Source organism: Ixodes scapularis, unplaced genomic scaffold, assembly GCF_016920785.2.
Source record: "Ixodes scapularis isolate PalLabHiFi unplaced genomic scaffold, ASM1692078v2 PGA_scaffold11__112_contigs__length_91849675, whole genome shotgun sequence".
Classification (NCBI taxonomy): Eukaryota; Metazoa; Arthropoda; class Arachnida; order Ixodida; family Ixodidae; genus Ixodes; species Ixodes scapularis.
In genome coordinates this window covers 69,027,549-69,171,727 of record NW_024609837.1, presented here as the reverse complement: position 1 = coordinate 69,171,727, position 144,179 = coordinate 69,027,549, and the positions used below count along the sequence as shown (strand labels likewise).

The window sequence follows — 144,179 nt, the reverse complement described above, 5'->3', positions numbered from 1 at the left end:
CACTTGAAATGCCCCAGTCAACCACCAAACCATTCAGAATAACTAGCTGGAACACCCGCGACCTACCTTTCAATGAGAAAGCTTAGTAACGACCTGCTTACTGGAGTGATCGTTTTCCAACAAATGTTTATTGCAGTTGTTGTAATGCAACAAAAGTTAGGTTACCGGTGTTGGAACCCAAATCGAAGGTGATACGGGCAGGGGCGGATCCAGACCTCCATTTTAGGGGGGGGGGGGGGGGTTCCTCGGTGTAAAATGGCGGGGGGGGGGGGGGGGGGGGGGGAGTCTTTATATTTTTTGTGGAGTTGTGGAGTTATCGTTTTTACTAAACTCGGATAACATACTATAGATCTTGAGAGCTTTTGTATCGGTTTACCTGTCGGGGATGAACTCTTTGAATTAAAACCTTTCGGGTGACCACGCTAGAGGTAAGTATCTCGAAAATTGTGGTGACACTATCCTTTCTGAAACTTGGGTTTCAGACCGACACTACGTGAGCAGTCGATTTAGGGCAGCTTAAAGACATTGCCTTGGCAGACATTCTGGTTGGAGCTAGTGCTCAACTGCTGCGGCAACGGGAAGAGCGGTTTAAATCAGCGGAGCGAGTACGTTGCAAACAATTAAGCGACAAAAATGACCCGGCGGCTTCGACGCTGCTCGCGGCGTCAAAACACTGTTGACGCAGCGAGCGAAACGAACGCTGCCAGGCAAGTTCGTCGGTTGTTCGCCGTATATTTGGAATGTCCAGAGCTCAGCACATGCGGCATTGTCAACCCAAACTCGTGTTTTCACGTGTTCTGGATGCAACTCGAGAGAACGAAAGCGAATAATTGTCGAATATTTTTGAAAGCATGTTGCAGTTCGGCAACTATAACTTTTGAACTTAGACAAGACCTTAAACCAGCAATGAATCCTTCCAAATTATATTCAGTTGCACTTCGCCTGGATATTTTCTGTATCAAAGGAACACTTACTTGTTTCTGGGTAGTTAGCTCATTCGTCAGGGTCGAGAGGACAGGTGCAGAGATATGATAGGGCAGAGCGGTTGTAAGGTCGGCGAATCTCAACTGGGCTAACGGCCGATCAGGACTGCAGCATGAATATTTGGGAGTCGGTGGTCACTCGAACGGGCACGGGCACTGTCTATTTAATTTATATATTGTCACATCTTTGAAAGGGCTCGGTTTTCACAAGTCCGTTCGACACACACATAAGCGCTCCTGCAAAGCCGCGCGAAAGCTCTGCCGTCAATCCATAGAAGCCGCGTTTAACTGGAGAAGACGGCGCCAAGGGGAGACAAAAGGTAGCGGGCGCCTTTCCTAAAATATGTCCCGCCACCCTAAGTTGAAACGGCATTGTATACAAATAAGTGCCTACGGCGTCGGCTTGAGGACTCCGTGTAAGCAGCCTCCAGCCTTTAGAGTGCTCGTACCGTTTATCTTTTTTTTATTAGCTTCCCGCCACGAGAAGTCGTACCGCAGGCAGTATGAAGCCCATTAGAGGAAACATGTCCCCCTTCTGGCGCTCGTCGGCTTCTTTCTGTATTCCGCGCTGCGGCGCTGATCCTCAGTGAGGGATGGAGGCGAGGACGAAAGCGGGCTTATGTTTAATCCAAGGTCGTGGGGAAGTCCGGAGCGTCTTCAGGAGAAGCTCAGACCCAGACTACACTGTAAGCAAAGCATTTGCTTCCTCTCTCAGTTGAGAAGACAAGCAATTGCTCACCTGGTTGTACAAGCTGCACCCCCCCCCCCTCCCCCCCTGGAACGTCTCCTCCCGGTACGTCCTCTCCGCACTTCCCTTGGCAATGAGCACACCGTGCCAATAAGATACCTTTAGTGAGCCCGTGGACGACAGCATCTCAAAGCCAGCCAAAAAAGACATGCCAAAAGACAAGCCCAGAACCACGAAGAAACCATCAAAAGAAAAGTGATGAAAAGGGGGCCGCTAGAGAGGAAGGATAATCCGCTACCCTTCAGGAAGGCTGCTTGGCGTCTGCGTTTGGGAGCTTTCAGGGCATAAATTTTTCGCAGACAACCCCCAAAGAGAGAGAGGGAGACGGAGAGAGAGAGAAAGGTATTTTCCCCCCGTGCTCGACGTGCTGGCCTTGTTTGGAAGTGTGCCTGCAGTCGAGGACCCTGATATTTGGTGCGCCTCCCCAATGTCTCTCCTCTTCGAAACTCCTGGCGCCGTCCCTGTCGGGAAGACGTACCGTGACCTTGACGGAGATAAACCCCATTTTGGAAGCGCCCAGCAGGCGCCTCTACCTACCGCTGTTTTAATCTTTTGTTTCTCGCGTCGATTGCCGACGTTTTTTCTTCGAGCCGACGAAGAACCCGGGGGGGGGGGGGGGGGCGATCGCCCCCACCGCCCCCCCCCCCCCCCCCCCCTTGGATCCGCCACTGGATACGTGACAATGTCGGTTCGCACGATAAAATAATGAGGGTGAATAGGTTTGACAGGTCCCGTGCACGTAGCTGCTTTTTACGCGCACATTTATCGATATTGGCCCATCTTCCTGGGTAATCCTACGTCGTACACAAAATCAACGACCAAATGCGAGAACATTTCACCGACCACTTTTCATCGCCTCTTTCGAGAGATTCACAAACTGTAAAAAAACGACGTGAAAAATATGTGCATTTGTGCATTCAAACAATACGTTACAGCCTCGTTTTTTGAGAAGATAAGTTTCCATCGTCCACCCGGGCGCGCGCCAGCTCGAGCTTCGAAGGCAGTTCGAAAGGAGCGAGCCCAGCGTGCCGGCGAGCCGGAAATGCCTGCGGTGTAGCCGGGCCGCCGAGCCATCCGAGCCTGGCCGAGCCGCCGATCATGCTCACTGCGCAGCGACCGCGACCGCGCGACCCCGCGAGACGGGCGAAACCGACGGATGGCAGTTCGTCGCGCTCTTTGCTCGTGGGCTCCAAGCGAAATCTATTACTTGCAGCATTCAGTGCTTTGGTATACACAGATCGAAGTAAACACCGAAGGACAGAAAGGGGACAGGATGTTTTGAAGTCGCAGCTAACTTGAACGCACGTGTCCCCTCTTGAAAGCCTATAGCTGTGCTCTGTTGCAGGCGTCATTTCGACTACCTGTACACGGATGTAACGCTAGTCAGTGCTCACTCTCGCTGGCTTCGCTATCTTGTTATCTCATGTGCGAAATAGACGTAGAGACCAGCGCCTCGTCTCTTTCGGATATTCATCCTCCCGCCCCCTGGCTTCCAGCATGCTTACCGCCGCAAAGCGTTCGACGTATTGGATTCGCGGGCTCGTTCGAAGAGGCGTTGTTTGAACCTCACGAGTCGTCGAAGTGTTACCGGAGCTTCTCTTTAGGAAAGTAGGGATCGACACTCGGCTCTGAGCTCGTACTTTTTTTATCCTGGGTAGACTATGCGTGACGATGAACGAAGTTGAGAAACGCTAGCGAGTGAGTCAGATTTTTGTGACGCCGCCCAACTGCCCTGCGACCGGCTGCGCTGAGCATCTGATGTCGAGAAGAAAACACGCGTTTTTTTATTCTTTGTTGGCCATGTTTTACCTCACTCAACGCAAAGTAAATCGCGGCTGTACGTCGGTTGACTCCCGATTACTCTCCCTAGGATTTTTGATTGTCTCACTACAACGGAGCCTCTTTGGTGTGATCTTATTGTGATATCGTTACATCTTGCCTTTTCATCTTGGCACACTTCCAGACGACCTTCTACACGTTGCACTCCTTGTCGACATGTCGCTGGTGCTTCAGACGAATGGGAAGTCATTTTAGAGCGCAGAGGCGCCCGTGTCCGGCTTGAGCGGCGTCGGCGTCGCCGTCGCCGTCGGCGTAACCGCGCGGTGCATTATGGGTAAATATCCCCGCTAAATCTAGCGGAAAAATTTCCCCGCTAAATCTAGCGGAAAAATTTCCCCGCTAAATCTAGCGGAAAAAATTCCCCCACTAAATCTAGCGGAAAAATTCCCCCGCTAAATCTAGCGGAAAAGTTTCCCCGCTAAACCTGGCGGAAAAATTTCCCCGCTAAATCTAGCGAAAATATTTTCCCGCTAATTCTAGCGGAAAAATTTCCCCGCTAGATCTAACGGAAAAATTTTACCCATTAAATTCTAGCTGAAAAATTTCCCCACTAAATCTAGCGGAAAAATTCCCCCGCTAAATCTAGCGAAAAAATTTCCGCGCTAAATCTAGCAGAAAAAATTTCCCGCTAAATCTGGCGGAAAAATTTCTCCGCTAAATCTAGCGCAAACATTTCCGCGCTAAATCTGGCGGAAAAATTTCCCCGCTAAATCTAGCGAAAATATTTTCCCGCTAAATCTAGCGGAAAAATTTCCCCGCTAATTCTAGCGCAAAACATTTCCCCGCTAAATCTAGCGGAAAAATTTCCCCGCTAAATCTAGCGGAAAAATTTCCCCGCCAGATCTAACGGAAAAATTTTCCCCATTAAATTCTAGCGGAAAAATTTCCCCACTAAATCTAGCGGAAAAATTCCCCCGCTAAATCTAGCGAAAAAATTTCCGCGCTAAATCTAGCAGAAAAATTTTCCCGCTAAATCTGGCGGAAAAATTTCTCCGCTAAATCTAGCGGAAAAATTTCCCCGCTAAATATGGCGGAAAAATTTCCCCGCTAAATCTAGTGGAAGAATTTTCCCGTAAATCTGGCGGAAAAATTTCCCCGCTAAATCTAGCGGAAACATTTTCCCGCTAAATCTAGTGAAAAAATTTCCCTGCAAAAATCTAGCGGAAAAATTTCCCCGCTAAATTTAGCGGAAAAATTTCCCCGCTAAATCTAGAGGTAAAATTTCTCTGGGGGTCACGTGACCTGGGGGGTCACGTGACCACCTTAGGTCACGTGATCCCCCCTCCGAGGTCACGTGACCCCCACGTGATTTTGGGGAGGGGGTCACGTGACCTCAGGGGTGGTCACGTGACCTTTGTGGCCTTGGCTCCTCCTCCTCAAGAGCTGCACTCTAATTCGGCGTTACAGGAAGTTAGTTGTAAACGGCTTTCATTTTTTTTTTGCTCACTCCTTGGTGCACATATTTCTTGTTCAACATCAGGCATCTGAAGGAGGCGCCATGAAACCCTGGAGTTTGTTCAGGGTACCTCAACATACTGTATTAGTGTGCCGTTTTTCTGTTGTAGTTTCGTACAAAACCAAATTGCACTTTGTTTGTAATATACCCCACAATTCAAGTTGCAATGAAACATTGGCCACGGGAGGTGACTCGGCCAACGTAGCCGAAAAATTCCTCGCATACTTTTTTCCATGGGTTTTTTGGACGTTGACAAATTTTCTTGTGAATAATGAGTGTTATGCACATGTGTTTCTGTTACTTTTTGTACAGGTACTTCAGTTAGATAAACACCAACAAAGGCAGGAAAACAGTCTCATGGGGTCACTCCAAGGATAACGGCATTCCTGCTCGAGTCCCCAAATCTTGTCACCGAACTTCACTAAACATAGTAGTACACTCCCTTTCCTTAACTTTTTTCCCCTGAAATGTGTTTTTTATTGTTGTTGTTGCCTGCTTCTTTTTAAAAAAAAAAGTTTTACAACGCTTAAACACCCCTTTTTTTGTAAAACGTGTAGTACAACGATTACACACCCGAACGTTCCTAAATAGTCTCTGTACCAGACAATAAGGTGTCTTAGGCCCGTTTTAAGAAATAAACTGTTTAAAAAAATGAGTTAGTATTCTCAGCGCAATTTAAAGAGGTAAAAACATGTTTTTAGGATATAACTGTGCGTCTAAAAACTGCGAGAAAAATAAAATTTCTTGATATTGATGGCAAGTCGTAGCAATTCGGTTGCTGCGTGTGAACTCGGGAGGCCTGTGTTACTGGTGTTGCGACGTGAAATTGCTGGGCGAAATCGCCCCATGTGAAGCGGCCCTTAGGGAACTAAATTCAAGGGCTGTGGAGATCTAGGTTCAAGCCCACCTGGAGACTTTTTTTTTGCCTTTTTAATACATATATATATATATATATATATATATATATATATATATATTGTGACAGTAGGACATTGAGGTTTAACGAGCGGGACAAAAAGGAGGAAAAGAAGAAGTGGGTCGTAGACGGGAGAAGAACGAAGTGACAGCAACGAAAAAAAAAACGATCTCTAACATTTTGGTACCAGAAGTGGGATCTGCGAAAAACAAATGCCCTTCACACGACAACATGCCTCGTCTGGCGAACCTTCCCCTTCTCCCGAGGACACCAGCAACACTCAAGGTCCAGTTACCTACGCCAAACTGAGGGATCTGTTTGCGGAGCAGAGACAGGGCTTCGAATCAACGAGGGCGGCTATGGTCCAGGCGCAGGTGCAACCTTTAAAGTCTCCACAAGAAGACCTTCGATGAAGAATCATAGCGCTAGAGGAAGGCAGAGAATCGGAGAATCGGATCGACTCAGCAATGGTACGAACATTTTCGACCACCTCGAATCCCTTCGTTTGAAACTGAAGCCTTTCGATGGTTGAGGGCCCCTTGACCTTTACCTCGAGCAAGCTAACATTGTTGCTCAAGCAAACCAATGGTCCGAAGATGAAACAACTCACGCTCTTGCGGCACAACCACAGGGACCAGCCATCGCGCTACTGGCCCAACTTAAGGAAGAGCTCTAAACTACCAAACGTTGGTAGCGGCACTTGAAGACCGCTTTGGCGACAAACATCTACAACACGTCCGCTATGGCGAGTTACGTTGCCGTCGACAACAGCCGGGAGAAACACTCCAAGTCCTGGCAACGGAAGTTGAGTGCCTAGCGCGAAAATCATTTGTGGGAGTTGCCGCCGACACTTTTCACCTTCTCAGTATTACTGCCTTCATCGACGCCATTGCGGACACTGAAGTTCAAAATTTGTTCGACTTGGAGTACTCCAAGTCGAACAAAGACTGTTCGAGAGGCTTCGGCTAGGGCGTTGGAGATCTCAGCCATCCTAAAGGCAACAGCAAACGCCCAGGCTTCTTGCCGGGCACAGTTACAGCGAACCACTCATCTAGAGACTCCTGGAGCACGCCAGCAAACTGAAAGTCACCAACGAGTTAACACTAAGAGGCGCTGTTTTCAATGCGGGCGACACGGACACTTGGCTGCAGAGTGTTACAGCGCGTCGGGAAACGGATATCCCGGTCCACAGGGGCGGGATCGGGTATAGAGGACCAAGTCCCCGTTGTCTCTCTTTCAAGGAGTTTCACTGGTCTTCCAACTACCGAAGTGGAGATTCAAGGAATTGGAATCCAAGAAAGTCTCCTCGATACTGGAGCAGCGGTTAACATAATCGACGCGACGCTTATACCGGCTGATTTTAATTTTTCCCAGATTGCTCCACAACTTTTCACAGCCAAAGGCGTCAAAGTTCATACCGGTGGACAAGTGAAGTCACTGGTCACTGCGCTCGGTGAGACGTCGTTAGTGGAGTTCATAATTTTGTCGAATTTCGTCTCTCCGATCATTCTGGGTTATGAGTGGTGCCAGAAAAACGGATTTTCTAAGTTAAACCCCGAAGAGAACAAGGCGACCAGAACCCCGCAACCACCCATGGAAACATTACACGCCAGCATTCCACGATGCGAAAGTATTTTTGTGTGGCTTGTGTACCTCGTTCGTTCATCTTCCCTCGTCGCGTGGAAAAGTGGCACCTATTTCTAAAGTTTTTCTCCCAATATACCAACATCATAGCTGCTCCAGTACAGCTATCGGATGACTTAAATGTATGCGTTAAAGACTCTGCTACAATACCTGGCGAGACACGGCATCCCAGACACTCGAGACTAGTACCAATGGAGAATTCGTCGCTCTTGTCGCTAATCTAGGTGCTAACGACATCACTCTCAATCCAGGGAAACAGATTGGTGTACTCCAACCGTTGGCGAAGGACAAGATCTCAATACTTGTGAGTATTTCTCTAGGGTCAGATAACGAGTGCCATTTTTGCAGTCAGGATAATTCTTTACCGTGAGAACAATTTAAGTTTGGATCAGAATTGAGTTCCGAGAAGAAAACGAAAATCAATAGGGTATTGTTGTCACATCGAAACTGCATCGCCCTGAGCCCGGACGAACTTGGATTCACACCGTATGCAACACATACCATTGACACCGGTGACAGCCGACCAATACATCAGTCACTACGCCGCCTAGCCCCAACAGAGCGTGCAACCATCAAACAGCAAGTGACTGAGATGCTCGACCACGGTGTGGTGAGTCCGTCAACGAGCCTATGGTCATCACCAGTAGTGTTAGTGAAAAAGAAAGATGGCACTGTGCGGTTTTCTGTAGATTACAGGAAGCTTAATTGTACAACCAAGCTCGATGTGTACCCTCTTTCACGTCTTGATGACACCCTTGACCGTCTGCAGGGAGCGGAATACTTCACAACATTGGATTTTACGTCGGAATACTGGCAGGTGCCACTCAATAAAAGGGACGCTGAAAAGTCAGCCTTCATCACACCAGATGGTCTCTACCAATTCAACCGTCTTCCCTTTGGCCTTTGCAATGCCCTAGCGACATTTCAAAGACTCATGGACCGAGTTTTGGGCAATCTGAAGTGGACAATGGCGCTGTTGTATTTGAACGGCGTTGTAATCTATGCAAACACTTTTGAAGAACATCTTCGAAGGCTCTCACTCGTACTTGACGCCATAAGTGATGCCACCCTTGACGCCATAAGTACTTGACGCCATAAGTGAAGCCAAAAAAAAAACACCAGAAGTGTTTTTTTTTGGCTTCAAAGGGATTACATACTTGGGACATAAGGTCAACAAAAAGGCGTTAAACCTGATCCCTCGAGGCTTGAGGCTTTGTTTGAATATCCGACGCCAACAACTCTCAAAGACGTCAGAAGTTTTCTGGGATTTGCGTCATATTTCCGCCGTTTTATTGTTAACTTTGCTACCCGCGCTGCCCCCTTGAATTACTTATTTCGGAAGAACGTACCATGGCAATGGGGGAAACGAAAAGCAGTCCTCGTTTCAAGACTTAAAGATGGCCCTTCTAAACCCTGTTGGAAAATCTTGATGACGGAAAGATGATGGCAAAGCCTCATACAAGCGTAACCGAATATGGGACGTCCTATACCAGCGAAAGGTGGCTCCAACAGAGTGGATTACGGCGGAACAGGAAGAAACCATACAAGCGTGTCGTATTATGGGACATCCTATACCAGCGGAGTGGAATATGTCGGAACCGTAGGCGCACGGGACCATGTAGGCTTACGGAACCATACAAGTATGTCGTAGTATAGGACATCTTGCGGTCGCTGCGGGTCGTCACAGTAATCGTTCCATTGTCACAGAACAAGCAACATTTTAATATTTACACCGCTGAGAATAATACATCGACATTCGAAAGCTTGCAAGGTCAAAACGTTCAATCGTTCACGTTCATCGTCGTCGTCGTTCTTCTTTTTCTTTTTCCGGTTTTCTTCGTTCCCACGTGCCGGGGCATCTTAGCAGTCTTCTTTCTTTTCTGCTTCTACTCCCTGTTCGTCTAGTGCCAACAGAGGTTTATCCGACGTTAGTTGCAACAGGACATCCTATACCAGCAAAAATGCGATACCATCATGGTGGTTCCATATTGCTCTACCATGCTGGTATTGCCTTTTCACTGCTATACTGGGCGATATTTTTAATCTTTACATATTCGTAAAAGCTACACTTCTGTGGTTTGTGCAGGTTAGTTATACGGCCAGGGGTACGTAGTATAGGGGCCTAATCGTAACAATCAGTCGGATAATTAAATCCAATTTGTTAATTAACTTTTTAATTACTAAAAATGAACACATGGTTTCAATTAGAAACTTGCTGAGAGTCATCGGAAACCACTAAATCAACTCTTTTTAGAAGGATATAACGCAGGGGTAGCATTTTACGCATTCTGCAAAAACGCTTTATTTGGATCCATTTCTAGATTTCGGTTTGTTATCGGAGCGCATCTCTGCGCCCACGGTCCTGTTCCCCAGGGGTTTAGTCGCGCAACACACATGCGCCCTGCTTCCATCCATCCTACGAGGGAGGCGAGGAGGCGGCTTCGCACTGCTGCCACTGGGCAGCAGTATCGCAGGTGCAGAGATGTGCTCTGATAAGAAACCGAAGTCTGGAAATGCGCCTAATTAAATTAAGCCTTGGTTTAGAACCCCGTAAAATGCTGTTCCTGTCATATATTCACGAAAATGGTTGATTTAGTGTTTTTCTATGATGCTTAGCAACTTTCTAATTGGAATTAAGGGTCTATTTTCACTGATTAAAGATTTAAGGAACATATACATAAAGGGAAGCTAGAGGGGTTTTGTATCTGAGGAAACAGATTTAAATCTTCTTCATTTGACCTCCAGAATCTCAGATATCAAAATTATTTGGTAATTTGGTGAATTGAGGCTGCATAGAATCATTTTTAAAGTATCACTGGAGGCACTCTTTCCTGCGAGTGACGTCACAAAAGGAGCATTCGAAATCTCTGCTTACGCATCTTCAGCGCCAATCAAACCTATGCACGCACACGCTATTTTTTAAAAGGTGAAAAAAGACGTCACGACGCCTAAAAAGCTTGCGATTCGACGCGCGGCCGTCAAGCGACACATGCTTGGCAGCTGAAAAATCCCCTTACGACGTCACTACTGGTCGGATGTTTTTGTTTTCTCACGTTTAGTTATATGTTTGAAGAAAATTAATGTGATATTCAGATTCACGGGATAAAACTACACTAGAATCAACCTCCATCTAGTTTTCTGAAAGAAGTCTTGCACTTCCCTTTAATAAGCCGACTCATCATTACAATTAGCCGTTTATACCATGGCCACCTGGCCATATAGCTCACATGCACAGACCGCGGAAATGTATCTTTTACGACGTTTTTTCAACAAATCTGCAAAGTATACAAAGAACACCCTATAGCATGTCCCACAGTACGATACGATTGTATGGTTCCTTCCCCACTTGCATCCTTCGGGAGAGACTCGCAGACATCCAGCGTTCCATTCGAATGCTGAATGTCAGCGAGTCTCTACATCAGCGATTGGTTTGAAACTGGCATGGTGTTTCCACACAAATAAGCTCTTGTCCGAGGTCTTTGAGGAGCACTAATAGCAGTGGCGAAATGTAGTGACGTGGTAAATTTGGTAGCAAGTATTTATTTCTAGAAGAATTGCATGCAGCAAAGCAGGACTTTGCTCAAAAGATGATACTTATAAATTCAATACTGAACAAAGGTGTCCCTTCAGCTGGCATGCCAAACTCCCACTCTTGCCACTCAGGGGTTCCTGACTTGTGCGTAGAGGATCAGCACAACCCAGATTGGTGCTGCGAGCGCACCTGCGATACAAAAATTGAATAAACATGAGATGAAAAATAAAAGACGTTTACAATTCTCTGTAATGCGAAATTAGAGCGCAGATCTTGAGGAGGAGGATGGGAAAGTATGCTATTCCTCCCCCTCCCCTCCTCCTCTTCTGCTCCTTCCCATTTAGCGGGAAATTTCCCTAAATTTAGCAGAAAACTTTTCTCACTAAATTTAGCAGGGAAATCGATGTCATGCGACCACAACACCAATTCAGTTTTCTCACTAAATATAGCGGGGAAAATGACTTTGCATGGTTTTGTGTCACGTCAGCCAGAAACAAATACAGTTTCTCCATTTGAATGTACACGTTCGGCAGCCCTCTGCCTGGTTAGGAGTAGACATGAAGCGAAAAATAGTGACTCTAACCAAAAGTTTAATAAACATTTACCCGACGTTTCGGGACCAGTTCGGTCCCTTGTTCACGGGCGAGTGACGAAAAGAAAAGAACACGTGTCGCCTAAATGCACATACGGATGTAGGGGGCTTCGCTAACGTCATGCAGTCCCGAGGCGTAGCTGGTGGGCAGGGAGCCCGAAGTACGATTCACGTTCCTCTTTGTGTGCTGGATAAACCAGGACTCAACAAAGAGCCGCTTTCGCCAATTCCTCTCCAAGGCCACCACGGTGCTTCCCTCGAAGTCGACAGTGTGGCCGGCCTCTTCTGCGTGCTCCGCGAGGGCGCTGGCCTCCACATCCTTCTTCCGGACATCATATTTGTGTCGCGTAAGCCTCTCTGCGAAGTTCTTGCTTTCGCCAACGTATGAGGCCGGGCAATCCTTGCATGGTATGCGGTAGACCAAGCCTTGGCCCCTTTCTTTGGGGGGCCGATCCTTCGGTACGGGGAGGCGATGACCGATCGTCGACGCGGGCTTATGAGTCACCGCAATCCCGTAGCGACCGAGGACGCGGGAAAGGGTCTCGCTGGTACGGCTAATGTAGGGGACACAGACGCGGTTGGAAGGGGGACTGCTGCGCCCTAGGGGTGGATGCCTTGATTTCTCGAGTATTCAAAGAATAAACCGTTTAGGGTAGCCGTTCTTGCGTAGATCCGATGTAACGACCTTGATTTCCTCCTGGAGGCGACGCAAGGCCTGGTTTTCCTCGGCGTCATATCCCAGGCAGTTCAGCGGAAACCTCTCAACATTTCGGCCGAGGAAAACCAGGCCTTGCGTCGCCTCAAGGAGGACAAAGACATCGTGGTGTTGCGGGCAGACAAGGGAAACGCCACCGTCGTCATGGACAGGGTGAAGTACGACCAAAAGCTGCTTGAGCTCCTTAGCAGCAGTGCCTACACTTCCTTGCCAAGAGACCCCACGAGAAAAGTGCAAGAAACACTCAACAAAACACTGGCAATCATCTTCCAAAAATACCCTGACTTCCGCAGCCTTTACATGAGGCTCATCTGCAGGAACGGATCCATCCCGGCGTTGTACGGTCTCCCCAAGATACACAAGGCCGGTGTACCACTTCGACCTATTGTGGACATCACAACGTCACCTTTGCGCGCCGTCTCCAACTACCTCCACAGGCTTCTCTCACCCCTCACCGGAAAGACTCCAACGTACGTGCAAAACTCTGGTAACTTCATAGAGCTTGTTTCCGATTTAGAGCTACGTGACGACGAGAGCCTTGTCTCTTTTGACGTGGTGTCTTTGTTCACCAGCATCCCGGTGCCATTGGCGGTATCTATTGCAAGTAGTGCTCTCTCGGCAGACGAAAAACTCTCGGAGAGAACGTGCCTATCGGTTGACGAGATCTGCCGACTACTAGAGCTCTGCCTGAACAGCACATACTTCTCATTTAACGGGAAGTACTACAAGCAAACCAGCGGCACAGCCATGGGGGCAGCCATATCTGTGACAATGGCAAACCTCACAATGGAGGCCATCGAACGCCAGGCTCTCGACACTTTCGAGCCGAAACCAAGAACGTTTCTGCGTTACGTGGACGACTGTTTCTGCGTCGTTAAAACCAGCGAGGTGGATCGTCTTCTAAAGCACCTGAACTCGGTGGATGAGTCGATACAATTCACGGTCGAACGCGAAGACAAAGGTTCCCTTCCCTCTCTGGACGTACTGGTAACCAGGAGTGGCAGTGGGCTAAGCTTCTCTGTTTACAGGAAGCCAACCCATACTGGCAGATACTTGGGGTTTGATTCCCATCACCCCCGATGTCATAAAGCGTCGGTGGCCTCTGCACTCTTCAGGCGCGCCTTCGCCACCTGCTCCACAAAGAAAAGCCTCCAGGAGGAAATCAAGGTCGTTACATCGGATCTACGCAAGAACGGCTACCCTAAACGGTTTATTCTTCGAATACTCGAGAAATCAAGGCATCCACCCCTAGGGCGCAGCAGTCCCCCTTCCAACCGCGTCTGTGTCCCCTACATTAGCCGCACCACCGAGACCCTTTCCCGCGTCCTCGGTCGCTACGGGATTGCGGCGACTCATAAGCCCGTGTCGACGATCGGTCATCGCCTCGCCCTCCCGAAGGATCGGCCCCCCAAAGAAAGGGCCCAAGGCTTGGTCTACCGCATACCATGCAAGGATTGCCCGGCCTCATACGTTGGCGAAAGCAAGAACTTCGCAGAGAGGCTTACGCGACACAAATATGATGTCCGGAAGAAGGATGTGGAGGCGAGCGCCCTCGCGGAGCACGCAGAAGAGGCTGGCCACACTGTCGACTTCGAGGGAAGCACTGTGCTGGCCTTGGAGAGGAATTGGCGAAAGCGGCTCTTTGTTGAGTCCTGGTTTATTTAGCACACAAAGGGGAACGTGAATCGTCCTTCGGGCTCCCTGCCCACCAGCTACGCCTCGGGACTGCATGACGTTAGCGAAGCCCCCTACATCCCTATGTGCATTTATGCGACACCTGTTCTTTTCTTTTCGTCACTCGCCCGTGAACAAGAGACCGAACTGGTCCCGAAACGTCGGGTAAATGTTTATTAAACTTTTGGTTAGAGTCACTATTTTTCGTTTCAGTTTCTCCACTAGATTTAGCTGAAAAATTAATGTCAAATTACCTCTTCATTAATTCAATTTCCTGCCCAGTTTAGCGGGGCAGTTATGCCGATGGGGACGCCACGAAACGGGCACCTAAGAGCTGCGCCCTAAAAAACTAAATGCCTCGCATGAAATAAAGTGATAATTGGAAAAAAGACAAAGAAAAATGAATCTAAGATACCGCTTTAATATCATTACTTTTTTGCGTTCTCAAATATTTTGATTTCAAGAAATGTTTATCTCTTTATTTATACCCAGAGAACCCCTCCCAGTTTCAGCAGGAATGCAATAAATCAGTGCAGACTAGACCTCGTGAACGATAATGCACACGAAAATGAATGTTTGCCACATAGTCTTGCATGAGTCGGTAGTTCAGATCTCTAAATATATTTGCAGTGAGGAACGTTCTTGAATAAAAATTTAGGCTTTGAATTTGACAGTTTAAATATCTATAAGGAACACTGTATATCACTGATTTTTTGTGACATATCAGAAATGACGCAGCACTGTCATCCTTGCATAACTAAAAGAGTTTGCATTTTTAGCATGGCATGTGCTTTTCTGATACCCATACAGCCCTCTTTAATCAAATTTCGTCTATAGAGCTCTTTCTTGGTTTCAACTCACATGACAGATTCGGTAGCTTGAATTCTCACTCGGCATCAACACTTCTATATATCGATGTAATAGTGAGACAAAATGTATGGGCTTGGGCTCGACAAGTACGGATGTGAACAAAAGTACTGCCGAAAACTCAAATGTCAAAATAAAAATTATTAGGTAGAATGCGGATACAATTATAGATATGGTCATGAATACAGTTAGCACATTCAAAGTGAAGAATATGTGTTAGATAGACACTCAAAGAAACCTGTTGCATTTATATTCATGCAAATTACTTTGGAGAACCAAGCGATGCAGTCTCGAGAGGGAGTTTGGTGAATGATTCTACCGAAAATGAGTGCAGACGGAAAAAGCAGTTTGATCTGCGACAATGAGCATTACATAAGCAAGTGGAATGTCATTATTACTGTTACAGTGCCGACTGTTTCAAACTGTCAGTCGCGTCAGTCGGTAAGTTCCCTCCGTACATTACAAGGTTTGGCTCTCTCGCATGCTTTGTGAGGAAGTTGATGAACTGGAAATATCTAGCGTTGTTCCAGAAAAACTATTTCCAGAATCTCATGTCAGCACAGCAAAAATATAACAAATTTCTAGAGACAACGTTAGTGCAGGAGTTGAATAAACTAAATACTTAGTTTTGCGAAACCATCTTGCCGTAGTAAACGTATAAAGTTCCCCTAGGTAGAGCTAGTCATTACGGACGATTGTACCCATTGCATACCATAAAATATTAATTTGCGACCGACAATATTTACAGGCCCAACCAACTCTGAATACGTGGAACACTTGACATTTGAGATTGGTCTCACCATGACTGTCTGCAAACATCCACATAATAATTTCCATGAACCTATGTATTTAAAAAAAATATTTGGTACGAGCTGTCTGAAACACCATAACACTTTTTAACACTAATAGAAAGCCTGTCGTGGGCCACAACTTAAGCAGTTTTCACTTCATTATCAAGCTTGAAGGGCAATTACACATATGTGAACCATGAATATAGGCCTGCAGTGAACTGTTTTCTTAAAGGGGCCCTGCAAAGACTTTTCACTGTTTTTTTTAATTTGCACCGAACCTGAGCGCACTGAACGTAGTAACTTTGTGAAACTTTTCTTTTTGCGAAATTCGCTTTATTTTAAAAGTTATAGGCAATTTAGAATTACAAAAACAAGCAAAAAATAACCTCCTTCATGACGTCGTAGGTCCTGGCTTGAGTGGCCGTGAACTAGAGGAGGAATAGTGAGCACATCGAGCGCTCACGCCCACCGCACTCCGTGTCGTCGGCGCCAGAGGGCGCCACTAAAACATGTTCTGGATAGGCTGTATGCAGCGGGCAGCCAAAGCGGCTTTCATTGCGTTTGCTGCGCGATTAAACACTAATTTGGCATGACACTTCATTGGCCACAAACGACAGCAAACACGGGGTAAAGATCAGTTCAGAATGGGAGCCACTTCGCGCTGCCATACCGCGAAACGGCCAAACCGCAAGACAAAGCCTCTCGCCGAAGGCCTTCGGAACGCTCGGAGTCGGTCGGATCCTCCTGTCCAGACGACTGCAGCGCCACCGCGAACATCCGGGATTTTTCCGTGTCGGCGCCTTATCCCACTACTCCTTTCTAGTATGCGCCGCCTTTTCCACCGCTTGGCGGCGGGTATGTTGACGGGTCATTCCTTGTTTCCGTACTTTATAAACTGCATTTCTTTCTTTTTTTCATCTATAATAGTGAACAAAAACTACTTTCATAAATAAATGAAACGGTTCGCGCCACTTATATTTTGTATTTCGACCAAAAAGAAGCTTTTAGCGGCTCTGACCAGTAGTAAGCCAAGGACCAAAGACGTCACATTTTGCGCGCTTTCGGTACCGCGGGTCGCCCTCGTCGGTGGAGGAGGTTTCCGTGTCGTCCGGTTAAAATATGGCGCACTGATATTTAGCTACTCTTTCCGTGCCCGCTGGCTTGCCCGAACCCCAAGAGACGTGGAAACCGCATAAAAGGTAGACGCTTAAATATGATTGCAGGGCCCCTTTAAGCTGAACGTGCTATGCTCTGTTCACTATATAAATCTTTGCAGAGCTGACAATGTGCAAGTTCCTTTTTTTTATATTTCACATCTCCCGACTGCTGGGCGCGATAGGTACAGCAACGTAACACAATAATTATTTTAAGAATTTGTTCGGGTATAGCACGAGCGAAGCCATCTGTGGGAAGTTATTTCTGTGACACCGTCGAACTTACATCCACGGGCTTTTAGGTTCACATGTTAGTCATGTCTGCAGACTCCTTTTTGTAATTGGAACTCCATCCAACCCAAGATTTGAATATGACTTTTGCAATTTAGGCTTAGTAGTGCTTTTGCTGTTTCACTTAAGGAATAGGTAAGAATGCTTATTTCGAGTAGCATACCTAACACCTGGTGGCACGAGGACTCCCCTGTCGTGACGCTAATCAAAAGTCACAGGCAGGGAGATACTGCGATGCTCTTGTTGCTGGGATTACCTCCCCTAAGGTCCTGGCCAGACCGCAGAAGAAGACTGAGTCCAAGCTTGTGGCCACTTGGATCTCTAGATCTTGAGGCATCCAAGTAACAGAAAATACAAACAAATCACACTCAAGTACTTGGCAGAGCTACATTACAATGACTAGCATATTCTTTCATGATCAGCACATAGATCCTTTTAATTTAATACTTTGTACTTGTACCTATTAAACAAGTGCTCCTTCACTACCATAGCCATAGTCACCCCAGAGGACAAGGCCATATAGGCCCTGAAGTGATGGGTAATGAAATAAGGCGAATGATCAAACACATTCATTTAACCCTCTTTCGCCCCAACCTGAGAGATTTCTGTTGAATATTCACATTCAACTGTAAAGACTATAAAAAAATTACAGCTGCAATGCAGAGCCGTATTGGGGAGGAGGACAGACCATGACGCCCCAAGCGGTTAATCTAACAACTACACGGATGGGGACAACAAATACAATGACTCAGCGCTCGGCCGACATAACCGAACGCGGCGTCAGCGTTCGGCTGGAGTTCGTGTTCTCCGGTGAGGGGGAGGAGGGGCGTTTTTGTTTCCACTACGGCCTGCATGAACAATGCAGCATGCACGATCCCAGCTCAGCACAAAAGCCGAAGTGGGTCAAGCTCGCATTCTCTGAGTATAGATCCGGCACTTAACGTCGCTTCGTCGATTGTCAGTATTTTTTACATTAAACTGCGCCCCGCGCTCTATTGTAGAAGATGACATGGCCATGCCTATAAGGCCTGTCGGCATGTGCACAGGCCTTGTGTTGAGTAAACACCAAGCGTGGGGAAAACAAACGGGTAAGAGCGCCCCCTATACACCAACTCATGTTTACAAACAAACCGGAGCGCCCGGAGCGCCCCTAGCGGACGCCACCGGCGCCGAGCATGCGCGATGGGGGTGTGGGCGAAAAGCTCGCCGTCGCCCATAAACAAACCATTGAAATGTGATGTTGTCGGCGCCGGTGTGAGTCCCCGCGCTCTTTTTCGCGTTGAAACTGTTGATTCTACGTCCTCCTAACGATGTCTGACTACTTGAGCAGCGTCAGCGAAATTAACGAGGCTCGTTACACCGCAAAAATTCGCGTGAATAATCTGGCATGCGGCGATTCATTCCGCGTGGACGCCGCAGAACGTACGGTAAAGCCTGATTCACATGATGAGATTTCGCTCGCAATTTTCAGTCGCAACGTCGCTCGGGCTGCAAAAGCGTGAACCGTAGCTGAGATGGTCGACGTCGATACTGAAAATCTAAAGCAGAAGCGGACCATGCCAATCAGGCCTAGCAAGTCGGTGATGGTCACTGATAACAATGATCAACATATCCTTGTATCTGCTGTTTACATCGAGCCTGCTTACCAACCTTCAAATTTAAGTATTTTGAGGCGTGCACTTCCTTCTTATCGCAAGTACCGGGCCAAGATTTGGTCTACGGGCCGGCGTCGTCTAAGAGAGCAGACGACAAGCAGAAGCGTTTGAAAGAGCAGACGACAATTCGAACAATCAAGTGGCCGTTTGAACTTGAAGACTCACTGAACGTAGTCCGCAGGTGGTCCGCACAACTTGACGGTTTTCTGGCGTTCATGTTGGAACAAAACAAATAAATCTGATGACCACAAGTATCCGTGAATTCAACCCAAAATGCTTCCCGCCCAAGCAATCGTTGTCCGACGGCGTTTGCTTTTCCCTTTTCACGGCACATATCCATATTCTCGGACGAACCGAGCACGTGAAAACTGACCTTCAAACCTTTCTCGACACTTTTGGTACGGCCCCAGTCGTGGCGTTTTGACGATAAGGTAAGTTTTTGTCTCGTTCCTTTCAAAACAACGCAGGAGTACACGTCTGGCATGGGGACTTCTGCCCACAGCTCCAGACCGGAAGTGCGACCGACGCGCCACCACCGCGCCGTGACGTAACAGAGATGAGTTCGTGTATAGTACGATCTCCTGCCCAATATTGGGAAAGTTTGGCCAGTGGGTGTGGCGACGAAGCCGCCAGAGAGGAGGAAAGGGCGGAGCGCCAAAGGAGCCAGACAGAAAGAAGGCAGCAAGGAGGAGACGACCGCCATTTTGACGCAACGCTGTCAGCGTGGAGCACTGTTGAGGCTATGCGTCGTCTGCTACAAGCTTATTTTTCTTTCGCCTGAATAAAAATTTACAATCAAACATGGAGAAACTTTATTCTTTAGCTTTTTAAGCCACCGAAGAATAACACTATATCATTTTATTGCCAGAGCCTGCCAAATAAAAAGAAAGAACCGCAATTTGGATATCGATCCCATGCCGGCGAATGAATGAAAATGGCGGCCATCCCCGCGCAGCTGAGAGCAGCCGAGAGTTCACGCGCATGCGCTCACGCCTCTCGCTCTGTGCCGCGGGCTGATTGGCTCACTCGGGAGGGCGACACTACTGTTGCGAAATCATAGACTGGCCAAAGCCTCCCTATATAAGGCTCTGCTGCAATGGGAAGGTTTTCCTACCCTCATGCTCAACGAGCGTCGACTGAGGATACATCTCCAGTTCATACGCTCACCGAGCATGAGGGTAGAGTGTACCAGCAGAGGGCAGGTGTCTGAATCGAGGCACCAAGAGGCTAAGCGATAAAAATGGGTACTACTCCGAAAAAAATGCAAAAAAGCGCGGATCTCGACCTGACACTAACAGCGGCACACAGTATCTATTTTACTGACTGAAGGGTACTCAATCATTATTTCCAGCTACCTAATCAAACTAAATATTCGTCCCGGCTTGCTTTTAGGAAAGTCTCTAAATTTACAAGAGCTATTAAGGCAACGGCTAAAAAAAGAAGCAGTGACAAAACCAACAATCGAATTCGCCTGCTCTCCAGTAGCACGACATCTATGCAGGCAGACCTGCAGAATGAGCAAGCAGTCTAAAAAACAGAGTATGTCCTATGTGTCGTGCTGCAAAGCAAGCGCTGGAAAGATTTTTCACGACATTAACCAAATTTCTTGCAATCAGTCGAGAACAAATTAGAGCAGCGAACTTGTCCTTGCCCCCGGCATAACGTTTTAGTGTTGCCCGTGGAAACTCAAATAAGTATGTAAAAAAAAAAAAAAGACTAACCTTGATACAAAAGATCTAACTTTGGCAAAGAAAAGTTATCTTGACACAAATATGTGGGATACAGTTGTACAGCGTCCATTCGTGTGATTAACCAATTTTGAGGCAATTCGGCGACAATGAAACGAAAACGCCCGAGTACAATTAAGGGAAAGACAGAAAGGATGCATACTTACAACAAAAAAATTTAGAACGAGCACGGGCAGGAAACTCTGGTGGGGCTCTCGGAGTGACTCTTTGCAATGGGCCTGTGCAGACCAAAGAACAAGATCGGTCAGAGCTTGCAGCCATAAGGTGCTTCATACCATGAAGTTCCACAAGCAGCTGCAATTGGAAGCAAAGTGCATTTCATTTCTCTGCAGAACGGAGAGTTTAATAGCTGGTATGCATTCATAAGGTGATACAGTCATGAATGCACAGACTTTTCAATGCAGCACTATATCACCAAATTGTTAACCCTGCCGCGCAACACTAAAAACCGAGAGCATTATTACAAACTATCTCAGCTTAAAGTAAACCACGACAGAAGCTTCAAGCCATCAGTAGTTGTAAGGTTGTTGTCCCGGACCTCGGTGGGAACCCTGGAGGTGTCTACCGTCGAGGGCCGGGGGACCGTGGAACGATGCTGGTTGCTGGAGAGCTGGCTGTAGGCGGCGAGGACTCGGGACAGGGACGACTAAGACTGCTTAGTGTTCGATTAAAACACAAAACTTTACTTGAACTTTTCCGGAGTGCACGATACAATCAAAAAACTAGGAATAACTGGCCTCACAGGCTTACGATCGCGAGACACGAAGTGAAGTGTCCTACCGCGCACAGTGAGGGCGATGGATAAGTTGCAGGCGAACAAGGGCTGCCGCGTGCGGCAGGTAAAGCGGCGCACCGCGGGAGGAGAACAGTCAGGGGCTCGCAAGCCCGTTCCCACTCGAGGCTCACACGCTCGGTCAGGGCTTAAGACAGTGCGCCGGAAGCCGCTCTGTCTAATGAGGGCTTCGTCTGCATCCCTATGGGTTGAGGCCCCGACGCACTCTTGACCTATCGCACGAGAGTTCGTTGCTGTTGCCGAGGTGGTCATTAAGATCGGGCCCTGCGGTTGAGAGTCTAAACCCCGATATGTTTATGTTCCAAGGAAGATCTACTGGTTCTCGGTTTAGGCGAGAATCGTCGAAACGTGCCCCGCCAGCAAACGTCCTTTCCCCCGAAGCTCGGGCAGGAGCCTCAGCGTAAACGGAAAGCGCGCCTGTATACATTGCGAGGTAGGACGTTCCAACGGGGATGTTTGCTGCCTGTAACCGCACGACCAGCTTGTGCCCAGCGATTGTTCGAGCTGAGTACATGTCCTCGACATTGCCGTTATTTCACAAGCATTTTTATGAATGTTAAAGATGACTGACTTACAGAGAGACTGCATCTCAACGAATAATGACTTGGGATACCTATCTGAATACTGATATATTAATTAAATGCGAAACAGCTACCTGGCAGGCATTAAATTTTTTCAACAGGCTCGGGCGACTCCGCATTAAGTTGAAGGAGTCGATGTGTAATAGGACGATACAAACAAAAATATGTCTTAGGATTCCTTTTGCACCCCCAAATGATGTGTTTTTGAAGGTAAGATACACAATGTCCTTGATTTAGAAAGTGCCTCAGCTGTACAAATGCATATACAGTAAGGGCACACGCCAAGCCTATTCTCCTCAGCTCTGTGCAGGTTAAGCTGAGTTAGAGTATAGAAGTACGCGCTCACTGACAGTATGAGAAAGGCAGGGAGAAGTTTCAGTTGTTCCACCACCAGCCCGCCTGCTACCTTCGATGACGTTTCAGCATCTCATGAGCCTTGAACGAGCACATCTGTCCAAAGCGGGGTGAAAAGCACAAGCACGTGCTGGAGGACGCCCAGCCATTCTCTTTTTTTTTATCGGCTATACTACATACTTTTAGTACGACATATTTTTAAGTGAGAAAAAGTATTCCAAATGTGCAGTCCACCTTTGACCATAATGCAGAATTCTGACAAAGATAACAACAGTTGCCATCCACCATTTTCCAAATAAGTGCTCCCGCCTATCGGAACATCTACACAGGTGGTGCGTGAGTGGGTTCAGGACTGAGAGGCTAGAAAACGAAGCGCTCACAAGGCTTGCCTGGCCCTGTCAACCATGCCATACATTCGTCGCAAATCCCTGATTTCTATCCAGAATGATTTAGAATGAGCAAATTTTGTCCACGCCCAATGTAGTGGACCATTGAATCGTGATTCCCCCATATTGTGTGAATCCTCCTTCCAAATGCGGTACCACCTGCAAATGAACTATGTTGTGCTGCGGCACGCGTTCATGCAGCCTGCTTCAGAGGAAAACCACTGGTCGTGTTGAGGACGACATCCCACAGTGTGCAGGCAACAATGTTTAACGAACTAAAATAAAATTGATATCATTCAATAGTCACAGATAGGCTCACGAAGTGTCAACACCATGATTGTTGTTATTGGTTTTACTCTTGTATACAAACAAAAGTGACTTCCTCGTTTCTCCAATGTACAGTAAAACCCCCTTATCTTCGTGGCCCCTATTTCTTCTCGAATAGGTCGTAGAGGACATAATCGCAGCCACTGAATTTCTCAAAATTAAAGGCCGCGAAAATTAAAGGCTCGCCAACATTAAGGGGTTTACTGTTCTTCCCTGTGTCACATGATATTAACATTTCAAGGAGGCTGAAGGTATTGGTTTAAGAAAAAATTGACCTATGAAAAAAAAAATGTCCTTCTTCAGGTTAGGCACGCGAGGTTCTTTTGCACTACCTATACGGTGGCAAGTTTGTTTCGGCAGAGCTTTTGGTAAAACGGAGTCTCAAAAGTAGCTATACTTGGCATCAACTATTTTGTGCTGCATTATAAAGCTAGAGTAGATTCCACAGTGCTTCAGCACAGCACTGTCGCGAGAGCATATGAGGTTTAGTGTTGCATCCCATTTGCATGATCTAGAGAAACTAGCGCTGACAGAGTTGGAGCACTCCAGAATAATAACACGCCGACTATAGAAGCATTGAGAGATGCACACATGCGAATTGTGCATTTCTTAAAAGTGTATTCGTGCAAAGGTAAAAACAATATGTATACTGACGGCGGCCATACTTGCCTTTCCCAAGTATGACCACTTTTCCCTCGGTACCAGCAACACGCCCATGAGACGCCGCCGACTCCTGGATTGAATGACGGCCCGCCTGAGGTCTTGGAAGGAGATCTGGAACACTGATTTAGGCCAGATGTTGTATCTGGTGTGCAGGGACTAAAAGTAAAAATTAACAAATTTATCTGAAGCGCTACATTCCTATAGCAGAAACTCTAGGATGGCAGTATTTTTTTTAAGTCAGTGATGCGTTTTAATTAAACACAAATGGTTGGTTTATATGATGAACCAGCAGCCCCCGTAATTTGCTTAAGTGTAACGCAGTGTCTAACGTTACTTCCGACGGAACCCGAAATTAAAATTAAAGTTACGCCCAACGTAACTGTCAAGCATTCGAGTTACGTCCGACGTAACCCGAGATAAAAATTAAAGTTACCGTATTTACTCGAAAATAGGTCGAACCCTATTTATCAGATCCACCGAGAGTAAAAAAAATAATTCAAATTTTGGTCGACCTTTTTTTTTATTTTTAAGAACAGGGGAAAAGTTTGGGCAAAAGAAAGAAACAAACCTTAATTTACATCACTCTCAGCTAAACCACGGGGCGATTCCAAAAACTTAATCGCCGTCAGAACTTCTGGACATGTCCTCTTCGTCCGAAGCTTCGTCACCTTGGTAGACATCCTCGCAAATTCGCAACAATACCTCATTGACACCGTTGTAAAATGACGACAAGAAACGAAAGAAGGTGGAGACGGGCGAAGCGACGAAAGACAAAATACCAAGACGCAAGCAACGCCGCGAGTCGAGTCGCCATGAGCAACATGCGAGCCGAGCCTTCTCAAGCAACAAACAAAAGTAACCTCTGTTTTTTTTTTTTTTTTTTTTTTTTTTATGCGCGTTTGCGAGGATGGAGGGCAAAGTGCATGGCGCATCGCGTGCCTCTCCCTCCCCTTCCCCGTTGCCCAGCGAGGGGAACGCTAGTGGCTAGAGGCGCGATGTCGAAACCCGAAGCCCAATGGCGAAACCCGACGCCCGAGGGATGCACATTATGAAAGCGATTGGTGCGAGCGACCAAGGCGATGAGCGACGTTTTCTAGAAGCCCAAAAACCGAGCGGCGCAAGCAGCGAGAGTGAGAAATCTTCGTCGCTCGTCGCCGGCACTCGTAGCTTCTCGTCGTCGTTCGTCTCGTTAATCGCTATATTGTTTACATGCCGTTCAGAAAGGCGCTCTAAGTGCTTACCATCGCATTGGGACCAGCCTCGCATCCAAACGTAGCCAGTCTTGTCTTTTTTTTTAAGCCGCCCAGGTAGACGTTAACATCGCACATACATCGTTTTCAAGCATGGCTCCTCGTTCATTGGCTCGATTTACATTTTCGGTAATTGACAAACCGTAATGAAGCTCAATTATTCTAGCTCAGAATTGTCATGAACATTTGGCACGCATGCTTACACTGGAGCGTACCTAACTTAATTTACGAGTATAACGAAAAGGGGACGAGATTCGCTTACCGCTTCACGGAGAGACAGACGCTTTCGAATCCGAGGCCTCCCGGCCGAACTTCGAGGTCGTCGACGGTCCGGCGGTCGGACGAAGCGAGCCGGCCGCGCTACGCTGCCCAGGCTGACCACACCTGGGTGAACTATGAGAGGCGCCGTCGAGTTGCGAACCAGAGCCGCAGTAGAAACAGACCGCCAAACATCTGTCCCGTACAACGAACGAGCCGACGTTTCCCACGCCGCTACGACTCCGCCTTCTTCTCCGCTACGACGGGAAGCCAGGGAAGCTGGGGAAGCTGGGAAGCCGAGCAGCAGAAGCGGAAGTCACTGGGTGGCCGCTTTACGTTTCGCTTTCAGCCGACGCCGGTTTCAACGGGCCGTTTGGCGCTGTCGACCGGTGACGCGGTATCCTGGCTTGGTGTCACGATCGGTTTGTTGCCGTGCACGTTGGCTTTGCTATGCGGTACGGCTGGTGCGGTTGTCGAATACTTGTGATGCACATTATTCGAGACAGTCGCCCAAGACGTCGCTGTGAAGAGTTTGCCGAGGAACTTGTGTGGGAGCTCAACGTCGGTCTGTGTCTCGTTTCGACTTGTATGGTACCATTGAAGTCGAAGAAGGCGGAAGACATCCATAATTGCAGGCGTCCTGGCTTCCGTGTGTTAGGGGATAATCCCATGGGCGATCTAAGCTGGGGAAATTCAGTAAAGCCCCCTCCTTTGTCGAGGACGTCCCAAGGCTGTCGGGACGCCATGCGTCGATGCCAGACAGAAGAAGCAAGGAGAGGGGCCGGACGGGAAAGACGGCCAGATGATACTGGCGTGGGTTAACCCGATGATCCTTCGGAGAAGGTCACGTCGTCCCCGTGCACCGAGGTACGTTGGCGACTCCAAGGCGCCTCTCGCTCTGTCTCCGGGTGCAGCTGACCGTAGCCACCTGGCGACGATGCTCCAGGGCGTTCGCCCGTGCCAGTCGGGTTGGAAGGGCAAGGTCGTCTCCTGGGTGCCTTTCGCAACAGTGTCTGCACCGCTCCTTGCATGCTTATCAAAAGCGACACGCTCACCACATTCTGCCAAAACATACTTTTAACCAAAAGTAATGGTGATTCTAATTAATTACTTCTTGAAGTAATGTCCACAGGACTATCGTAACCTTAGTCGGCATTTTCTTCTCGGTTTTTTCCCGAGTCTTAAGTTTTTTCAATGTCTTTCCTCCACCTGCGCATTAAGGCTGTGTGGATAACCACGCTTGGTTAATCTGTTCAACTGGCTAAAAAAAATGGCGCATAATTTTATGGTGACATGACTTGTTTAAAGCCATCCGTATGCATATTACCACTATACGTGTTTTTATTAATGTCGAGTGGCTAGACTAAAACGGAAGCACGCCTTTGTTCTGTGACGTAAAATTTACAAAAGAAGAGCCAGTGGGTAGGACCCTGCCGTTTTTGGACAGAACGCTTAGCTTTGAAGGTATCCACGTGCGTTGGCTTTACTGTCCCAGATTTAACAAAGTGTAGCCGTTTGATTCTAGTCACTCAAAAGTAGTAAAAAGATGTATTATGGTAACCTGCCTACGGACGGCTTTAGATAAGGTTGTTGCACAGAAAATAATGTGCGTTATTTCTTCAGCCAGTTGAGCAGTTTGACTGAGGGTGGTTACCTGCACAGCTTTTTATGGGGGGGGGGGGGGGGGGGGGTGACAAAACATTTTATATATCATTGAGGTTTAAAGTCTGAAAAAAATTCCAGGGACAAGATCTACTGTAAGGCTTGTATTATTGATGTATGTCACAAGGGGGCGCATAGGTTTAAGAGAGTTGCACAGGTGCATAATGGTCTTGAGGTACTATTAGCTTCTTTAAAATTCGGTCGTTTGTACGCCCAATTTGATCGCGGAAAATGCGATGGTAAAGGCGACAGTAAAGGCAAATGTAATCTAAAAAGGTTTGCGCAATGTGGGGGCTGTGTTGCGTATAATAAACACTTTTCTGAGAAAGAGTATATCGGCCAAACCGGAAGGTGCATTAGTGACAGACTGGTTGAACACGCACTGTGAGTCCGATCATTATCATCGGGCTTTCTAGCTATTCATTGTAGCAGATATAAGCATGTGCCTAAGCTAGAGGATACGACCATTATGTACAGACATGTCCAGCAAGTCACGAGGGAGATTGCAGAGGCATGCCTCATATCATGGGGCGAGAACGACACGTATGTCAGCGTGGCAAAGATAGCGCTCTATGACAAGGGAATTGCATTCTTAAATAGACCATGAACACTATTTGGAAGTTCAGCTGAACGATTGAAATAGAACTCATCTGTATCGCTGGTAAACCTGATGCAGTTTCAGCCCGATGTTATTTTTGCGTGCTGCCACAGTAATTTAAAATATCGAGCAGAAATCGCATGGAGGCCGATGACAGCAACTGCGAAAATATTAGTCTTGGGTAGTATCGTGATACTGTAAATCGTTGTCTTTTTTTTTACCTTTTAACTGGTACTCGATACATTTTTTTCAATGTAACTGTAACAGTAACTTAAATATTTTTTTTAAGTAACTCAAAGTATCCGCAGAGATACATATACTTTTCGCAAAAGAAATGTCCTCGTTTTGTAAACATTAGAGCTGTCAGGACCATGGCGGACGTGAAGCCTCACATTTGACGCGACAAAATAAAACATTAGCTCTAAACTTTCTTCGTCGGAGCAAAGGGGCGGCGCAGAAGGCAGTTCTTTTTCTACTTCGGTTTCTCTTTCATCGCGCGGAAAAGCGCTGCGCTCTTCAGCTAATGTAGAGCAAATGCTAAATGCATTTAGCATTTGCTCTAGATTAGCTGAAGAGCGTAGTGGAAACGTTGACCGACAACAGAAAGAACAAAACAAACTTGGGACGTCGTCCTTCGTCCCGAGTTTGTTTTGTTCATTCAGCTGTCAGCATTGGATTTATTTGTACCTTTTCGTGCGTGGCCTTCTCGCCCCGTCTTCGTCCTTTACGGCCTCATCAAACAACCCCCGCCTCTTCAGCAAAGCGACAAGGCCACCTCGCGGAAACAGGCGGCGCGTAGACACCTAAAGCGCCGTTCACACATATGCAACCGAGTAAGACCGAGAGAAACCAGAGCAGTTTTTAGGCCTCTTGCGACGTCTTAGGACCGGATGCGCTGCAGCGGAGCTGGTCCTAATACGTCGCAAGGGGCTTACAAACCGGTCTGGTCTTACTCGGTTGCGTATGTGTGAACGGCGCTTAACGGTGAAGTGTTGAACTCCGAACGAGAGAATCTGTCGTCGGTGTCGCAGCAGTCGCGGCGATAGCTTTCTTTGCGATATCGAGTCGCCGCCAGTAAAGACTGTCTGACCGGAGCCACATACAATGTTTCCAGTGGTCCCTTGCCCTTCCCAAAGAGCCGTGAGCCCGTGAATTGCGACCGAGATTTTCGTGTTGCGTTGCATAGGAAAAATTAAGAAGAAAAGCGGAACACATTGGGAGACGATTTTCGGTTGTTTTCGTTCACTCTTATTTTTACCTTATTGGATAGTAACGATAGTTCGTATTTTATTCAGTTCCGAATGGTGTGGTATTCTGCTCCCCTCCCTGTTATTGTAATATAACCGTCTGTTAATTGGTATCTCCCTCTCGTATCATCCGAGAAAGGGGAATAAGAGAGCTCTCAAGAGAAAGAAGAAGCAAGAGAAACCGTCACAAGAAAGTAGGAAAATAGTTGAATGGTAATTAACCGTTATCGCTCAAATGAGAGGCTGTCATGAGTGGTGAACGGCAGGTATTACCGTCCTCACGATTGACAGCTGACGGTGTCCGCGTTAAGCTGGTCACCATGTTCTGTCCTACTTGCTACGTATAACAGCGACACGCAACAATTATTGTTCTTCTTAGTCCGATAGCGTCGCTCGCAAATCGATGGGCAATAAACGTGTCGACAAAAAATAAGGCTCATACACACAGTTCCGTTTGAATGCTCTTGCCTGCGTTGCGTCGACAAACTGCCTCGAGTCAGTGGTTCATCCGTGTTTCGTGTGAAGCGTATCAACTAATTCAAGGAGAAGCCTGTCAAGCGGCATACGAAGCACGAATTACTCGCCGTCGCAACGCGGTACAAGACTCTCAAACCACAAAGCGCCGCCACAGTTTACTGCGACATCTACGCTCATGACCAATGAATTCCATCGGTACCGCCGTTCATTCTTGAAGTCATTTCCGTGTTAAAAGAGGTTGCACGGCGATGTAGCCCAAGGTCAGTTTCGGTTTCGTTGATTTACTCTTATACGAAATAATGAGCGTTATACAACTGTATTAATAAATTAGGCATGCTGCCACGTCCCTCAAGAGTCCGATAACGGCGTTTTTTAGAAAAAGGTCAAAATTGTCTTCATGGTCCTTTCGAGAGCTTTTTACAGAATTTTACGCTTAATGACTTGGTGAAAGAAATATTGCTCTCCTCTTCACTTCGATATGTGTGATTTTCAAGTAAAATCAGTGTAAAGTCAGCGCTTTGTTTGTGTACATCTCTATTCCTGCATCTTGTTTCCGTTGTTTTTAGTTTTTGAGGTCCCTATCTTAGGCATGCTGGCCTGCCATTTATTTTCAATTTAAGATTCCTTCAGAATTCGCTCGAAGCCGTAAAAACGGTCATAATTGTTAATTTTATTAAAAACCTCTCGCGCTTTAAAAGAAAAATGTATAGAATGTACGACAATCAATATGTCTTCATAACACACCTCCAAAATAATCGATACTCTCGTGCATTTCTGAAACTCAGGTTTGTGCAGCAAAGTTCGCCCATTGAGTGAAGAGTGGGTGAATCCCCCATAATTATTCATGAGCCCATAGTCCATCAGCCAGTCCGTCTCGTGCCGTATCCATTCCGCAGATGTTACTGCTACAACTTTAAAAGATGTTCCAAAGGCTATCAGCCCAGCTGCCGCGAGATTTTTTACTGCTTTTTAAATTTTACTATTTCGCCAGGTCTAAAGTTCCTTCCTCTTATTTCATAAAACTTTTTAAAATGCCTACCGGCTACTTGCCACTTTTCAAAGTTTCCTATGAAGGGTCTAGTTCTTTGCTGAGGGCTGTTTTTGTTTAGTCTCCGTCCTTCTTTTCTTCCTTTGTCGGAGTAGTTTTTTAGTCTTCCACACGGGAAATATTTATTCTTGATTGACAAAATTGTACAGTTCATCGTGTACCATGTTGTGTTACGTATTTTAGTATTTTTTATGTTGCTGTGGTTGTTGTATTACCAAAATCTTTTGCAGGGTTGCTACAGGGTCGCCGCTAATTGTATAAAAATTCAAAAGCGCAAACACCAAGGAAAAGAAGAGGGGACAGGACAGAGCGCTTTTGAATTTTTATACAATGTGTAGCCAACTAGCCCAACAGTTAATTTTGATTGCTGCTAATGATGGGGTTATCTGTCGGCAGGTAGCTCCCAGGTGATACCCTGACATAGAAGCGGTTATTTGACGCAGTCATAAGGCGCGCCATTCAATGAAGGCTTGCAGAAAACACTACGCTTTCCAGGTCCGCTAACTATATCTCAAACTTGTGGGAAACTGGGTTATCTGCAGCTTTCAATCAGGTTTCCCGCATGTTAAATCATCTCTCGTGATTACCCCAGCTCGAGGTGGCGAAGCGTAATCGGCCATGCGTGAGCGGTGCTGCGCCGCTGATAAAATGCCGGGGCAGAAGTAGGCGCGCGGCTTCGTGTGTCGGAGCGCGCGCCGTGAACAATGAATAAATGACTACGTGTTGTTAAACGAGTAAGTTGTGGCATTCTCCGAGGAGGACAGCAGCAAGAAAAATCCCACGAACTCTCAATCTGAATTTTATAATACATTGTAAAGCTGGAAGAGGAGAAATAAAAGCAAAAGGACGAGAAATTGTGGGCACTGTAGTATGCAGTATTTCGTGCTTCTCTTTACCTTGTCTGGGTACTTCATCATGCATTCTAAAACTCAGCGCCAGCTAGAAAAACATTCCGCACTGTTACTCTAACTATAGGCCAACCGCTGCCTGGATTTCGCAGAATAGAGTTTTACTGCGAGCTGAAAACTTGAAACTCTGGTCTGTCAGAACCTCAATATTGGCTAGGCCCCTGCCAAAAGACTTTCCATTTCTTACACTTGTTCACAAAAGTGCGAATTTGCACCTTTCAAGGTATCTTTTGGCGCTTCTTTGTTTGATAGATTGCTTCATCTCTCTGTCAAATTTGGTGCAGCCTCTATCGGAGAAGCGTCATTGACCACTTCACAAAGAGGTGTCTCAACTGACTCTTTCCTTTTTCTAACTCCTTAGCACTGAATTGATTCTAAAAATCTTCATTTTATAAAATTAGATTGTGAAACAAGTATTAGGTGTCGTCCGTGCATTTCTTGAGCGTTATGACTTTTTTACGATTCGTTACGTGAATCTTTTGGGCGGGTTAGAATACATCGCACGTACGACGCACTCATGTATAGGACGTGTTTATCAGAAGCATTAGGACGGAGTATAAACTTATTAATAAATAGAGCTTGTAAGGAGCATGCTTTAAAAAAAGGTTTCCATGTGTTTAGCTTCTGCGTATAGCACGCTGAGTTCCACGCGCTGTTGGACTGGAACGAGGTACACCACCACGAGCTCGCCGCGGGGCCGTACCTCAGAGGGCAGTTAACGACACCAAGATCTAGCACGCGTTGCTTCCATAGCCATGCCTCGCCGGCTGCACCTGATTAACACCACATAGTAGAGACAGAGCTCTTGCACTAAAATTATGACGCCATCCCATAGGATCGAGCGAAGACACCAATTTCACCCGAGTGCTCCGTCAGCGTTCCGCTGGGCTTCATGTCCCTCCAACGCGTCAAATGTCGCAACTCATCGGGGTCGGGTCTATTTGCCGACGATGCCGAGTTTGCACCATTTTACTGGAATGGCGTTCCATAGAGGAACGGCACTTATCTATATGCAAACTGGTTTTCAGAGTAAAACTTGCGCAATGTGAGGAAACGAGCTAAAAACCGAGCGTGCTGGTAAGTAGGAAGGAGGCGAGTTGTGCAAGTTGGTATGCGTTGAACATGGTGATAAATAGCTCACAGGAGACGAAGAACCACAGTAGAAGAAAGCAGACGGACAAGCGCTTGTCCTGTCTGTTTTAGTCTACTGAGCCTTTTTCTCCTGTGCGCTGTTCATCACCTTGTCGAGTGTTGGTGGGATTCGTTTGCATACGAAAGAATAAACACAAAGGATGGAGCACAGATGAAGGATGTCGTGCTTACTGTTCCGTCCTGTGTTTTTTATTTCGTGTATGAATGGATTTATGGCTCATTTATTTCACATTTATGTTCATATTTGCTAATGCGCATGATCCACGAGTTCAAAAGAATCGAGCCCTGCAGCGCATTTGTAAAACCAAAACTATGATAAGAAATTTGTCTTTCGAGGAACATATCGCAGGCTTAAGGAACACATCGCAGGCTCTGCCCATTTGTGGCTAACAAAAAAAAAAAGTTTGCCTGCGTACTCAAATCTCCTGTTCAACAGGGTAATTTGTTATCAAACAGGTGCTCGTGTCCCCTAATATTGTATGAAATGATCGGTTCCACAAGTGGGTCATGCGCCCAAATTCCACACGTTTTTGTTTTCACTAGAATGAAGCTGCCCAGCGAACTCGTGAGATCACGTGAGTAACTATACACTTTGGCATTCGGGGTTCAGCTGCGTACACCATCGGTCGATTCATTGCTCCGAGCACCGGCGCCGTGTTGTAGTTGTATGTTCAAGGGTTTGATTCGCACAGAGCCGCTCGGGAAATCTCGCTGATTACGACTAATTATGCTAAGGTATAATTATGATTGTTTATGATTAAGTGTCGCCTTTTATATGAGTTGTATGCTTATACATCGTCTTCTATTCGCTCATTAGGCTTTATGTTACTTTGGTCTGCATGTAGCGGTTTTTCTTAAACTTTCGAGCTTAGCGCTATTGCACAGAATTCCACTTAAGATACATGTATACGTACGTACGTATTTATTTTTTATCAGAATGAAACGAATAAATATTGCTTGCCCACGAAAGCAGCATTCTGATTGTTCGTGAACCCAGGCCACCAACTAGAATTGAAAAGCGCCACAAAGCTACAAACTTTGGGGCGTGCCCTGCGAGCATACTCATCCTAAGCCTGTGTAGTATGCTTGTATAACCTACGTAACACGACAATCCAATGTCGTTTATTCTTCATTTCAAATCACATCTTTTAAATTAGGCGATGGAACATTTCCAATGATGGTTGAATTAAACCCCTAGAGGAATGACGTGTACCTACGCGGATATTACTGACGAAATACAAGTAAACTCGTCAGTTTAACCCGAAAGCCCCAGCCGAAATGAAAAAAAAAAAACGAATTCTTCTTGACCATACAATTTAAAGGGTGGTGTTTATTAGCAATAACAAATCCAGTGGACTTGGAAGCAGTAGCCTTTACTTGGACACTTTGTTGAACATTGTTTTTCACCGGTCTGAACGACCGGTTTAGCAAGGACTTAGGCGTTCTTGCCTCAGTAGCTCGCTGCTGGAGCAGCGTAACTCGGAGCTGGGACGGCGTAGCTAGGAGGGGCGTAGCTTGCGTACGAAGGAGGCACGTACGTGACATAAGTGTAGGTGACCGAGGGCACGTAGCTGCTGCTTCTGTAAGAAAAAGGAGGCGACATTAATATATCATGCAGGCAAAAAGAAAAAAGACGTTTACAAATATCTGTAATGCAAAATTAGAGCGCAGCTCTTGAGGAGGAGGAGGAGAATGGGTACGGAGGGAGGGGTATGCCCCTCCTCCTTCTCCGTACCCTCTCTTCCTGCCCTTCTCCTCCTCTACTTCTGCTCCTCTTCCAATTCAGTTTTTCTGCTAACTTTCGCGGGAAAAATGACGTCACATGACTTGGTGTCACGTCAGCTATAAAAACATTCCGTTTATCGGCTAAATCTAGCGGGCAAAACTGAATTTTTGCTGCTAAATTTAACGGAGATTGAATTTGTGTTGAGGTCACGTGACGTAAATTTTCGCTCTAAATTGAGCGCGGTTACGCCGACGCCGATGCCGCGAAACACGGAAACGGGCACCTAAAAGCTGCCCTCTAAAACGTCTTTGGGTCACCACGTACAGATATGTAAAATATCGTACCCGCTGTAGCTGTCACCATAGCTGTCAGCATAGCTGTCCTGGCTTGGAGCAGAGTAAGACGGGGCACTGTAGCTTGGCGGAGAGTAAGAGGGGGCGCTGTAGCTTGGGGGAGCGTAAGACGGAGCGCTGTAGCTTGGGGGAGAGTAAGACGGAGCGCTGTAGCTTGGGGGAGAGTAAGACGGGGCACTGTAGCTTGGAGGAGAGTAAGACGGGGCACTGTAGCTTGGGGGAGAGTAAGACGGGGCACTGTAGCTTGGGGGAGAGTAAGACGGGGCGCTGTAGCTTGGGGGAGAGTAAGACGGGGCACTGTAGCTTGGGGGAGAGTAAGACGGAGCGCTGTAGCTTGGAGGAGAGTAAGACGGGGCACTGTAGCTTGGGGGAGAGTAAGACGGAGCGCTGTAGCTTGGGGGAGAGTAAGACGGGGCACTGTAGCTAGGGGGAGAGTAAGATGGAGCGCTGTAGCTTGGGGGAGAGTAAGACGGGGCACTGTAGCTTGGGGGAGAGTAAGATGGAGCGCTGTAGCTCGGAGGAGAGTAAGACGGGGCACTGTAGCTTGGGGGAGAGTAAGACGGGGCACTGTAGCTTGGGGGAGAGTAAGATGGGGCACTGTAGCTTGGAGGAGAGTAAGAGGGGGCGCTGTAGCTTGGGGGAGCGTAAGACGGAGCGCTGTAGCTTGGTGCAGAGTAAGCCGGAGCACTGTAGCTTGGAGGCGCGTAGGATGGGGCACTGTAGCTCGGAGGGGCATAGGATGGGGCACTGTAGCTAGGTGGTGAGTAAGAGGGAGCGCTGTAGCTTGGCGGGGAGTAAGAAGGAGCACTATAACTTGGGGGAGAGTAAGATGGAGCACTATAGCTTGGAGGAGAATAAGATGGGGCACTGTAGCTCGGAGGAGAATAAGATGGGGCGCTGTAACTAGGGGGAGCATAGGATGGGGCGCTGTAGCTAGGTGGAGCATATGATGGAGCGCTGTAACTTGGAGGAGCATATGACGGAGCACTGTAGCTTGGTGGAGAGTAAGAGGGAGCACTGTAGCTCGGGGGAGAATAAGTAGGCGCGCTGTAGCTTGGGGGAGAATAGGATGGGGCACTATAACTTGGGGCAGAGTATGAAGGAGCGCTGTAGCTTGGTGCAGAATAAGATGGGGCACTGTAGCTTGGAGTTTTATATGAGGGAGCACTGTAACTTGGGTAGGAGTAAGAGGGAGCACTGTAGCTCGGAGCAGAATATGAAGGAGCGCTGTAGCTCGGTGCATGATAGGATGGGGCACTATAGCTAGGGGCTGAATACGATGGAGCACTGTAACTTGGGGCTGAATATGACGGAGCACTATAGCTTGGTGGAGAGTACGAGGGTGCACTATAACTCACGGCAGAGTAAGAAGGCGCACTATAGCTTGGTGCAGAATATGATGGGGCACTATAGCTTGGGGCGGAGTACGAGGGAGCACTGTAGCTTGGGGCAGAATACGAGGGAGCACTGTAGCTTGGTGGCGAGTAAGAAGGAGCACTGTAGCTTGGAGCAGAATAGGATGGGGCACTGTAGCTTGGTGCAGAATAGGAGGGTGCACTATAGCTTGGTGGGGAGTAAGAAGGAGCGCTGTAGCTTGGAGCAGAATAGGATGGGGCACTGTAGCTTGGTGGGGAGTATGAAGGAGCACTGTAGCTTGGAGCAGAATAGGATGGAGCACTATAGCTTGGTGCAGAATAAGAGGGGGCACTATAGCTTGGTGGGGAGTAAGATGGAGCACTGTAGCTAGGAGCAGAATACGAAGGGGCACTGTAACTTGGTGCAGAATAAGAGGGAGCACTATAGCTTGGTGGGGAGTAAGAAGGAGCGCTATAGCTTGGAGCAGAATAGGATGGGGCACTGTAGCTTGGTGCAGAATAAGAGGGTGCACTATAGCTTGGTGGGGAATAAGATGGAGCACTGTAGCTAGGAGCAGAATACGACGGGGCACTGTAGCTTGGAGCAGAATAGGATGGGGCACTATAGCTAGGTGCTGAATAAGAGGGAGCACTGTAGCTTGGTGGGGAGTACGACGGAGCACTGTAGCTAGGAGCAGAATACGAGGGCGCACTGTAGCTTGGTGCAGAATAAGAGGGAGCGCTGTAGCTTGGTGGGGAGTACGAAGGAGCACTGTAGCTAGGAGCAGCATAGGATGGGACACTATAGCTTGGTGCGGAATACGAGGGTGCGCTATAGCTTGGCGGGGAGTAAGAAGGGGCACTGTAGCTTGGAGCAGAATAGGATGGGGCACTGTAGCTAGGTGCTGAATAAGAAGGAGCACTGTAGCTTGGTGGGGAGTAAGACGGAGCACTGTAGCTAGGAGCAGAATACGAGGGCGCACTGTAGCTTGGTGCAGAATAAGAGGGAGCACTATAGCTTGGTGGGGAGTAGGAAGGAGCACTGTAGCTAGGAGCAGCATAGGATGGGGCACTATAGCTTGGTGCGGAATACGAGGGTGCGCTATAGCTTGGCGGGGAGTAAGAAGGGGCACTGTAGCTTGGAGCAGAATAGGATGGGGCACTGTAGCTAGGTGCGGAATAAGAGGGCGCACTATAGCTTGGTGGTGAGTAAGAAGGGGCACTGTAGCTTGGAGCCGAGTACGAAGGAGCGCTGTAACTTGGAGCTGAGTAGGAGTCTCCGCCATAACTTGGCTCGTAACCTGAAAGGAAAGAAGCAATTGTGGGAACATTGCTTTAACTAAGAAAGATTATTTGACATTGACATTTAGCGACTAATACTTGGTTCATGCGTAAGTTCCTCTGTTAGACTAACATACCATTAAACCAAGTTTGTTCGAATGTCACTTTGTCTATCTGCATAGTGGGGCACTGGTGAACTATCATGTGAAGTTAATAAAGCAGAAACATGATTTTTGCTGTTAGGTTTTGGAAAATGAATTGCATAATTTGTCTTATTTCTTAATACAAGCTTTCTAAAGTCATCGTGGTTTACTTGGAACCGTCATACATCATCGCCACGACGTGGCAAACCCAGAAAACTACTTGTAATACAGCCATGTCAGCCTTTATAAAGCTTGAGAAACCATGCCAAATTTAGTTTATTAGCCGCATAATGAGCCACGAGGGGCGGTTCGCTGGTGATGCGGGTGTCTCTCTCGGTGGATAAAATCCCCGCAAGGGAGAATTTCTGGTCACATCAGCAATGTAGATATTAAAAAAAAAAAAATCCGGATCAATTAGTTTTGATACGTTGTGAAGGCTAGCGTACCTTCCACAATGCTGCAACCCAGCATTGCTGCCCTCGCGGAAGAGCTTTGAAAGCGTTAGCGGGCTGTGAAAGCTGCGCCTGCCTTGACTGTGCAGCGCAAAATATTTGCCGCCGAGACAAGCAAATGACTGCCGCAAGTCCGTCCTCGCTTCGATTATGTAAGTGCGGTTTTGCGCGCAGAAAGAAGGTTGCCAGGCTTAAAGTGTAAGTGTAATGAACCGCATGTGTGTTCTTACTTTACGAGTGGCCTGTAAAGCTATTTCTTTGGAAGATTGTGTTATGCAGGAATGAAAAAATAACAAGAAACTAGACTTAACTCTGTTGATGTGAATCGTCTGAAACGCTAGGCACTTTCTGCCCTCTCACCTTGTTACGTGGCGAAAAAATCTTTCATTCCCGCCGGAAGGAATAGCCGAATTCACTAGCAAACCGTCCCTGGTGTCTCTGCTTGCCACCAGGACGAGTTGAATGCTTTATCTGGCAGCTGTGGTGCGCGCGGTATCGACAATTATATACTGTATATATAAATCATGCCCACAGCAAACTTTATTGTACATTCCATCGACTGGCATTATGTGGTCGGCCAATCAATGAGCGCCATTCTTGGCGCAGTGTTGTTTACCCGCGACACTCGGAGTCAAGATTGAGAGCGGCTTCGCCCGTTCCCTAATATCAGTTCATGGAATTTACGTTACACTTTGCTGTGTCTGAAAAGCACATTACACAACGTTATATTATGCAGTTTCGAATGGGGTGGTTAATACTCATTGTCATGCCATTACAAATATAAATCTGCAATATGGGTGTTAACGTTGTGTTTATGCGCTAGAGGAAATAGGACGTTCAATACTGACACTCCTACTTGGACAGGATCTTAAAGAAATGTGCTGTACAGCGTGAATAGGGTTTTTTCTCGCAGGCTCGGTGAGCCGGCAGTTGGGGGTAACGCAATATTGGATTTACCCCGATGTATTGAATGAAGGTTAATGACGCTACGCTTACCAACGTAGCGTTGGAGAATGAGGTTATGTGGCCCATTTTGCATCTACTCTTGACTTGGCTCTTGGTTTTTTCTGGCAGTCCTTAACGTTAAAGGGCAAGTTTCTTAAGCAATCTACGTCGTCGGTACTGTACGATAAATGCCTTTAAGCCGAAGCCAGACCTCCCACCAGACGTCATAAAAATATCGTCTTCGCTTGAGGTTTCAGAAGGACCGAGTGTAAAACAACATGTATTGAAATGGTCCGCTTAGGATTCTAAACAACACGCATAACGAGCGCAACAGATCCTTTTTGAAACGTCCGCGCCAACTTGTAGCTGCACCACCAATTGTCAGAGTTGAGCATTGTTAGAACATGTACTCTGATCATGTATTATTGGACACGAGTGCTACATCAACGTTCAGCGACGAGTCCTCGCTGAACGTTGACGCAGAGCTTGCTCTCGCATACAGTCACACGCTTCGTGTCCATGGAACACCGACCACCAATGTTGCTTGACCGGATTTTGAAAAGACCCTATTACCAATTCCTACCTCTAGCATTAACATTTGAGTTTAACAGTACGAGAAAAGGTAACAAGGAGAGGGACGTTAATGTGAGCCCGTTAAAGTGCGAACGGAAGGTGCGAAGGTTCTCCTTGATTTTCGAATCTGACAAGTTTCCATGCTAGCCACGTATTTTCAAAGCGAAGACCAATTTTCTCACTTTCTAGGATTCTCCTGCACTTATGTTTCTCCGCATGCTTTGGAAAAGCATAATTGTGTTTATTGTAAAATCAAGTAGCATCATGCTCCTACAGTCATGCAGGAACCAACAGCAAAGAGGTCGTCCTGCTTTTTCGCTTCTGAAGGCCTTTTCTCACATACTTCACAGCGCTAACTCGGTGTAACATAAAAAGCGCTGACTTTACGTTACATACCAGCGCTGCATCGGTGCTCCGCTGCATGTGACCCCGCCTTCCATCGCTTACACACACTGCGCTGTCAGCTCGCGCTGCTTTAGCGCTGACCATGGCGCTGGTACGGCGCTGAATTTACGTTGTTTGAGAGTTTAGATGCGTGACTGAACGGACCTTAAAGCCACAGTAACGCTGCTAATGCATCTTACAAAAGCCAGTCTGCACACACTGTCTGAGACATGTTTTTTCTTGCATCATGGTTCTGGCATATTGGTCATAGAAATGCTGTCCTCAGACATGTTCACACATGCTTCAACCGTGCTTCAGTCGTGCACGCAGATAATGATGTTCCCATGGCTGCAGTGAACACCATGTCCTTTGTATGATGTACGAGCAGTGCGATGGTGGTTTAAGAGTGCCTAACCATTCGAGCGCGATATTAATTGCATATGATCTTCGACTAAACTGATTCGAGAAAAGCTACTGATTCTTTTTCCTAGTGTACCACGGATCAGTGCACGAGTAGAAGCTTCTGGATGTGTAGAGACGATTGCCTTAAGGAACTTGCCCTTTAATTGGTCCGTTTTTTGCGCGGACCCATAGCGGACTTACCATACGCGGGCACTGGGTAGAAGTGCTTGACCGTCTTGACGAGATAGGAGGACGTGTGGGCATTACCTCCTCCGTAGCTGTCGCTTCGCTTCAGTCGCAGCACCGGGGCGTATCCCTGACATGTCCGCAACAACTCCTGTAGCTTGGCGCTGGTGGTCTCGTTGTACTTGACGATCTTCACGTCGTGGTCCAGCGGCAGATGGGATACGCCAGTAGTCGGGAAGATAACCTTCTCGGTCTTGAACAGGAGGACAAAGGCCGTTGACTCTGCGCAAGAAAAAGTCGTTGAGGGACCACATGCAGTGGAAGAGGGGAGGTGGCATCCAAGTCGGGAGCTTCCTAAAGCCTTGCAGTTTCTCTAGCATAGACACCCAGAGATTACGATATAACATATTATATGAGAGCCAGCAGGTTTACAGAGTCTGTAGTTTTTAGCGAATCCTTATTGAACACAATACCACAAAATGATAACAGCAGAATGATAAAGGCAAAGCATCTCTTTTGGATACCCGGTCTGCAGTGCGCGCTTGTTGCGGTCCGTCGGTCTTTGGCTGCATTCGCACACTCGCGGTTCGCAAGAAGCCATAGCTTTGTTGAAGGAAAGGAGCTTGCGCTGGGTGAAGGGATAACTGAGGGATTACCTTACCATTCTCATTCTGAGAGAGTATGGTCTCAGTAATTGGCGATATAAAACAAACCCGAAAGAACCTTTTTTGTGGCGTTATATTTGGGCTCACTTTGGAGGTGTAAGATGTTTTTTTATTTCCACCAGTATCAAAGATCCTCCTCGATGCGTGGCTACAATTATAATACTAATTTTTAATTGAACGCAATGCACGCCTAAAGTAAAACAACGCGTGAAGATAGTTGCGACCTAATTAGGTAAAAACAAAACATAATCAATGGCAACGATTTATACTGCAGTAATGTCTTATTTCCTCTGCGTCATCAGTAGCAAAACTCTTACAAAAGGCGTCTGGCCAAGAGTAGTGGCAATTTTAATTGATATTGTTTTTAATTTCGAAACTTATGACGAGTAGAAATAGACTTGAAAGATTTACCGAACTTACTTTTGCCGGAAACGCAGCTGCAATCTTCGTCCAGAGATACCCTGTAGACTTCGGACAAGGGCCCGTTCACAGCGCGAAGTGTAGTCAAGACTTTCAGGTATCCGCACAGCTTGTTTTCATGCTCGACCGCTGCACAAATGTTAGACAACGCCGCTGCTCACTTGAACGATCCATTATCTTAAAGTACACCTGCCCTATCCGGGAGTAACCTGCTACAACGGTTGAGCTGTATAAACCGCACAATCAAAGTACAGCATTAGCAAACGCTTAGTTTCCTCCCAAATGTAGCGCTAGCGTCTGGAAAAAATGGCAATATTTCAAAACGGACCATTAAATTTGTCAAGTGTTATAAGCGATTTTCGTAAATTTTCAATGGGAAAAAGATGGCCGACGAAGGCCACGAATACGTGGTTTCGAACCGCGCACAAACATCCGGCAGCAAACTCCATTTTCCCATTAAAATATGAAGAAAATCACTTATAATTTCTAGCTAGGGTAACGGCTCGTTCTGGAACCTCCTTATCTCATACGGACGGCTAGCGCTACATGGGAACGTGAACTGAACGTTCGACAATGAATGACTTACGTTTGCAATTTAAATAAAAAAACGCAGTATTTTTTAAAGCGATATTTTGTTTTATTTAGCACATCTTTAATCGGCGCTCGAGAAGTCCCTGCTGCAGTACGTAGGGACTAAAATGAATGCGATGGAATCGGGAACGCTTTGCCATCACGGCCCTTTCGCATTGAGTCCGACCGCAGGGAACGCTTCCATTACATGGAGCCAATCAATTCAGCGTCGAGGGCGCATCGTCACGTCGCTCGTTCGCTTGTTGTCTTTGTGTGTTTGGTAAAACTGGCTGAACCAATCACGTGCTGTAAATGCGCAGTGATCCTGCGTTTTTTTTTTCTTGTGAGTGACTGGTTTTGGGTGGTGATAGAACAAAACACACAAAGACGACGTGCTCCGTGACGATGCAGTTTCGGCGATCTTTGATTGGTTCCACCGGATCGTAGCGTCGCCTGCGGACGAACTTAATTTAAAACCGTGTCTTTTTTTTAGTTATTTTTAGGCTTTGGGAAAAGATGCCTAACTCGAATTGAGTTAACGGAAGACCCTAAGCTTTAGTGCACTCCAAACGTAGCCGGCACTTCAATATTATACGAAGCGCGATGTGTGTGACCTTTGACAAAAAGGTAAATTTATGAGACATTAACGGTCACATGAAGTTACTGGTAACATTTGACTCGTAATTTCGAAGGTAAGAACGACGTTTAACGGTGTGTAAATATTTTATACATTTTTTTTACTCATTTTACGCGCTTTCACGTAAGGCATCATGGCCCGGTACACCTATTTGTATTGTAGAAATTTTTTCACGTTTGTTTTTAATTTTTTTATTAATCAAAGTGATCATGGTTTTGATAGAACCTGAAAAGCAGACATATGTAAAGCTGCAACTGACGTGCAACTTGTACCCAGTTACTTTTTTTTTCTTTTGGTAGCGAAATCACGATTTATTTTACTGCTCCAGAAAGGAAACGACTGTCACATTTTATGGAGTTTTGATGAATTAACCATTGACTAATTTAGATAACTCTGAAAAGGAACGTGTAAAACACTAATTATCCTGTTTGGTTTTCACCCCAGTATGTGACTTTTAAAGCGAAAAAGGAAAAATAAAAAAAAATAAAAAATATGTTCCTAAGGCAATATTGATGACACAACATATTGGAACGTGGCTACTGCTTCAGAAGAGGACACTTTCAGAATAACGATAAAGTAGCTAGTTCCTTTTGATCGAAATTGGTTACGTTTTTTTATAGCAAAAAAGGTCATGCATTCCCTCTGAACAATTAAGTTTGAAAAAAATGCATGCGGGATATATGAAGATCAGATCAGTGTTGCTGATGGAAGTTCGGTAAAGCTACGTTTGTGTTCAATTCAGTAACTTAGCTTTTACTCTAGAGTAAACGCTAAGTTAGCTCTAGTGAGTAATTTTTTTTTTTGGTTGTATATATTTTAACTACAAACCAAATTTGAAAAAGACTTACGCTTGATGAACCCGTAGACGTTGAGAACAACAGTAACTGAAAGATACAGACAAAAATGCATTCTTATAGTGCTGGAGAGACGTTGTGCCAGCAGGAAAACGCAAGGGTTCAGAAACAACTGTGTATACAATTTGATTTTTGCAATATGTCGTTCAAGCACGACCGTTCTAAAAGGGCCTTTTAGACTATCCGACATTTCCAAAGGTATTATTTTAATAAGGCCGTTGTAGTATAAGAGACATGGGTGATATATGGTGGGGCCAACATAGCTGCTTTAATATTGTTCTCCCATTACGATAGATTTGTTACGATCACTTCATTTCAAAAGCCGTTTCAAAATGACATATCTAGTATGACGCAGCATGGTGGCGAGCACAAAAACGACTACCACGGAGCATGGCACTCCGGGCTATAATTACCAACAAGGCTAGAACAGTTTAGATCACTACTGTCACGACCTGATTTCAAGCACCAAGCTTCTCATAAACAAACGTAAAAAAGGCATCTTTGCAGAATACCACAATGAGTTTAAGGCGCATTCTTGTTCAGCGTGAAAACTGATGAACAGGCGCTCATTGTTGATGTAATATAACACAGTAATAATAATAATAACAATAACGTTAATGATAATTTTTTCATCTTTCATTTCATTTCATTTATTTAGATACCTTCATTACACTATAAGGTGACGGGTTTGTCGAAGCCAGGAGACGCTTGAAGGACAGTAATAATAATAATGTAATGTAATAAAGTAATGATGATGAAGGATAATAATAATAATAATAATAATAATATTTAAAAGAATAATAAAAATGTATATTAATAATAATAATATTTATAATAATATTAAAAATTTATAATAATGATTATTATTATTATTATAATCTTTGCTTTCACGTGTCCAAAACAACCAGAATGTCTTTTCTATTGTGCTCACAGTCGGCAGAAGCAAAACAAACTAAAAACAAAATTGAATGCTTTTAAATGCAAAGCGATATAAAACACACAAGAATTTACAATTGAGCAACAAGCACTCTCACTTGCCTTACGAACACCATAATGTATCTGAATGTATCAATTTCAGCATTTGCATTATAGATTGTGTCCGTGACAAAGGAGGGGGTTTACACAGAGTGCGAACGTTAAAAGTACTGGGATTTCAAGTAAAACGGGGAGGAGCATGAACATCCGCATCACATTAAATCGAACCACTATCTAATGCGCTATTTATAATCTTGTGCAGGAGAACCAAATCGCGCTTTGCTCTTCTATCAGACAAAGGTCCAGCGAAACATTATAAGAAGAAAAGTATAGTCAAAATAAAAACGACGTTCGAAGTAGTGATTGTACAAAATTTCAATGGTGCACGATTTCAATGGTCATTCCCTGCATTTTTGATAACGATTTCCACGCCACAGAACCGAACTCAAGCCTAGACCAAACTAGGGCACTAAATAAACGAATAAAGGAGGCCAGGTTCTTAAACGGCTAAGTACTGCGAGATACGGCTACCAATATTCATGTTGCCCTTCCAAGAATAAACGACACTCGAGCAGTAAGCCTGAATGCATTATCAAGGTGCTCGACAAGATATTTTAAGACAGATGCACGTTTGATTGCCACTTCTATAATATAGTCGTGGTGAACTATACTGGGACTATACTATAAGGATAAGACATTTGTTTTAGGGTATTCAACGATAATCTATTCCATAAACACCACTGAGAAATGCTTGATAAGCCATGCTGCAGAACATGGCAGCCAACAAGAGAATATAAAAAAAAAAACTTGATGTCATCCGCAAAAACCAACAATAAGCGCTATCTACGCGATCCGCTAGATCGTTGACAAAGGTCAAAAACAAAAGGTGTCAAGCACAGAACCTGGAGGGACACCAGATGTCAGAGAAAAAAAGAAGGAATGAATATTATCAATATGAACAACAATCTGACGCGGAAAGTTGTGTCGCCGTCTTGTTGAACACAATGCGTCCACACCAATCACCTTTAATAAACTGGCAGTATTTGTTCCCCGGTGATTGTGCGCCTTTCCCTTTCGCAGTTGGCGAGCTGAAGAATATTTGTGTCCTAGCGACACCTAAGCGGTATTTGCCCCAGCCACGTCACGGCCGCGGACGGAAGCGCTTCTTATGGGGGAAGGTACGTGAATCTCACCTGATGCTTGCCAGTAACCACGCACAATGTTGTTCCTTTCTTATATGACATCCATGTCATATTGGTGTTACAATAATCGTCTGTAGACGCGTTCGAAGCATTCATGTGTATTTTGCAGACATGATTTCGAGCTTGCATAAGGCGTGTTCTCAGACAATTTTGTCATCAAGTCTGCAGCGGGCATGATGTCCTCTGTGCGATGATTGAGCAGTGTTACAGGGGCTTGAGTGCACGTAGAGGACTTTGAATGGGCATACGCGCTCGACAGTCTCGCTCCGACAAAAAGCCATGCTGCTGGCTAGGTCTTTCCATAGGGTTATTGTAATGTACGCTAGAGGTTCAACTGGCGCTAGTGGGCTGAGGCAAATTGAAGCAGACAGCAACCAGTCGAAAACTGACTTCCTGTAATGCATTTCTAAGGGAAAAAGCGAGTGCATTTTGTTTCTGCGCGCGATCATGAGAGCAAATATTCAGAATAATTCGTATGTACTAGGTAGCTTGGAACATTTCTTAGTCAGCAGACAAATTAATTGGTCAGTTACGGCGTTTTTCTTCCAAATTTGTTGAATTAAAAACGGTACTAAAACCGCTTCGCGAATGTATTTTTGTGCACTGTCGGACACTGTTAGCGCGAACACGACGTCGGCGCTTTTCAGCAGGGATACACGTGCCAAACGAACGCAGGATATCTAGAAACCAAGGGAGACGGCAAAAACTACGCAGTAACAGTGGATGAGTAACTACCTGTGCGAGTACGATCAAAATAAAATGAAGGTCACGTAATATACTCCGATTTCAAACAAGTAAGTACTGCTTTATTCTTTCTGCTCTGTGCGAAGTTGCTTTTTCTACGTTCGAAACATCACCCGCAACCTCGAAATCTTTGAGAACAGGTACCGGATAAAAACTCCCCGGTGGAGAAAACAACGCAAAAAGACACTTTTCATAGCCCACCTACTTTATTCTTTACGTTTTGAATGCTTTTATCCGCTCATAATGATGCACGACGGGCTCAAAATCATATTGTATCAGGATTAGCATATTAGCAATATATAATTGTCAACGGAATTCTGGAGAACCTTGAACACATTCTATATTGCTTTCGATTCTTATTTTGCTTTGAATCGTCGCTTGTTTTTCACACCTGCTGCGGAACACATGTTTGGGACTGAAATGTAGCGGAGTTAAACATCGTTCACCGATGAAGAAGAATGTGCCTAACTGATGCAATCACACTTTTACAATGTTAATCAAGGTGGATACTATTCCGTACGACCCAAATACGTGAAGTGTTTTATGTTATTTTCCGTAGAAGAGACAAAATGCACGCTCGTTTTTTCATAGGAATGCACAGGAGCACCGCAAAAGTAGACTGGTTGCTGTCTGCTTCAATTTGCGTCAGGAAAGTCGCATTTACACTAGCGCCAGTTGACCGTCTAGCGTACATTATAAAAACTCTATGGGATTTTCCAACCCGTTTCTCCCCTACCGAGCGTCATGTTATTTCAGAGGAGAAAGTTTTCTTTATTACCCCAAAATAAGAGGGCTATATAGTTATTTTTGTCGAGTGGGAGGAGAAAAATTTTTTTTTTCTTTTTAATAGGATGACACTTTTCAGGTACATTATGATACTTTACTGCTGTTTCTTAGTTTTGGAAGAGAGTACTACTAAATTTGTTCCGGCACTGCATGTTTTATTACGGACGCGATATCGTTGAGGTTTCAAAATTAAAGAGACGCTTCTGTGTTTCTCCCCCCGAGCAACACTCCCGCGCGCTCCAGGTTCAGTACCACTCACTGCGGCCACTCTGAAAAACATTAGTTAATACCAGCAAAAAAAAAAAATTAAGAAGTCACTAGGCCGGCCGCTTATAGCGGAGCGTGAACCAAAATCTAATAAGCGTGCCCTAATATAGTACACTGCATACCTGCGTCGAATTTGCAGACATCTTCGTGGGTCAGTTCTTCTGCGGAGTCATAGCACTGCGGGCAGGTCTCGGGCAGCGAAGGACACAGGTCTGGAGCAATCGGGGAGCGAACTTGGGACCTCGGACGATCCCTGTAAAGAACAAAAACCAAGTTGTTGCTTTTGAGAAGTTTTCACTGCTTCATCAACGAACGATACTGGAAGTGTGTTAGGTTGCCATATTGTAACGAATGTCAGATTCATCCTCCTAAGTTTCTAAAGTTGTGTTTGTTTGTTTTTTTTTTGCTCTCCACGGCTTTTATCTTGAAAACCAAAGAAGACGTGCACTATGTGTTTTGTGCAAGTAGGGACAAAATATCCAAAAATGAGCTAAAAACCACACATGGATCAACTGAATTCTGTTGTTCACGCATATTGGTTCTCGTTACTTGTAAACGGCAGTGCAGAGTACCAAGAGACTACCAGAGAGACCGGAACGGTGTCTTCGAGTGTTCTGTTTCTGAGCAAAGTCCTTATTTTTGCTCGATTCAATTTTTGCTTAATGACGTCACAGGTTCGTCACTCTGCTGCAGTTAGTTCGGCAGCCGGCCAGTCGAATGAAGCTAAAACAACCATCGTTGGTACTCCGCAGATACAGATATACTTGTTTTCCTCTGGTATTCTCAGTTTCAGCTTCTACAATCGACCGCTGGGATCGTCTCGATGTATAGAGTGACGCGTCGCTTCTTTCGATGTATTTCTTTATTTTCCATTAAAGGTGAACGCAAAACATCTCAGCCAGAGACGCGTGTCGGGCACAATGACATGGCCTACAACAAAGAGCGATAGCCAACAGGTACGAAGAAGCCCATTTTGGGGCTGTAACTCGACGTCGTCGACTTTATGCTGCTGCGGTCGCCGTGCGCTTAGTAGCAACTACATACATTACGGGTGACCGGTCAAATGTATCCGAAAAGCCCTCAAAAACTGTTAATTGAAGGACCGCAATTAGAAAGGGGCTTGGCACTTTTTTTTAATTTCTTTCATCTTAACTTGTGAAAACAAACAATCCCATTCATAAAGTGATAATTCGACATGTTTTTTTTATTGCACGTTTTTATTTGGGAGACAAGCACGTGAATGTTTGGCTCAAATGACGTAGTTGAAGTCGTGAAAAGCTCAGCTAGGTGCTCGTTCATTAGAATCGCACACTGTTTCCATTTCGTCGCTTTGATTGATTAGAAAAGTGCGGTCACAGCAGCGTGTTCATCCGAATATCGAAGCATAGTCTAAAAAATCCTGTCCGTCTACCTTCCCGCACACCATTCGAAGAGTCAATCACCGCAACTTACGGAGGTAGCTCAGCGAATGACGATGCTGAATCATATGTTTACGCCGAAAAACGCAGTCTGAGTTGTGACATTAAGTAATGCAAGCGTGATGTTTTGCATTGCTTCATGTCACAACTCAGACTGCGTTTTTTGGTCTGAACATATCTTTGGACATCGTCATTCGCTGAGCTGCCTCCCTAAGTTGCGGCGATTGGCTCTCCGAGTGTTCTGCGGGAAAGTAGACGCACGGGCTTTTCTTAGAGTTTACGTTTGCGCCCCGCAAGATTAACCTAGGGACACATTACTTCTGTTGGCATACCTACCAGGGAGCAGCAAGCCGCACGAGACTCATGAGCAACAGTTTTAGCGCCCATCACATACATGCTAGTCTAAGCCGCGATGATTGTTGGTCCTATGGTCCTTGGCAACTTGGGAAACACGCAGGGCGTGGCTCATTATAATTCAACTTCTTGCTTCGCGATTGGTTCTTTGGCGTCCTTATCTTCTAATGCCGTGATCTCATTGGTTGCGGAGGGATAATGAAGTGCACGCGTCTCACCAGACCCTTCGTTTCGTACGTTGTCGCAGACTGTAGTAAGGTCGCAGAGGACAAATAGTTTTCTGTTGGGGAGTGAACGTCCCCAAGAGGGCGCAGCGGACTGCTAACTGCTAAGGTCCCTCTAAGTCTATACTGAAAGGTAGCGCCTTCTCCTCCCTCCTCCCCTCTTTTTTCTCTCTCGCCCTCGCGCGTCGACGGCATCGCCGCTGAATCGCTTCAAGCTAGCAGACGCTCTTGCTTGAGTGCAATGGGGCGGAAGGTTGTTTTTGTTACCTGTCGTGTTTCGCGATTGTATTTCTGTCGCGAGTTCTACAGTTCGACGCACAATTGACTACAGAGATTTTCTAGATAGCAGAAGAATGAGTTGACAGTCTGGAAGACGCAAACTAAGGCAAAAATGGGCACGCAATGCGAGCACGGTCTACGCTATTATGCTACCGGCGCGAGGCTCTGTTTCGCTTCTGCGCGAGTAAAGCCGCCGACTACCTGCACCAGCGAACTCTTGTATGTTGCACAGTGACTTCGTTACAAATGAAAGCAGTGTTTTTTTTATTACCGCACGCGTGCCTCAGACCCAAAGAAGGGAGACCACACGCTCGGTTTTTTCGTCGCTTCGTAAGGGAGGCAAGACGTGACACGTAAGCACAAAGCGATAGCTGTTTTTTTTCTTTCGCAACTGAAGCAGGAAACGATTTCTGTTTTTTTCTTTCACGAAAGCACTCCCCTCAAAGCGACTCTACTTCGTCTCACCTTAACATAGACCAACTACAAAGGGTACAGACGTGAGCGGGCAGTTTTGACTTGGGCTCCCGCTGCGCGAATGTTAAGGCAGCCGAGGCGCGATCAAACCCAAGGAGCCTCCACTTGTAACGTTTGCGGTTAGTTCATGTTAAGCGGAGTATGCTGTGGTCTAGATAATAAAAAAGACGTTTCCCTTTTTCACAACACCCGTCCTTGGCGTGCGCAACGTGTCGTAATGGTTGCGTAAAAACAATCTACTAACATTTGATTCCCATTGCTGTAAAGGCGCGGCAAAGAGCCATCACCCCATACGCGATATAACTAAATCGGAATATTTTCGGTAAACAAATCTTAGCAGAACGAGCAAAAACCAAAACTATCTGCTAAGCCTAACGCGGCGGGTGACCGAAGCGAAAATGGCGACGCGGAGCCTCGAAAGGCAAAAACAACCAGAACAAACTCCGCGCGCAGAGAGCTCTGAATAGTCGACTACACCCGCGCAATAAGAGAAGCTGGCGACATTCTTTAAAATATGTCACTACTTTTTAGTATAGAGGGACCTTACTAACTGCTAGAGTTCCAGTATAGGCTCCATATGGGAGCCATAATTGTGCGTTCATACACGCAGTGCCGTCTTTCCGGCACGCAATGTTGATCCTACTCCTCACGTGACTAAATTGGGCGAATAGCGGTGCCGCACGTTCGATGCACGCGGCGCGCCCAAAAGCAGGAAAACGTACGCCGGGGCGCTTGCAACGCCTGCTTTCCTGCACGGCACCTAATCCGGCTCCTCACGTGATCGGATCTCGGCGAATAGCGGTGCGGCGGCACGTGGAAAACAGACGCGCAACTCTGACTTCCTTAGGGAGCCTATACAGAAACTCTACTAACTGCTATTTAACGCAAGTGCGTCATAAAATTTGATGTGCATTAAAAAAAAATCTACACCAGAGAAATTCATTTCTACTGGTAAAATAAATTACTTGAGTCTAATTCAAGCAACAAAAAAAACAGAAATTCGAAAGAATCTTCTTCAAATGCTGGACACTTCAATGAATGCTTCAAAGAACAAGGGTGAGCTTCCGATTCCAGTATTGTTTTGAGAAATTACCACCTGTCGGAAATTTACTATATACAAATTTAACGTACGAAGTCGTACTGAGCAAGAAGCGAAGCTTTCTTTTTTTTCATTTGTTTTTGCGGGTTGCTTTGCAAAGTCTCATTGGCACAGTAGGTTCTGCAATGATTGACTACGTGCGCGGGCTCACGTCCAGATACACCTTTCCCATTAAGAAGATTTTAAATATGACGACAACAGCAATGTTCCGCGATGCATCTTGCTTCCTCAAAACCCTGCTAGCATAATTCTTTGAGCCAAAAATGTGGTTTGCGGCTTTTTGTTTAAAAATGCAGGGCCTTAAAAAGCCCGAAACCAAGGTGCAGCCAAACTTGAGCTTCCTTGGCCAGTCTCTCGATATCGTAATGCTCCGAACAAGTGCCAAAATTAGGCTTTACATCTGATAGTTCGGTTTCATGTGTCAGCTTTGGGACTAAATTGCCAAAGTAGTGCAAGGTTTAGGCTTGAGTGCTGGTTCTGTGATTTATACGTGGCATCTTTGACTGAAGTTTGGAACTCTGACGATTCTGTGGCGATTCAGGCAAAAAAAGCCATCGAAAAAGCAAGAAAACCACTCTGGCACGAACTAACGCCTTAGATCAAAACTGCGTTAAGCCGGGGTCGCACAACTTACACATCATACAAAAGACCGTCTGCATAAAAATTCGAACGCGAGTCACCGCTAGATCCGTGCTTCGAATGCCGCGTGACAATGAATTCAAGGAGAAACTTCGCACGGGGCATTCGAACCAAGGATATTGCGGTGACTCATATTTGCACAATGCCTTTTGTATAAAGGATTCGCAGTGTGGCCCGGGCTTTAGGCCCACATTAGGCGCCAGGGATCCCCCACTTGAGCCAAGTCCGTCGTTTCTCCATGGCGAGCTACCTGGGAAACATCCTGTGTATGTACAGAGACGAAGGATTCTAATTTGGCCAATGTGACTCACTTCATAGCAGTGTTTGCTTTCCGTTACTTAAAGCCGTAGTGACACCGTTAATACATTCTACAAAATGCAAGGTGTTGCTGCAGAAAAGACGACAAAGCATTTTCAGACACCCCGCAAGCACGTTGGAATTATGGATGCTTCGTACGTAAGTATGCCTTGATAGGTTTTGTCTGACCAAAAAGACGTGTCCCTCATGCAAGATAGAGACACCCCTCAGACGCTTTCTGCAGACTGGCTCTTGCATGATGTTGTAGCAGTCTTTTAACCACACGCAGCCCATAAGTCCCTTCCGCGATGGAGCTTACCAAAATATCGCCGATGTTGTCTGGCAGAGCACGGCAAGAAGCGCGGTAGCCAGGAAGGCCCAGAGAACACTTGGTGAGCACATGGCTGTCGCTGATGCTGCTGGCCCCCTCAAAGCACGAGTGCGCGCTTTTATGGACACGTCGCGGTGCTGACCACTGGTCGAAAACGTTCACCTTAGCGTAATGAGACACCCGCCTCTCTCTACACTTTCCCTTTACTCCCCTCGTGGCTTTCGAGGAAAGAGTAGCCTTCGGCGATAGCGGGTGGCCGTAAACGGCACGTGTTGGATTGCAAGCTTCACGCTTCGGTGAGGGGAACCCTTCATTCAAAGGGGATCTGCAGTCGTCTCGCGCAAATGCGGAACTCTATTCGTTTTCGCCTCGAGAACCGAAGTAAATAAATTTTGGCTCCTTGCAGAACGTTAATAATTTCCCTGTTCATGTGATGAATTAAGAAAGGTGTCCTAGATCAGTTGTGTGCCCTTTTATCAAGACGTACACTTTCCAAACCTCAAAATCATCGATTCTTCGTCAAATCTTGTAAGAGCTATCCCGAGCAAAGTACGAGTAATCCGCCATACTTTATTTTTTTATAGGACAACCAGTATAACACTATCTTCAGTAGAATGTTTCTCGAGCTTATTATCATTATAAAATGAGTTTGCCAATAAGGAGTACGACAGGTGTAGGCATGTAAAGGAAGTTCAAAGGGTAACTAAAAATAGTTACTCCTCGCTAGCTGAGATGCTAAGTATACTTCATGTATCATGAACAAACCGCAAACACTAGACGCGCGAACGGGTGTCTCAAACCGGTGCGGCCGCTTCACGACCATTCCTGCTGCGCTGCAAGGAGTTAGCGGTTGTAAACTTTTTATTGGTAATTCCAGCTGCCCAAAGGTGGGTGGTCACTCTCGACATAAATGGTGGTCTGAAAAAGGTCGTGTTATGGCGCCTTGGTCCTGCTTAAAGGATGCTGCGCTTAATTTAGTGGCCGCTGATGGTTTATTCTTGACTTCATTTGTTTTCTTTTTCTTTTCTTTTTTTTTAACTTCAGTTACTGAGCGCAGTTTTCGCACCTAATTTACAAAAGTATAATTTTTCTTTATCTATATTTTTCCTGGACCTGCGCATATTTCGGGGGAATCGAACCTTTGGTTTCGGGGACATTACGTCGCAATCAAATTTACGGACGAGGAGCGGCGGTAACGCTAGTAATCACCTTCAACCAGCTTTAACGACGGCTCCAACGATAATTTTGTGCAACCGGACATCGAGTATAGTTGAGTTGCCCGAAACCAAAAACCGCGCGATTTCTCTGCCCGTAAAAAAAGAGCTGTCGTGCGCGCCCGCATTCTAGAACCAACCTCAGTCGACAACTTAAACATCAGCTCAGAGATGTGACTGGAAAATTAAGAAACTTAAGCCAGTGCGTCTTTGTTGGAAGCTATTCCCTTTGTTGCACCCCTAAGCAGATATTGAATTTTTTTTTAATTTTGAATTTAGTAAATTTCTTGGAGTCAGTTTGAAGATATATGATGGATATCTAAAGCAAACAAAGCAAACTATAGTCACCGAATGCTTAAGGATCGCAGGGCATGGCGAGTCAAGCGCAGCCAATCATATTGCTGCATTAGTCGATAAGAACGCCGAATGACCAATCACAAAGCGAGAAACCTGAACGTATATTAGCCACACCTTCCGTTTTTTTAAGCTTTCAGCGACCAAAGACGATTGTGCTGACATAACCCGTCTGTTCAACCTACATTTTGAAGTTTGCGACATTGTTATTGGGCGCTGATGTGACTTGTCGCCAACACAAGAGCTTTTGCAAGCCTGGAATCTTTCATTAGCGTGCACCTCGCAATAGTGATTTGCAAACTGTTTTTGGTAGGATGATAATTTTTTTCTCTTTATATCGAAATGGGCACGGCTAAGATTTAAACCAAGGACACCTGGATTTTGCAACCCGCACATTCGAACCACAAAAAAAAAAAATATATATATATATATATTTTTGTTACTTTTTAACATAGCTACCTATATTAAGTGTCATGTTAACTAGAGGTATTTTATCGAAAGTCAATTACTGCTTCCATTAGGCGAATTGGGTTTGTAGTCGCGAACAGGACGTGAACGGTAGGGAGGTGTTTCAGTTCCGCCTCCAACGCGAGCTTTCCGCCTTCGATGACGCTTCAGCGTCTCGTGAGCTTGGAGCGTACACGCGCAGTCAAAGCACGGTGGAAGGCAATGAGCTCGTTCTAGTAGCCGAGAATCCGAGTTAGACGCCCTGTCGTTTTTATCTTCACAGTATCTATAGTTGGTAGTAGGAAGGGCTGTGCGGAAAAACTGAAAATGATCTGACTGAGTCTCCGATCTCAATGTATAGGGTGGTCCAAGTCACCAGGCTCGATCTAAAATGGACCGTAAAAATCGACGCCTGCACGTAGCAATCTAAACTTTTCGTCAAACGTGTGTATCAAAGGTGGTTTTTTTCTTTTAAAATTACAAAGCGCAGTTTGCTTTCTTTTAAAAATAGCGCCAAGAGGCTTGCCAGGGTCTACGGCTGGCGACGATCCAGACGACCAAGTTCATTAGCGGGGTGTGTTTGGCGTTCGTATTGATAGGTGGCGTCGGGAGCAGCGTCTGAAGGTGCAGCCGACCAGCGAAAGAAAGCAGACGACACGCAGACGAAATCCGCAGCAATAGGGCCGTCGTCATGCAGACGCGTTTTTTTTCTTTACTTGAAGTTTTGCTTTTATTGTCCGCATTTATTTTTTAACCGAAGGCACATTTCAAAATGATTATGTTCATTTTAAGAAACCACGGTGGTCGCGAGCCGTCGTGATAAGGAGGTAGCGCCATCTATCAATACGAACGCCAAACATACCCCGCTACTGGACCCCTGTCGTCTGCGTCGCTGCCCGCCATAGACCCTGGCAAGTTTCTTGGCCTTATTTTTTACAGAAAGAGAGCTACACTTTGTAGTTTTACAAGAAAAAACCGACCTGTGAAATATACCTTCGACAAAAAGTTTAGATTGCTACGTTCAGATGTAGATTTTTACGGTTCATTTTAGATCGAGCCTGGTGACCTGGAACACCCTATAGATTCACGCAAAAATCCCACCGTCTAGAACTTGACTTATAGCTTGAAAGCAGATAATTGAAGCTAATCGCGAGCAAATGCTCCTCCATGGTCGGGTAACCTGAGAAATTAGAACACATGGGAGTACAAGTCGACAGGGATTCGGGGGTAAGGGTTTTCTCAAAATCAGATAATAGTAAAATTATCCTGCTTCGTTGCCCTCCATCGGCTTGTTCCGTGAGAAATTACCAGCAACAGCTAACTCGCAATCGACTTATACTCTTTCTCACCTTAAGAAAATAAAAGGGAAACAAGTCCGGCTGTCGGGCGTCTTTGATCTTCGCCAATGAATCCGCGCGGTATTACACGAACTACACCAATCTCCGTCAGAAGGATGTGGAATTTATTTATTTATTTATTTATTTATTTATTTATTCAGAATACCTCGCATCGCCTTACAAAGGCATTATTGCGAGGGGGGTACACATACACTTGAGAAAAAGTACAAAGGTACAAAAAGTAGAAAAAGTACAAAAAAGTACAAAAAGCATGTACATTTTAATACAGGGACCATACTTCGGCTCGTAATGCAGCACTCTCTAATGGTACAAGAACGCCTACATTAAACTTCTAAATAAAAGAAAAACTTGACTTTCAACAAACACTGATTAGGGAAAGTATTGCTTAAGTTGTTTTCTTAACTGCTTCTCATTTGCAGTGTGTATTGACCATCTGTGTATAATCCGTGGGCATTGTTTATCGAACGCCTGGGAATATGTGTATTGAACGTCTCATACATTCTGAGCCTTTTTAAAAGACAAGGAGGTGGAATCACCTTGTCTGCGCGTCCTAGTTAAGTCATGTTTTTTTTTTTTTTAACGCAGCTATGAAAATCCAGAAAAGCGAAAACCGCTCTCTTTGTTTGCACAAGGAGTTGGGTTTGTTGAGAACCTTGATCAACTGTGATGGTTGAAATTTGAGGTCACTCACGGTTGTTTGTATACATGTTTTCTTTTTTTAAGGAGGAAATCGTTACGTAATGTAGAATAGGTTAGGTGTAATATTTTTACTGATTTATTTTTGTTCACTTCACCATCGATGAGTAGCTGTAGGGGGTGGCTGAGGACCATGTCATGCTGCTTGGACTGCTTTTTCCCCATTTCCAACCCCGTTATACTTGGTGAACCATATTATTATTATATTTGTTTTGCAAAACGATGGCAGGTGGAATATAGCGAACCATATCAAAGGCGGAACACTAGAATCAGGAATGCGATGCCTTGGTTAATATAAATACCATCGGAACTGTGGTATCTCTTTGTGGTTGCAGTTTCCTTTAAACAAACTAGATGAGTCGTGCGCATTTTCTTGTCGGTTTGAGTAATACAGCTTCTCCTGAAACTTTCACCCAGTTGCGCATTCAGTGTAACTTCCTTTGCTACTCACGGGATGAAAAAAATGGCATCGCATCCCTCCAGGTCCTCTCCAATTATTTATTTGCAGACCGTCTCATATTCTTTTTGTTGTTTACAGCCAGACAAGTGGTGCAAGAGCGCCGGCAATTTTCATTTTGTGAATTTTTTTTTCTCATTTTGTTGACGTCTCTGAGTTTGTAGGACATTGTGCGGCAGTTGGCTGTCGTATCTGCACTTGACCATTCAGGCAGTGTGAAGGAGATTCACTACTGAGGTGCAATTCTTCTCTTTATTTGTTAAGTTCGCCAAGGCTACTGTAAACCCTGGCTAACAAAGGTGTTTTTCATCTTCATTCTTGTTGCCGGCTTGGTCGCCTCTCCAAGCAGCCTCCTTTCTCCTATTTACCATCTAGGTTAATGATGAGCAGCTCAATGTTTGACTCTTCGGCAGCGCAGTGTCAACCGCTTTCTTCAAGAACCTCTCAAAACCATCCAGCTTGGATATAGTATTGTTGAAGGCAACCTCGTGCTTCGATTGTGCCCACGGTAACTATATAAGAATTTAGTTCAGCACAGCACGGCTGTAGTGTTGGCCCCTCATGTACCGCGTCCTCTACCATGAGATCAACTTCGTACCTTATGTACAAATCCTTGACTGTTGTGAAAATTCTTTAATTCTTAGGACTTCTAATTGCAGCAGTCAAAGGAAGGTGCTTGGAAGACTACCTATTTTGGACGACACTCTTGTTGCCGTCTTTCGTAGGATGCACTAGCAGTGCCACTGACGCTTACAGTCGCGGTCGCATTGCAAATACACCACACAGAAGACTGTCAGTATACATTCTCTGTAGCCTGCTTTTTCCTTATAGGACCGTCCTATCTTATCGGTCATGCAAACAATTTCCGCTTATACATTCAAAGCATTATGAAGCAAAAAAAAAACACTTTGAACATGCTTGAGACGCGTCCACAGATATTTCTGTCAGCATGTCTACAACAAACACCGTGTCCTTTGCGTGATGTCTGCGCAGCATGACCGCGACTTCAGAGACACATCCAGACTTCTTGCTGTGGCATGGTACATTCGGAACAACACACGAACAATTAAGAACAGTCCGGCCCAGTAGATAGAAAAATTAAGCTTGAAATTTGTTTTGAGTTGTTTTCATCAAAGTAATCTGCCTTCTTGGATTCATGGAAGGCGTTGTGCGCGGCCAGGAACAAAAAGTTCCTCATAATGAGTGCTGGAAGTAACGCGTTACAAATAACGACGTTTTTGGTAACGCGTCAAGGATTTTTTTTTTCAGCAACGCACTAACGTTCTTTTTAGGTTTCAATATCACTATCGTGTAAAGTACTTTTTTTTTGCCATTTGACGGTATCGTCTGTCAACTTACGTTACTCGTTACTTTTGTGTTTATATATATTTTAGCCTAAAAACTAATTAATTCACCGTCTGCGAGATGCACCAAAGGGAAGAAATATTTTCGTTTCCGCGGCCTTATTTCAAGATCTTTTATTGGATAAAAACGTCCCCCCTGGCGCCCAAAATAAGACGTAAGGTTGTTCAATGACTGGCAACACAAAAAATAAAACAAACTCCGGACAAGGAACAACGAACAATTCTTGTTGTTCCTTGTCCGGAGTTTGTTTTATTCTTTCTATTGCCAGTCATTGTTGCCAACACGCTCTTCAGTTAATGTGAAGGTTGTTCATATGTCACTCTCTCCACGTCACCGTTCACACCTAGATCTTCTGTCTCTCTAATTTCTTGTCGTCTGACGGGTGTCTGATAATTTGTATTAACTCCCCTAACTCCTTCGTGGCACACCTCTAAGTCCGTATTGTATGAATTCTGCAGAGAAACATATCCATTCAGAAAAGAAGACAATCCCTCGCCGTCCGGTGATTTATACATTAAAACCTGTGTTTTTTTAACACAACGTTTACTACTTAACACCATTGTTGCACACAAAATTAACCAAATCATTCGTTAAAAAATTGGATCCAGTCAGAATTTAAGAAAAATTAGATTCTACAAATATTACAAAAATATAATAAGAACTATAACATTACCTTCTAAACGGTTAACCGTTGCAGAAGTTCCCAGGCACGGCTTGTAGCTGCCAATTGTTACTTAAACTAAAATTAACACAAATTTAACGTTTGTTGGATTTAAAAGGAAAGGTAGTTACGTTTTTGTATATTTCCAGAAAAGTAACGAATCTCAGTAACGCGTTGATTTTTGACGAAATGAAAAGTAACTTACTTTTACTACATTTTTAGGTAACGGGTGCACACTGCTCACAGGCTGCATGAGTGACAATCCTCTTTCCACTTTTTTTGTGAGAAGACCTTGAGCCTGATACACAAAGGGTTGATTTGGTACTTTACGGTGCTACCGGTCTATACCTTGCCAATTGTACGGCCGACATTGACTCATGTGTCATTCTGAATATGGACCATGCAATTCTCAGCAATGAGCTTCCTGATCGCCCTGAGATACCACCATTTCCGCTCCAGGATGTTCTCTTTTTGAATTTAGATAAGAGCTGGGGTGGCGTTTCATTTCCTTCAAGCGCAGATTCCTCAGCAGATGGCATAACGGCAGCGTGTTGTCTGCTAATTCAGCGGCCACCTTCTTGGTGTAAAATCACTTTTTCACGGCCATCAGAAGGAACACGTCGTAGTTTTTCACCCTCTTCTCTTTACCACCAGCATTCAGACGTTTCTTCGAGAAACTATTCATAGCCCTGTTACCCCGTATGACGTTCAGCTCAATTTCTAAGCGCTTACACCACTAACGCCTGTCGCACCAGAATTATGGTGGGCTAGTAGGGGAACGGGTGACATTGACGCGGGCGAGAGCGGTTCCGTGATGTAGCCTTCGAAGCGGAGCGTAATCTGCGTAAGGTCGTCTGTGCCATCTTGCACTCCTAGGGCGAAAAGAGAAAAGGGTGTTACAGACGCTTCCTTTGCTTAGCTGGCGATAGTGCGCGACCCAGGACAGAAGGAGGAGATTAGCACTAAATAACAGACGCATTGCGGAGTGCCGTTGTGGCACCGCTGTCAGCTTCTAGGTGATACCATGGTGATAGTGACACTGAGGCATGAAGCGTGGGACTGCTCTCGGTCGCTGGAAGAAGCAAGCGATCGCTGGTCCGCGATACCGGAAGTGAGGGTAACGTTTTACTGCGATAGCTGTTGGCGAGGTTTCCCGGCAGATCTTCCGTGTGCTTCGTCCACGTACGTCGTTGCCCCGCTAAATTTAGGTGGAAACTTTCTAACCCTAATATAACTCGAAATTAGTGTCGGGACATTCGAACGTCACAGTGTCAGGTGGTCATGCCACAAGACATCAGAAATGAGAATATCTTCCGCCAGATCTAGATGAGAAATATTTCTGCTAAATTTAACGTAAACGATCGCGTACTTGTGTGCAGGAGCGAGCAGCGTTTCCGCTGTTGTTGCTGTTGATTTTCATAACACGGCGGGAACTGGGAATGTTTTTTGTTTTTCTCTCGGCACTGGCTACGCATCTACGTGTTGCCGTTTATCTCCCTTATTTTTACGCACCCTCTATCAGATATCACCATTTGGATGATGCTTGGAAAATCCACAAGGGCAAACGTCCTTGGATAATGCAGTTAATTTTGTGTGAATTAGGGATATTTCTAATTAATAAAATTAAAAATAACAAGCTTTGCGACGCTACGCACGCTGGCTCTTGAGGCATCGAACTTTGAGATGGACTACCTAGCGGATGAGCATTTGCGAAAGCATGTGCTCTAAAAATAAGCAAAGGACTGAACAGATCCTCGTCTTTCCGAGGTGACAGTGATTACAGGTGGCTCGAGCTGTCATCTAATCGGTCGTAACCAAACCCGAGGAAAGTATTTGTTCAACTCTTGCTAGACTGGGGATCTCTTTGTCCCTCACTTGAAATGGTTGGAAGTACAGCGTGTCACCCTAAAAACAAATTCAGTTTTTTGTGTGTTCTCTTATCCGCAACGTAAAGTATACGTCGCCGAACGCTAATTCTCTACCCAAATATGGAGCTAGGGGTCGGAGCCAGATACCAAGATTTCAGCACTAGCCGTTACGTTATGTCAAAGTTATAAGTGATTTTCTGAAAATCTCGAAGGGAAAATTAGGCTCATTTTTCGGCAACTGGAGCCATAGAGCCCCACGTATTCGGGAGCTTTGTCGGCCGCCATTTTCGTACTGAACGTTTCTAAAAATCACCTGTAACTTTTTAATAAGACAACGCTTAGTGCTAAAACTTTGGCAACAGGTTGGGACCTTTAACTCTACATTTGGATGGAGAGCCAGCGTTTGCCAATGAGTAGTTTAGTTTTGAGGTAAAATACCTTCTAAACTTTTTGGAAATATCCTGTACACCTAGACAAAGTCTTCGGCAGTCAGTTTGCGGTTTAACTCATTTATTCATTCATTCATTCATTCGTTCGTTCGTTCGTTCGTTCGTTCATTCATTCATTCATTCATTCATTCATTCATTCATTCATTTATTCATTCATTCATTCATTTATTGTGCCCTTAAAAGCTCTCTTGAAGAGCAAATGAACACAATAATTTTGAGTATGAAAACTACTTTAACTTTAATACATTTAGAGCGACAGAAATCAAACATCCCAAAACACTCAATGAAATAATGCCCAGGGGAGTTTGTTATAAATACTTATTTTTTACGCACTGTTCACGAATGGAAATTCATCCCCAGAACAATTGTTTCTACAGATTGCATGTACATTTTATGCCTATTTAATGAGTTTCCATGGTTTTGATATTTCCGAGATTATTAAATTTATAATGTTCTACCTATTGTTGTTGTTGCTGATGTAGTTGTTTTGCTTCTATAACGTAAGGCTGTTTGTATCAAATATAATGATGCGTTTTTCGCACTTTTTTTGTAGAGTTTTGTTTATTTGAAGACTGTGGTGTTGTGCACCCATTAGGAGTACAGTGGTGCCATGGCTTTTGTATATTTTGTGAGCTTTGTGAACCGTCTTTTTCCTACCTTTGCCACCACTTGGCGACCGGTAGTATGTATTAATAAATAAATTAATTATATCGTATATAATGAAGGCGAGGGAGGAACATATTAGTGCTGCAGCAAAAGTAAGCAGTAGAATAAACAGGTACTTCAGCTAAAAGTGCTAGTGACTTACAAAAACAAAACAAAAATAATAATTTGGTATGAAAAGCGGACTATTTGTCATCACTATATGCGAAATACTTATGAGCACGCAGGTACTCTTCATCTTCATAGTGCTTCAGGGCAGTCAAGCCCTCGATATCCAAAGCCCGATACCGTGTTTTGGCGTATGCTGGCGTCAGAGGATTGGTCTACTCTAGGAAAATAATGGGGCGAGGCCATCTACCGTCGTACCAACGAGCTGATATAAGCGTATAGTATTCATTAGCAGTTGTACCCGGTCTTTTAAGATGAAAACCTTTATTACAATCAATAAATCAAACAACTATCCAAGTACCAAAGTTCTTTTCGGCCGAAATTTTTTTTTTTCGTTTTATAAGAATTTAGGATCTTAAGAAATCCAAATAGCCCAATCTTGAGTGAAACTTTTCCTTCTTTACCCAGAGTCTGGGCATCTTGGCCCTATTTTGCCAAACAAGTGCCAAAGAATCCGGAGACGAGGAGGACTCGGCAAGCGTTGAAAAGACACCGGCAGTTCCGTCGATTGTGAACGGTGAGTCGCTCTCTTCGGAGGCGGTCCACATGTTCACAACTATTCTGAACAAGCTGGACTTGCTCGTGACTGAAGTGAAGTGCCTGAAGGCAGAAAACAACAGCCTTCGGTCTGAGCTGTCACAAATCCGCAAATGCCTCCCGAGCTTGAGACCGATGCAGGCTGGGCCACGAATGCCTTACGCTGCTGTCATGTCGGCGAACGCGAGTGCTGCTCCACCTACCACGAATGCGTCTGGGACCCTCGATCGACAGTCTTCGTCAGCTTGGACTGCCCCTGACATCGGCTGTCACAAGACGGATTTGAACTACGATACCGCTACATCGGCTGCGTGTGCTTCGACGGTCGCGGGCCGTGTGGGCCAACCTGGTCCGGGGGTCAACTCCCCAACGAACGTTACCGAGGACGGTTTTGTGCCGTGGAAGTCTCGACGCCAAGCAAGGCCTCCAGTGGAACGTCCAAGAACTGCAAGGTAAAATCTGTACCGCGCAAGGCGCTGTTGAAGGCCCTGTTTGTGTCTAGGCTAGATCCGGACACATCGGTTACAGAGGTGCTCGATATTATCAAGCCTGTTCTGAAGGCAAAGATCGCCTCTTGTGCTAAACTTAGGACGAAATACACCTCGTATGCTTCTTTTCATATATCTGTGGAAGACGAGACGTTCGAGGCCTTAAATAATCCTGAAGTCTGGCCGGAAGGGTGCCTGTTTCATCAGTTTTTCGGGAAACTGGACACGTCGCGCGTGTCTGAATCAATAGACCAAAATGACAGCGTCGAAGAACACAATTAAGGTATACTATCAAAACGTCCGCGGATTACGAACAAAGGCAGATGAATTTTCATCGAACTTAGCGCTTTCCTCTTTTGACATAATCTGTCTTACTGAAACTTGGTTATGTGCCGAAATACATGATTCACAGTATTTTACAAATGACTACACTGTGTTTCGCCGCGATCGTGATTATAGCGCCACTGGTCAACGTTTCGGCGGTGGGGTGTTAATTGCAGTCTCGAGCAAGTTAAAATCGTGCCGTAGACAAGACCTTGAGACTTGTGATGAGTGCGTATGGCTCGAAATTTTATTACGTGATCGTAGTAAATACCTCATCGGAAACTACTACTTCCCACCTAAATTTGAATGCTCAACTTTTATTTCACACTTCGACACTTTAACAAGTCGAATCAATTTTAGCGAATACAAAGTGCAAATTTTTGGAGATTTTAACCTTCCAGGCGTAGACTGGGCCCTTGGCAGACTTGATTGTTGTGATTACCTGACAGAGAGCAAAGCTTCTTGGTTTTTGCCACTTATCAACTTTTATGGTCTTTCACAGCACAATAATCTAACGAATGCTTCTGGCAATACACTTGACTTGCTTTTATCAAACTTCCCTGTCGGCGCGATAGCGTCTTCGTCACACCCCTTGGTGAGGGTCGATGCTTATCATCCGCCCTTTGAAGCCGAATTTTACTTGCCATGTTTATCGCGAGAACTATCGAAATTCATTTACTGTTACGAAAAGGGAGATTACTTCAGCATTTACAGGCATGTAGAATCACACGCGTGGTCTGAGCTATATGATTCGAATGACTCAGATTTCGCAGCACAAAAATTGACTTCGGTAATGAGGGAAGCTATCGAAAAGTATGTGCCTAAAAGGCTCGTTAAACCGAGGAAATTTCCGAGCTGGTTTTCGAGGGAATTGAAGACGGCTCTGCGTAAAAAGACTCGTTTTCATGGTCTATACAAGAGAACGTGTAAACAAGTATGGTACCAAAAGTTTTCCAACTTTCGTTCCTTTATAATGCAATTAAATGCAAAGGGGCAAGCGAGCTGGACAATAATGATGAAAATAATCCCTGGAGAAGGGGAACAAGAGGGACAAGGGACAAACATAAATCTCCAAACACAGCTAGGTGACTGGTGAGCGACCGAAAAAATCCGCCTGGTCCGGGTATCGAACCCGGGACCTCTCCATTACAAGTGGAGCGCTCTACCAACTGAGCTAACCCTGGTTAGCTCAGTTGGTAGAGCGCTCCACTTGTAATGGAGAGGTCCCGGGTTCCTGAGCTAACCCTGGTTAGCTCAGTTGGTAGAGCGCTCCACTTGTAATGGAGAGGTCCCGGGTTCGATACCCGGACCAGGCGGATTTTTTCGGTCGCTCACCAGTCACCTAGCTGTGTTTGGAGATTTATGTTTGTCCCTTGTCCCTCTTGTTCCCCTTCTCCAGGGATTATTTTCATCATTTCGTTCCTCAGCTAAAATATTGCTTGCACGTGACAAATACGTCCACGAAAGACATGTTGAAAATAGTCTATATTCTGATCCGAAATCTTTCTGGAAACACGTAATCACCAAACCGCATTCGTTTTCACAACATTCATCTCTGCGCTCTTCTAGTAACGGTGATACTCATTATGTTGCATCGCCAAAAGATATCACTGATGAGTTCGCCTCGTTTTTTAGCAGCTGCTACTTACCGCCCATACATTCGGTGAAGTCAGATCTAATCAATGATCCCAGTGATGGGGACTCGCTCTCCCTGTTCAGTGTTGCTACACAGGACGTTGAAAAGGCGATAAAAAAGCTCAAGCCGAAATCGTCAGTGGGCACTGATGACATTCCACCATTTAATATTAAAGGATGCTGTGGGCTTCTAGCGCCAATTTTAGCCCATTTTTTTAATGTATCTTTGCGTACCAGTATGTTTCCAGCAATATGGAAGGAAGCCATAGTTGTGCCCATTCATAAAGCTGGTGATGCTGGAATTGTATCAAATTACCGTCCCGTGTTACTACTGTGTGGTTTTGCTAAAGTATTTGAAACCATTATGCAAGAATGTCTTTTCTCTAATTTATCTAAGTATCTGACGCTGCAACAACATGGTTTTATTAAAGGGCGCTCTGTCGAAACTAACCTTTGTACTTTTCTACACTACGCAGCCCCGGTCGTTTCAAACCGAGGGCAGGTTGACTCGGTATATTTCGATCTTACAAAGGCTTTCGACAAGGTTGACCATGCTTTGCTTGTACATAAATTGAAACAATATGGCTTCGCCCCTAAACTTTGTGAATGGGTTTATAGTTACTTGTCATCGAGGAAAAATTTTGTTCGAGTTGATACTGTTTTATCTAATCCGTTTTTCCAAACTTCAGGCGCACCCCAGGGGTCAATGTTGGGGCCACTGTTGTTCCTGGTATTTATAAATGATATTTTAAAGTGTGTAAAGTTTGCTAAAGTGCTTTTATTTGCCGATGACATTAAGTTATTCTCAAGTATTTGTTCTGAAAAAGATTGTGATGCGTTACAGTCCGATGTTTTGAGTATTTTGCAATGGTGCTCATCCAACCGTTTGCCTTTGCATATAAACAAAACTAAAGTCATCTCGCTAACTAGAGGTAAAAATCCCTTAAATTTTAAGTACACGTTGGGAAACTATATTATTACTCGAACTGATATGATCAGGGACCTCGGGGTGTTAGTCGATTGCAAACTGACGTTCAGTTCTCATGCAACTACTATTTGTGGTACCGGGTTCAAAATGCTTGGTATGATCTCCCCTTTGACTGGGCACTTCCAAGAACCTGAAACCATATTACGTTTATTTTGTGCTCTGGTCAGGCCCAGGCTCGAATTCGCTTCTGTCGTGTGGAACCATTTAACGGAGACTGAATGTAGACGTATTGAAGCGGTGCAAAGGCGTTTGGTTCGCATAGTCTATGATCGATACTTCCACAGGAGACTTTACTTCGACCACCATTCTCTGTTTAAGATTTTGAATCTCAGCACTTTGGATGACCGAAGGCATTACCGAGATGCGGCTTTTCTACAAAAGCTTATCCAGGGTGTAATTGACGTACCTGACCTTTTGGGCACCATAAAGTTACGTGTGCCAACGAAATTCACGCGACAGTGCGACATGTTCTACCCCGACATGCGATTAAAGGAGTCACCAATCTATCGTATTCAGACATCATGCAACCTCCTTGTCCAGCACGATTTTTTTTTCATGCCTTATTTTACCTTTAACACCTGATGTGTATTTTATGTACTTTGTTACGACTGTTTTATTATGCTGACTGTTCTAATATGACTACTGAGGTTTTCATATGTTTGCATGTTTCATAGGAATCTGACTTCTGTGCACCAATGTCAAAACCATTATGGTGTTTTTGGGCACGCAATAAATAAATATCAATCAATCAAAAAAAGCTGGGCTTCACTCCGGGTGGGTTGGGTTTTATAAGACATCTTTGGGCCTAAATCGGCAAACAAGTGCCAAAGTGTTAGGCTTTACTGCTGGAGGTTTGGCTATCATAAGACATCTTTGGGCGAAAATCGGCCAACGAGCGTAAAAGTTAGGCTTTTGCTGGTTGTTTGGCTTTAACATATCATTTTTGGGCCTAAAAAGGCAAACAATTGCCAGAGTTAGCCTTCCCTTCTGGTTGCTCGATTCCTCTGTGGTTGTTCGGCTGATAGGGGACATCTTTGGATCAAGCATGACACTTTGGCGATTATGGGGTGAGCCAGAGGAAAGCCACAGACACACCAGCGCCAAAGAAAAGTTCTCTGGCACTACCTAACGACCTGAAGAAAAACCGCATTAGACTCAAGTTATGCCTCTTGGAATGTGAAATTTGTGCCAAGTTGGGCATTTCTCTAGAACGTTGTTTGGGTATAAACATAAACAGAATGTTTGGACTTAGCTCCATCTACATTTTTCGCCACCATGTCGACAAGACGAAGCGTCAAAAGCCTCCCGAGACGAGGAGAGACGCAAACCAACCTGCTCCTGCTAGTTCACGGGTTTTTCCTTACGTGCAAGAACACTCCACAAGCCGGGCGAAGACATGACAACTGTACTAACAAAAACGTCATGAAGTTTGTGTACACATCCGGCAGGGGGCCACGGTTTTTGTTAACCAGCGGTGAGTCACTTCCGCGTTTGTCGTTGTGAATGAACCAAGATTCCACCAGCTTTTTCGGTCCCTACCTTTTCTACCTCGCCAAGGTCGATGCCATGTCAAAGTCAAATCGGTGGCCTTATGTCCATGCGTGGTCGACGAGTCCGGACTTGAAGCGGGTGGCGTTCGTGGAATTGGCGACGTCCCGTGCGTGTTTTTTTAGTCTTGTTTTTCTTTTTCGTCCCGTCTCTCCAATGTAGGAAGCGTCACATTCCCTGCACTGCACTTGGTAGATCACGCCCCTTTCTGTCTCTGAGTGGATCGGGCCTTTCGGCTTCGAGATAACGTTAGCAATTGTTCTGTAGGGCTTGCATACAGTTCGCACCCCTAACGGCGTAAGCGCGCGTCCCAATGCCTCCGAAACCCCCTTAACACGCGGGATTCACACGACGTCACGTGTTCGTCCGGCTCGATCCGCGCGCTGATGGGACATTCGTTTCTAAACGCGGTTGATAAATCGGTCGGGGTAGTTACGTTCCTTATAAGCCTCCCGCAGATGGCTAAGTTCTTGATTGCTAAGCGATGAGTTAGATGGGGCTGTTTCTGGACGATGAAGTAACGATCTTACAACTGAGCTTTTGTGTTGAGTAAGGCGATGAGAGTGGTAGTCAAGAAAGTTTTGTGTGTCACATTGTTTACGCTATACGGATGTCTCCACCCTATTGGAAAAACCAGCATGAAAATCAAACTGGTCAAGCTGGTAATTAAGGTGGTCAAGCTGGTAATCAAGGTGGTCAAACTGGTCAATGTGGTAATTAAACTGGTTTAGCTGGCAATCAAGCTGGTTTAAGCTGGGCAAGCTGGAATTTAAGCTGGTCAGTCTGGTCTAAGTAAAAACCAGCATGGTCTCACTCGAATCTGGTTTTAGATTCAATCTGGTGTAGCTGGGAGCCAGTCTGGTCTTAACTGGTCAAACTGGTTTTCCATGGAGCCAATGTGGTCAAGCTGGGAGACGAGCTGGTCATGCTGGGAGACAAGCTGGTGAATCTGGTCGAAATAATAATCGTGGTGGTCAAGCTGGTCATGCTGGGAGCGCGCACGCCAAGGTCGGCTAGAGATAGCCGAACTGGCATTGCTGGGAGCGCGCGCGACAAGGTCGGCTGCTGGAACGAGGCCACGTCCTGTTCTTTGTCCTCTCGTTTTTGGTAGACCACCGGGCGCGTCAGGCGCGCTGCAAGCTACCTTTGTGTGCGAGAAAAGAGAGAGAGAGAGAGAGAGTGGTAGAAACGGAGAATCGAAGACGCGTTTGGATAGCTTGGGCAGAGGGCAGATCGAAGGGACGGCTGTGTGCGCGTTGTTTGGAGACTAGTTGAACGACGGTGCAAGCGAAGCGGGTTTTGAGAAGACAGCGAGCGGCAGTCCGTTCAGTGCGGGAAGATGTCAGACGTCCCGACTGCGGCGTCGCTTCGTGTCTTCGAACGTGTGTGTGCCCAAGAATGACGGCGGTGCCGAGGAGTATCGCCAATGCCATCCAAGCCACACGGATTTCCTCGCCTCTGCCGACCACGCAAGTTGCCGCTTCGCCCCCATCGCTGGCGGGACCCAGGTTCGCTTCTCTCGTCCGTGTAGTATTTTCGTCTGCTATTGCCTGTTTTTGGCCTGTGTCTAGTATTTTTTTCGTGTTGAGAGATAAGCAATCTGGTTTTATTAACATTGTAGACAATTTGCACCGAGAATCTGTGCGTCGGTTAGTACTGTGTCAGCGCCGAGGATGTGTAGCATTTGAGTTCATGTGAGGCTGCCGCAAGTACGAAAATAATAAATTGGATGCCGAGTTGGCTTTTCTGACGAGCTTGGCTTTTTTATTCTGTGTATTAATTTAAACAGGTTAAACTGGTTGGGAAGTTCACCAGCATGACCAGTTTAACAGCATGACCAGCATGCCAAACTGGGCATGCTGGGGCAATAACCCAGCTTGAAGCTGGGACCAGATCAACCATCATGACCAGTATGACCAGATCAACCAGCATGACCAGCATGCCAAGCTGGGCATGCTGGGGCAATAACCCAGCTTGAAGCTGGGACCAGCTTAAGCTGGTTTTTTCAATAGGGCATCTTAACGTTCACTCGTTCTATGGACACGTACATCTAAAAACGGCAAGGTACTGTCAGTTTCATGTTCGCAGGTGAACTAAATAGCGGGGGGACACAATTCGAATTGCCGTTAAAATTGGTTAGTTGCTCTCTGTTAACTATTACAAAAGTGTCATCGACAAAACGACGGTAGAACTTCACGGGGAAATTAATGTCAGACATTAGCTTTTCATCAACATATTCCATGACGAGATTCGAGACGGTTTATTTATTTTATTTTATTTATTTGAAAATACTATCAGTCCCTACATGGGACTATGATAGGGAGGGCATGAACAAAAAACTTTTTTGGAGCCGCGAACATGTACTTCGCTGGTTAACAAACCTGTACTTATGGTGCTGTATTCATTTCGTCGCTAAGAGTTGAAGAACAGCAGTGCGTCAAGAGTTTCGAACTTCGTATTATCGATTCACAAAGCAAAAAGTGGAATCATAGAATGCCGCGCATTTATTAAGCTCAGTCACTGTACTGGCCGAACTAAAGATAAAATAAGTATCGAAGCGTCTTAAGTATCGAATAAAATCCCCGAAATGTTAGCAGAATAAGCTGCAGAGCACGAGACAGCCAATCGCGGCTAACAATAGAAGAATTCTAGTGAACGGCAGAGTTCAGAATGCGATTACACAAAACAAAATGCAATGTGTGCAGGGACGGTAAACTTTCCATTTTCCTTCCCCACTTTCCCTAAACATACCGCTTTTTTTTTCTTCTTTTTTTCCAAAATTTAATCGTACTATGCACTCGGTTGTTTTGTGGGTCCCTTTAATATTTTGCCAAAATTGGCTGTCGACGTGCTCTGCAGAAAAGTTAACTCGCATAATTTTTTAAGGGTCTAGAAGGAACTTCGGACTAAATACCAGGTACGGACTATCTAAAAAAGAAACTTGTTGCTTTCAACGAAAACGTGCCTCTGCGGGTGATACACCGGCGGGTGATGATATTGCCGCGCGCAAGGCTGAGAAAGCAACGCTCGGTCACGGTCCTCCAGAAAGTTCCCGTTTATTCATGTACCGCACGTAACTCCTATCATTTATCCCTGCTTTTGTTTTCTAGAAAGTGCGTGTTCATTCTCGCCCCGATCACGCGACGCTCGAACCGCTTTCGCCGAATCTTCGAGATAGCGGCGCACTCTAGATAAGAGGCCGCCCGCGACCTTGTCGAGTCAGTCTCGCCCCAGCGTTCGACTCTGCTGCCACGCCGACTTCGACGCCCGCGACGCTCTATTATTATCTTTTGTGCTCTTTTATTTTTGGCACAAGTTCGCCACATTAAACGTTTATTTCTTCTTGTTTATTTCCTGTTTTCTTTTGGTCACCACCCGTGACATTTTGGTGGAGGTGCGGGGTACCGCATGCCCGTGCAGCGTTCTCCTCCAAGGGACCGCAGTGCAAGTCCGATTCCCGGCTCGGTGAGAAGACCACTCACCGCAGAACCTGAAATTCGGACCAGCCGCCGCACCAAGGGAGAGGATCCTGAGTACGGTTTGCTCCTGGACAAGCCCAAGCCGCAGAAGACGACGATGGCCAACCAGTCGCAAGCCCCCGCCGCTTCTCCCGTCGTCTACATGCCCGTCGCACCACGGACGGCTGCCCCCTTCCACGGTGAACTCTACGAAGACGTCGAAGACTGGATTGACCAGTATGAACGCGTTGCCCGCCACAATGGCTGGACCGACGAGCAACGCCTGCACAACGTTTACTTCTCGCTTGAGGGAACCGCCAAGCACTGGTACGAGAACCATGAGTCCTCTTTGACGTCGTGGGACATCTTCAAGACCGACCTGAAGGCTACGTTCGTCAACCACCACCGCCGAGAGAGAGCCGAGGACCTACTGCGAACCAGGACCCAGGGCCCCAATGAAAGCGTCACGAGCTTTGTGGAAGACGTCCTCCGCCTGAGCTCCCGCGCCGATCCTCAGGCCACCGAGGGAAAGAAGCTGCGCATTTTGATGCGGGGCGTGAAGGACGACATCTTCGGAGGCCTCGTCCGCAACCCGCCGGCAACCGTTGACGCCTTCGTCAGCGAGGCGACAAACATCGAGCGCGCCCTCCAAGCGCGCGCTTCCCACTACCAGCGGCAGCCAAGCGTCACTGCAACCGCGCTGCTCAGCGGTGAAAACGTGCCTGGTACGGACATCCGCGAAATTATCCGGGAGGTTGTCCGGGAGGAACTGCGAAGGTTGCTGCCAACCACCAGCCGTCCGCCAACCATTTCCATCGCCGAGGCTGTCCGAGAAGAAGTGCATCGCGCGGTCCAACCAGAGGTTCCCGTCACCAGGGTGGCACCGGAGGAACCGACGTTGAGCTACGCCGCCATGGCCCGACGACCGCCGCAAGCTTCCCGCCAAGCCACGGCGCCACCCCGAAGAGACGCCCCAACGCCGCAGTACCCCCGACGGCCGGAAGATCAGGCGCACGTTCCCCCAGAGCGACCTGCGCCGAGGAAGACAGACGTCTGGAGGACGGCCGACCGACGCCCGCTGTGTTACCACTGCGGGGAAGCTGACCATGTGTACCGCCGATGCCCATACCGACGACTCGGGCTGCGCGGATTCCATCCAAGCGACCCGCGCCCCCGGTATGGTGAACGCCCTCGGGAGATCGACGAGTACCTGCGACGACCCCAGTCCCCCGAGCCTGCGTCACGCCGAGAGTTCCGGTCGCCGTCACCACGACGTCCAGCTTCGCCGATGCACCGACCCCGACGTGAAAGCCTGTCACCCCTCGCTCCACGCCGGGGAAACTAGGCGCGGCAACCCCTGGAGGTGGAGTTGCCGAAGACGACCGACGCCAAGATCCTCCACGAACGTCGGAGGGCCCCCACTCGAACGCTACCGGAGACCGAAACGACGCTCCTGAAACGGTGTCCAACAACCTAAACGTCATCATCGACGGCCACGACGCATCGGCACTCGTGGACACCGGAGCAGACTACTCAGTTTTGAGTGGGAGGCTCTCCCGCCGCCTTCGAAAAGTCACGACGCCGTGGGATGGACCTCAAATACGAACCGCCGGTGGGCACCTCATCACACCAGTCGGGCGATGCACCGCTCGCGTCGAGATCCACGGTGAGACGTGCCCTGTAAAGTTCGTCGTTCTGCAAGACTGTTCGAGGGACGTTATCCTCGGAATGGACTTCCTCTGCGAGTATGGCGCCGTCATCGACCTCGGAGCAAACCGGTTGACGCTGCGAAAGCCTGTTTCACCACCGGAGGAACCCAAAGCGACGTCATCTGCGGTCCGAGTCCTCGCCAGCCACGTGAACTTACCGCCGCGGTCGAGTGTTTTCGTACCCGTCGGGATCACCGAAGATTTCTGCGGCGAAGTTCTGCTCGAAGGAAGCCTCCAGTTGCTTCTGGGAAGAGGAATAGGCGTCGCAAGAGGAGTTGCTGAACTTCAGGATGGCCGCACTGTGGTCCTCGTCACGAACTTCCGAAATGAAGCGCAACACCTCACAAAAGGTGCAGCCGTGGGCCAGGTCGAGGAACTCCAAAACTCCGCCGCTGTCGCCGCCATTACTGACGAATTCTCGCCACCTCAGCAAGACAGTGCGTCGCCAGCGCAGCTCGACATTGACCCTAAACTCCCGGGCCCGAAACGACGACAGTTGATTAACCTTCTCGCCGAATACCGCGACTGCTTTGCCACGTCGTCGAAGGTGCGCCAAACCACCGTTGCGAAGCACCGCATCGTTACCGAGGACGACGCGCGCCCGGTGCATCGATCGCCATACAGAGTCTCCGTTAAAGAAAGGCAGGCGATCCAGGAGCAAGTTCAAGAAATGCTGAACGACGACATAATTCAACCTTCAAGCAGTCCTTGGGCCTCTCCAGTCGTACTGGTTAAGAAGAAAGACGGGACGCTTAGGTTCTGTGTAGACTACCGGCAGCTGAACACGGTGACGAAGAAAGACGTCTACCCACTCCCCCGCATCGACGACACTCTAGACCGGCTGCGCCACTCTCGATATTTCTCATCGATGGACCTGAAGAGCGGCTACTGGCAGATCGAAGTCGACGAAAGGGACCGAGAAAAGACAGCCTTCGTCACGCCGGATGGACTGTACGAGTTCAAAGTGATGCCCTTCGGACTGTGCACGGCGCCAGCAACTTTCCAACGTGTCATGGACACCGTACTGGCAGGACTAAAGTGGCAGAGCTGTCTCGTCTACCTCGACGACGTCGTCGTGTTTTCCAGCGACTTCGACGAGCACTTGCGACGACTCCGAGCAGTTCTCCAAGCCATACGGACCGCCGGACTCACCCTGAAGCCGTCAAAGTGTCGGTTCGCTTATGACGAACTGAAGTTCCTCGGCCACGTGGTTAGTAACGAAGGTGTCCGCCCAGACCCCGAGAAGACTCGTGCCGTCGCAGCATTTCCAGCGCCAAGAGACAAGAAGGCCGTCCGAAGGTTCCTTGGGCTATGCGCCTACTATCGGCGCTTCGTTCGAGATTTCGCAAGAATTTCCGCACCGCTCACACACCTCACGAAGGACGCCGAGAAGTTCGAATGGGCCGATGAACAGCAGCAGGCATTTGACGAGCTGAAGCGACGACTACAGACTCCTCCTGTTCTTGGACATTTCGACCAGGATGCGGAAACCGAGATTCACACGGACGCAAGTAACGCAGGGCTTGGCGCGGTTTTGGTTCAAGTACAAGAAGGCACCGAGCGAGTCATCGCCTACGCAAGTCGGACATTGACCAAGGCGGAGAGAAATTACTCCACGACTGAGAAAGAATGCCTTGCGGTCGTCTGGGCAATCACGAAGTTTCGTCCGTACTTATACGGGAGCCCGTTCCGGGTAGTCACGGACCACCACTCGCTCTGCTGGCTTGCGAACCTCAAGGACCCGTCAGGACGCCTCGCGCGGTGGAGTCTCCGACTACAAGAGTTCAACATGACCGTCGTCTACAAGTCAGGCCGCAAGCACAGCGACGCCGACTGCCTGTCCAGAGCTCCCGTCGCAACACCTTCCGGCAGCAGCGACGACGATGACGACGAGTGTTTTCTGGGCGCAGTGAACATCGACGACATGGCCCGGCGTCAACGAGACGATCCTGAGCTGCGCGCACTAATAGAGCACCTGGAAGGGCGCGGGAGTGCGATGCCACGTGTTTTTTCACGAGCGCTGCCGACCTTCGCCATTAGACAAGGTGTACTCTACAAAGAGAACTTCGGGAACAACAACTCGCCATGGCTGCTGGTAATCCCGACCGACCTTCGGGAGGAGATCTTTCAAGCCTGCCACGACGACCCGACGTCCGGACACCTTGGTTACAGCCGGACCCTGGCACGTATTCGTGAAAAGTATTACTGGCCCAAGCTCCCCAAAACCGTCCACCTGTACACGCGATCATGTCATGAATGCCAGCGACGAAAGAAACCTCCGACGAGGCCGGCCGGACTCTTGCAGTCAATTCCTCCGCCAACAGCACCCTTCCAGCAGATCGGAATGGATCTACTTGGCCCTTTTCCGCCGTCGACGTCGGGAAATCGCTGGATCATCGTCGCCACAGATTATCTCACGCGGTATGCCGAAACGAAAGCCCTTCCTTCCGGAACTGCTGTGGAAGTTGCCAAGTTTTTCATTGAATCCATCGTCCTCCGGCACGGCGCTCCCGAAGTCCTGATCTCAGACCGTGGATCATCATTCATGGCCCAGCTGACGCAAGAAGTCCTTCGTCTCAGCCACACCAGCCATCGCCGCACCACAGCGTACCACCCGCAGACCAACGGGCTGACGGAGCGACTCAACAAGACAATCGCCGATATGATCTCTATGTACGTCGACGTAGAGCACAAGACGTGGGACGAGGTGCTGCCCTACGTCACGTTCGCCTACAATACGGCGGTTCAAGAGACCACTGGATTCACCCCTTTCCAGCTGGTACATGGTCGGAAGGTAACGACCATGCTGGACGCCACGCTGCCCCATGAGCCATCTGACAACGAGATCGACGACGCCCAGGCGGTTGCTCAACGCGCCGAAGAAGTTCGCCAGCTCGCCCGACTCCTGATTCAAGACCAGCAACGCGTCGACGCCGGCCGCTACAACCTTCGTCGCAGGGACGTCCACTTCCAGCCCGGAGATAGGGTGTGGGTATGGACGCCCATCCGTCGCCGCGGCCTCAGTGAGAAACTGCTGAAACGGTACTTTGGACCATACAAGGTACTTCGTCGCCTCGGCGAACTGAACTACGAGGTGATGCCCGACGGAACACGAACATCGTCACGCCGCCCACCACGACCTGAGGTCGTCCACGTCGTGCGCCTGAAGCCGTACTACGCTCGATAGGACTGTGGACCTTTTGTGCTCCAAAAGACTCTTTAGTTTATCGTTCTTTTTTATTTTGACTTGTTTTACACTGCATCGGGGCGATGCACTTTTAAAGGGGGGAGTAATGCCGCGCGCAAGGCTGAGAAAGCAACGCTCGGTCACGGTCCTCCAGAAAGTTCCCGTTTATTCATGTACCGCACGTAACTCCTATCATTTATCCCTGCTTTTGTTTTCTAGAAAGTGCGTGTTCATTCTCGCCCCGATCACGCGACGCTCGAACCGCTTTCGCCGAATCTTCGAGATAGCGGCGCACTCTAGATAAGAGGCCGCCCGCGACCTTGTCGAGTCAGTCTCGCCCCAGCGTTCGACTCTGCTGCCACGCCGACTTCGACGCCCGCGACGCTCTATTATTATCTTTTGTGCTCTTTTATTTTTGGCACAAGTTCGCCACATTAAACGTTTATTTCTTCTTGTTTATTTCCTGTTTTCTTTTGGTCACCACCCGTGACAATATTCCGTAAAATACGGTGCGTTTCCAATCTAGAGCACTTTGCTAGTTCTTGCGCCGATAATGCAGCAAGCGGCAAGTTAAATGGAGTTAAAATGTTAAAGTACAAAAAACCTTTTTTTTTGTCTCTCCTGGTGCTCTTACACAACCCGTGGGCCTATGGCATCGATTGGCAGATGCATATCGCATTGATAAAGAACGTTTGTTGGACGAACAGTACAAAGTTATAGTAAATGAAGAAGGGATGGAACACAACGTAGTCGAAAAAAGAAAAAGCATTACTGTCAGCGTTTGGAAAGTATGTTAACAAAAAGCATGAAGTAAGTGTAAAGGAAAAATACACACACCGAAGTCGATAAAACAGTGCTCTCTGATACATACGGTGAAATAAAAACGGTTGAAACACAAAAGTTGGAAAACAAGCTCATCATGCAGCGTCTATATACATAGCAGCACTGGCTAAAAAAAATTAATTCAAAATGTTTTAGCAGAAATCGAATGGTAAATTGTTCCCGCAAAAACATATTTATATGAGGCTTGTTCATCACCGCAGACGTATTAAGCGCATACCAGATACGTTCGAGGGGTCTTTTGCTTATTGGCTCATAGCAAAAAGCAAAGAGTTCTGTTAGTTACAGCAATGGAAAAAGAAGACGTTAGTATTAAATATTTAATAGAACCGGGGAGACATTTGTGCAAAAAGAAAAAATCCCGTGCTTGACTCCTTTCGGAGAGGTAATGCTAGTTTAAAAGTTTCAACAATCACTCATGGATGAATTAAATCTGCCTATTTAAATAACGATTGGAAAGCAGACGAAAAACGATTTGTATATTTTCAAGTTCTTTTTGTCCTTTCAATAGATTTTATTCCTTCTAGTGAAATCTGATTTAGGCAAGAAGAGCGTTCCCTATAGATGTAAGAATTAAGAATAACTCTTAAACTGGCGAGTTTAAGAGTGATTATTCCGGTAATACTATTGCTCAAATATTTGACGTGCTCGGAAAATTTCAACTCAGTATCTAAGAAGAAAAAAAAAACGGATCTCGTACGACTGAAATCCGCTCAGTCAGGCATCTTTTCAAAGCGAACTAAAAAGTTATTTTAAAATATTTCCTCAAAAATATATTTGTTTGGCTTTAGCCGGGTTGAGAACAAGGTTATTTTTGCACCATTCTGCCAGTGCGTTAATATATTGCTGCAGTTTGTCGGAGGGAGATATATTTGTAGCACTTCGAAAAAGTTTAACGACATCAGCAAATTGTAATATTTCTGGATATTACGTGCGCTAATATTGTTCAAAAGTACGTTGAAAAATAAAGGCGATGAGCAACCACTTCGCGGGACGCCCGATGTAGAAAGGTACGCCGTTGAGTGCACGACGCTGTATAGAACAGAACGGGATGCCGCGGTAATGTAGGCCTGCACTGAGAAGCCAGTCGCTACCCAACTTTGGGACAAGGGAGAACAGAAGCTTAAAGCGACAGAATGTCAATGTCAAGATAAACCGGGTTTCCTAAAAAGTAGGTGCATGGGTATAAACAATTTTTTAGATGGAAACTTGGGCGACTTGGCGATTCATAATAGCACCCACAGCGCAAAAAAAAAAAAAAAAATACAAGCGCAAGAAAGCAGGAGACACACTCCCTCTTGTTGTTCTTGTCTCCTTTCCCCTTGTCGCAGCAATGAACATATAACATATTGTTCGGCTGGTCTGAAGAGCACCGGTCACAAACGTCCTTCAACGCCTGCTCCTCTTAAACGGCACTGCAGGTTCTTCGGCTTGAAATACTTCTGCCTGGGAATCATCACTGAAGCATCAAGCGGTACAGACACGCTTTTATCACTTATCCAGCTGCTCCTGTACCAGCGTCCCTCCCTCGGGGGTAATGCGGAGAACAAGTCGACTGCTTCTTTCGCACAAGTTGCGGTGAAGTCAGAACGATGTCGAGCTCTGACTGGCTTTCATTCAAAAGGTATTGAGTAGACCTCAATGCTAGATGATTTAACGTATACCCCCTTTTCTTAATCAGCCAATAAGAGCGCGGCGTTCTGACATCATCGCAAGCCTTGTGCAAGAAGCAGACGAAATTTTGCTCCGTATGGAACCTTAAGGCAAACTTCGTTGTTTTTGTACTTGTATTATTTGTGATCTTTTGTTAACTTTCTTTTCAACTCTCGATAAGGGAGGGTATTAAACAACTTTTATTATCTGAACGGCATACGCCCCCCTGCGTTCCAGGTTTGAACAAACTGGCGCCCTCAGTTCGCGCAGTGCAAACTTGTATGATAGGGCCTCGCACTAGTATGACGCCATCGTTGAGCTTTTTCTTTTCTTTGTAGCACTGAAGAACGGAAAAGCACCGTTGGACTTTCTAAATTAACGAGATTCATCGCCGTAAGAAAATCAAAAGTGCCAGATTCAGGCCACCACCATAGGATACGTGTCTCTTATCTCTGGGTGGTGACATCAGAAAACCTGGCGCTCCGACCCTTCCGGTTTTGTTTTTTTTATTTTATTTTGGAACACGTGAAACAACGTCTCTTGGTTCACGCTCTTAGCGTCTTAGCTTTGACCTGTGCTTCGAAGGCGTACGCCTTCGAAGGGCTCGAACGTTCGAATCCCTGATGTTTCTTTGTACTTACCTCGCGAACGTGTTTCGCACCACTGCAGGCACAATTCTGCAGTGTAAAAGTTTGTGAAGCTTAAGTATGTACTACCCAAAACAAGTCCTAACACGTCCCCTTTTTCAGCACCCTCTGGGCAACGTAGGAGTAAAAAGAAACACACAAAGTCGGCCTACCGTGTTCGTTCCAACTTTCGTACTCATAATTTTTTTCTCCGGCGTGTGGAACGCGCTGGCCTGAGTTCAGAACTTGAGCCTGCGTTTGGAACGCGAGCCTGAATTCGGCACGTACCTTCCTCTCATGTCTTTGGGCGCGAGGAGCGGCCGCACAGCGCCCGACCTTTGCCCCAAGGTAAAGTTCCAGCACTCTTACCCAAATGTTTTCGGCACTCATCCCAAAACTATAAGTTACTTGACCCTATGCCGGAGTTCGATAGTTTCCGAGATAAGAAGGACCTAATAAAAAAGGTCTGATTTGCTAACCTTCTTTGTAAGAAGTTATATTATTCCTTCATTACCTTAATGCATCTGAACACATTAATATTGGCGCTATAATGTCACAGTGAGAACGGTAAATGATACTACGCCGTGATTCAGTGGCTCCAGGGTCTGGCCTACAAACTTAACACCAACCAAGAACCAGTTTGACAATACTTGTTGCTGGGCCAGTTGGTGCATGATGCTAAAAAACATGAATGTGGAACCAAAAACGAACACGAAGACGCCCTTGTTCGTGCACCCGTGTCCATGTTCGTCTCTTCTTGCGCATACACGTTTTCTGAGAACCAAAAAGCAGCAGTAAGATGGACCACTCAATTAAGAGACCATCCTAACCAATCAGACCCATCGATCCCTACGAAATTGTGCCACAGGACGATGCACATGCAAGGGATGACGAATAGACGTCGTGCTACTTTCGGTGCAAGGACGAAGACAACAAGAATTCAAGAGCCTTCATTCTTGTGACCCTAAAGGGTGACCTTGAAGCCAACAGGACCAATATGAGGGGGGGGGGGGGGAGCTAAGTCCAAGTGAATAGCGAGTGATATTGTTGTTGTTACGCAGAATATTCTTTTGCACAAACCTAATTAATCAATCAATCCTTTATTTCAAAGCGATGACTCTCCTTGAATGGTTCATTGGTACAAAAGGCGAGACACGTCGCCCGAAGATGTACCTATGGCAGAAATCGGGACAAGGTTTAGGGGAACACATACGTAAAAACAGATAAAAAGAAAACAAAACAGTACAGGCAAATCCTATTGCTATCAGCATTAAAGGAGCCCTGAGGAGGTTTTTGAGATCGCCTAAATATGGCGACAATTCCGTCTGCTGATTTTAAGCATCCTACTAACACCTAAATCATGACAATATGCTGTCGATTTTCCAATTCAACAAGCAATCAAATATCCCAAAACACCGAGGCCATCTCCGGCGATGGGAGGAGTATGTTCCGAAACCCGGGCCACTATCAGTCAATATACACCTTACCGCTAATATGTGGTGCCCCCAGCGTCTGCTTTACGGACTGTGACGTTGAAAAGTACGGCACGTAAAATTATCCAAGAAGCGAAGACGAAGTTGACGTTCGTTTAACAGTTCGTTATTTTAGAGTGAAGATAAGGCAAACGGAAAGCAAAACAGGGTATGTACTAACTTTTTTTTCGTTCGTTTTTTTTTTTTTTTTTTTTTCGTTTGTGCTTTCTGATTTCTTTATGATAAGACATAATGAATCGTACCGCTACCAGGATATACGAAACGTTCGAGCCGGTACGAGCGTACATCTGAACTGCCCGACAATTCCTCTCGTTGCGAGGTCGCCTGGGATTTACTGGAAAGGTCTATTTACCCCGAGAGCGAACACAAGCGTCGCTGTGGTCGCCGCGCCCTGACTGGGTGAGCTGTACGGTGACGTCAGGGGAAGGACTCCGCTCCGCAATCTCGCATCCGGCTGGCTTCCCTGCACCGGTTTCCTGGTTTGGCGTTGTGTGCCGCAAGCACTTCGGGGAGCGGGATTTCGTTTACCCGGTGTACAAAACGCTGGGTTATACCGATATTGAAGTGCTTCCATACATTTTATAAGCCTGCTTCTCACGCTTACCTTTATAATTGGGATACAAATGCCAAAAGCTATCGGCGAAAGCAATTCCGCCGATGAACCTCCCCGTCCGTCCACACGACATAAGGCAATCTCGCGAGGGGTCGGTGGAGCGGCGCAGTAATTGTTACAGAGGCTGGAATTCTGTTCCTTGCATCTTCATGATTTAGCAGAATATTACACCCCGCTTTGCAGGCATTTCAAATGGCATTTATATTAAGGGCCTTTGGGTGGTCGGCAAATTAGCTCGTGACCCCGACTCTGCGCGTGCCGCTCTGCATGCGCTGGTTCACAGATGTTTTAAAGGCCCTGGGCTTGAAGGCCTTTGGAGTGCTCGTGGAACAGGGCTTTTTCCCATAAATGTAGCTTCTTCGTGAATTAATGAAATAGTTCATACACTCACGCAGGCATGTTTTGTTTTTTAGACGATGCACAATTACTGGAAATTAATTTCTATGGTAGCAGGAAAAAAGGCTGAATTGCCCACAGTTGCTTGTATGAGATGTCTTGAACTGCCCGAAATATGCACAGCAATGGTACCGTGATTTTGAATGTTCATACTTTTTGTTGACATTCCTTCTTTTTTACAGCCTTGTGTATTCGGAAAATACACCGTTTAGTTTGAATTGCCATTTCCAAATAAAAGAGACACTGCTGCAGGTCCCCAAAAGCTTCCTCCGCCTCCAAACTCCCTACAGCTGGACTCTGACAACAAAGAAAAACAGGAGGGAGAGCAAGCATTCGAACGGCTGTCCAGTGGTAGATGCTGCGCTATAGTAGCAAAAAATGGAGAGCCTGTGAAGGGTGACAGTTCGCGTGAGAAAAGCTTCTGTTACTTTAGCTTCGGGACAATTTGATTTAGCTGAAATTCCAATTTTAGAGCATAAAAGACTCATAACGGGCTAGACACCTTCGTTTATGTTGGTTGTGCATTACTTAGGGAAGGATATAAACAAGTCCGCAGATGGCACCAGTGGGGTTCATTGAAATACTATCCGAATCCAGCAAAGGTCAAATGCGAGCAATGTAAACATAAATAAATAAATAAGGGGTATATGCCAGTCTTCCTTCTTTACTTTTCCCCTGTGCTTGAGCTGCCTCCCTTGTGATTCTCTCTCCATGGCCTATACTGTATTTAACATGTTGCTCGAGCAGCATGCAGTTTTGCTGCTTCGGCGATCTTGCATAAAAACAGAGATACAAAACAAAAACACGAAATAGTATACATACCCTGTTAATGCATTCGGACCATCAGCAGCATTTATTGTGTGACATGTAAATCTATAGTGATGCTCCTGGCAATTGCGGCCATATTTCTTTATTTTCATATACCAGCTGCGATTCATGCGTTGCCTGCCCTGTCAACCATGTCTGAAATGTTAATTGAAGTTTCGCCTGCAGCTACAAGCCATACTTCAATAAAGCCACATATAAAAATGTACACTTCCTACGATAAACGCGCACGAAAAAAAATTATTTAGAAACGAGCGCAGTGACAGTTCACGTCGTCCCAGCCTCTACTCAGCAAGCGGGGCGAGTCGGGGAAAAATTCTGACGTCGCCGTGACGTCACCCCGGTTCGCCGTAAGGGGGCGCCACGCGAACTTCTCGGGGCCAATAGCAAGCGTAGAAGGATCCTCGCGCCTCTGACCGGTAGAACGGCGGAGTAATATCTCGAATCCGCGCGAGTCGTTGCCCCTAAAGCCGCTAGATCGTGGGAATGTAGCGCCTTCGCCTTCCCTGCCCGCTTGCCAAACACATACAAATACTAACATACAGACCACCAAAAACTCGCAAGGCAATTAGCTAATCAGACTCCGTTGCTAAGGCAATCGCTATTCTGGCCCCTTCAAACCTTTGAGAGGGTCGTTTTAATTCAGTTGCACTAAGGTCACCACGGAGCATCATCGTACTCAAGGCGTCCCTCGCCAATATAGGCGTCTTTGGCACTGGGTATGCAATTAACTTATCAATCATGCCCATCTCTACAGATCTCTTGCAGTGATGTTGTTCTTGCCTATATCAAAACAGGAAAACTATTTTTCAGTGCCTCCAAGCACCGACACAGCATGTGGTGGTGGCGCGAAAATGTACGCTTGTTTCGCCGGTATGCGGATAGCAAAATCTCGGTATACAAGAAACATCTCTGAAAAGCTACCCGTCACCGGCGAATTTAGATCGGCTCACCAAGAATGGAGAGGTCAAGGAGAAGTTGCTCATTTCAAGGGCCAAAATGGCTACCATACGAAGAGCTTGGCGCTACTTTCCCACGATCCAGTTTCTTTAGTTGCCCATACAAACAGGACTATGGTTCCACCCAGCAAGCAAGCGCTTGGGATCTGACGACCGTACACATCACTCCCGCGGAAGAGAACAAAGAAATTAAATAAAAACCAGTGTGTGTTGTTTTTGAGACGATTATTGCAGTATTAAGTTCCTTTTCTGCGAACAATTGACATTTTTTTACTATTCTTACTTCCTTCTACTGTCTAGAAAAGTATGCACATTTTGTAAGAACAGTGTTTGCAACTTTAACGAAATGTCGCTTTTCCATTGGTCATATGTCGTCCTGGTAGCCGGATCAGTGCCCTTCCCATCGCCGGAGGAGACTTCGGTGCGTTCGCATTTCATTGATTTTTAACAGGTAAATCGGCCGCGCATCCTCATGATTTGTGAATTTCTATGATGCTTAAAGCCCTCTGAGTGAGTTATCGCCATATTTAGGCGATCTCAGAAATATCCTCTGCGCACCTTCAGAGCAATACCACAACAACGAACCCGCTACCTCTCTCGTCCAAGACCCTTTATTCGCACACACCGTTTAACGACAGGCTTTTTCAGAAGGCAGAAAAATCTGGTCCAGCGAAGACTATATGGCGCTGTCACCTCAGTGGCTCGCTGCCGGATACGACGGTGCACTGTAGCTTCGGGGAGAGGTAGAAGGTGAACTGTAGCTTAGTGGAGATTACGATGGTGCACTGTACCTTGGTGAAGAGAAAGAACGTGCGCTGTAGCTTTGTGGAGAGTGAGAAGCTACGATGTAGCTGGACTCAGAATATCAGGGAGCACGGTAGCTTGGGGCAGAATAAAAGGGAGCGCTATCACCCGATGCGGAGTAAGAAGGCGCATGTCCCAGGGTACAAAGAAGCACTGTAGCTCGGAGAGAAGTAATAAGGGGAGCTGTAGCCTGGTGCAGAATAGGACGGTGCAGTATAGCTGGGTGGAGAGCAAGATGGGACACTGTAGTTAGTAGTAGAACACGATGGGGCACTGTAGCTAGGAGACAAATAGGAGGGAGGGCTATAACTTTGTGCGGAGTAAGAAGGGGCACTGTAGCGTGGTGTTGAATATGACAGATCACTGTAACTGGGGGAAGCATAGGAGACTCCATCTTAGCTTGACTCGAGGCTTGAACCTGTAAAGAAAAAACCCTGGTATTACATTCCGTTAAAGCGAATGAATAGCTCGATGCCTGTATTGTTATAAATATTGTGGTACATGTGGAACTTTACAAAGAAACAATGACAAACTATTGGTTTGTGTCTTCTTTGCGAATTTGCATAGTAGGACGAATGCGGAACACCACGTGGGGTATAAGACGCCAGAAACATATAAATTATTTATGATTTTTAGGAATAAATGCGAAATATTATATTTGTTTTTAGGAAAACATTTTTACCTTATCGAGACCCGCCCAAGAACAAAGAGCTTCGGGAGCTACACAGTCAAATGCGGCTCACTGACAGAGCAGAATAACTGTGTCGCCTGTTGATTTGTTCTTGTTAACAATTAACCTGAGTTCCAATATTCGGTTTTACGTTCGTGGATTATTTGTGCACCGAAACTCGCCGGACTCCAAACTGACTGCAGCAGAACACGCGCTCTTTGTATTGACACCAACCCAGGCACTGGTGGCACCCACTGGAGTAAATCCATAATACTAATTGAATTTATTCTTATCACAACTTGATGGCAGCTTGATAGTTCTAAAAGTTCACCCTACCTAAAATGTCTGTTAACTGCAATTGTGTCAAGATAGAAATGATCCCGTAATTTATGCATTATTTAAAGTGTGTCTCAAGCGGGCCTTCGGTTGTAAAACGAGCCGAAAGAATCACCGTCTGCGCATAGGAAGCTCAAAATTTCTCCGTATATACGCTGAACAGGTTGTTAGTCTTACCGCGCGCAATCTCAAGGCGTAGTTTCTTTTCTGTAAAAAAAAATGTGAGCAAACAATTCGCCGGGTTCAATCACACGAGCGAATGACGTTTTAACGAACCGCGATATTTGAACAAATCGACGTTTTAGCGAATAACGGCAACGCATGTTTAACCTCCCCCCCCCCCTCCCCCACACACACACACACAAACACAGTCTTCGCGGCGACAGTCTGCGGCGGCTCATTACAAATATGTGGACCCACTTGGGCCACCCGTAGACGCCGCTTCGCAGCGGCGGACTACTCGCTAAATTGTCATTCACGTGAAACGTGGGCGTTCGCTAAAACGTCATTCGATCAAATGAGCGCGTCCCACAATTTGCCGAAGATCACGTTAGGACCCTTCGCAGACGATAAGAGTTATCGACGCTATTACCTTGTGGCGCCATCTCCCGATAGATGCTGCGAGCAGAGGACTAACTCTGTTGGCTGCTCGCTGAGCCTATCGGAAGATGGCACCACAAGTTAATAGTAGGGTTGAGCATCGATTAAAACTTTTAACCCGATTCATCATCACGCTTTAATTGATTAACTAGTTGGTCACTCGGTCTTGTTTATTTTCATGCCTAAAATTCAAAGAAGGATAAAAAATATATATATTAATCTTTGCTGATGTGTAGTTGACAATGATTCAAAGACACCCACACTCGCAAATCATTACTTAGCTGCATGAGGCAAATATGTTAGTTTTATCTCTACGGCAAGAGCATCGTCCCTTGATTGTTCACAATAGTCTGCTGCGCTAAACAGACACTCGAACGGCGTCGATGTGGCTGGAACACGTTCAAACTTCTGAAGTTATCTTGAGTTATAAATATCGCCCCTACAATTTACTTTAGGCTTAAATTTCACCTAAAGTTTGCTCTTCATACAGGGGTACTCGCCCACGTCTGCTTGTTGAAAGCGCATTAATTTTTACTTTCTTGTGGTTCGTCAAAACGTTAACGATTAGACGGTTACAAATATTAATCGTGATTAAATTATTAATCGATTAATCTGTACGACATTCGATAAGTTGCCAGCCGTTATTAGCGTCGGTAACTCGGCGTCTGCGAAGGGGTCTAACGCGAAGTGTTTTTGCTCTGATTTTTTGCACAAGGAGATCTACGTATTGAGATTACACACGGTAAAACTGACCTACTTAGTTCATATTCCGTGAAAGTTTGAGCTTTTGTATGTACAGCCGCCGAATTTATTGGTTCGTTTTACAGCGGAAGGTTCGCTAAAGACACCCTGTACATTTCGTTTTTTTGTTTTCTTATGACAAGCGCACTAAGTAAGTACACAACAAAACCTAGGGCAGCTAGAGAGGGAAAATGTAACTTTCGTCTTAACTCTATTGTGTATGCTAAACATCGGAAAAGTTTAAAGAAGAGCTCCCGGAAGGGGCACTGCGAGCAGAGACAGACGAAGAGTGTCGTCTGCTCTCATTGTGTGCTTGTGCACAAACGCTGAACTGACTTTGGTCCCATGGGAGGTTTTAAATATCTGAATCTGAACTCGTTCAGAACTGAGAGGAATCGAACCCGCCAGTGCAGCGACCGTGAAGCTTCCGGTTGAATCGAATGCACCCGTTCACTGCTGAACTTGTTCAGTAAGTTTAGGCTTGAGCAAGCAGGGAGTCGCTAATCGCTGTGAAGGACTTACAAACTACGGCCGCTAAAGCATAACAAATCAAGCACTAATCGTCGGTTAGAACGGCTGAAAACGCAGCAGAAAAACATCGCGAAAGATGTGGCAGTACGAACGAGAAACCCCCTTGAGTAGAAACCTAACATCGGGACACAAATTCGCTTGACAAGCAACCAACCCCCGCTGAAGCACAATACCGATTGAAGCTGGTGGCAGAATTTTTAATATCGGTCTTGGTGTAGATCGCTATTCCCGATTAGTGTAGTATGTTGGCAGTGCTCGTATTTATTATTTATAAATCGCGAGCGGTCATGTACTCTGGTTCGACATTTTACAGGGGCTACCTTTTAACAAGTGCTAAGGGCTGAGCGGTATCGCACCCCAGTAGGAATGTATTCTCAGTGGCCGAACGATGCACACCCCTTTCAACCCCCGCTGAAGCACAATACCGATTGTACGCATGGGCATCTTAGAGTGAGGAGGCGGTTGCCTTAAGGAATTAGCCCTTCAAAAAACACTGACAAACACCATAAAACGTTTTTTATTATTTTTGTTAGACGATTTAATATGGTGTCAACCCCCCCCCCCCCCCCCCCCCCCCCCCGCTACGCAATCAAATTTCGGTACAGCGCTACATATATTTTTAATAAAGTCAAAAAACGAAACTGCTTGAAACCGAAATTGAACTGGGGAGGAGGAAGAAATGTAGTGGAGGAGCGAGTTGGGGGCCGGGAGTCACGTGGATACAGCCGACCGTGTTTCCTTATTTTTTTTTTTTTTTACCTTCGTTTTTTTTTTTGTTTTTTTTTTTGCCCGTTTAAGCAGACGAAAAACGCTCACGTCATGCGAAAAACGCAAAAGTCAAGCACTTCGTGCTTCACGTTTGCGCGTTTCTAAAGCTTTTACCTATTCGTGTTCGTAAGACCAGCATATTGTCGTCAGCCAGAAGAAGGGGCGACGGTTCGGCGACGTCTTGGTGCGAATCAGCTGTTGCTGGTCTGGCGTGTCGTACAGAATAAATTCCATTTGTCGTTTCTCTTTCGAAGCTAAACATATTCGCCGGTACCGCGAACAGCAGCCGTCGCCCGCCGCCATATTTTAGTCCGCTTCGTTCAGCCGTCCAACCCACGACTTCCGCGATACGACGCCGTGTTGACACTTACACAGAGAATACATAGAGTGCTTCCACTTCTCTGTGCACGTTTTTTTTTGTTTTGTTTTTTTTCAAGGTATTTCCAGTTTTTTAGAAGCCACAAGAAATTTTTTTTTTCTATCTTTAATATTGAGTGTGTGCCTTCGATGACCCACAAGGTTCGTGATATTTCGCGGGTGTGTCTCAGCCACAAAGAACAGCACGTGACCACGGTAAAGGGGTGAGCGCGTCTCATACCGGCTTGCTCTCCATCGGTGGTTTTCTGGAGGAAATAAAACAAATTTCGAGCCGCAAACTGTGTTCCGGCTAGTTGGGATATGTCATTTACAAATAAAACCTGTGGCGAGCATAAATACCCTATCAGTCTCCCATTAAAAAAGTCCGTTTTCGCGTGCCGACAGCGGAGTTTCTATAGCTCGTTTTAGCTTAAAGGGGCCTTGCAATCATTTTTAAGCGTCAACCTTTTTGCGGTTTCCACGTCTCGTGGGGCTCGGGCAAGCCAGCGGGCACGGAGAGAGTCACTAAATATCAGTGCGTCATATTTTAACCGGACGACGCGGAAACCTCCTTCTGCGGAGGCGCCCCGTGGTGTCGAACGCGCGCAGCATGTGACGAAATCGTGACGTTGTTGGTCCTGACATCAGCCGAGGAGAGAGAGCTGCCCCGTTTCCGGGCAGCTCTCTCTCCTCGGCCCCACCTCCCTCCTAGTCTTCTTCTTCCCCCCCACATTCCTCAGTCACCGCGGTCCTCGGGCGCGGGAAAAGGCGGGACAGGGGACCAAGGACGTCATGAAGGAGGTTATTTTTTGCTTGTTTCTGTAATTTTAATTTTTTTATATAACTTTTAAAATAAAGCGAATGTCGAGAAAAGGAAACGTTCACTAAGTTACTATGTTCAGTGCGCTCAGTGCATTTACTTTGTTTGTTTACGTAATTGTATTTTGAGCTACGTCAATGCTAAGATCCTTCTATGGATCGCCGTCAATGGCTGCCTTCGTGTTCTGCAGTAAAGCGAACCGAGAGACATTAGGGACTTTTAATCTTTTTTAACAGAGCCCCACCCCCAAACACCCAAATCTGTCCGTCTTGCGGGGAAATGACATCACGTAACCTACCTACCAATTCATTGTCGCTGCTAAATTTAGAGGCGAAGTATAGTGGACGTCGCGTCACTTGTACATCAGTTCAGTTAGTTCAGTTTTACCAGTAAATTTACAGTGGATATTGACGTCACTCTAGGTGTGCACCAAGTCAGTTCGCCGCTATATTTAGCGGGAAATTGATGTCACGTGGTTATGCGCCAAGTTAGTTTCCAGAGTAAATAGACGCAACGTGTACTACGCGCCAAGTCAGTGACGTCACACGACCTAAAGACAAATTCAGTTTCCCCTTAAGATGTTGCGGGTGAATTCATAACGATATGGGTCCCTCCCCTAAACACTGTTATAATACCTTCTAACCACAATTAAACAATGTTTCGTTGAAAACTGCATTCCACGGATTATATGGCCTTGGACATAAAGGTTCCAGCCAGTTCTGCGAAATGTAGGCATTACCTCCTCCATAGGCCTGGCCGTAACCGCCGCTTCCCTTCAGTCGCACCAGCTCGCGATTTGTTTCGCAATCCAGAGACAACTCAATGAGCTCGACCATCATGGTAGAGTTGAACTTGTACAGCTTCACGTCCCGGTCGAGGATCAGTTGGGTCATCCCGTTGGTCTGACGGATCTCGCGGTCGTGCTTCCACAGGACGACGAGTGCGGTTGTTTCTGCGCGAGGGGCACCATGGATGTACAACTTGCTCGGGAAGATGACAGGTGGTAGCCACTAAAGGAGCTGCGCCTAGGGCGGCACATGGTTCTCTGGTCTGCAAGTGGGCGCCGCCATTCTGGTGCTAAGTGCAGAGAAGGCGCAACTGTCGATTTTTTCCACCATTAAAACAAAAAAGCGACTCCCTCAGCTTTAGACACGGTGGTGGGAAGCTCATGGGATATTGTTTTGCTCTTTCCTGAGCTGTTTTAACATTCCCGGAGGCCGGAAAGACGTCGTTTATTTTTGCAATTTCAAACAAAAGCTTTACATAACTGGATTAGTATCGTCATGTGGGAGAGTTGCTTCATGGTAAACGGAAATAAACAGCGCGCACAATTAGACAAGGACGAAGGGAAGATGCGTACAACGCAAGCGTTGGACTCACAACAAATACATTTATTGAAAAAAAGACCAACGATGTAAACCGCACTATCGCTACAGTACTTGTCAAGAGCGCATACGCGTCTCAAGAGCACGTGTATGCAGTAACAAAAGAGGGGCAAGATGTATCCCTCAGTCAGACATCGGGTTTTCTTCAGAAAAAAAAAAAAAGAAATTGCCTATCTTGACACGTGCTGAAGCGATAGTGCTGTTTACATCCTTGGTGTTATTTCAATAACTGTTTAGCTGTGAGTCCAGCGCTTGTGTTGTACGCATCTTCCCTTCGTCCTTGTCTATTTTTGCAACCTGTTCATCTCCGTTTACATAACTGGCAACTATGATTTTCAACACCAAGCTGGCTGAAGTTTGTGCCTGGAACGCGTCTCCAACTGAAGAGTTAACCACGTGCAAAAAAAGTGGTTCCTCGATTTTCGCCCGATGACGTCGTGTCATGCTGTCGCAAGTCGCGACACTGGAGGCGTCCCAACAGCTGTAGCGTAGTGGCAGACGCCTGTTCTGCTGTGTGTCGGTCTCCTGTGTGGCAGTCCGCGGAAGCGTCAGCAGCCAGAAGTGGGACGCCGCGACGACAGCGACGCACGCGTTCGCTCGTGGTTTTCGCCGTAGCACTTCTATGGCTAACCTGCGAGGACCGCGACCTCCGACAGCATCACACTATCGGCTTCTGTGACGTCATTTGTTAGCACTTCGGGGCACCTTTCGATGTACGGGCGGCATAGGACGCTAAACACAACCGGTCGGAGACGCGCTCCAGGCACGATAGCCGAAGTGACGTTACTCCGAAGCGTAGATGACTTCGCTGTTGTGGTACCGTGGGTTGTTGCTCGTCTCGCGCAACGAAGTTTTCGTTGCTCGGAAATCCGGTAATAGAAATGTTGAAAAAGACTCGCATGAAAGCATGAAAAACCTAAGCAATGTGGCCACACTGCTAATACATCGTACAAAAGACAACCTTTGGACATTGTCTAAAACTTTTTTTTTTCATGCATGACGGTTTTTTTAACATACGTCATACCAAAGCTGCGTGCAGACATGTTCGAGGCAAATATATGTATAAAGCAGACCCGCTTAACTCGAACATGCTTAATTCCAACATGCTTGACGCGTATCTGCAGATATTTCCTTCATCATGTATGCAGAGAAACTCGCGTGTTTTTTTTTTTGTTTTTTTTTTTTGTATGATGTGCGATAAGTTAGGCTATACGGCTTAAAAGGGCATTGCGACGGTTTTTGGAAACTTTCCTAAAATACCGCTCGCAATTGGACCCTGACGTTTATAACCTGTGAAACACGCGTTAGTTTTTCTCCCTACGCAATAATAGACGATGAAAAACAAAACAATATTAGCGCTAAGCTTTTTAGCTCGCAGCCAGAACAAGCGTCCACGTGCTCTGAGCCGATTATAGGCAGCCGATGTTTATCATAGCCGCGCGCTGTGCTTGGCAAAGCACATGACGCGTGCCGGGTTCCAGATATTGTTATGGTTCAGCTATTGTCGGTCATTGCAGCCATTGGACACGAGGCACTACCAGAATGCTTGTCGAGCCACCGACTATCACGAGTCCGACTCGAGTGCTCTAGCCATGCTCAGGACCAGAGTATCAGTCGCATTCAAATATCATCACTCGGAGGAATATATGCGAAGACTGTCACCTCGGACCCACATCGTTAAGTATTGCAAAAGTGAGATTAAAAAAAAAAAAAAGCTCGCTTTCTTTTTTTTTTTTTTTTTGCAGCCTTTGTTTCTAGGAACAGGGGAATTTATGTGCCGTTTGGCGCGGCTTCAAAACCTGAAAACGCCGGTGCATCCTATGGAACAGTTAATGCTTTCGCATTAAAAAAGTAATGAAACGAAATGACTCTGTCTGAACTAGGCAGTCTGTCCCTTTTTGGGACAACGCTTCTAAACAATGTCACTTTTCCGTCGAGAGGAATTGCAGTTCGAAATTCATACTCGGTAAAAGGCTGTGAGGACAGAGACGTGACAGGCTTGATAAAGTTGCTTAACTTACCCTCGCTGATGTCACAACTGCAGTATTTTGGAAGCGATACCATGTATTCCAAGGAAATAAACCCCTTCTCATTGCGCAGGGTTGAGGTAGCTCTCAAAACTCCACAAAACTTTCTTTCACCTGACCCTGCACATACAAAAAGAAGTATTTTCTGATTAGTTATTGTCTGCTTCCACCGTAAACTTTCATAAAACATGCTTTGATTATAGAGCTCACAGAGCAGCGGTGATCTACAGCATTGATGGGCACTCGAAATTGATATCATCAAAATAGGTTGTCCTAATGCCCGAGTCCCACTAGAGCGGCAAGCAAACAAATTGTCAGCCTTTCTACTCTGGTGAAGAAGGAAGACCAGCGAAAGTTGTACTATGTTGGGAATGAAGTATTTATATATGTAAGGATTAAGGAGTGATTGGGTAATTGGTTATTTGAAAAATTAAAATATGAGACATATATATATATATATAACGATCAGGGGTTATTTATTTTGTAACCACACTGACAATGGCCTTTTGATTGCTGCCATAGGGTGTACGCTGACGGCAGGCATGTTCTTCGTAAAGACGAGGTCTATATATATATATATACAGTTCTGATGCCTGGTCGTGGTTCGTTCACACACGCAAGCCCGAAGCGCTCGAGCATAAACGAAGTGAACCACTTTTTCTTCTGGCGCGCATTGTCAACTTTACAGGCACCCGTCACTACGGCAGACGTGTCGTCGCCGAGCATGACCCAGCCGAAGACGTCCATCATGAATGCTTCAATGTCTCTCTTGGGCGTCGCGTAGGGAGGGGGACGTACACGACGGCGACCACCGGACCATTTCGTACCTTGACAGAAAAGCTGGAAAGATTGCCGCCATCTATGAGTGAAGGCGGCCACCAGATTGGTTGTCTGATTGCCACTTTCGCTCATAGATTGCGGTAGCTGTTCAAAGTTTTGTGCAGTTTTGTGTCGACATTTATTTGGTACCGGCCACGAAACTGGGGAAACTAGCCCTTAAGAGCTCCGCTGCAAAGCAACGCACACGGAAAAGCCTCCAATACATGCAGCAGGTTCGCGATGGTACCTTTGGTTGGCGCTTAGTCGTTTGGCGGTCGTGAAGTAAGCACGAGTGATTGCAAGCATGCCAAAGATACCCTTGCGTGCATGATGCTCGTGTTTGATCATAGCCTCCTTTATTCTACAAAGCCTGTCGAACCAAGAAACAATCTGGTTTGAGGTTTGTCGCTGTCGGTTCTTTCTGTTTGTTTCTCTCGCGGAACTCGAGCATAAGACGAAATTGACGGAGGCTGGAAAACATACCGTATTCTCGACTCCAACATTACGGGCGGCATCTACTGGAGAAACACTGAACTAAACAAAACAAAACCTTTCACAATTTCTGCTCGTCTCTTGTGGCTTCTGGAATTACATGATGTCGCCGGTTGGCGCAACGGAACAATTGTTCCGGTGACCCTGGTGTTACTATAGTATAAGCGTGCTGCCCAGGTCACTCTGAACGCAACCTATACGCCACCGCATAAGTCAGACATTGTGGGTTTATTAACATTCATCAGCACCTCAGTCTTTTTATCGCTTCCCCGAAGAAGTTCAAGTCTCTTGAAGCTCGCTCAGGCCAACATATATCGCTGCAGGTTCGAAACGTCGTGAACAAATATCGGAGGCAAACCATTTTGAGTTCAATGCTTGCCTGCTGAAACCCGAGCGTTGTGCGTGCTGAGCTGGCATACAATCTAAGAAAAAATGGAGGAAAAAGGTATTTCCTCCCTTCTACTGACGCGCCCCCAAACGGACACCAGAAAAAGGGAGGAAATAGGCGTTTCTCTCCTTCTCCAGGCAGACGGAAGAAAGTTTCCGTAATCCCGACTCATCTTCTTTTGAAATCGTGCTTCGAGCAGGTCGCGCACGTTGTTTAATAAACGTTGTTGAGTTGAATGATCTAGAGCGGCAGCGAAGGCCGCCTGTAATTCCGTCTCCCAGTCCGAACGTGCAGAACATTTTCGTTGCATTGACGTTTTTACCACTAATTTTATCAAACGAGCAAACGAAACCGTTAGAAACAGCGAAGTTCCGGAGCAGTGCCAGCAGCGCTACGTACACTGCAGGCAAAGATAGCCATCTCCGCAATGTAGAACCCACGCACCACCATGCGGACCACGATGAACGATGAGCCCACAGTGGATGTGCCCACGTTGACAACGTTATGAAAATCGCGGAATCTGCGTCCAAGACAGACAGGTTTTGCTGCCGCTTGCCTGGGTGCCTTCTGTGCTGAGTTCGGTTCTGTTTTCCGATGCCGAGTGCCAACCGGCAGTCAACGTGGTTCTGTATTTCTGCGCGTCAGCAACATAGCAGCAAGATGGTAGTGTTGTGTGTTGTGAAGAGACGACTGCGATTATCGCCGACGTGACCGTGTGACCGTGTGTTCGCGTATCAGTGGTGTATCAACAAGATGAGATGACGTAAACTGCCTGGCATTCATGCCGCTGGTCGGGCCGTGATCGGAGGGGGCGGGGTGTCGCAGGTTGACATTCCACTTTACATTAAAGAGTTTAAGACCACTTGAGGGATTAGGTGCAATCGATCCACGTGCGGATAGTCGTGTTGGAACGCTGGTCTGAACAGTAAGCTCCAATTGTACAGTGGCCAATGTGACTGTCGGTTGTCTCGTCCCCGAGAGCGATTGCGCTCTGGGGAAACGACTGAACAGTATGAAAATATGACGGAAAGTACGTATATTTAGTTTGCAAGTTTAGCATTAAGATTGTAGCTAAAATCGGCAAAAAAAAGCTATCCTTTATTTTTTTGTTTAAATATACTATTGTTCCTGGAGAAACTGCCCTCCAAGTGGCGCGCTAGGATGAGCGCTAGAAGTTTTCGAGCTCGCCACGGCGTAGCTCCGTACGCTTAACACCTGCCGCAAGTCGCGGCTTTGACTGCATTCGAGTTGATCTTAAAGCGATTTCGCTGCCCATGAGGCATCACTTCCAGCTAAGGGAATATCCGCTCTACAGAGATTCATTCAAAACGACAATTGCAGCCGTGCGCGAACAGCGCAAATAAAATAGAGAAGCAAACACTGCAATAAAAATACTGGCTACGACGGGCCGTGCACGGAAGCAAGCGTAAGGCCACTTGGAACCGCACTGGAACGGCTTGATTCATTGGCTTTCAAATAATTACGGCATGAGCGTTTACATTTTACTTAGTGATTGATCCCTGAGCCGTTTAAAATACTCTCTGAGGTATGACATTGCTGAAAAAAAATAAACATGCTGGGAATATGCTTTATTGCTTAGGCGGTCACTGAGGAATTCCGTACGTTTAAAACGACAAGTGTAAAAGGCGGAAACGCAGAGCTCGGAAGTAGTGATCGTATTAGTGTGCCGTCATATTGATGTTTGTATGTGCCGTGTATGTGTATGCGATCAATGTACACGTTCAGCTGATGCTTGTAGTGTGCGTAACTCATGTGTATAATAAAGGTTCCAAAAGCGCAATGGTGGCGTGATGAAATGAAAATGTTTTTTTCTAGAACATGAATTGGGCGGTACCTAGCGTCACCTAGCATAGCTACTTGCAATTATTCTGCTTGACCCTGCTTGTGGTGACAAGTAATTTAACCTTCTTTCACGCTACGGGGTAATTTCTGGTTACCGTGCAACAGCGGCTCCGAGTTCGGTCTTTTGAGAGCGGATTTTGGTTTCGCGAATCGGTTTACCATTCATCTGTGATGTGCAGTTGACGAAGGAAATGTGACTCGAGGAATAGAAAATGTAAGACGTAAAGTGCGCGAAGTAACTGGGTATCGGTTGTTTCCGTTTAACATCGCAATGCTGACGATGAGAAGACTGAGTAACGGCTTTTCAAACGCAAATTTCTTTACCTGCGGGGGGAAGCTGGCTTTGGAAATAAACATGGTTCGCGGAAAGCTCGTGGTACGCTTTTATTTGCTTCCCCTCTCGTCCCCTACAGCAGTAGCGTCCTCGTTAAGCCTTATTGAGCTCAATTTGCTCGATTCGGGGCCGCCATAATGAGATGCAGTTGACGGAGGAACTTTTCTCCCCTGCTTTAGGGACGAAAGTTTCTCCCTTTCTAAATTAACATAGGTTACACAACCGTTCTTCCCATCAGAGAGGAATATAGATAGCTTTTTTTCTAAGAGTGCATTGCACGGCACGACCTGTCTAGAATCGACATATTTGCCCGATAAGGGCGGCCCCTATAAGTCGCTGGAGTCGCGAAGAATCACTGACAGAATCAAAACGGCAGGAAGGAGTTTCCGTTCTTCCGCCTCCGGCGCCAGCTTGTGCCGGAGGCCTGGCATTGCAGGGAGTCGCCCTGCAGTTCTCATCCTGTGATTTTCCGGACGCAAGTTCGTCTGCTTCTTTTTGCACGGGTTGTGGTGACGTCAGAAAGACGCCCAGCTCTGATTGGCTCTGAATGAAGGATAGTAGGTAGACCTCAAAGCAACCTGCACCGATGTCTACCCACCATTTTTTGATCGGACACAATCAGAGCTGGGCGCCTTTCTGATGTCACCACAACCCCTGCAAAAGGAGCAGACGAACTTTCGCTTTATATAGAAGAAAAGACCTGGGCCTCTCTTACTCAAGCGTCATCACTAGCAGGGCCGATTAGTCTTTTGCAGCGTCTCACAACGAGCCAAATGCTGACGCTCGGTGACGCCAAAGTGCAAGCGTCTACTGCTTTGTGGCGTGCGCTCTGGAAGCTTCAGTGTGGTTGCCGCTCGAGGCGAGTCGGGGGATTTACTAAACCCGGAGTCGCACTGCTCATACCATCATACAAAAGGCAGTCTGCAAACACGAGTCACCGCAATATCCGTGGTTCGAACGTCGCGTGGCAAGTGTCTCCATGCAGTCACTGCCATGCGGCATTCGAAGCAAAAATCTCGCGGTGCCTCGCTTTCGAATCTGTGTGCTCACTGCCTCTCGTATGGTGTATGGCCAGTGTGACCCGGGCCTTTAGCCTTTCCGGTGTGCTATTTAATGTCGCAAAATTGGGTACAGTTATTTTAAAATCGAGAAGTTAAAATGATGTCAGAACCAAAATTTAAACATATTCGCGCTCTCAGTGCCGTGACGTCGGTGAAGGGCCGGCTTATTGCAGGGCGGGCGGGCAGTCTAAAAATGAAAATGGACTATGTTAAGCCTTTGTTTCGCGCTGCTGCACGGATGCTGGAGCGAGCTTCCAAAGCAATTATTTGACAGCATTAAACTGCTCGTAATCATTGGAGAACAGAATCTACAGTCCTAAGAGTGAACGCCCACCTTCTGGAGACGTCACTTTTCCGTTGTCGCCAGTAGAGACTTTCAAGTTGAAAAATACGGTGATGACAAAATAAATTTAATACCTTCGGCAAAAAAATTATTTTGGCCATATATATAGGTTACTAGTTCAGCGATATTTTTTGTGTGTTGTGCGAATGTTCAAACAAATCGATGACCATGAAGAAAACGCTGGAGTACTTTGAGTGTGACAAACAAGCTATTCTAATGACTTAAGGAGGTAGCTTCAGTGGTTCCTATCATATATTTTTCGTCATTTCAAATAGAACTTCAAGAAGACTACAATTATGGCTTACCTTTCACGAATTGAGATAAGTGGAGGAGAGCAGCTGTAAGAGACAGAAACGGATGGGTAATATAATGGAATTATAGTAACCACAACAAATGCTATTATTCACATGTTTTTTGTACAAATTGGGCAATGCGCTATTTCCAGTTTGGCGAAATTACACTCGCTAGGTTTAGACCTATCTCGGTCAACGTCGGACGACCCTGCGCCGCGGCTTTTTTTTTTTTTTTTTTTGCGATAAATTCAGTTGCTCATTTTATGTACTCACGTCGTAGCCCATCTACGACGCAACGTTTACGTACGGTGGTTGTTAATGATTAAATACAAATTTCTATGACTTCCGTTCGTTCGCTATCTGAGGAGTGGCCGTTGAAGGCGCATCATGGAATCAAAATAGGCAATATGATTATTTCATTATAATGATTTTAACTTATTGTTCTATTGTGACTTTTTTACTAAGACACTTTTAATATGTCAAATTTAATGATTCTTCAAGAATGATTGCTCCAATGTCCTTGCTCTATTATAATAATTAAGATATACGTTCATTCGTAGATTAACCTTTAAGCCTAACCGTTTTACTATACGTGTTTGACTACGATCCTTTTAATATTACCAATTTTGTGTATAGTTCTATAAATACTGTTTCAATATGCATTGAAACCATTCCAATAGAATAACCTATATGGATCATTACCGCAGCCAGCATGAATGAAGTGAACTAAAATTTGCCAGAATCACTTAAAGAAGATTTAAGATTTTCTTCAGGTGAAGGTGGCGACGGCCCTCCAACGTTTTTCTGGACGCCAACAAAAATTATTGTTCTCGCGAAATTTCGCGATCAGTTTGAACATACCTCTTTTTAACGTTCTTTGGCTACGTGACCGGCTAGATGTTGAATCGTTCTTTGGCTAGCTGTTCGGCATTTCGTGAAGACTAGATAAAAGCGTGGCCCTGTGGGGGCGGGGGGCCAAGAGGCCATCGCTGTAAAAGAGCGTTTGCACCAGGCGGGAATCGATTCCAGATCATTGAAATTATTAAGCGAGTGTATTTTCAGCATCGCCGTGAGTTTTCACTTCCTTATTGTTATAATTTGAAAGTGAGGCGCTATTATTAACGTGAAATGTTCTTTGTATAGGAGTTCGGCATTCGTGAAGCCCAGATAAAAGCGTGGCCGCGAGACTTGACACTGATCGGTTGACGGGTGAGAGCTAGGAGCAGTGACGTGCTCGACGCTGATTGATTAACAGGGAAGTTATGTAACCAGAGGGGTAGGGGAGGTCATGTGACCCAGGCGAGGAGGAGCTCGACCACCTGTGCATACTGAGGGAGGAAATCTTCAGGGTATGAAAGGCTCTGGAAGACCACCAAGTTTCTCAGCACGATGAGCGGTAGTATCGCTTACTTTCAGGAACAACTATCAAGTGTACACATGGTGCGCGTTAAGCTATTTAACGAAGAGCACAGTGGACGTAGGCGTCTAGCCTCTAGAAACTCGGAGTACCGCTAAACATTTGTAATGTAAGAACGCTTCACCTACGCAACACAGTTGCCCAGCAATTTTCTAAATGGGTGCAGTCTAGTAGCTGCTGCACTGATTATTCGAGTCAGCCCATGGGCTCCGAGATTCTTGGCGCACAATGCTCTCCTCCGGTCTAGTGCTACTAAATATGCTGTGCTTCAGAGTATCGACACTTGGCCATATTGTGTCTTAAATCATGGTTGCCAGTTATCTGAAGCTTTATCTGAAATCACAGGAAACGCTTTTCCGCCCTCCACGAATGTTTAAACACCTCGCGACAGAGCAAAGCAATATTACATGACCTTCCAAGCATCGGATCTAACGCTGAGGAAGTCGCACTTTTGAATCATGACGATCGGCAGTTGCGTCTGCTCTGCATACGATCCAAAATGGCGGCGCCCACAAGAATATCGGGGAACGGAGTGCCGATACTCTAAGAGCAGCTCATTTAGTGGCTTTAATTCGGCCATTTGATTCATCAAGAGGGTCTGACATAAAGAAAAAAAAATGGTTCGATGCTCTTTCCGCAGCGCGGTGGCACGAGGTACAAAGACAAAAATCCTCATCATTGTGGCTGCTTGGCTAGCAGCCCAGATAAAAAGACGCTCGTTTGCCCTAATTATACTCGTTGCTCCCCACCACAAAAAAAAACAAAAAAAAACATTACTTTTTCATGTATGCGATAGTTTGATGCGCCTCTAATACCGGGAAAGATATAAAATAAATGCTCTCCTATTATTTCAGACAAACTGCGTGTCCCATTATTTTGGCCAGAAAATAGTAGCGAGTCAATAGCGGGTCTCAATAAGGTTTCTGACCTAAAAATACGCCATTTTCGTTGTGCGATTTAGCGGGCTAAACGTCATGCTCATTATTCCTTCGGAGATTGCTTTACTAAATAGGAGGTAAGAGGACTTCGAGACCTCTTATCTCATCATATGCTTAAGACTTTAAATTACACCATTTTTTTCTTTTGTTGATATCCTTATTTATTTAGTTTTACACATCGTTTTCGTTCTGTCGTCTTTAATCTTTCTCTCAAGTGTTCCTAAAACGTCATCTCAACATAACTTTGTTATTGGCAGGGCTTTCACGGCTTCGGCCCTTTCGCCGCTGTGAAATTTTGTGCGACAACTTCTCCCCACAGTTGCTGGTGTCCAGGGTCGGTTTGCTAGAAACCCCGTTTTTGCAAATGCTGGGCGAAAGAAAGCACTGCCACAGCCAGTGCGCTAACGAGCCTCGACACTTGCAGCGTTAACGAAATTGCGAGGTCTATACCACGTACAAAGAATTCAAGTTTGAGACCAGTTTTTTCCCTCCCCCCCTCCCCTTGTTTTCCTGAAAGCACCACCTTAATTGGCAACGACTCCTCTATTCTCAATGCGCCCCCCTAATCCCCTCTCGCCTAAAACGTTTCACCCCCCCCCCCCCTCCCCTTAATTTTAATCCCTGGGGAAACCCCGGTCTGAGATGGTGATGTCGGCTTCTTATCAACACCGTCTTGTGGAGCTTTCGGAGAGGCAGCGTTATGGACTCCTTCTGCTTGGCAAACGAGCGTTTGGAAAGGCCGGAGGAGAGCCTTGCGCGCAAAGAATCTCGGAGGTTGTGGTCAGCCATCGCTCGGGCACGTGCTCCGGCCATGTTCTAGACACAAGGGTTGCGTGGTCATTCGGCGTGAACACGGCTCAGCTCGCGTCGAAAACAAAAACCGCATGAGCGTTCGGTAAGCACTCCCATCCAATCACAGGTCCCGTACCCACGGATGGAGGGACGATAACGGCTGTACCCTTTATATAAGGCGGTAGCTTGCGCCACCTAGCCTAGTAGTATGTCACTTAATTCTCCCTAGATAATTTCCACCAGTCTTCCGATCCTCCTCCTCGTCATTAAAATCACTTGCGGTCGCCAAAAAATCGGCGACCGCCAGTGTTGCTTGATGTACTTTCGAAAAGTGTTTATTGAACACCGACACAGAGAAACTGTGCCATCCGACCTAGTAAATAGCACCTAGCCTGCTTCGATACGAGCTAGCATAATTCGTAAGTTTTAAATAACTATAACGTTCCGTGTTTCCACTAAATACCAGTAAACACCTGAAAACTAACCCCCTAGCTAGTTACATCAAAATAGGTAAAAGCCTGAAAACTCAGACTTGGAGCTATATTAAAAAAAGGAAAAACCTAAACTGCATGGGGGAAAAAAGTACTTATTTCCAGGTTTATTTTTTCGTCGACCCCGAACACAACCCCTACTGAACTGTCCCGCGAGGCTGCTGCTTTCCTCGAGATCTCCCACCTCATTTCGTTATCCGGTATCCTTGATACTAAATCGCCAAAGTGCCAGTGTTTATCTTCGCTTGTTCAATTTTCATGGGGCAACTTTGAGAACAAAATTTCCAAACAAGTGCCAGCATCCTGCTTCCCAACTGGCTGAAGTCTGGCACTTCTGCAGGTGTGTGGCAGATTAGAGACTGGTCATAGAATAACCTAAATAATGTACTTTGGCATTGTAAAGCCTGGAGTATAACTTTATTAGGCCCATGTTAGGCCCGTAAATTTCCAAACTTGAATCAAGTTGGGCGTTCCTCTGGCGTGCTGCCCATCGGTTATGTTCGCTTACCTGTGTCGCTTTCGCAGAGCTCTTCTTCAGTCAATTCATCTGTAGACTGATAGCACAGCGGGCAGGTCAATTGCATTGGAGAACAAAGGTCAAATTCAAACGGAACCTGTTCCCTCGAACCGTGGTATTGCCTGTGTGCAATAAAGGAGACGTAATCGCTTTAACAGAACTCCACGGAGGCTCTAAGGTGAACACTCGGCAAACAATTTCGCGAGATCGCCGGCCACCGCTATTGGTCAGCACGGCGCTGCGATTGACCATCGCCAAGGCCAACGCCAAGGTTCTGGCCAATCGCGGCTGTCAACAACCTTGCCGCATTTCTCTTGGAGTGTCCGACCTAGAACGCCTAGTTTGTCATCAATAGATGTGGAAACAGTCATCCCGTTGCTGGCACTTCGATCCCGCGGTCTTCTACATCACCGGGAAAAAGTCAAATAGAATGCCGAGCAATCGTGTGCAGTGACGTTTTGTCAAATGCAGTATATTTTTCTGGCAATCGATGACAATAAACCATGGAGAGGTTACTCACAAAACTATGTCGAATTACTTATGACGGAAAAAAGTATTTTCTCGCTCGAGCACGCCAAATTCTTCTAGACTTCTTTTTCCCATACGTCCTGACGCAGCCGACGATAAAGCTGATAGGGCCAATCAGGCAACATCAAAAGCGCACCATTGTGGTGTTCTTCGTGTTTTTGTAGGTGTTCTATTGTGGCTGAACCAATCATAAACAAAAGGTCGCTGAACCGATCATTGACAAAAAAAAAAAAAAGGCGTAGTGACTTCCGCTTTTACCGCTGCTTGACTGGTTCCATCTCGTAGTTTCGACTGCCTCTGTACTTCAAGGGACACTGACAGGGTATTTACGCTCGCCAGGGTTTTTATTTGTACATGACATATGAGAGCTCAACTACCCAGAACACAAATTGCGGCTCGAAATTTGTTTTCTTTCGGCCCGAAAACCGCCGATCAAGAACTGGCTGGTTTTAATCGTCCTCACTCTCTCCACCGTGGTCGCCTGCCGCTCTCCACGGTTTAGACACGCACACACCAAACATTATCAAAGTCGCGGGTTATCGAAGGCACACACTCAATATTAAAGATTAAAACAAACTATACCCATTTTTTGCGGCTTCTAGAAAGCTGCAAATGCGTTGGTTGAAAAAATAAAGTTGCACAGAGAACCGGGAGCACGTCAGAGTGTCAAACCGAAATTTGTATCGGTTCGATTCGGGTTCGAGTTCACGGCTTTAGGTTAAGTTCCGGTTCCGTTCCGGGGAGCCAAAATAACGGTTCAAACCGGTTCGAACCGTTTCTAACCTGTTTGAGCGTGTTTGAACCGGTTTGAACTATTAAATTCAGAATATGTTTTGCGCGCTGTTTTGCCTATAGGCACTATTTCCGCCGTGAGACGATAAACTATAGTGTATATTTTTTTGTCGCTCGTTCAAGCAGTGTATTTTTACTGGTGTCAAAAGTAAAAAAAAAAATTGCCTTATTTAATTTAGACGCGACACTATAAGAAAATTTAGATTAACATAGAAAACGTCCTGTTTATGCAAATCAACATTAGTTTCTTTATCTTGTTCTTATGTTCTTGATAAGGTGTTATTGACAAGATGCCGGTCAATTTAGTTTGCATATTAGCATCATTCATGCTATTTGATGATTTCTGTTAAAAAGAAGGAAGTAGTACTCCATGATCTGCTCGAGATGGCAGTTACTTGGTCACTTTAAGACGGTAATCGTCATAGTTCCGCCACGCGCCTCTGTGTACTTTGTTTTTGTCCAGTCCACATACGCATAAAATTGCTGCTCATCACGTAAAAGAGGCAATAGACAGTTTTAGTATAGCCTTGCTGGATCTTACGTACGCAATACGCAATAGTATAGCGTACACTAAAAAGGACCTGCTGGGACCGAATTTAGTTGTGCGTTACGTTTTCGACTGAACATGCACGCGCATGATCTTGGTTAAATGGACCTTTTCCGAGAAGCGTTCTGCGCACGCGCGAGCGCCCGATACCAAGCGGTGGAAGTCGGCACGAAAAATCGAGGAAATTCGGCATGAGGCTGTAGATCGACGAGTAGAACACGTAATTGCAGCATATATATAATTGTGTTACACAAAAAAAGAAAGTGGACGGAAAGAAAAACACGACGTTTGGGTGGACGCTACGGATTTCCCTCTTTAAAGTCGCGTTGTGCACGCGACGCAGCTCAGAGAGCGAAGCAACTGGTAGCGTAGCTCTCAGTATTGATTGGTAGCGCAGGTAGGTCACTTCCCCTATTTTTAGTTTGTGCAGCCACCGCCTGGTGCCGTCGGTATTTGGAAAAGGTCCATTTGCTAGAGCCGTAGAATTCCGTGTGCTTATAGCGCAACCATGCCCCTGCAAAGAAATATTGAAAAAGAAGAAGTGTCCAATCATTTTATTTCAGATTAGACCAAGCCACAGCTGCCTCGTCAAGCGCGCTTTTCTGCGGGGTACAGAGGCTACGAGTGCGTAGCCAAATTCGATCATGGAGCCTCCCTCAGTCGTCCCGTGGAAACGGCACCTATTATCAATGCTATCGCGGAATGAAATTCATGACCCTGACGTCTAGTGCATAGCGAGAACTTCGGCGATTTCTCTTAGAGTCGTTCGTCCGTCGGCGATGAACTGTGGGAATAGGCTTAGCGTCGAGCAGATCGCAGTGTCGACGTACACTGCGAGCGGCGAACATTTCCACTGTACACTCCAGCTGCAGGGCGATCTGATTCGACCGCGGTAGGTCCCAGAAAGAATCGCCGAGCTGAACACCACGCAATTTCACGTAACACAGAACTTCGAAAACACCACGTCGCCCTTGCTGCACCAGTCGAGGCAACCGCCATCTTGAAACTGGCGCTCTCGTTGGGTCCGAGATCTCTCGAGAGCGTCCCGCAAGGCCCGCTAGCCAGCAACGCAAAATCCCCAGCGTTTCGTGCGTACGCAATACGCTAGCCCTTCTATTGCGTTCTGTGCATGCGCACTGTCGACCCGCAATTTTCTTGCGTACGCAAAGCTATAGCGTACGGTCCACTAAAACTGTTTAATAACAAACTTCCATATGCTGAAAAATGTATTCATCTCTAAGGAACACATAGTTACTTAAATCAACTTCAAACTCAAACATTTGCTTGAGGCTCTCTTAAGTCATTGGTAGACATGCAGAGAGATTATAAAAGCGCCGGAAAAGTTTTGAAGAGCATCTTACAAAATATTTTGGGGGTGAGTTTACTTATGATGGATATCGCTACGTTAATCAGCCATTTATTGTTGTTGTAAAATATTCAGTCAGTAATTAAAAATGTCTTTACTAGCATCAATAAATTCGACTGTATGAAGGTCACATAACCGCTTGAGACACAAAAAGGAGGACGATACTCGGAAATACGCCATCTGTTGAGGCGATCTGCGGAACTGTAATTTTTTGTTCGCTGTTTGGCAGTGTGATACACAGGGTCTCGAGTATGTCAAGAAGGACATTGTGCTCACATGACAGATTTCAAGGCAAACACACGAGATGAGCAGCAAGGAAGAGTTAATGCATGGTGCTTTTCAAAGTAAGCCGATACACGATGCCTTACTGTAAAAACAAAGACATAGAGATGTGATGATATTCCTAATTACCCACACATAGCGGGAAAGGAAAAATAAATTTTTTTATAATACTAATATAAGTCATACTTGGGCATCAACTTGCATGAACTCGAAACTTCGGGAATTACTGCCCCGGTACCCTAATGTTATATTCGGTTTTGTGTACTTGTTTCGGATACTTACTTCAAAACTCTGCTTTTCCAGTTATGCGCTCTAACATTTTAATAGGCTGCCGTATATCCTCGCGAGACTGCTACATATACTGCACGATTGTACAATTTTAACGTCTACTTTTGCTGGTGTTGCGAACATCGGATTTCACCAGAAAATTCAGCTGTTTAACATCGTTTGCACGTGACTTGATCGCCCTATGTGCTGGTGGTCATTGCCATTGCTTGTTGCATATAAAATGAAATCCGGTGGTGCAAAATGCACGCTGGAAAAGGCTCGCACTCAGTGCAAGTCATGTATTTGAGATATACAAATTATTTTGCTTGGTGAAGCGTCGTGAGCAACGGCGCAAGCGTCTGGCACCACGAAACGCGCTTTTTAGAGAGATTGTCTTTTGCAAACAATCTAGTTGTGGGTGCCACGCTTTCTGGTCTGTGCCGAAGATGCGGGGCAGAAAAACCTTTTCAACACAACACTATCCCCCCCCCCCTTTTTTTTTCGTTGCTCCCTCAGAGAATATATATACTTTTTAATATTTTTGTATGAGGAATTTCCTTCGCTTTTAAAGGTGTTAGTTCGACAACTATATCTGTCACTTGTTAACAGTGATCCTTATTCAGATGTAAGCGCCCAAACTAAGTGGCGACAATGAAGACAAGACAACACAGAGGCACTTTCATCTGAACAAACATGTACCAACTCCCCCAATTAGCCAGTATGTTGCAGTAATCATTTATTGCGTCTAGTTTGCACCCAAAAAATGTACAGTTTAAAACAATTACGGATGTGGTCGAAGCTTTGAGAATAACTTGAGAACGACACTCTGTGAGACTTAAGAGCGGCTTCAACATTAATTAGGCTGTCCCCCTGAGGCCGCTGGAATATTTATTTTCATGTATCCTTCCCGTAAACATTTGTAGTTCTATGTAACGTCGGATTCATGAGAAGCATTTAGTCCTATCAGTTTTTCTATCATACGTGAGAACTTTCTGGGACTGTTCAGCAACAACGAAAACAGGTTTGGGTCCCTCGATGATCTGTAAAATGGGTCGTGCTACAATGTTTGTTCTTTCCGTAAATACCGCTAAGAACTAATTCCTGATGTTGATAACTTGCAAAAACATCCATTCGTTTTCTTCTCCGCGCCATGGCAGGCGCACAAAAAAAATGGAATGGAACAGTTTTCCCTTCCTCAACTTGTAATTAGAACAAGCGCCCACAACACCTGAAGCTAATTATATACCGTCAGTGTTCATCATTGTCACGCGCTGGGGTTGGCAAGTCATAGAGCATGAGCTGATTGTCGGACATTGTTAAAAGGCTGGTGCAACAATTTTTGTACTTTGCGCGAATACCACTTCGAACGAATCCCCGGCGTTTATGACCAATGAAACAGGCGTTCGGTTTTCTCCCCACGTTATAAACCAAGCAGAAAGAATTAAAGAAAAACAAGCCGGGTTCACCACCCTCAACTCGCAGCATGAACAAATCGCCACGTGATCTGGAGCCGATTACATGACGCCAATGCTTATCACAGCCACGCACTGGGGTTGGCGAGGCACATAATACGCTCTGAGTTCCAGATATTGTTAGGGTTCGGCTATTGTCGTCATTGCCGCGATTGGACACGGGTCACTACCCGAATGTTTGTCTAGCTATTGATTATCACGAGCCCAAATCGAGTGTCCACGCGATGCTCGGGTCCAATCTATGAACCACATTTAAATACCGTCACTGGGGGATACTGCGACACCCAAGCTACGTCATCAAGTTTTGCGAAAGATAGATTAAATGAAGGCGCTCGCTTTTACCGTTGAAATTACACCGCAACAAAGAGGTTTCTCGGTCAATGGCGTTGCGTGCGAGTATACTTAGGTCCCACTAGTGCCAGCAAACTCGTGCAAGGCTAAAAAAACATTTCACATTTCAACTGAATATTGTTGCACCGCCCTTTAAAGTTCGGTTATTCTCACCACTGATTGAACAGGAGCCGTTACCCGCATGTTTGGCAATGTTAATTATCATGGACCCGAGCACTCGACTCGGGCTCATGACATTCGACTACGTAACGGTGTCACGTAACTCACGGTGCGAACTCCTGATGCCATGTAACGTCACGGTGACCACAACACTAATAAATCCAGTGGCGTCCTCAATTTAAATTAACTTGACGCAGTGAGTGACGTGACGGCGTCACATGATGTCACTGGGCTACGTGACGTGATATTTTGACAGCATGTCTTTACACCATGACGGCACGTGATCACGTGACGCATAATTAATTATAGCGCCAATGCAAAGGCGCCACGAAAAACCACAATTTCTCATACATGGCTATTGTGTACAAGACCATTTGATCGACGCATAGAAATACAGCTGCCATTTCTTATTCTCGAATATTCACTTTGTGACATAAACAACAACAACAACAAGGAAAAACTACCATGAACCGTTTTGAACCGGTTGTGGTTATATTTTTTCCGGTTCAGTTCCGTTCAGTTCCGGTTCCGTTTCAAAATGGCGGCGAAGGTTACGGTTCGGTTCAGTTTCGGTTTGGCTAAAAATATCGATTCGGTTCAGTTCCGGTTGGGCTAGAAATAACGGTTTTGTTCCAGTTTTTGATTCGACTCGGTTCGGTTCGGTTCCGGTTTCACACTCTGCTCTGCGCATTTTCTGCCGAATTCTGAACATGGCGTCGTATTGCGGGAGTCGCGGGCTGGACGGCTGAACAAAGCGAACTAAGCGACGGCGGCGGACGACGGACGTGAGACCTCAACTTTAGAACTGCTGCTCATGGTACCGCCGAATCTGTCTAGCATAAAAAGAGAAATGTTTTACCGATCAAAACATTTTTCCTGTACAACACGTCCGACAACGAAGCTGACTCGCACGAAGGCGTCGCCGAGTAGTCGCCCCTTCTCCTGGCTTAAGACATTGCTTGCCTTACGAACATGAGTTGGTAACAGCTTAAAAAAAGTGTAAACGTCAGGCACAAACTGCTTGACTTGTGCGTTTTTCGTGCACCGTTCGATGTACGCATGTTTCGTCTGCTTCGCACGGTCGCAAAAAAAAAAAAAAACAAAAAAAAACAAAAAAAAAAAAAAAAACGCGGTTGGGTGTAGCCGCATGACTTCCCGGATCTCTCTCGTCCTCTACATTGCTTCTTCCTCCCAAGTCCAGTATAGGTTTCGGTTCCGAGCACTTGCGTCTTTTACTTTATTAAACATATGCGTGACTCTGCTACACCCAGTCACAGGTTTATTTTTAACAAAAGGGTGAACTTACACCAGCTCGCCTGCGCCCTCATTGTGTTTTTATTAAAACGTCGGGAGACTACCCAGTAAATAATTTGCTACATGTAGCAAACTATATACTGGTTAGTCTTCTGACGCCATAATAAAAACACAGTGAGGGCGCAGGCGAGCTGGTGTAAGTTCACCCTTTTGTTAAAAAAACCCTGTGACTGGGTGAGAAAAAACCTCGAAACAACCAAAAGTAGAAGAGACAGGGAAAGAAATCAGCCAGACGACGTCTCAAACTCAGCTAATATAAAGAGCCCGGCAAAAAAACAAAAATAAAATATTTCGGGGGTTGTCAAGGCTTCTTTAAGCTGAAACGAAGTATGGAGCCTATAGACCTTTGCAAAAATCTCCTTCTGCGCGCTGCCATGTTTGTCTGATGGGCTGGGGAACGCCTTCTGAGCATGCGCTGTAGCTCTTTTGTGCGGTATATCGGACGCTGCGCGTGTGCGCAGAGATCAGTGACTCAACATTTTTCGCCCGTGTGATAAGCGATGCAGAGGTCTATACTTCGTTTCGCGCTTAAGTCCAGACAGCCGACGCTACGTGCTGACGGGACCAATCAAACTTCGTCAAAAACGCAAGTCACTGGGTCTTTTCTGTATATGATTGGTTGAGCGATCATAGAACGCGCACAAAAAACATGACGAACACCGAATGGTGTACTACATGTGTAAATGGCGAGGAACGCGGAGGAAGGAAAGCACTAAAGTAAACAGCACTTTTCTTCTGTTACGTCACGGTTCGTATATGGATTGGATTGCAATCCGGAAAATTCCAGAGGCTTTTCTCGTGCGCTTTATTCAACGTTACTAAAACGCTCATTTGGGAAACTCACCATCAAAACCCGGGCCGCTCGCGTGCACCAAGACCGAGCTAAATGCGATAACAGCGCCACCCTTTAGCGACGAGTTGAAACATGAAAGTTGCTTTACATAGCTACTGCGTTATTGCCCGGCGAGATGGCGCCACCGGCCCTTGCCCGACTCGACGTGCAACCGTGCAGTTCCCGGAACGGACGCTGCGGGAGAAATGGCGGCGTTACGATCGCCATTAGCTCGGTTCTCGAGTACGGATCGGAGACACTTTTTAAAGCAGCCTCTACGGCAGTTTCCCAACTGAGCGTTGGCTTTATTCTTCACATCGCGATCGCAATTGCGTAGACACTTCCACGAGGAGTACCTGGTACCTGCCACAGGATTTTTATATGAATCTAACGGCCCCCATTTTCGGCTGCAGGAGCCGCCTCAAGTGCATTCGCACTCGCGCTCGAATCGCAACCGCCAAGCGGATGCGCTCGAGTTTTATCATCGAACGCGCGTGAACTTTTATCGCATCTTTAAGCAACCGCGTTCGCAGCCGCTTTCCGAACACGGTTCGATCGCCAGTGTGAATGAACTAGCACTCGATACTTTTGTTGCGTCGACAATGGTATACCGCGTCTGCAGCGTTGCGGCTACTCTCGTCGAGCTTCCGTGTGTTTGCCGCTTGGGGCGGCTCGGTAATCCACCAACGATTAGGTCATGCGCAGTCCTTGTCTTCTAGATGGTATTGCAACGACGCTCACGACGCCAGTTTTATTTTAGTTGTTTTTTTTTTTGCGCAAGTTTGTTACATTAAAATTCTACTTTTCTTATTTTTCTATTGTTTCGTCGCTTGTCGTTTGTGACAATATAGGCGAAGCTGGAGCACCTTCGTCAAGTCGCAGAACTCAGCTTCTAATTAAGCTTTCTTAAAGTAACAAACTTATCCTCGAGAAAAGTGAAACGTTTCTGGCTGTCTCGCCACCTACGAGGTGTTTTTTTTTTTGTGTGTGTTTTTTTTAGTAAAATTGCTATGCCCGTTTTTATTACTACTATTGCGGATACACATTGCAATTACGCCAAAAACGACGGATTTCTTTTTGTTTTTAGCAACCGCTGTTTTTTTTTTTTTTTTTTGTCTACAGTCATGCTCCGCACATAGATAGCCAAGGCTGTGTCGTAAGCCAACCGCTGCTCCCAAGCTTCTTGGGGTTGGCCGGCAAAGGCGACTGGCATCCCCAGCCCCAACGAGTGGCCCCACTTGTTTTTCAAGATGGCGGTTGGAGAGGATCGGAGATGCGTGCCGGTATACCAGTTGCTGAGCCTGTCAAGCGTACTGGCTTTACTGGGGGATACAAATTATTCCTGCTTATACGAGGAAGTTAAGGTGTTATGTATGGGCGCAGGTCTTCTTTTTATCCTAAAAACAAAAAAGGTGTTAACGTTTTATTTACGCCAGGAAGTACGTTTTATTTCTTGAGCGAAACTGAAAATAACTTCTATTTTGGGTTTAATTTCTGGGTGTAGGTGTCACTTTCGGTTTCTTTCATAACTCACTATGCGTCTTTCTCTTTCAAAACTCCAAATGGGCTCATGCTGCCGTTTCTGACTCAAATAATTGTTATGCAAAATAATCAACTGCGGGCTTTTCGATAGGTTATGGGCTTTTCGATGATTTATTGCTTTAACATTATTCCCAGCAAAGGAATAACAAAATCAATACAAATTCTACAAAATATCACCATAGGTGATGAGTTTAGCCTTACGTTCACAAGACGTAAACAATAAGAAATGCTGCTCTTTCTACAAAAACCCAAAGACGGAGTCTGAGTCAGGCAGTAGAAGTGTGTGTGTGTGTGTGTTTTATAGCAACGCGTGGCGCATAGGACATTATGTTACATCCAGTATGTGACTGTTTGTATATCACGGTACCGATTTCAAAGTTCTTCATGTGCTAAAAAGGAAACAAAATGAGACCTTTCTGTAATGACTATTAAGGTTAAATGGCATATTTCTGTGATTGCGACGTTTATTGGGGGCCTGCATTGGTGCAATTCATACTAATTAGATTAATAGCCTAATTAAGAAATCGGAATACGTAGTTTTGTAAGCTCTAATATACTCTGTTGCTTGTGATGTAATTTCAACCGCGCGGACAAGTATCGCAATTCGAAGTGTGCAGATTATCATCACTGGCGCAACTGCAGCATTTTTAATTAACAAGGTATAAAATAAAAATAGTCTGAAGTCAATTACAACATTTTAGCTAATCTGAGGTGTAGATGGTTGAGCGGGTTGGTGTCTAATTTACGATAACAAAAGAGGGACATAGAAGACACAGACAACAGATGTCTGTCTCTGTTTGTCGTCTTCCATGTCCCTTGTTGGTTATCGTAATCTGAGAAATCCTCGTAAAATTACATTAACTATGTGTAAAGCATATGGTGCTATCAAAGTTGAGAGTTTTGACATTCGCCAAAACTTCCAGTCGCCGCCAATCCTTCCGGACCAAATGCCCCAAAATAAAAATAAAAAAAAAATCGTTCTTGTGTAATTTTTTTATTTACCAAGTTTCCCAGAACATGTAATTTATTTTATTTTTACGCGCCGTCTAGGCCAATCTCACTCTTCCTAGTTCAAAGGAACGCCTGCCCGCTTGCACGTCTGCCCACTGCAGCACGTTTCGTTGGCGTTGGAAACCGGTGAAACAGTAGTGCGTTTTAGTATTGCGTATACGAGCGACCGCAAGTGTGCTTGCATTAGCGTTCCGTATTCCACACTGTGCATGCGCGGAGCCAAACATTACGGTCTTAGATTGGAGCATGGCGTCGACGCGCATGCGCAGCGTGAAGCACGCACCTCTAACGCAACAGCACATCACTTGTGTTTGCATCTACACGCAATAGTAATACAGTCTAATAAGGTATAATCCCATACCGGCTGCAGCACTACATTGGGGCAGTGAAGTATGTTGTTTACATTCGGAAAAGGCATTGCACAAGCCATGATCGGGAGCAGTTTCGCCGTGTCCGCTGTGCAGGAGGACCGAGGGACCCTCACTAGAGCGCTTCCCGTTTCCGCCACGGGAGGGCGAGCAACGAGCTGGAGACGCGAATCGTCTGCATATAGTCCCTCTCTGCGCCCTGCAAAGTGGACCATCGTCCACTTTGCAGGGTGCAGACAGGTCTTCAGGGCAGATAGTGTATCCTGATTTCAGTGTTTCCAACTGCTTGAGTCAAGTCCGCTGGTTTATGGGTAGTGCTTTGTAATACGAGGTCCGAGGAAGGGACGAAAGCGTAGACTGCCTCCACCTCTCCACACACCATCCTCTTTGCCACGAGACGACTCACGTATGCGCTCACACAATCAATCTGTGCAGCAGGGCTGCGCCACCAATTGATCACAAACACTCTCTCGGGTGTAGTTGCTCCCTCATCCAGACTGAAACCATAGATATACTTAACGCATTGCTCCCACTGCGTTCAGCACAACTGAACAACGAAATGAATGTTCAGGTGTACTAAATGATGTAGTCACGCGTTCCTTCCCTAGTGTCAACAAATCATTCTGTCCAGATCTGCGCAAATTGAAAATCGATGCCATGGATGTCATTGTCATGGAGTGTGCCGGTATTATGAAAATCATTCATAAATGATAACCTATAAGTTCATCATCATTTGGTGTTGATTTCGAAGCTTTTAAAGGGCAGTAGAATATATTCTTGTATAATCTTAGTAATTTACAGCAGTCACTCGAGCTTGGCACTCTTCCAGGAGATAGAACTGTGGGGAGGAGGATTCCTATCTATAAAAGTAGCGACAAATCCTGTCGTAGTATTTTCCGACCAATTTCCTTGACAAGCATTCCATGCAAATTTTTAGAACGCGTAATATATTCCCATCTCGTCAATTCTCTAAATTTACTTGCCTTTTCTTCACCTGCTTGACACCCCTTCAAAAAACTGCTTTCCTGCGAGTCTCGAGTATCGACACTAACCCACAATTCCCATGCCTCACTAGATCGTTCACTTCATGTTGATTGCATGTTCTTGGATTTTGTTAAAGCAATTAAAAAGGTTTCACATAGGTTCCTGTTATATAAACTCAGTACCCTCAACATTGATCTTCATGCATTCGCATGGATTACTTATTGTCTAACTAACCTTTAAAATGTGTTTCTTTTAAACGCGCTGACCCCCATTCCTCTCACGTGACCTGTGGTGTCCCCTACATTCAGTCCTATGCTGACTTTTGTTCCTAATCTTTATTAATTGCTTTTCAGCCCACGTCTCATCCTCCTTTGGTCTGTTCGTAAGGCGACTTCGCAATATTCTCTGAAATAGCTAATGATTTTGATGTTCAGTCGGTTCAGACTGACCTTAACAATGTTTATTCCGGGTTTGATAGATGGCAAATTAAACTTAACATTAACAAGTGTAAATTTATGAGGGCAGCACGTAAAAAACACTTTTCCTTTTTACCACTTGGAAAGTGTTGTATTTGACTTTGTATCTTCATATATAGACCTTGACGTACAAATAACCAACAACCTAAAGTGAAAAATTCATATTGAATATGTAGCTCATGCTGCTAACCCCATGCTCGGCTTCCTGAAAAAAAAATTCTCTCTTTCACCGCCGTCTTCAAAATGGCTCTTTTATAAATTCTTAGCTCGCAGTAAGCTCGACTACGCAGCCACTATCTAAGATCCTGCTAGAGCACTTGCATTATCACTAGAAGGTGTTGAAAAGCTTTCCGTTTTTTTTTTTTATATACTACTGAACTACCATTGCACATGAAGCATGACAGAAATAAAGACGAATTTAGCCGACAACGATAAGAACGACTGACCTCCCCCTCTGTAGAAAGCTATCCCGGCTGTGCTTAATTTATAAGGTCTACCACCACAACCCTTCATTCGGGCAGCATCTCTCAACACAGCCACCTTATATCTTATCATGTGTCGACCATTCAAATAAAGTAGGCATTTCCCCTTGTCAATCATCATGTTTTAGTCAGTATTTTACCCCTGCCCCCCCCCCCCCCCCCGCCGTTTGTGCATTGGAATGGTCTTCCCTCACCCATTGCGGACATAGTCCAAAGAGCCGAATTTAAAAATGCCATTTGCGAATTCGTGTTTTTTTTTTTTTTTTTCCGCTTGAATTAGCAGTTTTGTGACACGTTTATTTGCCTCTTCATAGTTTGGTGTATTTATTTAGAACCTTTGTTTGTTTTATATTTCCCTGCCTATTTTTCTCTGTGCATGTTATTTGGGTGCTTTGTTTGTCCCTTCCCCTCTGTAATGCCTTCGGGCCCTGAGGGAGGAAATAAATAAATAATACATCATACAAAAGGCATTTTGCCTGACCGTTCTTTCTTCCTTGCATGCCGGTGTTTCCAGATGTGCCTTAAAACAACTGTCTGCAAGCATGCAGACAGTTTGACAACAAACGCCACAAGACAAGGACGAAAAGTGAGAGACGCAACCCACATCCATTGTCATACCATATACATATACAAGGTTTCAAACATCCTAAAAAACATTGGCGTCGCATTTTGATGTGCGGGTAGTGTTTTCGGCCCCAGAAACGTTGTCTAGTAGCGCTTTGTGCTGTGTTTCTTACTTTCTGTCTCTGTCTTGCGGCGCTCACTGTCACTGTCAAAAAGAAACTATGAAACAACTAGTCCATCTATCACTATCGATGCGTAGTTTCTATAGCGAACACCCTGTCTGTTCCATGATGTGGGAGCGGTGTGACTGGGGTGTGAAGCTGTTCGGCAACGGAACTTACCATTGCGCCGACGCTGCCTGGCAGACAGCGGCCAAAAGCGCGCAAGCCAGAAGGGCGCACAGAACGCTTGGTGAGCCCATGGCTGTCACTGATGCTGACATCCCGCTCGGAGACCGGAGAGCCGTGTTTACGGACGCGGCGCATTTCTGACCAGCGGTCGAAAACGTTCACCTTAGGGTAATAGGACACCCGTCATTCTCCCCTACCCTTCCTTTTCTCCCCGTGCCCTCCTCGTCGCCTTTTAAGAAAGAGGAGACCACAGCGATTGCAGGAGGCAGTGAACAGCACGTGTTAGTGGATCAGGACTGCAAACTTCATTGTGCCTTGAGAAAATCTTCATTTAGGTCTACCTATAGGACGTTTTGACATGACGTGAATCCGCCATTTTTATGTTAGATGTCGACATGATAAAACTTATCACTTTTTGTGTATTGCGCTTTTTGAGGATGTTACGTGACCCTTCGGAGTACTTGCGCAGGCAACACGTCAGGCAGCTCATAACAACAAAAGGATGGACGAAGTTACGTCAGTGAAAACTCGCTGTAGTGGGCGCGCGCAATTGCAGATATCAGACTATCTTGCTCTGAGAGTAGTTCAAACTCATTAGTCTACTGAAAAGATGACGTAAACGAGCTAAGTCGTTGGAGCAGATATCTAAAGTACGCGACTTTGTTAGAGCGAACGCCAGATCTGCGAGGCGATTTTTCGCGTTTTACTTAGAAAAGTTATCAGTGGGCACCATATGTTACCGCTAAGTTTAGGGCTGCAAATAAGCACTTCTCGTCGTACTAATTTTACGGAAAGCCTCTCAATTTATAAAATAAATCCTTAAAAAACTGGCGCTCGCTTGTTCGCGCCAGTGGTCTTGCGCATTGTACACGTTGCTAGGAAACAAGCTAAGTACAGTTACTATAGATACTACCGGGTGTCCCAAGTGGCGGCCAGACTCTTTAAAGCGACAGTGAAATTCGGTTTCTTAAAGGGTAACTGCAAAGAAAAAAAAGTTTTTTTTTTAAATAGTCTAATTGGGACAAGCATGTCAAAAAACATATTTCCGCGAGGAAAAACATTTTTTACAGCAATATTTATTGCGTGAGACTCATTTTAGTTTGCGGCTATTTCGTCCGTTTTAAATCGCGCGCCACGAAGTTGTGATTATGTGACGTCAATCCCAAAAGGTTCTCATTGGCTAAGAGTTTGATTGACAGCTTAGAGCTTGGTTGTTAAACCTTTGTTATATGTTGCAATTTCCTTTTGAGCGGCATATTTTTACGTTTAAAGAATAACCCATGTGATGAGAGTTATTATTCTTTACAAAAGGTTTACAAGACGGGCACTTCCGTTTGGATTCATACAAACAAAAGCTTCGCCATTCTTTCATGGCCGCCGAAGTCTCTGCTCCCGCCTGTCTCGCCTACCTCGACTAATCGTTTCGCCGAAGTGATCAGTGTTTCGTCGTTTCGTGCTGACCCAGGTGCTTGAGTGAGACTTCTTGAAGTGAAGTAGTGTGTGTTTAGCAGCTGTCGCAGGTGTTAGTGAAAGGAAGCGATGCGGGGTTTTGGCTTTCATAGCGCGGTTCTTTCGTTTTCCTCTTTGCCTGCTTAGCATGCTTTTTTTTTTTTTTTTTCTTGTTTGGTTTGCTTTTGTGCGCGTGCAAATGCTGACTTTTCGGAGATGTCAGATGCGTGATCCCGACAGTGAGCCTTCCAGCAGCCATGTTGCCCCGAAAGGAATGCTATTTGGCTGGAGACAATCGGGCGTTCGCGTAGCGACCAACGTGTCTAGTTACGTTCTCGTCATATTGGTCATATCGCTCTGGAGGCCGTCGAGATTCGCCCCGTGTGCACCTAACGTCCGCGACTAGACAGAAAATAAAAAAGCACTATCTCCACTACGTAAAAATGGTCTCAGTTCATGCATCTGTAGGCAGGTACGAAATCGTGCCCAAATTTATTCACACCGCACGATGCAACACGTCGCTGTGCAAACGCAGTCCAACACGAAGCATAAAAACGGCAGATTTAGGACAACAATTCGGAGTCCATTGTTCAATTAAAACGACGTAATTTTGTTGAAAACGACCGCAGCTTTTTACTCACGGTATGCGTCGGGAAACTTCCACATTTTGAAACAGAACGAGGCCGATTTACTTTTGAAAACGCTCCCAGCGTCTTTCCGGACCAGTTTGACTGGATCAGCTGACGACGACGGGACTTAACTGGTTGAACGTCAACCCCACAACAACCAATTTGCGCTCCGTGTTAGCACCGCATTACACACACAACGAACGTTTCAGCTCTGTCGCATCGCCGTGTTGCACCAAATAGAACGAGATCGCCGAAACCAACGCAGCGCTGTCGTGAACCTTGGCTTGTGGTTGCGCACTCGTGGATTCTGTGACTCCCTTCGCTTTCAAAGCGCGCACGACGATTACGAACGATACTTTCCGTCTTCTGGGAACATCACAGGGACACTTCTCCGGTCACGTCTTCGCTACATGCGCTCGCAAACCGCGTAGTTGCCAGATCTTGCCTGTCGTAGTTGCCAGATCTTGCCGGAAGTCGAGACGCTGCGTCGTTCAACTCCGCAACGCAAGGAGAGTGAGGGGCGGGGCGTACTCCTCTTCCGCGGGGTCGAAAGAGCGGGAGTTTCAAATGTGGAGAGGTTCTGACTCTACTAAATTACGTCCTGTGGCGTAAGTATTGATAAAAAAAAAAAAAATTTTTTTTCGCGGAACATTTGTTTTGTGACATGCTTGTCCCAGTTAGGCTGTTTAAAAAAAAAAACTTTTTTTCTTTGCAGTTACCCTTTAATCTATCGCGCTACCATTTTGTGCAGCCTTGCCCACAGATAATGTTTTTTTTTTTTTTTTTTTTTTGTAAAATTTGTAAAGAGCGAATTTACCTGAGGAAAAAGTAAAGAAAGAAAAAGACTGAATTTCTTTGGAAACGCAGCGAAGCCATGGGTCTTCAGACAATACGGCGCCGTTTCGCACGGGAAACAAGAGATGGCGCAAGCGGTCGCGACGCCAACTGCCGCCAACGAACGAGCCTACGGCGCCGAGAGCCGGCGTCATTAGCAAACATCTTTTCGACTCAAAAGCGGCGCGCGTTCCGCAGCGGCGACAGTCGCAGAAACAAGAACAGGCGCGGTAACGACAAGGAACTGCAAAGCAGACGACATAAGTACCCCGAAAAAAAAAAAAGTAAAAATATTTTGGCAAATTATTTTCTAATAGTTTATGTGTTCATTCATTGTGTTTTATTAGTAAGGATAATAAAATAATGCATTGGGAACTAATATCAAAAAAGCTCGCGCCGTTTCTGAGTCGAAAAAATCGTTTGCTAATGACGCCGGCTCCCGGCGCCGTATGCTTATTCGTTGGCGGCAGTTGGCGTCGCGACCGCTTGCGGCATCTCTTCTCTCCCCTGCAGAACGGCTCCGTATTGTTTGAAGACTGGGGGCTTCGCTGCGTTTGCATAGGATTTAAGCCTTTTTATTTTTTTACTTTTTCCTCAGGTAAATTAGCTCTTTGCAAATTTTATTAAACAAATGCACCGTCTGTGGGCAACGCTGTACAAAATCGTAGCGCGATAGGTGAACAAACCGAATATTGCGGTCGACTTAAAGAGCCTGGCCGCTATTGGGGACACCCGGTATTTCATAAAGCAACTATAGTCACTGACATGAGCGCAAGTCGTGGCCACTCCCGAATATCTTTTTATCGCGTCCCAGCCAATCAGATGGCGGCATGCGATACTGCACTGGCTAAATTTCTTATCAACCGCGGAGACACCGAACGTCCATTGGTGCTAACCAGCTTCCTTCTGTCTAAACATACCGGCGACAAGATTACCTTACTCTTTTACTAAAGTCACTGATAACCTAAGAAACGGATGGTGTGGCGTAGAAATGTTCAGGCTGTTTGACTCGAGATTCGTTGTTCGCCGTTGTTATCGACGATTGCAGAAATCTCATTGTCTGAGCTGCGATAATGCGGGCAGAAACTAAAGGAGAGGAGGAAACGAGATTGGGTAGAGGCAAAGCTCTTCACTGCATTGTTCGGTCACGTTCGAACGCGACTGCTAAACACCGGACACTGGCATTCAGCGTTCGACGATTGCACTGGAAGCAAAGACAGCTATTCAGAGCGCAAGTGCGCCTGCTTCTTGCAGACGAACTCTGCGATAATGTCAGATCGCCTAACCTTATTTATTGGCTGATTGGAAAAACATAGTGGGTTGACCTCAAGGCATTTAGCATTGAGGTCTACCCAGTATCCTTTCAATCAAAGCCAGTCAAAGCTCGGCGTCGTGTTATGATTACCACAACTCCTGCACAAGAAGCAGACGACTTGCCATCTGCATAACTGCTTTTATCCACTTCTCATTCCACTCAGGCCTCGGCGTTCTGGTATCCCCACGCACTCTCGTTTCCTCCTCTCCCTCATTTTCCGTCCGCATAACATGCTGAGGACTCACCACAAAGTACACAGGACGAAAAGCCGGTATGTATATTTTTATTATACTGTAACTGAATAAAATAGGGTACCTCGATAAGTTTATGAATGTTTTAAAGCCTAAGGTTTTCAGTCTAACGTAAAAAGCTTTGTCCCGAGAACAACTATATAATTAGCGCTTTTGCTTTGCTGTAATATCGAAAGAACGCATGTATCCGTGTGCAAAAATAAACCCATAAACATCAGTTTTTTATTCGTCAAAACGAGTGTACGGAAGTGCATATTTTATCAAGAATTAACACGAGACACGAGGCGAAGACGAGGTTCAGGTAGTAGGAACACTAAACATAACAGACATGTATGAATTTGTATTTTACATCAAAAACGTTTTTTGGGGGCCTATTTCTCAATGCGTGATTATGAGATTCCCGGTACATCTTTAGGTCGTCAAATGGCGACTTCCGCGGCTGATTTCTTAAGTCTCACCTGACATAACAGAATGGAAAGGAATATACGAAAAAAAAAACCTGAACAATGTAGCTATCGTGGTCAATATCGGGCAAGGTTCACAAGAACTTCCTCTAGCTATAGACGTTTGCAAGCAGCTGCGCTTCGAGAACTAGTCTGGCCATCGTGGCTGGAAAACGCTTGGTTTGGGCGCCAGTCTGGAAATCGTGGACACGCCTAAGCAACGCTTGACTCTAATACGATCCACCCACACCTTCGAAAGCACAAGCTTTCAATCTAGGGTCAAAAGTAAGGGGATGGCGACAGAGAGGGTGGTTTACTCAGGCAAGGAAGGCAAAAGGGTGAGTAGGTGGTGGTATCATGACCGGACAAATGGTATAGGAATATCATGTAAGGCAGGGCAGGGATATGTCCATACTCTAACATTGTGAGCATGTTATAGTAAGGGTCCGGTTCTACTGAAACATATTGCAGCGATTTGGATACGAGCCCTAATCCGAATGTCCGTCAAGTAGGCGCGCAGGTCTTTAGGGATGTCAAAACTACTCACACCAATTATTTTCTCTCTCGCCTAGATTACAAGTTACAACCAAACGCATGTTGAGTGCTCACGTAGTGGTCGTGCCCAATCAGTGCCGAAATCGACTTTGGTCAACCTGCGGACACGAATACCAACTAAGAGTCAAAGCGTGCACCTCCCCCCCCCCCCTTCCCTCCTAAAAAAAAAAAAAAAAAAAAAAAGAAGCGCCATCACTAATGGATTTAATACGCGCAACCTAGCTGCCGTCAAGGCTCCGTTATACACTGACGTTGAGAGTAGCGAACGTAGCGTAGCGCATAACGCGCGCCTTTCATTGGCCGGCGAGCAGGCACTCGATATCTGCGACCAATCAGCACCTCTGTGCACTTCGCTAAGCTGGACATCGGAGTGTAACAGAGCCTTCAGCGTCGCCGTCAGCGTCGCCGTCAGCGTCGCCGCCAGGGAACCTCGTAGCGTCCCCCAATGACCGCGACGCTAGCACGTGACCACGCCAATACCGACACGTCAGTCTCTTTCCCCGAGGTAGAGGGCCTTAGTGCGATTAATTGGCACCTGAAAGTGCCCCCCAATTGGCCGCCGAAACATTGCACATTTTTGAGCCCTAGACACGTGAGCTTATAGTTTCATGTCTAGACTCTAACGAAATACCACGCGCAAATTTTTGCGTGTTAATAATTAATGACATTAAAGACGAGATAAGTTATCTTTCGCTCGTCTTAAGTCCAAAATGCGCTTTTGCGGCAAAAACTCGGGCAGCTTCGCAATGCCTCCGCTAGATGCCGTCAGCCGCGGTGCTGTATTTTGGGTTTTTATCGGAGCTAGGCACTCATCTCCGGGGCTAACAGTATGAAAAAAAAAATAGTTTATCATGTTTTTTTCATGCATTGCAATACAAATTTCGGCTCTGTTTTGCGTAAAAGCCTCAGTATTTGGTACTGTCAGGTGTCTAGTGCTCAAAACTGTACAACAGGGAGGCAGTCAAGTGGCGGTAACTTTTGTCTGGTGAACGCGATACCAGTTTATTGCTCTAAGCCCCTCTACCTCGTTGGTTCTTTTGCGGCGTCTCTCCTGGAGCTTCGACGAGTTTGTCGCTTGGAGCGGGTCGAGTATTCACTAATGATGCCGGTGATGCGCGCACCTTGTCTTGTAGGAGAGGTTGATGGAACTCCTGTAACTACCTCAGCATCGTGATGCCTCAGACAACGTCAACAACAAGCCTTAAGAAGCAAATGAAATTGGTACGTTTTTATTGGAGCATTAACATGTCGGAAAGAACACACTTCAAGCGTTGTGGCGTTCGGCGCGGGAATGCACATGCCAAACTTCTGTTAGCACGAGTGTAAAGTGCGCAGCATGCAACATTTTTTTTTGTTCCATGCCCCTCTCAACTGAGCCTATGAAAATAAGGAATGGGTTTGTTTCCGACAACGGTTTACTTTGAACAATTGTCTTTTGACATCGAAAATGCCACATCTGCACAATATGTTAAAACATCGCTTTTTTTTTTTTTTGCACTGTTCAAATGTACGTACCTGAGGTTCTTTCTTAAAAATATTTAAATCCCAGATTTGCCCGTTGTGTAGGTATTAAGGCTGGTTGACATGCTTGCGATTGCTTACAACTGTCTGCCTCAGCACCTTTTACTACGAAAAACACACTGGCGCCATCTACCGTTTAGCTGTGAAACAATTGGCGATTCCGTATATTTTCTTCTTTTTCGCATATCATTCATTCTTTTTTGGCTTAAAAAACCTTTCAAAATGTTAAAAATGACCATTTCTCAAAGATAGTAGGTACATTTGATCGCGGAAATATCGCAAAACCTTCGCTCTAGTGAAACGCCGGGTTATGATCATTTCATAGATGGCGCCAGCGAGCCAGTTTGTTCTCCCTTCCCAAAAGGTCCGAAGAACTTCGTTCCAGGAAGGCGCAACTACGTCAAAAGGCCTCAGCCGTACTTTCTCCGCAGTGTTTCTAATTTGTTTGCAAATTTTTTGTATGGTCCTAACACATGAAGTGCCGGTTGGGGGGGGGGGGGGGGGGGGTTCCATAAGGTTCTTGGACCTAAGACTTGACTTCCAACAGGGGCATATATGTTGAATTTATGAACCAAGGGGGACAAGCCAATTCTGCCATTCACGTCGGCGCAATCAAAACTCGTGAACAGGGGGATAACCAATTTCTGCTTAGGTAACGCTCCAAAAAATTCGTGCACTTACAAGAGCCACAAAATCTTTAAAAATCAGGTGTCAAGACTCAAGTCCGCGGGGTATCCAGTCTCTCTTCTATCAGCGGTAGCAGAGAACACTCTCAAGACGGTAAAGAATAAAAATAGGCCGGGAACGGAAGTACAGAAGAAGAAAAAATTGAAACCACTGGTCATACCATACCTACATAAAGTGTCCCATAACCTGAAATGAGTGCGCTCGCACGCAGGGGTTAAGTTGTTTTTTCAGCACCTCTCAAGTTGGCTAGCTTATGTAGAAAGGTGAATTCCACCTCAAACACCATAAGCAGACCCGGCTGCACGAAAAAGCACAAGTGCTTTGTTGAGTGTACACAAAAGATTGTCTACTCCGTGCCATTATCATGCGGGCGTCATTATGTGGGGCAGACTGGTCGCTGCCTAAATGAAAGATTCAGGGAACACCGTTACAACGTCGATGCCGTCTTATCAGGACACCTCGGTGTGCATTGCCTGGATTGTGGTTTTACTCCAACTTTCACAAACTGTACAGTACTAAACGAAAACAGAAACAAAACCACAAGGGAAATACTCGAGGCTCGAGAAATTGCTAGATTAGGGCTGCAATGTGTAAGCGCACCCTCTTTATCGTTATGCCAAAAAATAATTACAGTTTCTTGACCAAGCATGGACTAGTATTGGGCAAGTGCCGATGAGTGATGCAGAAATTTTACCCTTTCTTTATGTTTTTTTAAAGATTTTTTTAAGATGTGTATCATATCTTCCTAACTTGTTTTTGTTGTTGCCGGTAATATATACCGAGCTGCAGCGGAAATAAAGTTGAGTTGTAAGTAGCGCTGTGCCTGCGTCTTCTTTGTCCGTCGTCTTGTTGCGCTTTTTAATCATTTTTGTATGGGACAGAATATTCGGTCTCAGCGTGCACTACATTTTGCTCTGTTTCCCACCTTTTAACTGCTCAGTATGCTTTTCTAGTCTGGTGTTGCCATGGCTGGGCGTCAGAAAGTTGCTAAAAAGCAAGAAGAGATCCGCCAGATTACGCTAAACTCTGAAACATAACCGCTAGCTTTCCCGCTAAGACCTGTTTTATCGATCTGTCTGTCGTCGTCTGACGCCATTTCCACAGCACCGCTAGTACTCGTTGAGGTGACTCTGTTTCATACACATTTCAAATGCCTCGATTGCGCTACAAACCGCCATAGGGAGTTTGTAATCAATACAACTTTTCTTGAGACACTTCAGCTCCGTTATAACGACTCTAACGACTAGGGTAGCGTTTGTTGTTTCAGGCTTCAGCTTCTTCCTCACTTTGGATATTACTATGTCAAGCTGACTGATCGTGTCTCTACTTTGGCATTTAAATAGGGCAGCACCAGCATAGACATCGCAGATCCGGCCAACTCGGCGAACGGGTTTTCGCCACAGGCATCTTAATATGGTTGAACTTCACACCAGAACGACTACGTTGACAATATTTGTTTCCAGTTCATGCGGGGAATTTTGCCCCACTGGTTTTGATTTTTTTTTTATTTCTTTCGGGCTGCACTGCCATTGCGTCCAGAAGATGAATAATCGGCCAGAATTGACGGAAAATTCGCTAAATTGGAATCACTGTTTAATGCTCAAAACACGCCAGCGTGTAGAGGTTCTGTGACTGCCGTTATTTTATTTTTTTACGGTTTACGTTGTGTCTGACAACTTTTTATTTCTTATTTTTGAACGCATTTGCTTACTTGGTTTTGCTTCACGCAAAGTGAGAGCTATGCACCTCATATGCAAAAATTGCACATTTGTTGTTTATTTGTTTATTGCAGTCACAAAATTATTTATTTCACGTTCTAATATTCTTCATAAACACCAAGTCTTAAGACACCTCCTAAGAGAATGTAGTGGTTTTTATAAACATATAATAAATAAATAAATGCAGCGACATGGAATGGGCACTATATATCAAAAATATACTCCCAACGCCCACTGCCAGGAGCTTCAGTCGTCATGGTAAAAAATGTACTCTTGAGAATTTGTTCAGAAAGTGCAGTGTTTATTATAAATAGTAACACCACAACACATGATATCAGTGTACTTTACTTGGACACGTGGTCGTACAGTGTTCTTTGGAGATCCGAACGACCAGTTCAGGGAAGGCTCGAGTGTTGTGGCCTCAGTAGCTCGCTGCTGGCGCAGCGTAGCTTGGCTTTGGGGCGGCGTAGCTTGGTGGGGCGTAGCTTGCGTAGGAAGGAGGCACATATGTGACATAGGTGTAGCTGACGGAGGGCGCGTAGCCGCTGCTGGGGAAATGTGGAAGTGAGATTAGTTTCTAATGCACGCATAACCTTAAGAGGTCACAACATTCAGAAATGTGAAAGATCGTACCCGCTGTAGCTGTCACCGTAGCTGTCGCCATAGCTGTCGTGGCTTGGAGCAGAGTAAGAAGGGGCGCTGTAGCTCGGAGGGGCATAGGATGGAGCACTGTAGCTAGGTGGAGAGTAAGATGGAGCACTATAACTTGGAGGCGAGTATGATGGGGCACTGTAGCTCGGAGGAGCATAGGATGGGGCACTGTAGCTAGGTGGAGAGTAAGCGGGAGCACTGTAACTAGGGGGAGAATAAGACGGAGCACTGTAGCTCGGTGGAGAATAAGATGGAGCACTATAACTTGGAGGCGAGTATGATGGGGCACTGTAGCTCGGAGGAGCATAGGAATGGGCACTGTAGCTAGGTGGGGAGTAAGCGGGAGCACTGTAATGAGGTGGAGAATAAGACGGAGCACTGTAGCTCGGTGGAGAGTAAGAGGGAGCACTATAACTTGGAGGAGAGTATGAAGGGGCACTATAGCTCGGAGGAGCATAGGAATGGGCACTGTAGCTAGGTGGAGAGTAAGCGGGAGCACTGTAGCTCGGGGGAGAATAAGAAGGTGCGCTGTAACTAGGTGGAGCATAAGATGGGGCACTATAGCTCGGTGGAGCGTATGACGGAGCGCTGTAACTTGGAGGAGCGTATGACGGAGCGCTGTAGCTGGGAGGTGCGTATGAAGGAGCACTGTAACTCGGGGGAGCATAAGTAGGTGCACTGTAGCTTGGTGCAGAATATGATGGGGCGCTGTAGCTTGCAGATTTATACGATGGAGCACTATAGCTTGGGTAGGAGTAAGAGGGAGCACTGTAGCTTGGGGCAGAATAGGATGGTGCACTGTAGCTTGGGGCAGAATAGGATGGTGCACTGTAGCTAGGGGCTGCATACGATGGTGCACTGTAGCTTGGAGCAGAATAAGACGGAGCACTATAACTCATTGCATGGTAAGGGGCACTGTAGCTTGGAGCAGAATAAGAAGGGGCACTATAGCTATAGCTAGGAGCTGAATATGATGGGGCACTGTAGCTTGGGTAGGAGTAAGAAGGAGCACTGTAGCTTGGTGGAGAATATGATGGGGCACTATAGCTAGGAGCTGAATATGATGGGGCACTGTAGCTTGAGTAGGAAGGAGCACTGTAGCTTGGGGCAGAGTACGAGGGAGCACTGTAGCTTGGGGCAGAATATGAGGGGGCACTATAACTATAGCTAGGGGCTGAATATGATGGGGCACTGTAGCTTGGGTAAGAGTAAGAGTGAGCACTGTAGCTTGATGCAGAATATGATGGGGCACTATAGCTTGGGGCAGAGTACGAGGGAGCACTGTAGCTTGGGGCAGAATACGAGGGAGCACTGTAGCTTGGGGCAGAATAAGATGGGGCACTATAGCTATAGCTAGGGGCTGAATATGATGGGGCACTGTAGCTTGGGTAAGAGTAAGAGTGAGCACTGTAGCTTGGTGCAGAATACGAGGGAGCACTGTAGCTTGGGGCAGAATACGAGGGAGCACTGTAGCTTGGGGCAGAATATGATGGGGCACTGTAGCTTGGGTAGGAGTAAGAAGGAGCACTGTAGCTTGGTGGAGAATATGACGGGGCACTATAGCTTGGGGCGGAGTACGAGGGAGCACTGTAGCTTGGAGCAGAATAAGATGGGGCACTATAACTATAGCTAGGAGCTGAATATGATGGGGCACTGTAGCTTGGGTAGGAGTAGGAAGGAGCGCTGTAGCTTGGGGCAGAGTACGAGGGAGCACTGTAGCTTGGAGCAGAATAAGATGGGGCACTATAACTATAGCTAGGAGCTGAATATGATGGGGCACTGTAGCTTGGGTAAGAGTAAGAGTGAGCACTGTAGCTTGGTGCAGAATATGATGGGGCACTATAGCTTGGAGCAGAATAAGATGGGGCACTATAACTATAGCTAGGAGCTGAATATGATGGGGCACTGTAGCTTGGGTAGGAGTAGGAAGGAGCACTGTAGCTTGGGGCAGAGTACGAAGGAGCACTGTAGCTTGGGGGAGAGTACGAGGGAGCACTGTAGCTTGGGGCAGAATATGAGGGGGCACTATAACTATAGCTAGGAGCTGAATATGATGGGGCACTGTAGCTTGGGTAAGAGTAAGAAGGAACACTGTAGCCTGGTGGAGAATATGACGGGGCACTGTAGCCTGGGGCAGAGTACGAGGGAGCACTGTAGCTTGGGGCGGAGTACGAGGGAGCACTGTAGCTTGGGGAGCCTGGAAGGGAAACAACCCTGCTGTCAGAGTACGTAATAAACGAAAGTGGACTATTAAATTTTAGAATTTTATTTCGGCATTGAGGATTGTGCGTAACGTTTTTGTTAGATATTGGGCCATGAGCTAATATTGGGTAAAATTTCGCTTCGTGTGTCTGCGTTGTGGAACACAGTGGTCTACATCATAAAAAAGCAATAAATAAGAAACAAAAGCTTCCGCTATGAATTTTAAGAACATGTGTTGAATATATTGTCGTTCTTGTTTCGAGCAGCATCTTGACATTATCATGATTCTGCTCAGACAAAAGGGCTTTAAGGGAATGACATCTGATTTCCCCTCACTGATTGCGCGTCAGAACATTGTGATTATTTGGCTGGTGCTTCTTAAAAATCGATCTACCTTCGAGTATTGGGGTACGAATTTTTTGCTTACTTACAAAAAAAAATGCAATCCACAGGACTCTAAATGAGGTGTAAAACGAGTGCTCTAAGCGTAGGCTCCAACCCATGCGAACGGCCATGAAGGACATTGTTGGTACAAGTTGGTACCAAACAACTTAGGTGTTCTTTGTCTTGCGGCTTTGAGCCGTAGAAGTTAACACTGTGATTCTTTAGCAGCTTAATTTGACTGTCCAAACATAAAAAAAATGTATATATTGTTTATAACTTCCACGGTTCCTTTCACATTCGGCTTTCTAACCAACTAAACTGACGACATATGATCAGCTTGCTGTTCTTATTGGACTGTGGTTAGAAGTAAGGACGTTATTGACAACACAAGGAGGAAATTGGGAATACACGAATATTCAATAAATTTGCCTTAGTTTAAAAGATGGGCTAAATTCTGACATCGCTTTTTAAGTGTACTTGTGTGCGGACGCTATGCGAAGGCAAATAAGGTTCTCAACCTCAAGCTGCATCTGCCGGTATGTTGCTTCAGGAGTGAACGTTCGGATAAAAGTGTTTTGGGCCATGTATTGGGTTACGACCAATAAAACTTCGAACAAATTAACGTTCATTTGTTGTCTCCCATTACAAAAGAAAAAGCCAACTTGTTTTCATCCAATCCAGTCCAAGTCTCGTTACGCTTACCAAAAAGGGGTATAAGAGTGATCTCATGTGGTGTTTCTTGCAGCAACCCTTGACTCGTACTGGCAGTTCCTAACTTTAAAGGGCAAGTTCCTTAAGAATTTTAGAGCCCCTGCGCTTCGCTTTTTTTCACAAATAACCTGCGATTACAAGTTACGTACTTGCGATTCGTTTTACCATTCCCCATCCAGTTTATATGTGATTTAGTTAGGGCTTTGAAGCAAAACTGAACCTCCTACGGGACGTCGGTAAGATATGGCCACCTATATGGATTATAGTATGAATCCTTGTTGAGTATTCTAAACTACAGAGAAACAAATTACAGTTGGCTGCACCTGTGGGCGACACCTGTGATTTACAAACTAGATGGTAATGCATTCTGTGACCTCGTTCAGTGCACGTGAAATTGGAGATGATGCGTTATGCGAACCTTAATGTCCGAATGTGACATGTCTCACGCGCCCCTTGTGTTGACCGTACACCCGCTTCTAGTCGGTTCAACAAAATCAAACTTTATGTGTTTTTTTTTATTGTTCTGCATTCAAACTGCCCCTGGACGCATTAGGAGCACTAATCACTGCTCTTCCATTTAGCCATTGGGAATACTGAGTTTTACCGTTTCTTTTTGGCATTCACATATAAGTGACAAAACAATCTACATCTATTCTTCCTTTGAGACCGTAAGGGCATCGAATCATGATTGCCATCGCTCTCTTTACTGGTTGGACTGATTTGCTGAAGGATAGTGAATGAAGATCCAATGTATCTGCGCACCAGAACAGGTCCAGAAACGTCTGGGAGAAAGGGATTACCTTAAGAAACTTGCCCTTTAGAAGGTCCGTTTGCACTTGCCCATAGCGGACTTACCATACGCGGGGTAGAAGTACTTGACTGTCTTGACGAGATAGGAGGACGTGTAGGCATTACCTCCTCCGTAGGTGTGGCCGTAACTGTCGCTTCGCCGCATTCGCAGCTGCTGGTGCTCTCTCGGACATTCTCTCAGCAACTCCTCGAGTCTGATGTGGGCGGTGGAGTTCAGCTGGATCAGCTTCACGTCGTGATCCAGAGGGAGTTGATACTTTCCGTGTTTATGCTTCAATTTCTCGAACAAGAATAGGAGGGCGAAGGTGGATTTCTCTGCGCAAAGAACACCATCGACGTACACACAGTAAGGCAACGAGTTATCTACTGCCGCTATGCCCTTAAAAAGGCAAAGTAACGATTTCAGCATTAAAAAAACTGGCAGCTTGTTTGTTATAATGTTTATCATAGCGCAATTGAGGGAAGACGCGCCGCCTTCCCCCTAATACTGCTATTCCACTGCATAGAATAAGAAAAGAATATGAATGATCTGCAGCCACGTCTGGCGGTTACGGGGTCCACGGTGTAACGTCACTGAGAGTAGACATGTTTTTGCGGTGCCAACTATTGAAAATCAACCCCCCCCCCTCCCCCCCCCCCCCCTCTTTACTGTTCCCGTGTCGAAACGTATTTTGTCTCGATCGCTCGCTACGACTTTCAGTGATGCCAAGCGAGTACGGTGCTCTAACACTGCCGAATCGTACCTTGAAAAGTTGACAATCGGGAAGAGAGGGCTGGGAATCTTGAAAACAAAACCGGGTGTAGTACTCCCTGGAACCCCAATTCGCACCACACATGAAAGACGGTGTAAATTGGAAAATACCCCGACCTTCGAATTTTTTTTTTTTGCGAAGAAGTAGCGTACGGAAGAAAATGCTATTTCTGTTATTTATCATATTGAGACATCGAGAAATTCACGCAATTTATTGGCCATGGTCTGGAAAGCGTTCCACCGCCTTTTGAATGTGTCCGGTCCGAAATCTCGGCTCATTTTTTAAGCCACGCTCTTCGTCGGCTGGCTGAGTACAGTGTCTATCTAATGACTCATGCGTATACCTCTAATGCAAAGCAGGGGTTCATGTTTTACGACTTTGAAGAGTTAAGGTAAAAGCCCTAAGACGGGAAGACGTCTCATTCAATGTGGAGATGCTAACTTTTTGCTCGGGGGACGTATTGGAAAATCTTGTGAGGTTAGTAAACGGGTCAATTTCAACACTTAGACTAGCGCGTTTCTATGAACCTTGCGCTGCCTGGTTTTACGAGGGGGAAAAGAGGAGCGGGGAGGGGGGAGGCTCTGCTAAACACACCTCAGTGATTCACGCGCTACCTTTTAGCTGGCCCCCATATTTGCTTGCCTTTATCGGGTAATCAAATCTGGTAACCGGCTGAAGGCGTGAACCACTGAGACGTGTTTACCTAAGCCTCAACCCCACCCCTCCTCCTACTCGCCCCCATAAAGCAGACGATGTGATGTCCAATGAGACGCTCCACTCAGTGTACCGAAATTGCCTTGTTGACTTACTGGACAAACTTTTGTGAATACGCTCCCAGATGTACCACACTCGCATGAAAGGAAGAGCTGGACATCCTTGTTAAATCTACTTGCTTTCGCTCGTCTGATTGTTTCTGTTTTATTTAAATGCAGGGCCTCGGGAGAAATGGCAAAAGGCAGAAGCATCTGCCTTGACGAGGGTACTACAGCTTAAAACGTTCCGTCAGCTATCATAAAAATGCAAGTATTGGTAGGAAAAAAAATTAAAACTTCGGCAGAAGACAGCACTGAGAAGACAAAAGAAAAGAGCACGCGTTGCAGTTCAGACAGTGTCCACATTGGTGAAAAGCACTCCAAGAAACTTAGACGGAAAGAGACCTATGGACAATTCCATATTGTATATGAAATGTATGTCGAAACAACTGCGATACAAAAATTGTTAGGTACAAACTTTTTTCTTTCGTTGGACAAAAGAAAAATACTTGTTTGCTATATTTTTGAAGCTTTAATATAAAACGCTAGTTTGTGCTCATCCTATAACACCTAGATATTTTATTCTAAAAAAAGCATCAAGTATGCTCGTTGTTTTTGTTTCCATAAGTTGTCTTTAATATGGTATTCTAAGGTATTATTATTATTATATTATTTATTACTTCGAATATGTGCATAAAAAGGTGGCTTAGTCACTAGTTAAGTCATTCCGTATATTGGAAGAGTTAGATGCTACACTTGGCCAACGTTGAGCAAATTGTGCACCATACCACACATGGAAACACTTCACGTTAAGGAAGTTAAACTAGTCCCGGCAGTTTGAACTAATATTTCTGCATCACTAATGTCAGTACTTGGGTGCATAAAACAAGCTGCAAACATATTTATTACAGGGCAGAAAGTTGCCTTTCACATTCAATGCATAAAATAAGCTACCATAAGTGCAGCATTAAGACTGCAATTGATGTCGCTCCTTCAACAATATTAACGCGATAGAGTTAAAGAGCTCGTGCTGCAGAAACGCCGGCGTCAGCGTTGATGGTGTTGTGACGGGAAAATCCTGATTGGTTGACAGGGTCATGACGTCACAGCTACATGACCTGGCGCGAGAAGTTCAAACAACCCACACATCTCACGCGAAACAAGACGTCACGGGTGGAATGGAAGTGGTTATAACACATAACATGTTATGCGAATTAAGGGTGGACGCATGTCTCAAACGATTTCACTTTATAAAGTAGCTCACTTGCTTTAAATAAAAATGATGTATTTCAGGCGTTTTTCGAACCCACAACCCTTCGATTCCAAACCCCCACACGCTAGTGACTAGACCATATCCGCCGCTTTTTGTTTTCTTTATTCAGCCATATCCGCCGCACTTCCTGGTCGCTGGCAAGAAGAGCATGTTAAGCGAATGAGCAGGCAATCGAACGGGACCCGATAACGCTATCGCGTTCCACTCTTAAAGGCGAAGCTAAAGCGTCATCCAATTGTTTACTTCTTTCATGTGGCCGTAAGTAGATCCATAAATTAAAATTAGAGTTAACAATATTGAAACCAAATAAAACTGTAATTCAAAGCAACCACTCCTGCTTACCTAAATCAAATCACAAACTTTTTGTGAGTAGCGAATATAACAAATCACTTTATGGCCAAGAGTAATGGCAATTCTGTTAGAAAACCTTTGCACGTGCGATATCAGGCTGATAAAAACTTTCAAGCATCCAACATGTGCCAACTTACGGTCGAGGAGATCACATCTGCAGGCTTCGTCCAGCGATGCTCTGTAGTGGGAGGCCACAAGCCCCATGTCGTCGCGGAGGACCGAAAGAACGTTCAGAAGACCACAGCGCCTGTTTCCAGAATCTGCAAATACACAATATCTTTATTTTTATTTTTTTATGTTCGGTCGTCGCTCACTTAAGTCACTCGTTCTCACAAAGCCGCCTGTTTCTGGAATCTGTAAATGCACCAGATGTCTTTTTTCTTTTTTTTTTTATGTTCGGTCGTTGCTAATTTGCGACACTCGTTCTCACAAAGCCGGGATCATACTGTTAATACTTCCCTTGGCGGTAATACATGTGTTCCCAACCATAGCCTTTGTTTGTGGCTGGTTTGTAGCACTTCAGTGCTGAATAAAACGTTTGCTAAAAAGGCATTCCTGACATGTTTCTGAATGTGTTTGTCTGGTTTCTTTCGCTTTAAGCCGTGGTCACACGACCTTTACATCATTCAATGGACAGTCTGGAAACGCTGCTTGAGGCGTGTTTCTTCCTTATTCGACTTTGTTCACTAACTGGTAATCCTAAACTATCTTCAGAATTGCTTAGACCATAAAAATGTATGAACAAAGATGTTTCGATCAGATAATCTTTTCATCATGTCTGTAGCGACAACATGTCTTTTGTATGATGTATGTGAAGCGCCACTGCCACTTAAAGAGGTGGTGCGGTGTTCTATACGGGGGCACCTTTATTCGGCCGGATAGAAGAAACAAAGACACTTTGTCTCCCTCCATAGCTTTCATAGAAAGTCAAGGCTGATATCATCGCAGTACAGGTTACCCGGAATACAAAGTCTACAAAGCAGGAAACAAGTTTACGATTGTTTCAGTTCAGGGACCGATATTTCTCATGCGCTTGAAAGGTGAATGCGAGTATAGTGCCATGGAAAGCGTCTGCGGCTGGGGTGTTTACCGTGTTTTCAAAAGCGGTCTCTCTATTTGCGGCTAGATATCGCCATGAAAGTGTCATGCCGATGACTACCAGCGATCCTGGCGGCGGCAGAGCAGCTAAAGAGAATGCGGCAGACAACTTTCTGGTGCAGGTCGCTTTTCCGTTTGAACGTTTACGGATGCTCAAGCAGCCAGAAGTTGAAACGCAGCAACGACGGCGACTCTCGCGAGCGCGCGTACTTTTTTCCGGAAGTTCTACGACCAACAGCCAGGAGTCCGACATCAGCCTACATGACACACCGGCTTTTGTGACGTCATATTTGTTGAAATGTCGGGACCCCGTTCGATGCGTGGGCTATATAGGACGGCAAACTCAACAGTCGTAGACGCGTTGGGTCACCATGGCCCCGGCAAAAACAACGGCAAGATGTGACGTCGCTGGCGACACGAATCAGCAAGAGAAAGGTTTCAAGATCATAGCCATTCTTGCGGTAACTCGTACGGCGAAGTCGGCGAACGATATAGGACGTCGCTGGCATCACGACGTCAAAACAAGTTGTAGCTTGCCTTCTGGCTATGGTGCCAGAAATACGTCTCCGACTGGTGTGTTTAGTGTCCTACTCCGCCCACCCATCGAACGTGGTCACGAAGTGGCAGCAAATGACGTCACAAAAGCCTTAGCGTCATGCTGTTGGGTGAAAGGATACTGGCGGTCGGACGTAAAAGTCCTATTCAAAACCATTCCATCGTCATAAACACGAAAAACTCTTGTAGCACATTTTTAACAATTTAATTTCATATCAAATATTTTTACATTTTGAATAGCTAAATCTTCGCCATTAAAGCTGTAAAAAACGTTGCTTTCCTTTTTTTGCAAGTTGCACGATTAAGTTGGCTACTACGGTCTGATAAGATGGTTACCTTTGTGTCATGATCGTTTATCATGAGCGTATGAAATCTCCCGAATTTTAGAGCTCATTTAACATTGGCCAATCATATTTTACGTATCTCAAGTGGGGGTCACATGGAAAATGCAAATTGGGGAACATAAGCAGTAACAATCAAACCAATACCGGAGACTATTGTGAAAAGGAAACTGTGCGAATACTCTTCACAAATACTTATTTAATTGATTGTATGACAGACATTCTCCTCAGTAAGAAGTCTCTTCCTTGTGGAATGCTTAATGGTCTGAACGATGACTGTTGCGGCTTTAACAAAGAAAATAAATATGAGGGCTTCCCCTGCGCGATAACGATGTGCCGGTCAAGCAAAATATTAAAGTTACTTACTTCTCTATACACAAGTATGCATAACAAAAGTTATTGCAGAGGTGCGGGTATCAATGGCTATGAAGGAAGTGTAAAAACAGTAAGTTGTTTTATTCAAATATGTTGTTTTCGTTTTTCAATCGTTCCCATAACCTTTTCTTTTTTCTAGTTGGGTTTTAGGACAATAAAAACACGACTTACTTTCGACGAATCTGTAATCGTTCTGGACCCGAGCAGCTGTAAGAGACATGTAAAAGTGCGTTTGTTATATCTTGGCAACAAGTGACTAAACAGAACTGTAACTGCTCAGATAATATTTAGTGTGAATTAAATCAAGTTAGTATTGCGGTTATTTCCAACATAGCCGTTCAAAAATAACACCTTTGATGCGAATTTTAAAGTTTTAAAGTTTCATTGCAGATAGGATTTGTGCTCGCCGTTATTATTTTTTTTTATTTGCTCAGTGTTGTAGATTTTATTTGGAATATTAAGCTTTTGCAGTCTTTCGGTACAGAGATAAAGTCATAAAATTGAGTTGTGTTTTCTTTTTTCAGTTAGGGGTTGCTGAAATACGTTCCTACATGCAGAAAACTGTCGTCACAAATTCGTTATGAAGCTTGGTGACAAGGTTCCCAGATTATGAGTGCCTGCGTTTTTGCCCTGCGACGAACCAAAACAAGAAACTCGCGCATGCTCCTCCCGAGGGACCGAGAGTAAACATCAATCAAGTTTTTATAAAATTATAATCAAACTGGAATTTGTTTCATTTTTCTTTTACCAAAAATGAACATTTTTTTTAATTACCACGTCCGTTTTAAAAAGAATCATTCATTACGGCTTTTGCTCTGGCATAAAAGAAAGGGGATTTTTTTCTAGCCACGTGGAGCGCGACCACGCTACCCGTCTTAGTACTGCTTGAGCCACCCTGAGGAACTGTTCCAACCATCATGATGGAAACTGTGTGGCGATGTACTTGTATTAAATAACTGCAGCGCGCTGATTTAAATACTTTTGGCTTACGATAAGTGAACGCTTGTTAATAGAAATGTGTGTTTTAAGAATACGAAAAAGAAGGGTGTGTTCTGCGTAGGTCCTTGCAAGCGGGCGGCCTCAAGGCCTGCAAACCTACTGTATTTTTCGGGCTTTAGTCCATACCAGGTGCATAGTCCTCAGGGGAATATTTTGGGTCCAAAAATAAAAGTTTTTGCTTAGATAGTCGGCACCCGGTGCATAGTCCGCACGCCGTGCATAGCCCGAACGTAAAACTTATCATACAGAGCACACCTTAACAGACGCCTGCTGTACTAGCTCACAAACAGGCTTGTATCATACATAAAGCAATATTAATATACTCCCGTATTCATTAAATCTTTCATGTCTCTTCACAGTGGATGATCTAAAAAAATCCTCGTTGTAATGGCCCGCATTAGCGTGACTCAATTCTTTTTTTATTTACATTTACTTTTTGCTTGGAGCGCGAGCAACACGCTCCGTGCTCACGCGCTGGCGAGCGCGTGATAAAGAGTTCGATTCCTGATGCCGCAGGGGTCGGACGTTTCTACACTTGTATTCGCTTCGAGATTCGATTGACACGCCTCATGTGGTGAAAAGCAGAACCGCGCTTTGCTTTACACTTACTTGGAGCAAGACGAACGCTACACACGCGTGACCGAAGCCATGGGAGGAGCCAATGCAGTGCTCGCGCACTGGAATCAACTGCTAAGAGCTCGTGCGCTGTACCCTTCCCCGTGCTTTGTGCCGTTAGTGTGGATGCTTTTTCTCCAGCCACATTGTGGACAGATGGCATCACCACGAGCCTCATAGAGAACAATGGAGAAACAAAAGCACGTTTCCTCATAATTCAATCTGGGTCTCGATGCCAATCCGCACCTGTAGGTTGTCTACCCCGGGTAAATTTTCAATTTTTAAACATCTCTAGTGAGCGGGCTATAGTTCGGGAAATACGGTAAGTATACTTGGAAACAACTTTTCTTGGCAATGAACCCAAAGCTATGAGTACCTGTGCGCTTGCACGCACTGCGCGCCGATCACTGCTGTGCTCGTGCAGTCTTCATTTTAGAAATGCCAGAAAAAGTTGCCCTCGAGTATAGCCTTGAAATTTCTCCAGTGCAACGCCGAAGCGATGAGGCCAGCACAGTGAGATTTGGATACCTACCTCCTCAGAAGGAGTTAAAGCGCTGTAGGAAGGGTTAAGCTTCCCTGATAAAATTCGCGCTTTGCGCTTCTTACAAGTAGCGCCAAGCATTGTTCTGCAAACACGGCAAAAGTCGTGGCCGCTCATTTCAGTGCTCCCCCTCCAAATCGCTTCCAAGGGCTGCATGGGGCACGAGCCTCAATACGCTACGTGCAAGACAAGCACAAACACTTTAGGGGCTTTAGTATAGGGTGAGGTTCAAAGGACACCACCAAGGTTCGACCGGAGAAACTCGCCTCCCCCCCCCCCCCCTCTGCCCCTTTGAAGTCTTAAGAAAGTGTGCGTTATCATTCAAACACTGCCGTCGAAACACTTGGCTGAGAGTTTGATGTCATCTTACCTGTGTCACTTTCGCAGAGCTCGTCTTTGGTCAGATCATCGAGAGATGCAACGCACTTCGGACAGGAATCCGGTTTCTCAGGACATAGGGTATCAGCACGCATCATCTGTCTCCCGGAAGTCTCGAGATCCCTGCAGAGAGCAAAATAATACGCCATAACTATAGAGAACAGTTTGTTGGTTGACCATCCAGTGATGTACAAAAGAGTTGGGACAACGTGTCGTATAGATACTAAAGCTGTGGTGCTGGTTTTTGGCGTCCCTTAAGGAAGTCCCAGGTGGGACGCAGATTAGACACGATCACCGCGTCAGCGTTCAGTGGAGACTGGTGTCCAATCAAGAAAGCAAAACAACTCACCACCAAATGCCAAAGGCAGAAAGCTTGTGCTGGAGACACAGTGTAACATATACTTTAACTAACCAGAGATTATCCTATTGGCACGCCTGAGTAGCTTATTCCGACACCATCTCCGCCAGCCAGACGGCGTCAAAGAAAAATAAAGAAACGAGGAAAAACATTAAGGATTCTCTTGTTGGTACCTGTTGGCACCTTGGCACTTGCGCGCGTGCGCTTTCCTCTCGTACCGTCTGGAGCCTATGCGCTAACCTCGACGTACGTGGCTTGAACGGATCGCCCGAGATCCTTCCGCTTTAATGTGTACATAAAACTCTACTTGGCGGCACTGAAACACGATATATACTCCGGTCACCGTTAATCTCAGACAAGAAGCTCGGCCTTTAGTGCGAGCTTTCTGCCCTTGCTAACATAAGTGTGAATGCGCAGGCACGCGCACCCAAAGCATTGCGGAGGCCAGTGAGCTCGCGCTGAAGGCGGAGCTTCTAGTTTCAGCTTAAGGGTGAACTTTTAGCTTAGGCTTCAGCTTAAGGGGGATACGTCTAAGCAACATGCATGGCGCAAGAGCCAAGTTCTACACGACGCGGCACGCACAGCAGACAACTCTGAAAACAAGCATATCTCCGATAGAAAATCATGGGAAACCGGATCCGGGACATGAAAATACTGCACTGTCTGTCATTTTGCCTAATTGTTTTCATTCTTTCTTTGATTCTTGTATTTTCACCAACCCGCTCTTTTTTTTCTTTGTTTGACAGGTTACCCCTGGCAGATTATCGAAGATTCATCTGGTGGCGTCGCTTGCAACCAAAAACGGATCCAAAACTCCGTTTTTTTTTTTTTTTTTTTTTTTTTTTTTTTGGGGGGGGTGGGCGGAAAATTTGTAAGGATACTATTCTCCCATTCTTTCGTGTGCACCGGGGGTCCACCCATGTCTAATTACCTTCCAAGAAGGGGGAAAGGGGGTCGACTTTGTTTGGAAAAGCGGCCACCCCCGTCGCCCCCCCCCCCCCCCCCCCCTTAGATCTGCCACGGTTTGTAACCAAGGCGACGAGAGGAACTGCAGCTGCGATGCGCGCAATGTCCACGCCTGTATAGCTCGCGTTCCTAAGAAAAAGCTTATGGTTATTAAACCTGTCTTTTATTGAAGGAATCTTTTTTAATCCCTGGTCTACTCACACCTCTGGGAAAAGAAAACCGCGTTTTTCGGCTCGCGTAAAGACACTACATACCACGCAAAGCTCAAACTTTGTGAGAGCGTACCTTTACCGGCTGGAATAGGAGGTGCAAGTTTGAGAACATGATGTTACTTCGATCAAAAAAATACTTGAAAAATACTAAATATCACCATGAGCCGACGTCCCCCTAAGCCAAATATTATAAAGCTTTTGGGGGCATCTATCATGCCGGGTTAAAGCAAGTCGTAAAAATAGTGTCCTAGCATGTGCATAGTGTAATCCGAAACTCCCAATGCTGAACTAAGAAAGCTATCCCAATATGGTGACGCAAGTTCGTAACGATGCCTTTAATAAAATTAATTGTGCCCTTTTGGTGGTGTCTGGGTACAGCGAGGAGCAAACCAAATTTAATTGCGTGTTTTTCTACTCTTTACTGCGTGGGCCCAAACACATCCGGCTCCGTTTACACAATTATCTTAAATTTGTTTCAGATGCTCTGGCACTGCACTTTATCGGGTATTCCCTTGGCAGATTTTGAGTGATCCAAAAGTGCTCTCTGCTCACGCCTTTAGTGCGGTAGGTGCGAGCGCGCGCTTGAACGCCCAAGAAGATACGAAGAAAAAAGCGTTCTAAAAACGCACTAAATCCAAAGGAATTCTCTCTTCATACTATTCTACGGCTGCAAGGTGCACGTGTCTGTAAAAATGAATCAAAGAACTAACTTGCTATGATACAAATTCACAAGTAAAACCGCAGTATTTCCCTGTACCTTAGTATGCAGTTGAGACATTTTAGACGAAAAGTGAGGGCAAAACCTGCCTGAGGCCCCTTGAAGCTTTTCGGCAAAACAGAGAACGATTGAAAAGACAGAATTGTTTCTTTCACCTTCTTCGTTACTTCTATAAAATCAAATGCCTAAAGCACCCAAAACAACGTCGTGTGCTGTGTGGCTTGTTTTGCACATTAGTGTGAAAAAAACGACTAACTGCATACTAAGCCATAGCGTTTTTCGTTCTTGGTTTTACCCTCTGACTTGGGAAAGTTTGATATTTTTATACCACAAAAAATGACCCATTCATCCGCATCCTTGTGCTATATTGCCGTATCATCTGAGCATCTAAATCGGATTTTTTAGATTTATTTGATGTGAGTTCGAATCATTGGGCCAACGCTGTACCCTTACTAACAAGACAGGGATCTTCTTTTGGCCGACAAAACTAAGTAAGCTTCTAGGCGAACAGAGTCATCGTCTAGAGTAAAGCTCCTTCAGAAACATCTGGTTTGGTGGCAGAAAATAAGAATATTAAGCTTTATTTGCTCAGAAGAGCGGAGGCGCCCGCAAAAGGCCAAAACCCCCTTACGACGGAGGCCCACATTGCCGAGCTTAGTGATGGTGAATATGTAATTATAATATATGCACGATGAATACCGTGCATTGGCAATGAAGCGCTAAACTTTCAAATATGGGGCATAGTAGGGTGATTCCACGTTAGTTCATGCAATGATGATCCTTGTCATAATTTAGATATTTTTATAAAAATCGATATTAAAGCCATGTTCGTAAAAGGAAAATTCAGCTATATATGAACGCCGTAACAATTTTCTTTCGCTGAGATATAAAATAGAGAAGCTCGATGCGTGGAAATTGAGAAGATTTCACGATGCTACTTTGCACAGTCGTCATTTCCTCATCGAAGCTTTCACGTGACCATAACTTTTTTAATACATTTAACAAAAAATATGCAAGGTATATAAAAAAATTAAAAATATCAATAAATAATTTCTATGCTAACAAAATGGTCAAACATGGCATACAAACGCGCAAAGAGTGATTGACAGCGGCAAAGCACGCAAAGCTTTGCCGCTGTCAGTGATGACAAAACACATGACGCAGCTCACGCTGTTCTAGCCACAGAAGCCATAGACGAGCATGTTGATGAACATTACAGAGTTTTTTTTTCTGAAATAATGTTTGTATCGGACGGAGCGGCGGCGCATTTCAAGAATCGCTTCCAATTGCACGAATTGACTCGGAAGACGTACTCTTCGCCAAGATGGATCGTTTCAGCCACTGGACACGGAAAACGCGTTTGTTATAAAATAGGTGGTGTTAAACACCACGCAACGCTCACCAACTTGAGATCTTCGCTCAACTCAACGATTGCCACCGCTAAAGACTTTGTGGAAGTGCTACGTGAAAAAGAAACAAATGTCTGCATGTTCCACCTGCCTGCGGTACGGGTTCGAGAGATTTGTGCGGTGAAGCAAGCAGAGTGGATCACCGTAAAACTTGTGAGAGAAGTCCAGGTATCTCGTATGAGGAAGTCATCATATGCCGAGAGGCCGGATGTATACATGGCCACTTACGCAACTGAGAGTTTTAAGCCTATGTATGCGTAGTTAGCAAATTTTCAGAGTGGGGCCGTTTAGTTTTGGGGAATTATATGCTAATTAATGGTATTCCAGCTCAAAGTCCCTTTTCGCGTCAGTTATACTCACCCCCTATAAAGAAAAAAAGAATTTTAAAATGATAAAATACATTCCATAACCAACGCTCAAAGTGTTTGGTGCTGCGCGGCAACGCCGCTATGACGGAGACGTCGGCTCGCTCCGAGTGAAGGTTTGTCGTAGATTTCCCCGTTTGGAGGTCATATGTTATTCAATGTTTTGCCCTCACATGTTAGGTCAAGTCACTGCAAAGTGCCAAGGGGAGTTAAAAAAGAAATAAAAGATTTCATTTTTTTTAAATATCGGCGCCCAATCTTGCCACATTTTGAGAAACCAACTGCATTTCCGCGTTAATAACAAGAACACAATTAAGGGTGGGCATATTATCTTTATATATTCGTAACGAATATTTAAAGACGCACATTTTGATGTTTTGGGAAGTATTATGAAAGATGGTTTATTTAAAAAGAAAATTGGGAATACGTCTCTAAAATGCGTTTTTATGCCATATTTGCCCATATTGTTAGCATAGAAATATTTTATTGAAATATTCCTTTTTTTGTATATATGTTAAATATCTTTTGTAAAACGCATTAAAAAGTTATGGTGACGTGAAAGCTTCGATGAGGAAATGACGACTGTGCAAACTAGCATCGTGAAATCTTTACAATTTCCACGCCTCGAGCTTCTCCATTTTATATCCCAGCGAAAACAATTGTTGCGGCGTTCTATATAGCTGAATGTTCCTCCCAAGAACATGGCTTTCATACATATTTTTAACAAAATTATCTAAATTATGACTCGGACCATCATTGCATGAACTGACGTGGAATTACCCCGTAATAACTATCAAGCCACAAAATTAGTTACGCTTAGAGTATCGGCACTTAATCACACGATCTTGATGATGATGGTGGTGGTGGTGGTTTGCTTGCGGGCGCCGCCATTTTGGTGGTTAGTACCGACTGGCCGCAATTTGCGATCGTAACGATTCAAGAATGCGACTTCCTGGTCTTTAGATATAGTGGCAGGAAACTAGATCAATATCGTATTACTCTGTCACTGTCTCTCTTAACATCACTGGGTGACCAACAACCGTTTCGTGCGATTGCAGATAAAACTCCAGATAACTGGAAACAAGGATTTAGGACAGTAGGTGGCCGAGTGTGTTTATTTTTTTTGTACTTATATATGTTTTTTTTAAACCTTTGTGAAAGCATCACATAAGAGTGGCTGCATGGGGCAATTATACAAATGTTAAAATGTTACACTACACTGTTTAGGTGACTAAGATACACGTAGCGAATTTCTACCTAAAGACACTAAACGTATATATAGAATAAAAATTAACGGTACTTATACGAAAACATTTGAAAACAATACACACACAACAAAAAAATCTCTTCTGATTAAAAAAAAATAGCTGCTAGTTCTGTGTGGTAGGCGTCAGGGTTTGCCAGTGATATGATGGAATGGTCAAGTCTTTCCTGACAACGATCGTCTGGGAGAAGAATGAGTTGTTAAATGCCTTAGTGTTACCAGATATTCGGGAGATTTTTTAGTAATTACTGAGTCGGACAGATGACCTGAGGCGAGGGTGTATTAGGGCTTTGTGGAGCTTAGAGTTATAATCGTATGTTTCGTGAAAGACTCAAAGGCGAGCAAGTTTGGGGCGAATTTAAAATATAAAAATATTTAGTTGACTTTTAGGGCGGATACGCTAGAAGTCCAGTCGTCGTCAAACAAAATGAATCTTATGGCTCGGTTTGAATTTTTTCGAGGTTAGTAATGTGGTCGATTTGATGAGGATTCCAAACTCGTAACGCGTATTCTAGTTTAGACCTTGCGTGAGATTTGTATGCCACCTTTTTTAGATGAAATAGAACGGCTTTTTACGTTTCGTCTAATGTGAATGTTCTGTAGCTCGCGTTAGGCGGTTAGGCGGAGCAAATGCTCGCGCTGTAGAGCACAAAGATTCTGGAGTCAATTACCCCCCCCTTTGGACTTGAATGAACATCGCGCCGGTGTGCAGTCGTGTATCACTACCGCGTGATGCACGTTATAGACCCAACACGAGCAGCGGTATTTTTGTGGATAAATTTGTCATTTAGGGCGAAGACACCAAACGTTCATCAGGGCTGACTAGCTTCCCACAAGCGCCAAGACAACTGTTTTTTTTTTTTTCAACCCTGCCATGTTTAGCATTTTAAGAAGCCAAGA

General features: G+C 45.7%; 2 protein-coding genes across 2 annotated transcripts; both read right to left on the bottom strand.

Annotated features, from left to right (window-relative positions):
- Positions 1-33,759: 33,759 nt before the first annotated feature.
- On the bottom strand, positions 33,760-89,843 carry LOC115332229 (proline-rich extensin-like protein EPR1). The gene is made up of 4 exons (XM_040208885.1): positions 89,690-89,843; positions 40,125-40,391; positions 34,770-37,044; positions 33,760-33,889 (listed from the first exon to the last, which is right to left on the bottom strand). Exons 1-4 carry the CDS (start codon positions 89,841-89,843, stop codon positions 33,760-33,762), a joined length of 2,826 nt encoding a protein of 941 aa, XP_040064819.1.
- Positions 89,844-125,620: 35,777 nt separating this feature from the next.
- LOC8028974 (DNA-directed RNA polymerase II subunit RPB1-like) lies at positions 125,621-138,136 on the bottom strand. The gene is made up of 6 exons (XM_042289027.1): positions 137,980-138,136; positions 133,223-133,345; positions 130,003-130,272; positions 127,279-127,486; positions 125,833-126,744; positions 125,621-125,747 (listed from the first exon to the last, which is right to left on the bottom strand). The coding sequence occupies exons 1-6, from the start codon at positions 138,134-138,136 to the stop codon at positions 125,621-125,623; spliced, it is 1,797 nt and encodes a 598-aa protein (XP_042144961.1).
- Between the last annotated feature and the right edge of the window lie 6,043 nt (positions 138,137-144,179).

Excerpts from the sequence above, each read along its gene's own strand:
- LOC115332229 (XM_040208885.1), bottom strand. The coding sequence starts at position 89,843 with ATGACCCAACTGATCCTCGACCGGGACGTGAAGCTGTACAAGTTCAAC. Across the intron at positions 40,392-89,689 it reads CGGCCAGGCCTATGGAGGAG|AGTCAACGGCCTTTGTCCTC; the intron begins GTAATGCCTACA and ends TTTCTTGCGCAG. Across the intron at positions 37,045-40,124 it reads CTACCCAGTGCCCGCGTATG|GTTACGAGCCAAGTTATGGC; the intron begins GTAAGTCCGCTA and ends CTTTCCTTTCAG.
- LOC8028974 (XM_042289027.1), bottom strand. The coding sequence starts at position 138,136 with ATGGCGTATTATTTTGCTCTCTGCAGGGATCTCGAGACTTCCGGGAGA. Across the intron at positions 133,346-137,979 it reads GCTCTGCGAAAGTGACACAG|ATTCTGGAAACAGGCGCTGT; the intron begins GTAAGATGACAT and ends GTGTATTTGCAG. Across the intron at positions 126,745-127,278 it reads CCAAGCTACAGTGCTCCCTC|TTATAGTGCTCCGTCTTATT; the intron begins GTATTCTGCACC and ends CCATGCAATGAG.